General features: G+C 61.1%; 6 protein-coding genes across 7 annotated transcripts; 5 read left to right on the top strand and 1 right to left on the bottom strand.

The window, feature by feature from the left end:
* Positions 1 to 3,157: 3,157 nt before the first annotated feature.
* SHC2 (SHC adaptor protein 2) lies at positions 3,158 to 7,693 on the top strand. Its single transcript, XM_054175279.1, has 12 exons — positions 3,158 to 3,797; positions 4,435 to 4,505; positions 4,825 to 4,885; positions 5,368 to 5,487; positions 5,576 to 5,629; positions 5,799 to 5,850; positions 6,018 to 6,144; positions 6,234 to 6,414; positions 6,498 to 6,564; positions 6,668 to 6,832; positions 7,042 to 7,349; positions 7,500 to 7,693. The coding sequence occupies exons 1-12, from the start codon at positions 3,189 to 3,191 to the stop codon at positions 7,626 to 7,628; spliced, it is 1,944 nt and encodes a 647-aa protein (XP_054031254.1). The 5' UTR covers positions 3,158 to 3,188; the 3' UTR covers positions 7,629 to 7,693.
* Positions 7,694 to 12,040: 4,347 nt separating this feature from the next.
* Positions 12,041 to 14,379, top strand: C2CD4C (C2 calcium dependent domain containing 4C). The gene is made up of 2 exons (XM_054175086.1): positions 12,041 to 12,068; positions 12,579 to 14,379. Exon 2 carries the CDS (start codon positions 12,598 to 12,600, stop codon positions 13,849 to 13,851), a length of 1,254 nt encoding a protein of 417 aa, XP_054031061.1. The 5' UTR covers positions 12,041 to 12,068; positions 12,579 to 12,597; the 3' UTR covers positions 13,852 to 14,379.
* Positions 14,380 to 43,886: 29,507 nt separating this feature from the next.
* Positions 43,887 to 63,070, top strand: MIER2 (MIER family member 2). 2 transcript variants are annotated; one of them, XM_054174892.1, is made up of 13 exons: positions 43,887 to 43,912; positions 48,392 to 48,479; positions 49,183 to 49,334; positions 50,050 to 50,175; positions 51,241 to 51,364; positions 52,423 to 52,532; positions 53,236 to 53,305; positions 55,518 to 55,669; positions 56,324 to 56,405; positions 56,528 to 56,622; positions 57,829 to 57,932; positions 61,427 to 61,563; positions 62,354 to 63,070. In XM_054174892.1, exons 1-13 carry the CDS (start codon positions 43,904 to 43,906, stop codon positions 62,830 to 62,832), a joined length of 1,728 nt encoding a protein of 575 aa, XP_054030867.1. In that variant the 5' UTR covers positions 43,887 to 43,903; the 3' UTR covers positions 62,833 to 63,070. The 2 variants fall into 2 exon arrangements, with proteins under 2 accessions (XP_054030867.1, XP_054030866.1); XM_054174891.1 differs by having other exon boundaries at positions 57,829 to 57,956.
* Positions 63,071 to 70,090: 7,020 nt separating this feature from the next.
* PLPP2 (phospholipid phosphatase 2) lies at positions 70,091 to 74,715 on the top strand. Its single transcript, XM_054174893.1, has 6 exons — positions 70,091 to 70,221; positions 72,356 to 72,507; positions 72,855 to 73,132; positions 73,671 to 73,728; positions 73,990 to 74,166; positions 74,276 to 74,715. The coding sequence occupies exons 1-6, from the start codon at positions 70,170 to 70,172 to the stop codon at positions 74,411 to 74,413; spliced, it is 855 nt and encodes a 284-aa protein (XP_054030868.1). The 5' UTR covers positions 70,091 to 70,169; the 3' UTR covers positions 74,414 to 74,715.
* Positions 74,716 to 84,324: 9,609 nt separating this feature from the next.
* LOC104300771 (transducin-like enhancer protein 1) lies at positions 84,325 to 98,259 on the top strand. The gene is made up of 21 exons (XM_054174896.1): positions 84,325 to 84,432; positions 84,854 to 84,974; positions 85,514 to 85,662; positions 86,416 to 86,479; positions 86,989 to 87,033; positions 91,268 to 91,330; positions 91,422 to 91,496; positions 92,170 to 92,365; positions 92,745 to 92,767; positions 93,121 to 93,225; positions 93,373 to 93,417; positions 93,687 to 93,842; positions 94,389 to 94,518; positions 94,610 to 94,794; positions 94,867 to 94,943; positions 95,477 to 95,726; positions 96,124 to 96,371; positions 96,571 to 96,718; positions 96,804 to 96,954; positions 97,310 to 97,386; positions 97,879 to 98,259. Exons 2-21 carry the CDS (start codon positions 84,951 to 84,953, stop codon positions 97,984 to 97,986), a joined length of 2,319 nt encoding a protein of 772 aa, XP_054030871.1. The 5' UTR covers positions 84,325 to 84,432; positions 84,854 to 84,950; the 3' UTR covers positions 97,987 to 98,259.
* Positions 98,260 to 100,668: 2,409 nt separating this feature from the next.
* On the bottom strand, positions 100,669 to 121,854 carry TLE2 (TLE family member 2, transcriptional corepressor). The gene is made up of 20 exons (XM_054174897.1): positions 121,504 to 121,854; positions 121,321 to 121,418; positions 120,700 to 120,763; positions 119,301 to 119,345; positions 116,793 to 116,855; positions 116,486 to 116,560; positions 115,835 to 116,018; positions 113,858 to 113,874; positions 110,921 to 111,022; positions 110,014 to 110,058; positions 108,348 to 108,488; positions 104,850 to 104,991; positions 103,616 to 103,776; positions 103,249 to 103,325; positions 102,645 to 102,894; positions 102,000 to 102,247; positions 101,657 to 101,804; positions 101,419 to 101,569; positions 101,231 to 101,307; positions 100,669 to 101,135 (listed from the first exon to the last, which is right to left on the bottom strand). Exons 1-20 carry the CDS (start codon positions 121,525 to 121,527, stop codon positions 101,028 to 101,030), a joined length of 2,220 nt encoding a protein of 739 aa, XP_054030872.1. The 5' UTR covers positions 121,528 to 121,854; the 3' UTR covers positions 100,669 to 101,027.
* Positions 121,855 to 123,144: the final 1,290 nt, after the last annotated feature.

The raw sequence follows: 123,144 nt of genomic DNA, 5'->3' as shown, positions 1-123,144 counted from the left end.
GCCAGCAACTTGGCCAGCTGGGCACTGTCACTACAGCTGAATGCCTTCCTGGGGTGCTCCCAGCCCTGTTCCCCAAGCCTGGCACCGAGAGGGCATGGCGAGGGGCTGGGCACAGCCTGCAGTGGAGCTGCTGGTGTCAGGCTCGGCACCGCTGGCGAGTAGCTCGGTGCTCGGCTGCACACTCTTGTTCTGCTAATTAATCCTTCACGGATTGGAGAGCACTTGATGTCAATTCCCCTAATGCTGTGCCAGAGGTGTAAGGAGATTAATTAGGCACAGTTTAGAGAAGCGATGCAAATTGGGTGCCGCTGGGAAGTGTCAGGGCTGGAGCCAGCTCTGCTCACCCCTCCTCTCTCCAGTTTTTCCCCGCCCCACAGCATCGCCTGGTCTGTGTGGCTGTGGCCGCCGAGCACGTGTGGTGGTGCCCAGGAGAACCTGGAGGGTTCTCGCGTTGGGGCAGGATGCTGCAGGGCGATCAGATGCTGCAGGGCTACCCCCGCCCACAGAGCACCCAAGGCTGTGGCTCAGGGAGGCTTTCCTTTAAGTAAGGATGGAAAGCAGCCAGGGGAAAGCCCTTGCAAAGCTTCTCCCCAGAGCCTGAAACCAGCTGCAAATGAGATGAAAATAATCTCCTGGCCACCGGGGACTCAGAGAGGAGAGGAGATCGGTTCCATCTCCTCAGGGCTTCAGCAAACATGCTGCTGCTGTGGGCATGGGGCCAGTGGGGACTGCTGCTCTGTGGCCAGATTTGACCCTAGTCTCAGACCACAGGGTGCCCAGTCCCATCGCTATGCCACGGGGTGCCTGTGGTCCCCAAAGATCTCTGCATGGGGTAAAACATCTGTGATCTCCATGGGGACCCGGTGCCTTCCCTCAAGGTGACCCTCCAGGCTCTGGGAACGTGCACCCAGAGTCACCCACACCAGCCAGGGACCTCAGTCCCTACAGGGACCTACTGGGGCTGCCTTGAGAGCCCGGAGGAGCCCAAATCGCTCCAGTGCTCTGCAGCAGTTTGAAAACAAACCCGAGGAGGGTGGAGAGAGAGAGAGGAGAGAGCAGAGAGGCAGTTCCTAATATGGCAACAGCAAATGTAATTCTATTACCTTGATTTATTGATCGCACTTAGAGCAATTACTGACTTTCACCCCATCACCTGCCAGCCAGCAGGAGACAGCAGGAGGAGGCAAGACAAAGGCAGCCTCGCGTTGCCCGGGGCACGGCTGGCCTCCAGGGAGGCTCCGGTTTTGTTTGTGCCGGCTGGGGGAGAGCAGCAGCTTTGCCTTCACAGGCTGGGCAGTGGCAGGGGGGGAGGCTTTCACCCAGTCCAGGAGGCTCCAGGGGATGCTGGAGCTGAGGGAGTCTGCTCTGCAAAGAGCTTATGGGGCTGGCATCGTGGGGATGGAGTCCAAGCTTTATGATGGTTTTGGCCATGGAGGGGATGCAGGACCAGAGTGGGCTGGGGAAAGGTGAGAGCAGCTCAATGGAGCACCTGTGGTCCCTGCAGTGAGTGAGTTTCAGCTGTGGGGTCCCCAGCCCTGTGATTCCTTGCCCCACTTATAGTGGCCTTCCAGTGCCTGAAGGGGCTACCAGAAAGCTAGGGAGGGACTTTTTACAAAGGCTTGTAGTGACAGGACAAGGGGGAATGGCTTTGAGCTGGAAGAGGGGAGACTGAGACTGGAGGTGAGGAAGAAGTTCTTGACAGTGAGGGTGGTGAGACACTGGAACAGGTTGCCCAGGGAGGTTGTGGATGTCTCCTCCCTGGAGTTGTTCAAGGTCAGTTTGGATGAGGCCTTGAGCAACCTGGCCTGGTGGGGAGGGGTCCCTGCCTGTGGCAGGGGAATTGCAATTGGATGATCTCAAAGGTCCCTTCCAACCCAAACCATTCTGTGATTCTTAGCCCAGCCAGCCTGGAGCCAGCCTGGGCAGGCTGTCAGCAACCACAACAAAACCCTGGAGACACCAGGGCAGAGGGGGAGCCCCAAGCTTGGTCCCTGGCTCTGAGAGGGCCATGCTGGGCAGCCAGTGTGAGTGGAACATCACTTCAGCACCTCACAGGGACAGCTGTCCTCCTACCACCCCAAGGCACTAAGAGCAAGCCCTAGCAGGATTCCCCAGCTCTGCCACCCCAGCCTGGTGCCCATCACACACCGGGGGGGGTTGTCACATACAGCCTGGCCCCTCAGCCCTGCATCAAGCAGGATGCCAGGGGTTGGTGAACTGCTGGAAAAAAAGCAGGAACTGTTTTTGGGGGGGAAAGCAGCATCCCCGGGGCTGGAGGAAGGGCAGTTATTTGACTGATCTCAGAAAGTCCTTTAAGGTTTTGGGTTGTTGGTTTCCCCCCTCCCCCCCCACTCGCTGGCAGAGAAGCAAGAAAATGATTGTGCTTTTTACCCTCCAGACAGATACAAACAAGCGGAGCCAGGCCTGGCTTGGAAAGTAGATGAAATCAGAGCGAACAAGAACCACTGGGCTGAGAGGCACTGAAATAGGGCAGTCCTGCTGCGCAGCGAGGCCTGGCAGAGCCTCTCACATCCCCTCCCCCCCCACCAGCTCCCAACCAGCCCGGGGCTCTGGGAAGCACTTCCCAGTGATGGGGATGTGAGAAGAGCTGAAAATGTCCCCGCCGCGGGCGGGGACAGTTCATTGCAAAGCGGCAGCAGAGGGGGTAGACAGGAGACCACCCCCTCCGCAGCCCCTTGACCCCTCAATACCCGCGGGGAAGCTGGAAGCTGCGGGGCCGGTGCATCCCGGCTGGGACCAGGGACCAGCCTCCGTCCCCGGGCCGTTGGGAGGGGGGGCAGACGGGGGCCACAGAACCGTGCCCGGGCAGGGAAAGCCCGACCCGACCGGCCTCGTCGTCCCACTGTCCCCAAATGTCACGCCCGCCCGTTCGGGGCTGCCGCTGCCTCTGCCGCCACCTCGCAGCCTCCTCACCCCCGTTGGCGCCCCGGGGTGCAGGGGAAGCATCAGAGCCTGGGGGGCACCGGACGGCCGGGGGAGGGGGTGGTAGAAAGGCTGAGGATGCTGAGGCAGTCGGGGAGGGAGGGGAGCGGGGCAGCTGGAGATGCTGAGCTGGGGAATGCTGGGGCGGCCGCTGGTCCAGCCTGGCGGGGGGGACCGAGGAGGGCGGAGGATGCGCGGGCGGCCGGGCGTGGGGGGGCCGGGGCGGGCGGCGGAGCGCTCACACCATGACATCAGCGCGGCGCGGCCCCGGGGGAGCGGGCGAGGGGCGGGAGCCGGCGCGGCGGTGGCGGAGCGGAGCGGCGGAACGGAGCAGAGCGGAGTGGAGCGCGGCCCCGGGCATGCTCCCGGAGCCCAAGTATGACCGCTTCCGCGACGAGCCACTGACCGCCCCCATGCCATCACCGGCCCCGGGGCCGTGCCCCGCGGCGGGCGAGGAGCCCGAGCCTGGTACCACCTTCTGCGCGCTGCTCCCGCGGATGCCGCAGTGGAAGTTCCACGGCCCCGCTGGTTTCCTCGGCCGCGGACCCTCCGCCGCCGCAACCAACCGGGACCTCTCCGGGTCAACCCGGGTGGGAGGCACGGCGGGGACCCCCTCGGCGCTGGCCGCCGTGCTAGGCGCCTGCGATCCGCTTTGCGCCGCGCCCTGCACCGGACCGGCGGGCGGGCGGCCGCGGGGGGCGGCGGCGGCGACGACGACGGCGGGGCGGGCAGGGGCGGCCCGGGCGGGCGGGGACGAGTGGAGCCGCAAAGGCAGCTTCATCCGCAAACCGGCGCAGGGCTGGCTGCACCCCGACGAGCGGGTGCTGGGGCCCGGCGTCTCCTACATCGTCCGGGTAAGTCCCGCCGGAGCCCGGCCCGGTGCGGGAAGGAGCGAAGCCCCGCCCCGGCCCCACGCGTGTCCGGTGCTCAGCGGTTCCGTCTGCTCCTCCCGGCGGCTGTGGGCAGATCCTCGGTCTCGGGTGCCCCCCCAATTCCCGCTGCCCCAAGCTGGGCTCTGCCGCGGGAGCAGCCGTGGGTCGGGGGTCGCAGGACCCCGCAGTACCATGGAGAGGAGGGTCCTGGGCAGCCAGCCCTGGCACACGCAGCTTGCAGCCCCTCGGCCCCATCACGGGCAGCCTGACCCTGCTGCACTGCCCGCAGGGTCTGGCACATGCTGGGAGGCATTACATGGTCCCTGAAGGGGCCTAGGGTGGGATGAAGACCTGGGAGGGGTGCCTTTTGGGGCTGGAAGCCAGCAGCTTTCAACCCCCACCAGGATGTCACAGGCCACAGAGCGCTGATGAGTCTGTCGGGTCTCAGCACAGGGCCTGGGGGTGTGATGGGGTGGGGGGCAAAAGGGCACCGTGTGATCTGTGGAGCTTGGTGTTGGAAGGGGCTCTTCTTGCTGGCACCCAGCTCCTCTCCATCAGCTGCCCTTGGAGGGTGGGGGGGGGACTGGAGGAGGCTGCTCTGACCGTGTTCCCCCTGCAGTACATGGGGTGCATCGAGGTGCTGCGCTCCATGAGGTCCCTTGACTTCAACACCCGGACACAGGTCACCAGGTACGGCCCCGCGGAGCCCTGAGTGCTCCCTCTTCCCTGGGGCATGGTGGAGATGGTGGGGGACAAGTGGCCAGAGCCTGGGGGAGGGCCCTGCCCCGTGGGATCCACCCTGCAGGGACACAGATGAAGGGCACTGCTGTGGATCAATGGCTGGAAAGAGGAGAAGGGAGGTGGCCCTGGCCAGGATTACGTAGGCCAGCGCTGCGGGGACGCTGCGGTGCCCAGGACCGCGGGAGATGATGCCCCCCAGACCCTGCAGAGCTGTGGAAGGGGTCTGGGGGTCTGCAGCTGTAACCCAACCGTGGGCTGTGGCTTGCAGGGAAGCCATCAACAGACTGTATGAGGCAGTGCCAGGAGTGAAGGGCATCTGGAAGAAGAAGGTGAGTTTCCACCCAGCCTTTCCTTTCCTAGGCTCCTTCCTGGGGTGAGCCAGGGTGGGGGGGGGGGTGGGAGGGGGGACGCTGTTCAGTTCATGGGGCCGAGCCTGGGGTCTCTTGGGTCAAGCTGCACCAGAGGAGGTTTAGGCTGGATGTTAAGAAGAAATTCTTCACAGAAAGAGAGGTTGGCCATTGGAATGTGCTGCCCGGGCAGGTGACGGAGTCACCATCACTGGAAGTGTTTAAAAAGAGCCTGGATGAGGCCCTTGGTGCCATGGTTGAGTTGATTAGGTGGTGCTGGGTGATAGGTTGGACTGGATGATCTCTGAGGGCTTTTCCAGCCTGGTTAATTCTGTATTCTGTAAATTTCCCCCTTGAAACTTAAGAGGGATAAAAGCTATTTAATATGGGTCAAGCCTCCTTCAGCTCAAGGAACCTGGTCCTGGTGCACTCCATCACCCCCAGGATACTCTCTCTCCCATCAGGCTCCCAACAAAGCTCTCTTCTCCATCCTGGGCAAGAGCAACCTCCGCTTCGCCGGCATGAGCATCGCTGTCAACATCTCCGTCGATGGGCTCAACCTCATGATCCCCACCACACGCCAGGTGGGAGCCACCCCCTTCCCACCCCCCAGCCTCCCAGGGGGCTGCTGGCCCTTGCCCTAACCCCTGCTGGGCCACGTCCCCTCCACAGATCATCGCCAACCACCACATGCAGTCCATCTCCTTCGCCTCTGGCGGGGACACGGTGAGGCCCACGCACCCCAGCCCTCCTCTGGCTGCCATCCTTTGGGGGCAGTGGGACAGGGACCGCCCTGTGGCAGGTGGGGCTGGGGCTGAGCTCACCACAGCACCCCCAGCCCTGCTCCCCACATGGCGGCCGGACACAGGCCCTGAGCTGCCCCTGTGCCCCCCAGGACACCACGGACTACGTCGCCTATGTCGCCAAGGACCCCATCAACCAGAGAGGTGATGCTGGCCCCCGCGCCCAAGAGCTCTGGGGAAGAGAAGAATGGGGGATGAAGGCTGGAGGAGGGGGCCTCTCACAGGGCACACAAAAGGCAGCTCCAGGTGGTCCCAGAGGGGTGATGGGAGAGTGGGGGAAAGCCTTGAGCCATCTGTCCATCTGTCCACAGCCTGCCACATCCTGGAGTGCTGCGAGGGGCTGGCTCAGAGTGTCATCAGCACAGTGGGACAGGCCTTCGAGCTGCGCTTCAAGCAGTACCTCCACAGCCCCCCCAAGGTGGTGGTACCCCCAGACAGGTAGGGGGGTGGGGGGGCTAAGTCTCCCCAGCTTGAGGAGGAGGTCTGAACCACACAGGGTGTCCTCAGCTTGCCTGTCCCTGCTGCAGGGTACTGGGTGCAGAGGAGTCAGCCTGGGGGGAGGATGAAGAGACAGCTGAGCACGATTACTACAACAGCATCCCCGGAAAGGAGCCTCCCCCAGGGGGGCTGATCGACTCCCGGCTCCGGCATGGCGCCGGCCTGGGCCACATCCACACACAGCCCTCCAGCTCCAGCCCCCCCAGCCAGGTGAGCCCCTGGGGCTGCTGCCACCCCTGCTGCAGGCTTCCCAGGCAGGTTATCTCCATGCCCTCACTCTTCTCTCTCTCCAGGGTGGGCTTACATTCAGGCGAGACCAGAGCAGCCAGCTGGGACCATCCTGGGACTTGGAGAGCCAGAGTGGGTACCACTTGGGGGGGCGTGGGGGACATTCTGGGAGCCATAAGTGGGGGGACCCCATGGCTCTGCCCTGCCTGGGCTGATGGCAGGATGGCCCTTGCAGGCCAGGCCTGTGACGGGTACCTGCAGGCAGACAGTCAGTGCCTGGGGCCAAGGGACTACGAGGAGCACATGTATGTGAACACACAGAGCCTGGACGCCTGGCAGCCGGAGGCAGCAGCCCGAGGGGCACCCGAGGAGAGCCCCAAGAAAGACCTCTTTGACATGAGTAAGCCACCAATGCTGGGAGGTACCCAGCACAGGACCTGCTGTGCAGGGACCGAGCTGGTGCCAGCAGAGTGCTTGTGCTGGCCGTGCCCAGAGCGGTGCCAGGCTGAGCGCTGGGAGCTGCGCGCCGGGGGCCGTGCCCAGGGCAGGGGTGCCCGGCCCTGCCTGGCGCCCTGATGGGTGACGTGCCACGAAGCCTGGCTCCCACAGGGCCGTTCGAGGATGCCCTGAAGCTCCACGAGTGCATCGCGGGCGGGGGCAGCAGCAGCAGCCCCCGCATTGAGGACCAGTGGCCGAGCCCCCCCACCCGCAAGGCTCCCATTGCCCCCACGGAGGAGCAGCTGCGGCGGGAGCCGTGGTACCACGGCAAGATGAGCCGGAGGGATGCTGAGAGGCTCCTGCAGATGGATGGAGACTTCCTGGTGCGGGACAGCCTCACCAACCCCGGGCAGTACGTGCTGACGGGCATGCACTGCGGGCAGCCCAAGCACCTGCTGCTGGTGGACCCTGAGGGCGTGGTAAGGGCAGGGCGCAGGGCGGCGGGACCGTGAGGAGGGGATGCTGGAGGGCTGTCCATGGGGTGGGGGCGGATGCTGGAGGGCTGTAGAGGGGCCCCGCGCAGGAGGCAGCTCGCCTGGCTTCAGGACGGCTGTGCCCCTTGCCCCCAGGTGAGGACCAAGGACGTGCTGTTTGAGAGCATCAGCCACCTCATCAGCCACCACCGGCAGAACGAGCAGCCCATCGTGGCGGCAGAGAGCGAGCTGCACCTCCGCCAGATCGTCCAGAGGAAGCAGTGATGCCGGGGAGCGGGGGGTACGTGAGCCCCCAGACCACTCCTCTGGCATCGGCACTGGCCCTGCCCCAGGCCCCCTCTGCACTCCCCTTCTCCAATTGTCCCTCGGGGGGAAGCCAAGCCCGCCCACACGCCCCGGGGTCAGGTTCCCCGTCCTCCTCCCCTGTCGGGCTTCATGGTCCCTGGCCCCAGAGGGACCCTGCTCCACTGCTGCCTCCCCTCTATTGTCCACACGGTGCCCCGTGCCCAGCTGGGGCTGCCCAAGATGTCCATTCCAGCACGCAGTGGGAGCAGGTGGGTGGCCTGGCCAGGAGGGACAGAGCTCAAACCTGGCTGGGGCAGCGCTGCCTTGCTCCTGTCTGGGGCAACCCCCGGGGCCAGCTCCATCCCAGCACAAGGAACTGTTTTCCACCACGATGGAGCAAACGGGGATGGGACCGGGTGGAGGAGCTTCATCCGAGGGCTCACACGGTGGGATGGGGAGAGCAGGCTTGGGGTGTGCGTGTGTCCATGTGTGTGTATCCGTGTCCGTGGGTGTATCCGTGTGTGTATCCGTGTCCGTGTGTGCACAGGTATGTGAGGGACGGCCTGGGACCCGCCCCTTGCCTCGGAGCTGTTCCTCTGACTTCAGCGCTGCGGCTCAGGACCCAGCTCCCTGCCTCGCTCCCTCCTTTCTGCCAGGACATTCGGGGGCCTGCCCCTATCCGTGGGGTGCCCCCATCAGTGGGGTCGGTAGCCCCTGGCTTGGCTCTGCCCGTGGGGCTGGATACAACTGTCTCTTGGAGGGTGGTGCTGCTAGATGTCCCTCTTGATCCCACATTTCCAGCTGGATTGTCCCCAGGAGTGGCTATCGTGAGGTTCTCAGCAGCCCCAAGCCTCTGTAGCCCTCCCCTGGCCGGGGCCAGGATGAAGCTGCTGCGGGGAAGGCACAGGACCGGGGTGAGCTACCGGCGCTGGCTCACGGGCCAGGGCCGCTGGGAGGAGAAGTGTCCCATGGCCCCCGGGGACCTCCCCCGGCCGGCTCGGGGCTTCAGCAGGTTTTTATGGCACACCCAGCCCCTTCTCCAGTGTGTCTGGCACTCGGCACGGGTTTGTGGTTTGGGATACGTTTCTAATTAAACCTGGAAATGAGCAAGGTGCCCAGGTTGTTCCTGCCACCCCCGGGCATGGTGCTGGGACCAGGCTGCTGCCAGCTCCCGTGCCTGGAGGCTCAAGGGGACCGGGTACACAGAGGGTGCTGGAATGGTGTCTCCCTCAGCACCAACTGCTGGTCAGTCCCACGTCAGTGGTGGCAGCCTGCCCGGCCCCATCCTGACTGGTCATTCATTTCTCTGCACCCCTGGATCACCCTGTGCCCCTTCTGCACCTGGGTCACCCTCTGCCCCCCAGCTCCAGAGTGGCCTGTGGCACCCTGGGCTTGGCCACAAGGCGCTGTTCGTGCATGACACCTTCCCCTACCTGGCATCTTCCTACCCTGCCTGCTCCCCCTGCCTGCAGGCTCACCTCCCACCTCTGCCAATGGCCACCCACCTTCAAGCCTCCTGGCAGAGCTTCATCTGGCTCCTACCACCACCAGGCTGGCACTGAGCAGCCTAGAGCCAAGCTGTCACCTGTTCATGAACATGGCAGTCAGCAGAGCAGGAGGCCCTCGGTGGGCCTGGAGGTGGTTCCCAGCTCTGTGGCACTGCCCAGCATGGGGCTGGAATTGGTGGAGGCAGGAGAAGGCAGCCTTGGTGCTGCTGGAACGCAGCAGTGGGAGGCTGGACTCTGAACCACTGGGCACCTACACCAGGTGGGCAACACCCACCAGCAGCCCTGGCACCAGTGGGTGCTGGTAGCCCACCCTGGCTCTGCTCTGCGTCCCCAGCGCTGCCACCAACACTCACTTTAGGGAGCGGGATCAGACTGGCACCCTCTGCCTGGGGCTGGGGATGGGCCCCTTCCTGGGACAGGGGACTGCTGGGTGCTGGCAGAGGCAATGAATAAAAAGAAGGCCCTAAATAAAGCCCAGCAAGGCCGGGTGTAATTTTCCATTGATAGCTGGGTACCTGCAGGGACGCGGCAGGGACGCGGCAGGGACGCGGCGCTTCCATCTCAGCTGCTATTTTTTGTCATGTAGTAATGCGTCTGCCAAGGGTAATTGCTCTGTTCCCTCAATAGCAGAGGCAGGAAAAGGCAGTGAGAGCCCAGAAAAGGCAGTGAGAGCCCAGCCTTGCTTCTTTCCCCGCTGGAGAACGAGCCCGAGCCGTTCACCAGCTGCCGCCGGCTCCACCGCGATCCCCGGCCCCGGGGGATGCTGCCGTGAGGGGCCCCGAAGAGCTGCTGGGGCTTTGGCTTTAGGGGTTTAACCACTTCCTTCTGGGCTGGTGTGCGATGCAAAGTGGTCTTGGTGGTCTGAGGGGTCTGCCCACGCCAGCCCTGGGTTGTAGGGCTGCTGGATGGGGGGGTGGGGGGGCTCAGGGATCCTTGAGAAGGTCCTGCTGTGGGGCAGCATCCTAAGGCCGCTCAGCATCAGGGTAGGAGCCTGTGGGGGGAGGTGGGGTGGGAGGGCAGCAGTGTGTTCTTGGAACAACAAAAAAAACCAATTAGAACAAATATGAGGCCTTGATTGAGTTAAGGATGGACATGAAAAATGGAGTCAGGGCACCAGCTGGATAAGCAGTATGTGCCATGCTGCTGCCCAGGGGGCTACAGGAAGGGTACAGCCCATAGCCCTGGAATCCTGGTGCCAGCCCCCTCCCCTCACCGAGCTCTCTCCTTTCCAGCTTCCAGCAGGTGGTAGCACATTGCTGGTTCTGCCATCCATGTCTCTAGCCCTGGCAGTGTCCTCATCCCTCCAGTGTCCCCAGCTCTTGCAGTGTCCCCATCCCTGCCAGACTTCCCAGCCCTCCAGTGTCCCCAGCCAGGCATTGCTTGCCCATGGTGCCATGCCCAGGTGTTGCCAGGAGCTGCAGCCACCAGCCTGGCACGAGGGACCCCAATCCACATCACCCAGCTCTTGTCCAGCACCCATCACACTGCCCAGGGAGGCAGCTCTGGAGCCCCAAGAGTTGTCTCCTCTTGACATCCTGCACAGCCCAGATTAATGGAGAGAGCCCTGGATGATGGGGAGGCCAGCAAGGACAGGCATCCATCCTTCCCAGCTCCATGCTGCTGGGTGCCAAGGGAAGGTCCAGAACCTGTTTTGGAGGCCCTGGAAACCTTGGTTCCTGTTGCCCCTGCGAGTGTTTGTTCTCTGCCTGTTTCTGTTCCGGGTTCATCAGCTCCTGCTGCACGTCAGGGCTGGGGTGTTTGGGACCTCAGCGTCTCCGCCTGACTGCTGCAGCTCATCTCCTGCCTCAAACCTGGAAGCTCTCTCCAAGATGAGCCCAGGCCAGCTCAGTACACTCTGCTCCCCTCCGTGCCCCTGCCCCCTGCTCCCTTGCTGGTCCCAGAGCCCTGAGCCGAGTGAGCAGGGCTGGCCCCGCTCCAGCTCTCTCTTATCTCAGGGAAGCTCAACCATTCCTGCCCCTTGTTTACCCAGCGTTGTGCAGGGTGGAGGAAAGGCAAACATCAACCTTTTGTTCACCAGCCTCCACTGCCCGTGAACCTCATCCTCCTCCCCTGGCCTCCATCCTCCCTCTTCTCCCTGCAGGACCCAGGACTTAGCTCCCTGCAGTGCAGAGCCAGGGTCCAGCCAGGCTCTTCAAGATGCCCCTGCCCAGACCTCCTCCTCACCCCAGCTCCTGGCTGGTTCCTGCTCCCCACACTCCCCGTTCCGAGGGTCCCAGCGCCGTTTTCCTGTGCACCCACCCTGCTTTGAGCATCCTGCCCACCACAGCAGCACCGGCGCCTACAGTGATGCTCTGTGGCCCTAGTGCCACCCGGGCTGCCTCTAGCCCCAGGCTGTCGCATCCAGGTGCTGGCGAGGTGTGTGACATGTGGCACTGCCACCCCCTGCCACACTAAAAACCCCTTCAGACACTCGGCAGCTCTCGGCTTTGTTCTGCGCAGTGGTGAGCTCAAGAGCTGTGAGGGGAAAGCGCCCGGGGTGTGGTGGGGGTGCGAATGGCTCCATCTCAGCTGCCTCGGCCCTCGGTAGCGCTAGGGGTGGGCTTGGGGCTGTCACCGTCCCGCTGCTGTTCCCATCCTGGATCAGGGTCCCCCGCTCCCGGTCTTACCCGAACCCCGGCGCTCCCATATGCAATGCCAGGGTACCCTGGGGTGCACCCGAACCCATTGAGCATCAGCACCCCAGGGTCGCCTGGCCCGGCTCGGTCCCGGTCGTAGCCTCTGCGCCGGTGCCGGTCCCGACGCGACCGGGGAATTGCGGGGGCGCCGCGCTCGGAGGATTACGGCGGCGCGGGGAAGGAGCGGAGCCGCCGCCGCCGCCGCCACCACCGTATAAAAGCGCGTCCGCGCCCGCCCCACCCGGGCTGCAGCGGCGGCAGCGGCTCCGCTCCAGGTGCGGCGGCGCCGGCAACTTCCCGTGAGAGGCGGCGCCGGTCGGTCTGTCCGGGCATCGTGTCGCGGCCGCCCCGTCCTGTCCCATCGCTCGGGAACAGGCGGTGCCGCCGTGTCCCGCGGGTCCCGATGTCCCTCGGGTGTCCCTTGGCCCCCGCCGGTTCTTTCCTGTCCCCCATCCCCGGGCTGGTGGGGTCCCGGTATCACTCGGCGCGACCGGTTCCTTTCTGTCTACCCTGAGCTGGCGCGTCCCTGCATCCCTCGGAGCGGCCGGTGCTTTCCCGTTCCCTATCCCCGGCTGTCGGGTCCCGGTGTCCTTCGGCGAGCCCAGCTGCTTCCTATCCCGCCGGACTGTCGGGTTGCGGTGCTCATCGGCGGGGGCGCTTCCTGCCCCTTGCCCCTGGCTGGCGGGTCCCGGTCTTTCGGTGCTGTCTGTCAGCCCCGAGTCTGGCGGCTCCAGCTGCCGGTGCCCGGTCCCCGGTGACAGCGTTGTCCCTCGGGTCTCTTTCAGCACCGCGCCTGGTGACAACATGTGGCTCCTGGAGCGGCTGCGCGGCGTGGCGGAGAACGGCGGGTCCCGGGGCACGGGACCAGAGGACTCCCCACGGGGATCCCGCTACAGCAATGTCCTCACCCCTGACAAGATCCCCGACTTCTTCATCCCACCCAAGCTGACCGCAGCACCCGCCGAGGGCCCCGAGACCCCCGCGGCGCCCACCCTGGGCCCCTCAGCCTCCGAGCAGGACCTGGCTGGCCGCAAGCCCCCGCGCAGCCCCCGACCATCCAGCCGGTCCCGGTCGCGGGCCACCAGCCGTCACATCATCCAGATCGAGACCGCCGAGGACGGGGCGGCCGAGGGGGGCTTTGGCACAAACGTGGACCCGCAGTCGCAGACGGCCATGTCCCTGCCCTACGTGCCCAAGGCGCAGACCTCCTACGGTTTCACCACCCTGATGGAGAGCCCCCACACCAGGCGCAAAGAGTCTCTCTTCCACAGCGAGCACAGCAGCCTCTGCCCTTCGCCTGCCACCTCGCCCAGCTCCCAGCGCAGAGCCAAAGTCAACGGCGAGAGCCGGCCCCGGACGCCTGCCGACCTGGGCGCAGCCCTCATGCACCCCGGCCGCTACTTCAGCGGCGGCGAGAGCGACACCGGCTCCTCGGCCGAGTCCTCACCCTTCGGCTCCCCGCTGCTCTCCCGCTCCGTCTCCCTGCTGAAGATCTTCAGCCAGGAGAGCCAGTCCAAAGTCATCAAGCTGAAGCACTCGGTGGCCCGCAACAGCTCCCTGTCCACCGACGACAGCTCGGCCGACACCAGCCCCAGTGTCCAGCGCCGCTCCAGGAGCGCCCCGGCCGGGGGGCAGCCACCCACCGCCCTGCTGCCCCTGGACCTGCCACCGGGCTGCGACCGGGAGCACAGCTTGCGGCTCAGCCGGGGCGGCAGCCTGCGCCTGGCCGCCGAGTACGACCCCTCCAACGCCCGGCTGCGTGTGCGGCTGGTCTCTGTCGAGGACCTCTACGATGCCCTGGTCGACTTGCGTAGCATCAACTGCTGCGTCTCGCTGTGCCTCAACCCCGGGAAGCTGCAGAAGCAGCGCAGCACCATCGTCAAGAACAGCCGCAACCCCGTCTTCAACGAGGACTTCTTCTTCGACGGGCTGGGCCCTGGCCACGCCAGGAAGATGTCCCTGAAGCTCAAGGTGGTCAACAAAGGCAGCAGCCTTAAGCGCGACACGCTGCTGGGGGAGAAGGAGCTGCCACTCACCTCCCTCCTGTCCTGCCTGTAGGTGCTTGCAGCCGGCCCCCGAGCGAGCTGCCTGCCCGTGGGGTTGGGGTGAGGGGGAAGCCAGCCCCGGCCCCCAGCCCCGCTGGAGGAGGGTTTGGAAGGGCCCCTCGGAGGAGGGACAGGGCTGTGGTGGAGAGGGGGGATCCCCAACCGCGGCTCTGCCAACACCAGGGCAGGCAGGGCTGGCAGCTGCAGCCTCTCCCTTCTGCTTCCTCCCTGCTCTCTCGGGGGCTGCATCTCCTGGAGCCCAGCAGGGAGCCACTGGTCCCATCTCCAGCGGGAAGGATGGATGTCACCTGCTGGGCTCTTCCCTCCCTGGTGGTCTCCAGCTGATCAGCGTGAAGGTTGGAGGTGGGTAGATCTGTAGCATACTTACCTCTCTCAAAGCCCCAGCTCCTGGAGTCAGGGGACAGCATCAGTCTCGGCTTTAATTTAAGAGACAAGTTTCTCGTCTTGGAAAACTGCAGAGAAAATACTGCAGAGGCGACCCAAGGGTGGGCCAAGGGAGCTGACCCTGGGGGATGAGTCAGGTTTGTGACTTGAGCCTTTCCTGGACTCTCCCTAGCCCTGTGAGACTGCAGGGATGTGCAGGTCAGCTTGATCTGACACCCACAGCCTGCCCAGGAACCCTCCCTGCCCACCCCCAGCAGCGTCCCCTGCTCTGACTCCCACGGGAAGCTGCTCACAGAGCTTCAGGGGCTTTGGATTTGCCCAGATCCAGGAGGCTGCCTGTGCCCATCCCCTGCCTTCAGGAGGGAGATGCTAGGTGCTGGTATGGCTTTGGGGGGGGGCAGGGGGGGACAACACCTGGTACCCCTTCTCCTGGCCACAGAGGACATCACAGGCAGTGTCCCAGCAGGCACACTTGCTGACAAACGCTGAGGTGACAGGAGTGGCCCTCCCTCAGTGCCGGTGGTCTGGCTGGCCCTAGGGACATCCCCAGGTATTGCTGGGCAGGAGTTGTCAGGCAGAGGTTCCTCCACCCTCTGCCCTTCCTCGGTCACGGGGGCTTGTAAGCAGCTGCACCCACGGGAGGGGGACCTGTGGGGCCACAAAGCCCCTGTGCCCATCAAGACCCTCTCACTAAAGGGACTGCCCTGACCTTGCAGATTCCCCTGGGGGGCACAGCGGGGTGTTCCCACCCCTTCCCGTCCCTCCCTGCCCTCCCAGCTGACTGGCTGGAGGCACTGGGAGAGCCGGGGGTGGGGGTGGGCAAAGCTAGGAGGGGGCAATGCCAGCGGGGAGGGGGCAGGGGGGGTGGGGGCATCTCTGTGGGCAGATTAAACCAGACTCCTCGTTGTCGTTTGGTGTGGTGTTTCCCAAACCCCATCGGGCTCTGCATGTTTCCCTCCCCTGAGGGCAGCAGGATTCGCCCTGCTCCTGGCCCTGCCTGCTGCGGCCACGCGTGGCCCCCTCTGTGTTAAACCTCTGTTGGTGGCAGTTGATGTTCCTTCCTTGTCCTTTGCAGCAGCAGCAGATGGCAGATTTCAGTGTTGGCTATTTATATCCGAGGCTGATCTTTCCCGGCGTTGTTTTTACTTCTGTCTGTAAATATGTTTCAGGTGCGTGAGGCATGGTTCTGACAGCGCTGCCGTTGCATGTCGGGGGGTGGGGGGAGGTTGGGGGGAGGGTTGGGAGGGGATCTGGGGTGATCGTGGCTCTTTGTCGTGGTGGAAAACAAACCCTGCAGGACGTAAGGAGCAGACACATCCCTCCTTCGCAGCCGGGGGGAGAGGGGGAAGGGGAGGGATTTTCCCACCTGAGGCTTCCCACTGCTCCCCCCACCCCAAGAAACCGACGTGGGAGAACTCTCCCTTGGTCCTCAAGCGTCCAGGCACATCCTGGGGGCAGATGTGGGCTCTGGGGAACGTGGTGGGGGGACAGGGCAACACCATCCCTGGGCTGGGGGCTAACATCCTGCCCCATGAGCAGGATAGTGATGCTGGCTGCTGCCTGACAGCCCCACGCACACCTCACCACGACATTGTGGTCCCCAGGGTGCTATGCCTGAGAGATGGGACTCAGGCGATGCTTGGGGGGTGGGGATGGACCTGGCAGGCAGTGAGGGGAGGGCAAACAGAGCACCAAAACCTTTGCTTAGCTCCTATGAGAGGACTAGGGAGTGACACACCCCCCCCCCCCAGCAGAGAGAGAGTTGTGTCCCTTTGGGTTTGGGGAGGGGAGATGCCGAGAGCGGGAGCCCTGGGCTGCTCCTTGGGTTGGGGCTGGCCTGGGGCTGAGACCCCAGGGCCTGGGGGCTTGTGGTGTCCCTCTCCTCCTCCTGCCTGTGGCAGGGCTGCCCCTGGGTGGAGCGCAGTGGCATGTGGCCACCCGGGGAGCCCTGGGACGTGCTGCTGTGAGCTCTGCTCCCGCGGTGGTTGGTGGTGTGGGGGCTGGGGCCGCCTGGGTCTCTTTCTCCCCGTAGCTCTTTTCTACTGCTCCTGCTTTGATATTTCTGTGGCTGGATTTAATGATGCTTTTTTCTTTTTTTTTTGGAGTGATTGACCAAAAAAAAAAAAGTGTATTCCTACCTGAATGGAATGTTTGGTTACAGATGACTTCCCCTTTTTAGTGCAATAAAGTCATTTCTAAAACAGATGGAGGTGATGCTCTGGCTCCTGGTTTCCCCGAGGTGCTCCCTCTGCTATTCACTGCCATGGCGTCCCCCTGAGCCCATTCACCTTCCCTGTGCCCATGGGAGCAGAGCTGAGACCCTGGCACTGCCCAGAGCGGCGACTGCTCTTGGGGCTGGTGCTGCCCGTTCCCGCTGGCATCGCAGGGGCTCAAAACACCTCAGGAGCTTCTTGGTCGCCTTGTGCCAACCAGCCACGGAGTGAGGTGGAAGCAAATCTCCCGAGAAGGAGCGGGGACAGGGGGAAAGAGGCTGTTCCTGCTCAGGAAGGGACCTAGGGCCGTCCCAGCTGGGTCAGAGCTGAGCTGGGGCACCGCCTGCGTGGGGCTGGGGCTACAGGGAGGGACAGCAGCTTCCCACGCGAGTCCTTCCTCCTCGCCAGCTCCCCCAGCCTGGCCCCTGTGCTCCTGCTTGCCTGTGCTGGTGATTAAAGCTGTGACGATGGTTTTGTGCTGCCCGTCAGCAGCGTGGGCTGGAGCGCTGCCCTCACAGGGGGCTGGCTGCCCAGCAACCCCAGCCCCCCCCCCAACCCTCGGACTGACCTCACGGTGCCGCGGGGGGTGTGCTCTGAGCTCCAGGAGACCCTCAGGGGCTCTTTGAGGCCCCGTTAAGCTCTGCCCTCGCGGCAGCACAATGTGGGAGCCCTCTCTGCCACTCTCTGAGCTCCACAGCCCTTTAGCCTGCTGCAGACCCCTGGCACCTGGGGCTGGCTCTGGCACGTCAGGGGTGAGCTGCTGCGGCACCATCTCGGGGTGGAATCAGCCTCGATGGTGTCTGCCCAGCTGCGCCTTTGCTGCGCTGCCGCCGGGCAGTGCCTCCCGAGCCCTCCGTGGTGTGAACGATGTGGTGTGTGGCGGGGGGGCGGGGAGGCTGGGTGAGATGCTCTCGGGGTGGAAACAGCCTCGATGGTGTCTGCCCAGCTGCGTCCTCGCTGCGGTGCCGCCGGGCAGTGCCTCCCGAGCTACCTCCGATGTGGTGGTGGTGGTGGTGGTGGGGAGGTTGGGTGAGATGCTCTCGGGGTGGAAACAGCCTCGATGGTGTCTGCCCAGCTGCGTCCTCGCTGCGGTGCCTCCGGCCAGTGCCTCCCGAGCCCTCCGCGGTGTGAACGATGTGGTGGGGGGAGGTTGGGTGAGATACCCTCGGGGTGCCGCCTGGAGCCTTGCTCAGCCCAGCCCAGCTGTCAGCGTTGAGCACATCTCACCCTGGGTGGTTTTTTTTTACCCTTTTCCTCACCACTTTCCATTTCCAACCCTTCTTTCCCCGCTCCCTCCCCCAGGCGCCGCTGCATGGAACGAGGGAGGTTTGTCTGGTACCCAAATGCCACTTTTCTAATTTCCACCGTTCTAATAATTTTGTCAGGTTTTGGCAGCAATAGAAGCTGGGAGCACCAAACAGATCCTCCCTCTCTCTCAGCTCCTGCGCCCACAGGGGCAGGGAAAGCAGCGCGGGGAGGGCTTGGCAGGTGCCAATAATTCGAGGAGTGCTTTGCTTCCCCCCCCCCCCCCCTCCCCCCTTTCTCTTTCTTTCCTTCCCCCCCTCCCCCCTTTTCTAGAGGTGTAAATCTCCGGCAGTTAGCAATAAAATGAGGCTGATTAAGTTCAGCTTGAACGAGAGTGGATGGGGTCAGCGGGAACACACCGGGGAGTAGGGGGGGAAGAAAAAGAATCCCTGGAAAGTGTTCAACATTCAAAGCAGAGGAAGGGTGGAGAAGGGCATCTCGGGGAGGGGGGGGGAGGAGGGGGAACGTTTAACTCTGAATTTGTAATTCGAGGCTCTGTGGGAAGGAAACGTGGCTGCTGCCTGCCCTGGGCCCGGCCCGGGAGGGGTGGGGTCAGGTTGGGATGAGCTTCAGCGTTGGAAGATGCTGGGGGTAGCCGGTGGGGGGTGGGGGAGCAGAGGGATCTGTTCCCCTCTCTGCATTGCAGCAGGGGCAGAGATGCCTCAATGAAGCTGAGACCAAGAGCAGCTCTGCCCATTGCCGGTGATGCCCAAGCGGAGGGATGCTCCAGCCCTGGCAACTTGCCCCTGCCCAAGGGACCTTCTGACTGGGGATCCCTGTGCCAGGGGGTCCCTCTGCTCAGGAGTCCCTCTGCCTGGGGGTCCCTCTGCTCAGGAGTCCCTCTGCCTGGGGGTCCCTTTGCTCAGAGATCCCTCTGCCTGGGGGTCTCTCTGCCCAGAGATGCCTCTGCCTGGGAGTCACTCTGCTCAGAGATCCCTCTGCCTGGGGGTCCCCAGGCCACTCCAGCCATGTCAGTGGGGGTGGCACAGAGCACGTTTGGGGCAGTGGGATGCCAGGAGGGAACTGAAGCAGGGTGAGGAGTGCTGGACTAGAGGAGCTGCTGGCAGCCCTTATCTCCAGAGCAAGGCTGACCCAGGCGAGGTGTGCACAGACCTGGGCTATTTTTACCCCTTGTCCCCACATCATGAGGGCTCAACTTCTGAGACAATTGCTGGGAGCTCCTTTGGATTTGAGATGGGGAGGGAGGAAGGGAGAGGCTAAAGGAAGGGCTCAGTCTCATCTGGGACCTGTGGTGGGACCAGGGCTGCCCTGAAGGGTTTCCCAGGGAGGTGGCCAGTGAGGCTGTCCCCATGGGAGCTTCAATCTGTCCCCCCAGCCAGCCAAAGGAGCCCCAGGGCCAAATGCTGCTGCGCTTGGAGGATGCCCAGAGGTTCTCAGCAGCAGCTGGAACAGCTTTTGGCTGAGCAGGGCTGCCAGAGCTGCTTCTCCTCTCCAGAGTTTCGGGTGCTTTTGGGGCTGGGGGAGCCTCGAATGCCCCCCTGGGGAGCCTGAGCTTGGTCATATCCCTCCTCTCCAGCCCCGACCCGGCTGCTGATTTCCCGGTTTGGTCAGGAAAAGCATCTTCCCGTTGCCTGGCAACCCTTGGCAGCCCGGTCCAGCAGTGGATGTGAGACTTGGGCGGGGGGGGGGCTGTTCTCCAAGGGGGAATTCTCTCTTATCTGCAGCCCTCACCAGGCTGGTACCAGGGGCAAGGGACCGCTGGGGCTGCTCAGTGCTGGGGGGTGTGAAGCCACCACAGTGTTTCCTGAGCACGGGGTGGGGGATGATTTCCCAGTGGGCTCCCACCCGTGCCCGGGGTGTGAAGCTGCTGCCCATGGTGGTGTCACTGCTGCCCAGCCCAACCCAGCACCTTTGGTCGTGATGGCTCCCCCGGGACCAGGCCAGCAAGCAGATAATGGCATCCAGCTGGCACCAAAAAGCCTCTGGGGTGAGAAGAGCCTGGCACCCACTCAGGGTGGAACCCTCGCAGCCCTCACTGCCCTGCAGCGGGGTCACAGCTCTGCACAACACCCCCACACCCCAGTTTGGTGGCTGCCACCTTTGCCAGCCCCCTGCCCCACGAGGGCAGCAGCTGTGGGAGTAGGGGGGTGGAGTGCCCAGTGCCCACCGGTGAGCCACGGTCCTGCCCTAGGGCCGGTCGGGTGCCTGCAGCGTCTCTGCTGCGTGGCTCTGGCCCTACCTGGCACTGATCTGGGGACATGCAGGACCGGGCACGTGGGTGTGTGGCAGGGAAGAGGCCAGCACAGCCCAGGCAGTGCCAGCTGCACGTGAGCATCGGCCTGCCCTGGCACACGCTCGCCCTCACTTTATTGCAGCCATTTGTCTTCCATGGCAGCGTCTGTTCCGAAGCAGAGAGGAGAGGCTCCCGCTGTTCCTGGGAGGAAAACAGAACTTTATTGCATCTCACCATCCCTTGCAGCCACATCAGATGAGAGGGAAAGCCAGAGGAGAGCGATTCGCCTTTGCTCCCCCCTGAGAGCCTGTGCCCTGGCACCCTGGGGCACCTGGCACGGGCTGCGCCCAGCAGGCAGCAGCTGCTGCTCCTCCGCGGCGCAGAACCCCACCCCCGGTGGGGGGACCCCAGGCTCATGTTCCTCGGGGGACACAGAACCCCCTGGGCTCTGCTGGAGCGAGGACAGCCTGTGGCTACATGTCAGCCCTGAGGCACTCAGACGGTTGAGCGCAGCCGGCAGGATGGAAGCAGCAGCTGCCAGGGGTGTCCCCAGGGCTGGCAGCGTTCCTGCCACTGCAGCCTCAGGGCACACCACACAACTCCCTGCGTTTTGCTTGCTCAGTTTTGAGCTTTGCTCTCCTACTCTGAGGCTGGAAATCTGACAAGAGCCTGGGGCCACATCAGAGAATCACAGAACTCTGCCGATTGGAAGAGACCTCCAAGAGCAAGGTTCCAAGCATCAGTCGTGGCCACTACGCCCAAGTGCCGTGGCCACAGGCTTCTTGAACGCCTCCAGGCATGGGGACTCCACCACCTCCCTGGGCAGCCTGTGCCAAGCCCTGACCACTCTTGCAGCAAAGAATTTTTATCCTAATCTGCAACCTAAAGCCCCCTGGCAGAGTTTCATCCTCCCTCTAAGCCAGGGAAAGGCAGTGAGGAGGTGGCAAGCACGACCTCAGACTCTTCTCTCCCCTTCTCTGGCAGAGGAGGCATTTCTGCAAGCACCTGGGAGGCAGAGTGGGAGGTGTGGGGTTGGGGTGGGTGCAGGGGGGCATGTGGGACCTTATTCTATGATTCTAACCTGCACTGGTTGCAGATGTCCCTGCTGACTGCAGGGGGGTTGGACTAGGTGACCTTTAAAGGTCCCTTCCAACGCGAGCCAGTCTCTGACTCTGTGATTGTGCTGGGGGAGTGCGTGGTGAGGAGGCTGGAGGAGGGCAGAGGCTGCTTTGTGGCGTGAGGGATCTCTCCCTCCTCTCTTCTCCTCTTCTCTCTGTCTCCAGCCACCTGCTCTCCTCTACCTGCCTGCTGGAGGTTTATAAACGCTGCCTTTCAAACCCCTGCAAAATGCCCAAAGCATCAAACGGGCCCAGGTGGGAGGGAAACAATCGGCACGAACAAAGCAGCCGGGAGGGTTTGTTAAGCGCCAGCAGCTGCTGGCAAACATTTTAATGCCAGTGCAGGCGGGCACCGATCGATAATGGCACTTGGGGCCGCGGGCTGATCTCTGCTCCGTGGCCTGCCCGCGGTTTTGCCGTGCCCTGGCTGAGCCCAGGGTGAGGGGACTTCACGGAGGTCCCCCCCCGCGGTGAGGAGCAACCAGCCACATCTCGGCGGGGAAGGGCTGGGAGATGCTCCAGGTGCTGGCGAGGGCAGAGCTCTGCTTCTTCCTCCTCCCCCTACTCTGCATCTCCACCCGAACCCCAAGCCCCAGGCAAGGGGACATGGTTCGGTGTCCCTCCCTCAGCTCTCCCAGGGTGGTGGCAGCCACGAGGGCTGCTCAGCTCGACGGGAGCAGGACGGGAGCCAGGCGTGGGACCGTGGCTGCTATCGCGGCGGAGGCAGCGCCCAGAGATCGACCGGACACGCCGCAGGGAGCTCGCCTGGCATTGCCATGGTAATGGAGATAACAGCGGCTGCCAGGCGGAGAGCAGGGAGGGCAGGAGCTGTGGCAGGCTCAGCTCGCCGGGAGACACCTCCAGCCTCGCTCAGCGGCAGCCCCGGCCCCGGGGCCATCCTTTTGCCACCCCCTGCCCGAAGCCCCCGGCGGCAGCCGGGTGGCAGCAGCTTGTCCTTGGCGCGAGTGATGCCCTGGGCGCTCCTCACACCCGCAGCCGTGCCGGAGGTTGCGGTGGGTGATAGATGAAAACAGATATTCGAAGCCTCACATCTCACCGCTGCCAGGTTATAATTAATTCCTCTCTGCAGCTCAGCCCAATTGCCCTCACGCAGCTCCCAGTTCAGGCCGGTTGCCATCCGAGGTTTCTCTGATCACTGATCTTATCGAGCACGTCGGTGTGAAGCCAGAACCCTGCAATTAGCAAGAGCTGGAGCAGCAGGTGAACTGCCACTTAGCTCCTCACCGGTGCCAGGGGAGGATGTGTGCTTGGCACAGCGCTTGTGGGGCCCTCCCTGGCCCGCATCGGGCAGGATGGGATGCTGGGGTGAGGGGGGTGGGGGAGATAGGTTGGTGCTGGAGCTGGCAAGCACCAGCAACTGTTGGGAGCTCCACAGCTAGCCTCATGTGGGGAGGGGGTTTGCCTCTCCCAGCTCCCCACCATCATCAAAGTGCTGCCAGCAGAGCTGAGAGGGTTCTGTGAAGTGTCCCTAAGCACCGCTGGATTTCTGCCTCCTCTCACCACTGCTCCCAGTGCCACAGCCCAGCTTCCTCCCAGCCTCTTGTGGGTGCCCCTCACTGAGCAGATGGATCCTCAGGCTTTGGGGCAGGGGGGGGAAGGTGTTGTTAACCCAACCACCAGCAAAGCATCACCTTCCTCTTGGCAGCTCTTGCACCATGCAGACCCAGGAAGACAGCTCCTGCTTCCTGCCCTGGTCTGGGCAGCGTTGGCAGGAGACAAGCCCTGCATCCCACCCAGCACCCATGCTGCTGGACCTCAGACGTGCTGAGCAGTGGACAGCCTATCCCCAGATCCTCCCAGCAGGCTCAGGAGCTCCTGCTCTGAGCTGCTGCTCAGGGCCTGAAGCTCTCTTTTGTGGCCAATCTGCTCCCTCCCACCCGTGCTGGCTACCTGCCCGCAGCGTCTCCTGGCAGAGGCGTCAGGCGAGGGAGCAGCTCTGGCTGCAGGGCTGCCTTGCCAGAAGCCCTCAGGCGCCATGGAGCCAGGCAGCTCCCTGGCAGCAGGGTCACCCCCTGTGCTGGCAGAGCCCAGGGGTAGCCAAGGCTGGGGAGCAGCAGCTGGAGCAGAGGAGCAGCCATGAGCCCTCCTGGATAGGGCTCGTTTGGAAGCAGCCAAATTCTCTCTGGGGTTTGCACTGTGTGGTGAGGCTGAGGGTGCCCCAGCTCTAGGCACCCCTGATGCCAGACGTCCCTGGGCACAGGGCAGTGGCCCTGAGCAGTGCCAGAGCTGGCTCCAGGCCCTGTGCATAGAATCACAGGATGGTTTTGTTTGGAAAAGGTCTCTAGGATCACAGAGTCCACCCTGGCTGTTAGACCACGTCCCCAGGTGCCATGGCCACAGGTTTCTTGAACACCTCCAGGGCTGGGGACTCCACCACCTCCCTGGGCAGCCTGTGCCAACCCCTGACCACTCTGGCAGCAAAGAAATTTTTCCTCATCTCCAGCCCAACCCTCCCCTGGCACAACTTGAGGCCATTTCCTCTCTTTCTATCACCTGAGCCTAGGGAGAAGAGGCCAACCCCCACCTGGCTCCAACCTCCTTTCAGTAAGTCGTAGAGAGCAAAGAGCCTCCTGCTCCCCAGACTGCACACCCCCACTTCCCGCAGCTGCTCCTCCCCAGCTCTGTTGCCCATCTCTGGACCCCCTCCAGCTCCTCACTATCTTTCTCCTCACGCACACAGGTGCCCCCCGGTGGCACTCAGCGGGCGGCTGCGGGGTCCCCACCCTCGCCGCAGCTGCAGCCTGCGTCGGGCGGTGTCGCACGGGCACCTACCTCAATCTCTCACTTTGCCACCCCCATCCGTCTGTCGCTGCTGCCACTCACCGACAGGAATAAACTCCAACACCTACCATATGCTCTGCTGCTTCAGCCGCCCGTGCTCACTTGTTACTATCTATTGCCAAAGCCGGAGCTGCCTCTGCCGTGCCCTGGCAGTGGGGAGACAGTCTGTGGGGTGGCACTCTGGGGTCACTGCTGCTTCTGCACCCCTCCCACACCGCCACTACCACCCCCCCACCCCCCCACCCCCTGCCATGGCAGGTGGGCACAGCAGGCTCTGCCCTTTGGTGGGCTCAGCCCTGCCCCAGGGGATTCCCTGCTCCGCACCTGGCACCGGCTCCGGTGTTTGCCGGGGAGATGGTTGGATGCTGTGCCAGTGGTTTGGGTGGTGGTGGTGGGGCTTAGCTGGTCCTGTCCTGCAAAGGAGCTCAACCATGCTGGCAGTGCTCCAGGGCAGGATCTGCCCCCCTCCACGCTCTGCTGTTGCGCCTCATAGGGCACCAACAATGTGTGTGCCTGGGAGGTGCCACTGAGCCTTTGTCCCATGGCCCCAGCTGGCATCAGCCCCTGGCAGAGATGGATGCAGCACCTGGAGCCACGCTTGCCTGACTGGGAGCAGGGTGCTGGTGCCACAAATCCTTGTCTGGGACCTACAAGGAAGATGGGGGAGGGACTTTTTATAAGGGCTGGTAGTGACAGGACAGGGAGGAATGGCTCTGAGATGGAAGAGGGGAGGCTGAGACTGGAGACGAGGAAGAAGTTCTTGACAGTGAGGGTGGGGAGAGACTGGATCAGGTTGCTCAGGGAGGTTGTAGATGTCTCCTCCCTGGAACTGTTCAAGGCCAGGCTGGGTGAGGCCTTGAGCAACCTGGGCTGGTAGGAGGTATCCCTGTCCATGGCAGAGGGTTGGAACTGGATGATCTTTAAGGTCCCTTCCAACCCAAATCGTTCCCTGAGTCTATGACAGGGACATGAGCCAGCACGATGGCTCCTGGCTCTGCTGGTGCTCCTGGCTCTGCTGGTGGGAGCTGTGTCCCTAGGATTTTCCCAGGGGGAAACCACGGGGAAGGGTGCAGCGAGCAGCCACCAGCGTGTCCCACTCAGCCCTGGGGGCTGGGAGGTCCTATGCGACCCCTCAGCCACGGGTGCTGGGAGGGTCCTGCAGTGACGGTCCCTGCCCTGCCCCGGCGGGAAGGAGCTTTAATGTTGGCTGAGCAGCGCTGGTTCCTTCCCTCCCCTGAGAGCTGCTCCATTTGCTTAACGATCCTTGCAGCTGGGACACTTCTCCCTTCAGAGGGGATGCAGCTCGGTTGCATCCTCCAGGAGCCGGCTCTGGCGACTGCCATGAGCCACAAGAAAGACCTTTACGGCTGGAGCCTGTGCCCCTCCTGCCGCCGGCTCCGGCATCACCGCCCCCAAGCGCCAAAGAAGCACCCTGGGGATGGGGCCAGGGGGGGATGGGGGGCCCGGGGAACATCTGTGTCCACGAGTGGAGCTGCTTCCCACCGCGATCCCCAGCCAGCATCCCACCTTCTGCCTGTGAGTTTTAATTGCGCCGGGCGGCTTTGAATCCCGGTTTTAATTGCAGCCTAACGAGGCCGGGGCAGCAGGAGAGGAAAACATCAAGCTTCGGGGGAACAAATGGGGAGAGAGAAAAGAACATTTACCGGTGACTAATGGGTCCGTGGCTTGGCACGTGTGTGTGTTTGCCAGCCCGAGGAGGAGTGGGGATTTCTTCCACGCACTTGGCAGGCTGAGCCATGCGGTGCAGCGTGAGGAGAGCAGATTTCTCCCGGCCCCCTGCCGTTTCCGCGTTATTTTTAACCCCCAGCTCATAAAAAAGCTTCCCCCACCCCCCTCCTTCCCCCTTCCCCCCCCCCCCCCCCCCCCCCCCCCCCCCTTCCCCAGTAAACAGAGCGGCTTCTGCCTGCCTGCACAGGCAGGGTTGGGGCTGAAACATCTACTGGTGACAGATGGGTCCCTTTACACACCAGGCTGGGCTCACCAGGGGAAAGGGAGAGGAATTCGGTGCAGAGCAAAGGAGAGTTTCTGAGGCTGCCCCCCCCCGGAGCCCTCGGGCAGTCAGCAGCCAGGTGAGTGCCACCACACTGGGCAGGGACAGGGCAGGGCAGGCTGAGCGCAGGGCTGGGGTCCCCAGACGTCAGATGGATTCCTCAGGACACTCTGGACTCAGGATTGGGGTCCAGGCCCAGTATCCACAGTGGCTTCTGCCCAGGGGGTGTTCAGGGTCCCTTTGGAGGCTTGAGGTTGGGGAAGCTTTGCTGTCCCGGCCAGGGATGCTGGGGACGACCCTGCAGGTAGGATGGGACAGAGGAATGAGAATGGGGATAGGGAGTTTTGAGCCCCTCACAACAAGAAGTACATTGAGGGGCTGGAGCAAGGCCAGAGAAGGGCAATGAAGCTGGGGAAGGGTCTGGAGAACAGGGCTGGTGTGGAGCAGCTGAGGGAGCTGGGAGTGTGCAGTATGGAGAAGAGGAGGCTGAGGGGAGACCTCTCTGCAGCTTGTTGAAAGGAGGTTAGAGCCAGGGGAGGATTGGCCTCTTCTCTCTAGGATCAGATGATAGAAGGAGAAGAAATGGCCTCAAATTGTGCCAGGGGGAGGTTTGGGTTGGAGATGAGGAAAATTCCTTTGCTGCCAGAGTGGCCAGGGGTTGGCACAGGCTGCCCAGGGAGATGGTGGAGTCCTCATCCCTGGAGGTGTTCAACACACTTGTGGCTGTGACACTTTGGTGCCATGGTTTAGTAGGCATGAGGTCTTGGGTGACAGGTTGGACTTGATGATCCTTGAGGTCTTTTCCAACCTTACTGATTCTATGATGGCCATGGTGGTGGCAGGCTGCTGGTTGCCCTCGGTGGTCTCAGAGGCCGTTCCCAACTGAAACAACTCTGTGATTCCACAGTGGGGATGTGGTGGCACAGCCCAGCACTCTCCCTGTCCCCCACCCTGCTCAGTGCTATCCTGCTCCTCTCCCTGGGCTGCAGGAGCCACCTCTGCCCAGGGCTTGGCCCTGTGACCACTCCTGTGGCTCCCTTGGGGCCGTTGCCCTTGGGCCAGGGGGAAACTGAGATCTTGCTACTGAGCTCTTGGACTTGGAGCATCTCAGGCATCAGCTCTCACTAACAAGGCAGGAAAAGGATGACAGCAAATCAGCCCAGCCCTGGGAACACAGCCTCCTCAGCCAGCAGTTTTTATTCCCCCACCTTCTCCCCCTTCCCCTCCTTTGCCAAGGGATTGAAGCCACTGTAATAAAATTATTAAATAATAAAAAAAAAAAAACAAAGAAAAGAAAAGAAAAAAGGAGGGGGGGGGGAAAGAAAGAAAGAAAACCACAAACCCAAACCTCTGTAGCCCCCACCTCGATGTGGCAACCATGGAAACTGGATCAAGGGGACACCTGTACATTTCCATTCCAGGCTTCCTGCTATTGGAATATACAGAGGAGAAACTAATTAAAACCCTGGGTGAGCCGTGGGGGGGCTGGGGAGGGGGAAGGAGCTGGCCCCAGGAGAGGAGATGGATGGGTAAGGGAGGGGTGAGAGCAGGGGGGAGGCCAGCAGCAGGCTCTGTTGAGTCTCAGTGAGCCTCAAACACCACCTGATGCTTCCAGCTCTCTCCAGCACTTGGCAGCTGTGGGCTACAGCCCTGAGGAGGTGGCACTGTCATAGAATCATGGAATGGGTTGGGTTGGAAGGGACCTTCAAGATCAGCCAGCTCCAAGCCCCCTGCCACGGGCAGGGACACCTCCTCACCAGCCCAGCTTGCTCAAGGCCTCATCCAGCCTGGCCCTGAACACCTCCAGGGAGGGCACATCCACAGCCTCCCTGGGCAACCTGTGCCAGTGCCTCCTCACCCTCACTCTAGAGAGTTTCTTCCTCATCTCCAGTCTCAATTTCCTCTCTCCCAGCTCAAAGCCATTGTCCCCCATCCTGGCACTCCCAGCCCTTGTCACAAGTCCCTCCCCAGCTCTCCTGGAGCCCCTTCAGGTACTGGAAGGCTGCTCTGAGTTCTCCCTGGAGCCCTCTCCAGGCTGAACAGCTCCTTGACTGGACAACTGTCCCTTCCTTGGGGCCATGGGGACCCTGTCCCAACCTCCTGGGTACAATGTCCGACAGGACAGGGCACAGCTGAGCCCTGGGGCTGGCAGGTTGGAGTCTGTGCCCTGTGTCAGGAGGAGCCAAGCTCCTTGGTGCTGCTCCTGCCGCGGTGTGGGAGCAGCAGGGAGGAGGAGGAGGAGCATCTCCATCAGTGCCTGCTCCTGTCCTGTCCCTGGGCAGCCCCGGCCGGCGGGGGGGAGGTGCCAGGAGCCCCATCGCCCTTCCTGGTGGCAGCGCCAGGTGCTGTCACGCCTGTCCCCCGCGGCCGGGGGCAGCGGGTGGCGGCGCGGGGGTGAAGTGAAGTGCGAGATCTTGCACCTCCCACAGGGAGGGCGAAGGCTGCGGGGAGGCTGCCAGCCTGTGTCGCCAGCTGCCTCCCTCCGCCGGCACCGGTGCCAGCACCAAGGGTGGCACCGATTGCTCGGCCCCACCAGCTGCCAGGGTCTCTGCCGGCGCTGGCATCTCCCGTGCCCCTCCTCATCGTCCCCCCGGCTCTGGCTGGTGGGTGTCTGGGGCAGGCACGGGTGTCCCCCGTGCCCAGCTCTGGGGTGGGGGTAGCAGGGGCGACGCTCCAGGGCCGTGTGGGATGCGCAGGAGCAGGGCTGCTCTGCCTGCAGTGCCACACACCTGGGCAGGGTGCTTGGGTTTAGGTGCTGGTTAACCATTTCATGGGGAGGAAGCTGTCTGAGCAGCTAGCAGGACAAGGCTGTGTTTAACCTGCAGGTTTATTTTTACCAGCAGCAAATGGCAGTGCCTGCAACATTCCCCTGCCTGGAGCTGGGTTTTGTGCTGGAGCTTAGTTTTAGTCATTGTTGTCTAAACCTGTCCACATTCATCCCCCTCCCACCAAAAAGCTTCTGGAGCTTAGCTCCAGGATTTCCTTGGATCACAGGACTGGAGAGGTTGGAAGAGACCCTTTGGGATCACCCAGTCCAACCTCTCACCCGGAGCTCACAATCCCGACGCTGCTGCTCAGCCACTGCCACCAATCCACAGCCCTCAGCACCACGTCCAGGCATCTTTGGAACCCTTCCAGGGATGGTGACTCCACCACCTCCCTGGGCAGCCTCTGCCAGTGCCTGAGAGCCCTTTCTGAGGAGAAATTGCTCCTAACATCCAACCTGATAGTCAATATTTCAGTGGCCCCAAGGCTGGTGCTCGGTGCCCAGCCACCTGCTGCCGGTAGCCCATGGGGAGGGCAGGGGCAGCTACTGTGAAACCTTTACGGTTCTCACATCTCTGCTACCTCTTCTCCTCTGTCAAAAGGTGTGAAAACAGTCAGGTAGCTTCAAATCTCACGGGGCAGGGGGTTACAACTGTGGGCACACAGTGGTGGATGTGGTAGGTGGGGAAAGCTTTTCCACCCATCAGAGCAGGCGCCGGGGACGTCCTCTGCCCGCCGGAGGTGAGCAGAGAGCCGAAACCTCCTGACCGCTGCTGGACGGATCTCGAATAGCTTCCCAAGCGTCCTTCTACCGCCTGAGGCTGGCTCCCACCGTGTGGCCACCGCCCGCAAGGGCTCCCGTGCTGGGGACGGCCGGGACCGGAGCGAAGCCTGGGAAGGCCGGGACCGGAGTGGGGAACTTCCCAGCGAGCTGCCGGACTTGCCCAGCCAAGCAGCGGGGTGTGCTCAGCAGGAGGTGTTCCCCCTCCTCAGCCAAGGGCAGCGTCCCTGGGGCGCAGGGGGTCGTTGTGCCAGCCCCAGCTCTGCAGCCCGGCTCTGCCCCCCACCGTGTGCCCGAGCACTGCAGCAGCCGGCCCCGGCCGGCAGCTCCCAGCCAAAGGGTCATCCTCCGAGGCTCCGAGGCTAGGGGCTGGGCGGGCAGGAGGGTGCAGGCAGCTCCTGCTGCCCAGCCCTGCCCGCTGCCAGCTCAGTTTTTGGGGGAGAGGAAAATTCCTCGTTTCCATGGGAACCGCGGGAGGAAAGTTTTCTGGGGCTGTGGCTGGGATTGTGCCAGCTGGGCAGGGCAGGGGGGACCCCGAGGCTGGGCCCTCCTCCCTCTCCACTCCCAGGCAAAGCGGGTGCCCGGGCTGCCAGCCCCGCTGCTTGTGCCCCGGCAGGTGCCCACCCGGCGAGGGGTGCAGAGGGCTCCTCGGCTCTCCCCCTCCCGTGCTGTGTCAGATGCCAGCTGACATTTAGCTCTGCAGCTCGAGCGTGGAGATGCAGCAAGAGCTCTAATCTGCTTTTCTCCTCCTCACTCTCCCCGAGGGAGAAGCTGCTGCTGGCAGAGCGAGGGGGGGCGTGGGGGGGCTGGCAGCCCGGCGAGGGCAGCGCTGGCAGCACCGTGCTGGGGGGTCCCAGAGGGTTCTGAGGTGTCCTGGCAGCATTGTGCCCTCCTTGCTGTGCTGTCCCAGCAGGTAGCAGCTGGCTGGCAGGGCCTGGATGCCAGCAGTGGCAGAAATCCAGGATGGTTTCAGAGAAGCCAGGGCCTGCAGCCTGCTGGCAGTGAGGGCACCTCCTTCCCTGCAGAGGGCTTGGGACACCTCCAGCTGTGCCACTGGCAGAGGAGGCATCAGGACCCCAGCAGCCTGGGGTGGGGGCAGCAGCTCTTTGGGGACATCCAAGGGCTGCAAGGACAGAGGCAGGGCAGGGCACTGTCCCTGGGCACAGCCTACAGCCTCCAAGCCCAGATGGCCATGGCTGCCATCCTGCCCAGGGTCCTGTCACCCTGCATCACCCCCATGCCACCCCACCCTGCTTCCCTCTGCAGCACTGGAACCACAGAATCATAGAAGGTTGGCAAAGACCACAAAGATCATCAAGTCCAAGCTGTTACCCAAGACCTCCTGACAACTAACCCATGGCTCCAAGTGCCACATCCAATCCCCTCTTGAACACCTCCAGGGATGGGGACTCCACCACATCCCTGGGCAGCACATCCCAATGGCCAACAACTCCCTCTGGGAAGAACTTCTTCCTAACCTCCAGCCTAAAGCTCCCCTGGCACAGCTTGAGACTGTGTCCTCTTGTTCTGGTGCTGCTTGCCTGGGAGAAGAGACCAACCCCCACCTGGCTACAACCTCCTTTCAGGGAGTTGCAGAGAGCAAGAAGGTTTCCCCTGAGCCTCCTCTTCTGCAGGCTAAGCAACCCCAGCTCCCTCAGCCTCTCCTCACAGGGCTGTGCTCCAGACCCCTCCCCAGCCTTGTTGCCCTTCTCTGGACACCTTCAAGTCTCTCAATGTCCTTCTTAAACTGAGGAGCCCAGAACTGGACACAGTGCCAGAGTGCCAGAGCCACCTTGCCCTCCAGACAGAGACACTCTAGAGTCATAAACCTGCTGAGGCTGGAAGAGACCCTTTGAGATCATCAAGTCCAACAAGTTGCCCTCTGCAAGCTTCCTCAAAGGAGGCTGGAGCCAGGTGGAGGCTGATTTCTTCTCACATGCCACAAGGGACAGGACAAGAGGAAACAGCCTCAGGCTGTGCCGGGGGAGGTTCAGGTTGGAGATTAGGAAAAATCTCTTCCCAGCAAGGGCTCTCAGGCACTGGCAGAGGCTGCCCAGGGAGCTGCTGGAGTCCCCAGCCCTGCAGGGGTTTCAAAGCTGTGTGGATGTGGTGCTGAGGGATGGGGTTTAGTGGCAGTGGCTCAGTAGCAGTGGTGGGTTGTGAGCTCCAGGTGAGAGGTTGGACTGGGTGACCTCAAAGGTCTCTTCCACCCTCCCTGGTTCGACCATTCCACGGTTCTGTGATCGCTTCCTTCGCAATCAGATCCACAACTCCGAGTCACAGACGAGTCCCAGCTGCCCCTTCTCCTGCAGCATCTGTCCCCAGGCATTTGGAGCAGGTTTGGGGGACCCCCTTGAGCCCCTAAGGCCAGGCTGGGCTCTGGGTGGTGCAAGGGCACAGGCAGAGTCTGCATGCCAGGCTGGCACCGCACATTCTGAGCCTGGGACACTGCCCGCTGCTCACACAGCCCTGGAGCCACAGGCTGGGCTCAGCAGGGACTCAAACTGCACCTGGGGGTCCTGTGGCCACAGCCCAGCCCCCAGAGCCCGCAGCCAGGGCCAGCCCTCAGCCTTGCCTCCTGCCCAGGCACCACCAACCTCCACCTGGTCCTGCAGGGTGAGGCCAGGACGCCTGAGACCCCCCCCGGGATGCCCCCCCGGCCCAACCCCTGGGGACTGCCTGGAGCAGGGGGTTTCATGATGCATCCAGACAGAGCTTGCCCTTTCCACCTTCCAGCTTCACCTGTGGCTGCCTCTGCCCTGCCATCATCTGCAGGGCTGCCTGTGGAGCTCATTTCCATATTCATGGCTTTTTAATCACCCTGTAATATCTTTATGTTCTGCAATTAAATGTGGACTCTCTTAGTTATTTCTGGTGTGTCCCCCCCCCTTTCCCTTCTGCAGATTAGCATCTGCACAGGCTCCTGGGTGGCATTTGAGCCAGGGAGGAGAGGCTGTGCAGGAGGGGAGACAGCAATCAGCAGGCTCCACCACCAGACATCCTTCTTGCCGGTGGCACCAGGGCAGGGTGAGGAGGGAACGGCTGTGGGGCTGCCTGGCTGCCCCCTCCCCCCCCACTCAGGACAAGCTCCTGGGGGTGTTGGAGGTGCCTCCCGTGTCTGCAGCAGCCTCCCAGGCCCTGTGCGGCTGGGGCAGGGGCTGACATCAGGGCCCTGGAGAAGCCATTAGAGCTCTTATCGCTCCATCTCCATCCCCCGGAGCTAATCGGCATCTCTGCTGCCTGCACCGCTCCTCTCCTGGGACGCTAATTGGGTTTCAGCCCTGCAAGATGGATGAGGCTGGGCTGAGAGCGGGAGGAGGGAGGGAGAGGAGGGGGCAGAGGCAGCTCTGGGCAGGACAGACCCTCTTTGCTTTCTCTCCACCCCCTGCCCCCTCTGCTCAGCCTTGGAATTCCACCCAGCCCTTGTCAGCGGCATCTCCATCGCCCTGGGGGGTGGCTGGGGATGGGCAGGTCGTAGAATCACAGACTTCTTTCAGTGGGAAAAGGCCTCCTAAGCTCGAGTCCAACCATCAGCCTAACCCCACCATGGCCACTAAGCCACGTCCCCAAGTGCCATGGCCACAGGGCTCTGGAACACCTCCGGGGCTGGGGACTCCACCACCTCCCTGGGCAGCCTGTGCCAAGCCCTGACCACTCAGGCAGCAAACAAATGTTGCCTCATCTCCAGCCTAACCCTCCCCTGGCACAATTTGAGGCCATTTCCTCTCCTTCTATCACCTGAGCCTAGGGAGAAGAGGCCAAACCCACAGCTCACTGCAGCCTCCTTTCAGGGAGCTGTGCAGAGCAATGAGGTCTCCCCTCAGCCTCTTCTCCAGCTCCCCCCCCCAGCTCCCTCAGCTGCTCCTCCCCAGCCCTGCTCTCCAGCCCCTTCCCCAGCCTGGCTGCCCAGCTGTGGGCATCCCAGGGGAGCAGTGCTGGAGCTGTCTCTTTGGAGGGGAGGGTCTCAGCTCCCCTGGTGGCAGTGGGCAGCCTCCATGTGCTCAGCAGCTTTGTGCAGCACCTTCCAGCCTCTCCCCTCCTTCTGCCTCGGTCCTTTTGAAGCTGCAGCTGTGCCCAAGATGTTTGCAGGGGTGAGGCACTGGAGCAGCAGCCTGTGGCTCATTGAATAAAGATGGGGCTGCAAAGCACCTTCTCCTCTGCCTCTTTGATGTGAAGGGCAGAGATTAATTCATTAAGAGTGCTGCCAGCTGAGGCCTTCTGCAGAGCCTGGGCACTTGGAGCCCCACATCCTGATGCCCCATGGATGTGCCACCCCACTCACTCACAGCATGTGCTCTGTGTGCCAGCCAGGCCCATGCACCCCCAACCCCACCCCTGTGGGCACCCAGAAGATCCCCCATGTGTGCAGGGACCCCTGCCCACCCCACAGCCCCTCCACCCCACCTCTCCTGGGGGACCCTCACCTACCACAGGGCACTGGGGGGCTGGCTGCAGGATGTTTGTGGGGACAGAGGGGTGCAGGGTGGGGGTTGGGGATGGGAGGGGGGTAGGGCAGCTGTGCTGCTCCTTTCCACCCTGCTGCTGAAGGATTTGTCACCTTGTGAAGCTGGCAGGCACCAGAATGAACGAGTTCCTCATCAGGGCTGCTTCATGTAGTTCCCTCCTGGAGTCACCAGCCCCCCCATGCAGCATCTGAGGCTGCTCCTGTGGCAGTGGGGGGAAGGGAGGTGCCCACAAGGGTGAGTGGGGGGCAGGGGGGGGGGGTACCCGGGAACACACAGGTGTGCAGGCTCAGGTACCCACGGGGAGGAGCCATGAGGGAAGTGAGTGCAGGCAGCACAGCTGCAGAAGCTGTGAGAGGTGATGCAGAGCCTCACATGGGAGGTCTCTGCTCCAGACATCATCTCTCCAAGACCTCATAACTGCTGGCAAGATGAGGTTTGGAAGTGGAGCAGGCTGCTGTGTGCTCTGAGAAGGGGAAGGTCAGCAATAAGTGGACTGAACATTGCAGGGACATTCCCCACAGGGAGCTCACCACTGCTTTGCAATTAAGAGCAAACATCAAGCCCTCAGCACAGGGGCAGCAGGAGCCCCAGGGTAGGACCTGTTGGGCTGTCAGGCTGAGAGTGGGAACTCACTTGCTTGCTGTCAGCTGCTGCCCTGAGGTGTGAGACACCAGGATCAGAAGACATCAACTGTGGGATCCACAGGCTGAGGATCACAGAATCACAGGCTTGCCAGGGTTGGAAGGGACCTCAAGGCTCAGCCAGTTCCACACCTCCTGCAGGGGGAGCAGGGACACCTCACACCACAGCAGGTTGCTCACAGCCACCTCCAGCCTGGCTGCAAACACCTCCAGGCATGAGGCTTCCACCACCTCCCTGGGCAGCCTGTGCCAGGCTCTCACCACCCTCATGGGGAACAACTTCTTCCCAACATCCAATCTGAATCTCCCCACTCCTAGTTTTGCTCCATCCCCCCCCCCCAGTCCTATCACTCCCTGACACCCTCAAAAGTCCCTCCCCAGCTTTCCTGGAGCCCCCTGCAGATACTGAAAGGCCACCAGAAGGTCTTCTTGGAGCCTTCTCCTCTCCAGCCTGCACAACCCCAACTCCCTCAGTCTCTCCTCACAGCAGAGCAGCTCCAGCCCTCTGCTCCTCCTCGTGGCCCTTCTCTGGACACCTTCCAGCACCTCCAGATCCTTCCTGGCACAGAGGCTCCAGAGCTGGACCCAGAGCTCCAGCTGTGGTCTCAGCAGAGTGGAGCAGAGGGGCAGAATCCCCTCCCTGGCCCTGCTGGCCACACTTCTCTTGCTGCAGCCCAGGCTCTGCTTGGCTCTCTGGGCTGCAAGTGCTCCCTGCTGGCTCCTGTTGAGCTTCTCCTCCCCCAGCACCCCCAGGTCCTTTCCTTCAGGGCTGCTCTCAAGCCAATCCCTGCCCAGCCTATAGCAATGCCTGGGATTGCCCTGCCCCAGCTGCAGGACCTTGCACTTGGTCTTGTTGAACCTCATGGGGTTGGCTTGGGCCCAGCTCTGCAGCCTGTCCAGGTCTCTCTGGATGGATCCCTTCCCTCCAGCCTGTCAGCCTATCTCTACCTCTGCAGCCTGCCCAGGTCCCTCTGGATGGATCCCTCCCCTCCAGACCCACACAGCTTGGTCTCATCAGCCACTCCTAGGGACCATGGAGGTGAGGTCCACAAAGCTGTCCTGACCTCTCCAAGGGGGTCTCAGGAGCTGGTGACTGCTGAACCATCAGGGCCCAGAAGCCTCTCCTTCCCTCTGAAGATGCTGCACATAGCTCTGTGAGCCCTGCAGAGGCTATTCTATAATTAAGTGTTTTGACTGTAAATAAATTATATTTGTGGGTTGCAATGACGTGGCAGCAGGGGAGGGGAGGAGGAAGGAAAACAAAGAACCAGAGGATCAGAGAATCATGGAAGGCAATGGGGTTGGATGGGAGCCTCCAAGGGCATCTTGTCCAACCCCCCTGCAGGCAGCAGGGACACCTCCAACTAGAGCAGGTTGCTCAGGGCCCCATTGAGTTTGATCTTGAATGCCTCCAGGGATGGAGCCTCTATCACCTCCCTGGGCAGCCTGTTCCAGTGTCTCCTCACCCTCACTGTGCAGAGCTTCCTCCTGATGTCCAACCTAACTCTGCCCTGCTCCAGTTTCAAACCATTGCTCCTTGTCCTACCCCTTCAGCCCTTCTGAACAGCCCCTCCCCAGCCTGCCTGTAGGTCCCCTTGAGGTATTGAAATGCAGCTCTGAGGTCTCCCCAGAGCCTTCTCCAGGCTGAACAGCCTCAGCTCCCTCATCCTGCCCCCACAGGAGAGGTGCTGCAGCCCTCTGATGGTCTTTGTGGTCCTCCTCTGGACTTACTCCAGCAGGTCCTTGTCCTTGGTGGGGCAGGGGCAAAGTTTGCCACAGCACTGCAGGTGAGGTCTTAGCAGAGCAGAGGAGAGCAGAGCAGAGGAGAGCAGAAGAGAGCAGAGCAGAGGAGAGCAGAACAGAGGAGAGCAGAGCAGAGGAGAGCAGAGCAGAGGAGAGCAGAGCAGAGGAGAGCAGAAGAGAGCAGAGCAAAGGAGAGGAGAGCAGAGGAGAGCAGAGCAGAGGAGAGCAAAGGAGAGGAGAGCAGAGGAGAGCAGAACAGAGGAGAGCAGAGCAGAGGAGAGCAGAACAGAGGAGAGCAGAGCAGAGGAGAGCAGAGCAGAGCAGAGGAGAGCAGAACAGAGCAGAGGAGAGCAGAAGAGGAGAACAGAGCAGAGGAGAGCAGAAGAGGAGAGCAGAGGAGAGGAGAGGAGAGCAGAGGAGAGCAGAGCAGAGGAGAGCAGAAGAGGAGAGCGGAGCAGAGGAGAGGAGAGCAGAGCAAAGGAGAGGAGAGCAGAGCAAAGGAGAGGAGAGCAGAGGAGAGCAGAGCAGATCAGAAGAGCAGAATCCTCTCTCTCAACCTGCTGGGAGACACAGCCCAGGATCAGAAGCAGCCTGGGAACAGGTACAAGCAGGGAAGCCTGTAGCCATGACACATCACCTAACCCATCAGCTGGTCTCACTGGGGTGGGCTGGGGACCCTAATTAAGCTGGCAAAGGAGTGTGTGAATTGCGTGTGTGTGCCCAGTGAGCAGTGCCAGCAGGTCCTGGGGAGGCAGCCTGTGTGAGGAGTGTCCACACTGGTCTGCAAACCCAACCTGGTGTTATTTGGGAGTAGCAGAGCTCCATCTAGCATTCATGGAATGGATGCTTCTCCAGAGCTTCACTCATAACTCCTTTTAAGTGCTCAAAGCTGGGATTTTTTCCCCCTCTCTGCTAACAGCCACAGGACAGGAAGAGTTTATAGTCAAACAGCTCTATCCCCTCCTCTGCACTGGCACCGTCCCCAGCCAGGCACAAACCTCACCTGCCACAGGCAGGGCTCAGTCCTTTCCCAATCCTGATCTCAGGGGTTTTCCTAGCAAAAAAAAAAGGCTTTTGGACCTCGTGTAAACTTTTACCTACCCATATCTACCTACATCTATATCTGTATGTATCTACATCTCTATCTCTATGTCTATCTCTGTATCTGTATCCATCTATATCATCAATATCTATATATATCTATATCTCTCCAGCCCTGTATCTGTATCAATATCTATCTATATCTTTATCATCTATATCTCTATATATCTATAGCTAGCTAGCTAGCTCTATATCTGTATCTATATTATCTATCTCTACCTCTCTCTCCCTCTCTCTCCATCTCTATCTCTACCTCTCTATACCTCTCTCTCTCTCCCTTTCTCTACCTCTTTCTCTGTCTCTATCTCTACCTCTCTCTCTCGCCTTCTCTCTACCTCTCTCCCTCTCTCTACCTCTTTCTCTATCTCTATCATCTCTATCTCTCTCTCTTTCTCTATCATCTCTCTCTCTATCTATCTATCTATCTCTAGCTCTCCACCTCTATATCTCTCTCTCTACCTCTTTCTCTGTCTCTATCTCTACCTCTATCTCTACCTCTCTCTCTCTCCTTCTCTCTACCTCTCTCCCTCTCTCTACCTCTTTCTCTACCTCTTTCTCTATCATCTCTCTCTCTCTCTATCTCTCCCTCTATCTCTCCACCTCTCTCTCTCTCTCTCTCACTCTACCTCTTTCTCTCTTTCCCTCTATCTCTATCTCTCCACCTCTCTCTTTACCTCTGTCTCTCTGCCTCTATCTCTCTCCCTCTCTCTCTCTTTCTCTCCCTCTATCTCTCTCCCTCTCCCTCTCTCTCTCTACCTCTCTCTCTCTCTCTCCCTCTCTTTCTAATCCCTATCTCTATCTCTCTATCTCTGTTTATCTACAACCCCTTCTGGCTACACAGCCTAATGCTGATCTGGATCAGCTGGAAAAGGATTTGCTCTTCTGTCTTGGAGCTGCTGACAGAGCACAGGTGGAGCAGAGAAAGGAGGGCAAGCTCCAGGTCCACCTCAGTTTTGCAGCCAAATCGAAGTGTGGAGAACTTCTCCTCTGAAGACAGCTTGGGAGAATTGGGGATGCTCAGCCTGGAGAAGAGAAGGCTCTGGGGGGAGCTCAGAGATGCATTTCCACGTCTGAAAGGGACCTACAGGCAGGCTGGGGAGGAGCTGTTCAGAAGGGCTGTGGGGGTAGGACAAGGAGCAGTGGTTTGAAACCGGAGCAGGGCAGAGTTAGGTTGGACCTCAGGAGGGAGCTCTGCACAGTGAGGGTGAGGAGACACTGGCACAGGCTGCCCAGGGAGGTGGTGGAGGCTCCATCCCTGGAGGCATTCAAGATCAAACTCAATGGGGCCCTGAGCAACCTCCTCTAGTTGGAGGTGTCCCTGCTGCCTGCAGGGGGGTTGGACAAGATGCCCTTGGAGGCTCCCTTCCCACCCAATGCCTTCTCTGAGTCTGTGAGCCTGGATTTGGCCAAAGCCACTTCACTCTTCTGTATTCTGTTGTCTTCATCCCCTAAGCAGCAACTGCAAACCACTGAGCTGTTGGAGTGCCAGGGCTGGTCACTTGCAAGCACCTGGAGAGCCTAAGCACCCTTGATGCCAACACCCTCCAGGCTTTTTGAAGCCCCTGGAGAATTCCAAACCTCTCACTGTGCTCTGCAGCCCACAGTGTGCTGTGCTCAGGGGCTGGTGGTGGCTGCAGGGTGGAGGATGCTGGCACCTGGTAATCCTGAGGAGGGAAATTAACACACTGGGCAAAGGAAATGTCTGGTGAAAAGGGTTTCACCACTCCCTGGGGGAAGTGCAGGCGCTCAGGGGAGGCTCAGCCTGGCAGTTGTCACTGCAATCATTAAATGGAGCAGCAGAAGTTGGCATGGACACGGCTCCGGGTCAGTGGAGCGAAGCTCCCAGCACAGCACTCAAATAATGAGCAGAGCTGGGCAATTGTCATGAAGAATCAGACTCACTGCAATGAGCCTTTCCCTCTGAAGGTTTGGGAGGGCAAAGCTGCTTCAGGAGGCCAAGGGAAAGCTGATACCAAAGGGACTGACGCCGGAGCCTGTGGCCAGTCTGGGTTGGGATGGGCACAGTGGGCTGGGGGGCACCAGAGGCTGCCTGAGCCTCTGCCCAGAGTGGTCTGGGCTGGCAGCAAGAGAGCCAGGAGGCTCCTGGAGCAAACTGCAAACAGGCAGAGGGACCAAATATTAATGCCAGAAAGTAGAACCATAGACTCATGGATCAGAGTGAGGTAGGGGTTGGAAGGGACCTCCAGGAATCAGTGAGTCCAATCCCCCCTGCCAGAGCAGCATCACCCAGGGCAGGTCACACAGGGACACATCCAGATGGGGCTTGGAAGTGTCCAGAGAAGGAGACCCCACAACCTCTCTGGGCAGCCTGCTCCAGGGCTCCAGCAGCCTCACACTAAAGTGGTTTTTCGTCGTGGTGAGGTGGAACTTCCTGGGTTCCAGTTTGTGTCCACTGCTCCTCATCCTATCACAGCTCCACTGCAGAGAGCCTGGCCCCTGCTGCTTGCCACCCACCCCTCAGATATGGATAGACAGTAATGAGATCCCCTCTCAGCCTTCTCTTCAGGATAAACAGCCCCAGGTCTCTCAGCCTTTCCTCATCACAGAGATGTTCCAGTCCCTTCAGCATCCTCACAGCCTCCACTGGAAACTCTTTAGTAGATCCCTCTCACTCTTGAGCTGAGGAGCCCAGAACTGGCCAGAATACGAAGAATCATAGAATCAATAAGATTGGAAAAGACCCCAAAGATCATCAAGTCCAACCTGTCACCCAACACCTCCTGACTACTAGACCATGGCACCAAGTGCCACATCCAATCCCCTCTTGAACACCTCCAGGGATGGGGACTCCACCACCTCCCTGGGCAGCACATTCCAATGGCTAACAACTCCCTCTGGGAAGAACTTCTTCCTAACATCCAGCCTAAACTTCCCCTGGCACAGCTTGAGACTGTGTCCTCTTGTTCTGGTGCTGGGTGCCTGGGAGAAGAGACCAACCCCCACCTGGCTACAACCTCTCTTCAGAGAGTTGTAGAGAGCAAGAAGGTCTCCCCTGAGCCTCCTCTTCTCCAGGCTAAGCAACCCCAGCTCCCTCAGCCTCTCCTCACAGGGCTGTGCTCCAGACCCCTCCCCAGCTTTGTTGCCCTTCTCTGGACACCTTCCAGCAGCTCAACCTCTTTCCTGACCTGAGGAGCCCAGAACTGGACACAGGACTCAAGCTGTGGCCTGAGCAGTGCTGTGTATAGGGGGAGAATGACTTCCCTGCTCCTGCTGGCCACACTGTTCCTGATGTAGCCCAGGATGCCATTGGCCTTCTTGGCCCCCTGGGCACACTGCTGGCTCCTGCTCAGCCTACAGTCAACCACTACCCCCAGGTCCCTTTCTGCCTGGCTGCTCTCCAGCCACTCTCCCCCCAGCCTGTAGCCCTGCCTGGGGTTGCTGTGGTCAAAGTGTACAACCTGGCCCTTGGCTGCGTGCTGCTGCCTGGTGGTGCTCCTCTCCAGGAGGAGGAGGATTTCAGTTCAATCTCTGCAAGCCCCAACTCCAAAGCCAGGCTGCTGCTTTTCCCCCTGGTGGCAAAGCCCAGCTGGAGGTGCTGGTGGGAGGGAGGCAGAAAGCAGCAGGTTTTTTGTAGAAACCAGAGCCCAGGTTACCTTTCTTTCTCTTCCCCCCCCCCCAAATTGAATAAACAGCAGCTGCAATCTGTTAGTCCTTTGTGAAGAGCCAGGCAGATCTGTGTGAGGGAATAAAGGCCCGTTGAAGTGCTCTTGTTCTCTGCTCAAGAGCCACCACCACTTCAGAAGCACTTGATAGCACTTTGCTTCCCCAGCTCATAAGCAGGGGCAAAGCCCTGTGCAGAGCAAATCAGCCAGCACTGAGCCTGCTCCTAACAACCAAGCACGGAGGAAACCTGGGCTGCAGAGCTCCATGGCTGGCTTGGGGCTCTCCAGAGAAGGGCCATGAGGATGAGCAGAGGGCTGGAGCTCCTCTCCTGTGAGGACACACTGAGGGAGTTGGGGCTGTGCAGTCTGGAGAAGAGACCGAGGAGACCTAATTGTGGCCTTCCAGGATCAAGTGCAAGGTCCTGCAGCTGGGGCAGGGCAATCCCAGGCACTGCTACAGGCTGGGCAGGGATTGGCTTGAGAGCAGCCCTGAAGGAAAGGACCTGGGGGTGCTGGGGGAGGAGAAGCTCAGCAGGAGCCAGCAGGGAGCACTTGCAGCCCAGAGAGCCAAGCAGAGCCTGGGCTGCAGCCAGAGAAGTGTGGCCAGCAGGGCCAGGGAGGGGATTCTGCCCCTCTGCTCCACTCTGCTGAGACCACAGCTGGAGCTCTGGGGCCAGCTCTGGAGCCTCTGTGCCAGGAAGGACCTGGAGGTGCTGGAAGGTGTCCAGAGAAGGGCCAGGAGGAGGAGCAGAGGGCTGGAGCTGCTCTGCTGTGAGGAGAGACTGAGGGAGTTGGGGTTGTGCAGGCTGGAGAGGAGAAGGCTCCAAGAAGACCTTCTGGTGGCCTTTCAGTATCTGCAGGGGGCTCCAAAAAAGCTGGGGAGGGACTTTTGAGTGTGTCAGGGAGTGATAGGATTGGGGGAATGGAGCAAAACAAGAAATGGGGAGATTCAGATTGGATGTTAGGAAGAAGTTGTTCCCTGTGTGGGTGGTGAGAGCCTGGCACAGGTTGCCCAGGGAGGTGGTGGAAGCCTCATGCCTGGAGGTGTTTGCAGCCAGGCTGGATGTGGCTGTGAGCAACCTGCTGTGGTGTGAGGTGTCCCTGGCCATGGCAGGGGGGTTGGGACTGGCTGAGCCTTGAGGTCCCTTCCAACCCTGACAATTCTATGATTCTATGAAGTGTTTCCCTGCAGTGTGGTGCTGGCCATCCTCTCCTCCCTGTGGACATGCTGGGGACAGAGCTGGGCTGTAGGACAATTCTGTGCTTCTGAGGCAGAGATGATCACAGCCTGAAGCTGAAGAATGATCTTGCCTCACAGAATCACTGAATTGTTGTGGTTGGAAAAGGCCTCTAAGATCCTCCAGTCCAACCATCAACCCAACCCCACCATGGCCATCAAACCACGTCCCCAAGTGCCATGGCCACACATTTCTTGACCACTTCCAGGGATGGGGGCTCCACCACCTCCCTGCATAACCATGATCTGTGGAACTTGGTCACATGGTGAGATCTGGTGCTGAGTGTTATTTGTGCCTCCTGCTCATTCACACACCTTGAGGAAAGTGCTGCCCACTGGCCATGGCCAGCAGTGGCCCCAGGTAGGGCAGAGTGCTGCAGGAAGCCCTGGGGATGTGCAGCATTGAGGAACAAAGTCATAGGTTCATACAATGCTTTGGGTTGGAAGGGAGCTTAAAGATCATCCAGTTCCAACCCCCTGGCATAGGCAGGGACACCTTCCTCTAGCCCAGGTTGCTCAAGGCCCCATCCAACCTGGCTTTGAACACCTCCAGGGAGGGGGCACCCACAGCTTCCCTGGGCAACCTGTGCCAGTGTCTCCCCACCAAAAAGCTTCACAGAGGACAGCTTGTGCTCTGGAAGCGTGTGGCACATCAATTAAACAGGGTGGAAGTGAACCAGCAAGTGCTTCCACAAGCACATCTCTGGTGTTCTCCCAGGTCCAGCCACGGCAAGGAGCCAGGGAAGTGTTCAGTGTTCCCATTGCAATCCTTGCGTGGCAGGAGCTGCCCCTGGGCTCCCACCCTGATCTCCCTCCGCTGTGGCCACTAGATGAGACATAGTGACTTTGGCTGAGACATAGTGACTTTGGCTGAGACATAGTGACTTTGGCCAACACGTAGCTCAGCGAGGCTCCCTGCAGCTTGGCTCCCTGCAGCTTTTCTCCCTGCAGCTTTGTGACCTGCTAAAGCGTTGCAGAGCGTGGAGATTGTGGCTGCGAGCATCACCCTAGCCCCTGACACACAGCCCCCAGCGCTGTGAGGTGGTAGAGCTCCATGAGCACCCCCCAGTCTGCCCTGGTTGATGCTAGCAGACCGGTGCCAGGGGTCTACGGGGCCACTTTATAACTAAAATCCCGCTTTCTACACCACTCAATGCCCCTGTGCCAGGCCAGGGCCCCGTACCCCAGTGTCTGTGTGGTCATTTGATGGGGCTCTGCGGGCACCTGCCGTCGGGCAGCCCTTGAGAACAACGGCCTGGCCCGGCACCGCTGCGGCCTCTCCTCCCGCTCCACGCCGGTTCCCGGGGGTGCCGTTAACCACTCGCTCTGCACAAGCCCCCCTCCTACCCCCCACCCCCGCTCCTCGGCCAGAAGACTCTCCGGGAGGTGACGGGGGCGGCTCGAGGCCCGGAGGACGCCCGGTAAGCGGCGGCCGACGGGAGGAGGGGCGCCAGGGTAAGGCACCAACCGCCCAGCCGCCGCCCCGGCTCCGTCCCCCGGCCCCCCTCCGGGACCCCGCCGCCAGCCCCGCCGCCGGCGCCCCACGCCCCTTGGCCCCGCCTCCTGACCCCGCCCCGCCCCCGCCCTCGCCGCGCCGCAGCCAATGAGCGGCCGCCGCCGCATCCGGGGCTCGCGCCGCCCCGCCGCTCGCGCTCGGCCATGGCGGAGGTGAGTGCAGCCCCGAAGGGGTCGTGCCGGGCCGGGCCGGGCCTCGGTCTCCCGCCTCCGCTGCTTGGGTGGTGGCCCCAGGGGCCTCCCGAGCCTCGGCTGCCCGGCACCGCCTGCGACCGGCGTCCTGCGGCCGCGGGGCGGATGGGCCGCCGGAGCTGGGCCCTCCGGGGCGGGGGGCACTCGGCCCGAGGGGCGGTGGGGCCCCGGGCGGGAGCGGGCCGAAGGGCGGGAGCGGCCCGGGGACGGCTGCGGGGTGAGGCGCCTGGGCGGGACGTTGCGGGAGAGCTGGGGCAGGCGGCGGGGCATAGCCGAGCCCCGGGAGCGGCACCGGCTCTGCCGTCCCGCCAGCACCGGAGGAGGCAGCAGCGGGGCCCATGGCGGAGGGCCCGTGGCCGGACCTGCGGGAGGGGGCCCCGGGAGGAGCGCTCAAAAGTGCTTTGAGCCGGAGAACCCGCCAGGGCTCCGGCGTTGGGCTGGGATGAGCGGCGCCGGGGGTCGTTGGCCGGAGCAGCGGGGCCGGGCAAACGGGAGCCCCCCGGGGCCTCGGTGCTGCAGGGGCCGATGGCGTCAGGGGCGGGTCGTGGGAGAGCCGGGGTCAGAGGGTGCAGAGCCGTTGGAAAGGAGCTCGCAGGGGCTGGAGGTAAAAGAGACAGGGCCTGGGCAGCAGGAGAGCACCGAGGTCGGGAGCTGGGAATGGCAGAGGGCTGGGGAGGGTGGCGGGAAAGGCTTGCTGGGGTGAGTGGGATGGGGGAGGATTGCCCAGCCCAGGGGACCTTGGTGCTCTGGGGCTGGGTGAGGACAGCCCTGTCCCATCGTGGTGCTGTGTTTGCCTTGGTGCATCGTGCAGAGACGCTGCTGCCATCTCCACCACGCTCATGGTTGGTGATACCATTCCCTGGGGGGGCTTCACATGGCCTTGAACTATCCCCTCCCTGTTGTAATGCTTGTGGCACATCCATGCTTCATTTCCATCATGAGATCCTTGTGGTGACCACAACGTGGCAAGAAGACACCAGGAAGGCATCGAGGCAGCTGCCTGCTCTGTTGAAGGATCTCAGAACACCTCTTGTGAGGCAGCTTCTGTTTGGTGGCTTCTTGGGGTGTTTCAGCATTTCAGTGAGGAAGATGCTGCCTGACCCATCCAGAAGGGTTTGGTCTTAGCTGCTGGCCTTGGTGGAGCACCAAGTGTGCTGGTTTCACCTTGGCACATTGGTGGGATGCCATGCAGCCCTGGCAGGCAGCACCACAGGTCTCTGGCTTGGGGGAGGTCCAGGAGCTGTCACTGCCTCACAGAGGAGGTTTGAACTGTGGAGTGTCTCCCCTGTGGCATGGCAAGGGCTTGCTATTGGGGTGCTGACTTCCCTGAGCAGTGTGGGAGCTGACCTCTTGTGTCCTCTCCTCTCTTCATTGTTTGCTCTTTCAGGTCCACAGCTTGCAGGACAAAGCCATTTCTGTCCATTCCACTTCCCTCTGGCTACAGTGGGGGCTTGTAGAAAGCAGCCCAAGCATCTCAGGTGGTATGGACAAGGCAGAGGAGCCAAGAGCAATTCTCTCACCAAGGCTGAAACACATCACAGAGTAGCTCAGGAAACCACATTAGTTACTGCAGTGGTAAAGGGAAAATCTCTGTTCTTTTCCCCTCACTTTCTTGCAGAAGCACTTTCAGCCTGAGAGGTTTCCCTCCAGCAGCTCTCTCAGCCTTGCTCTGGGAATGGCCTGGTCAGTGTCAAAAGCTCAGGCTCTGTGTTCTCTAATCTGTGGCTGCTGCTTCTTCTTCTTCCATTTGCTCCAAACCTGGAGTGCAGAGTTAAGGAGGGGGGTGCAGGAGTCCCCCAGAAACACAAACAAATGGTCAACCTCTCTGTAACTTTGGGGGGAGGGTGGAAACTGCCTGAGAAGCAGAGGGGTGGTGGTAGGAAGGCAACTGCTGGGAAGTGTGAAAAGAGCTGGAAAGGATTTGAGCTCCTTTTCTTCCCCCCACTGTGTTTAGGAGCCATTTCATGGAATGGTTTGGCTTGGGAGGGACCTCCAGAGGTCATCCAGGCCAGGAAGCAGAGGCATCCTCAGCTAGATCAGGCTGCCCAGAGCCCTGTTGAGCCTCACCTTGAATATCTCCAGGGATGGAGCCCTCAACCACCTCCCTGGGCAGCCTGTCCCGCTGCCCCCATGGCAGTGCATCACACTCTCCAAGCAGATGGAGTTCCCCCCTGTGAGCTTTCATGGTGACCAAAGCTGTCACCAGCAGCAGGAGCACCTGCACCTCCTCCAGGGACCTGGCCTGGTGACACTTGGTGGTGCCTCAGGTGCCTTTATGTTGTGTTGTCTGCTCCCTCTGTGATGTTTGAAGTGTCAGGCTGCAGCCACCTCCCCTCCCAGCGATGTCACCCCACATCCTGTGGCCCTGGCCAGCAGTGGGGCCAGGAATCTTCTCTCTGCCATTGCCAGGTTTAAGCCCCAGAGCTGCCTTTCTCCCCTGCCCCTTGGGCTCTCCTTTGGGTGGACTCCTGGGTCTGTAAATGATCTGAGGGATGAGTGAGGGGGTGGGGTGGGCCACTGGCTTTGTCTCTGAGGTGCTGCTGCTTTTCTCAGCCCAGACACCTCAGTGCTGGTTAGTGGGTGGTGACTCCAGCCCACAGCAGGTCCCTCTTGCTCTGGTGCTGGATTATTGCTTGGGGGACATAAACTCATGGTTGGTTACTGAGTTGCCATCCTGTCCTGCTGACTCTTAGTCTTCATTGCAGCACCTGATCATTAAAAGGAGGTCTCCTCACTGCTGAAGTATTCCTGACATCCCTTCAAGCCAGCCCATCCACTCCTCTAACAGCTCCAGGCTTTGTTTTCAAAGCCTGCAGCTCCTTATTGATCCCCCCCTGTGAAGGAGGCACAATTGATCTCCAGATCATTGCCTTGGGTTGAAGAGTTCTGCAGATCACTCAAGCCTAGAAGGCAGGAGTCTAGTCCACAGCCTCAGCCTTGCCATGGAGCTGGGGCTGTTGGCTTGAAAGGGGTTATCCAAGAGGGGTTTGTGCTTGGTTAGGTGCCAGCAGAGCCCCTCAGAGGGGCACTGACACCTTCCTGAGTGGTGAAACCATTTCCTCCTCAAAAATGGAGGCTGCCCAAAGCCTTTTCCATCCCCTTCTCCTTTCTTTATCCCATAAACTCCTCCTCCCTTTTCAGTGCTCACACTCAGCAGGCCCTGTCTGCAGCCAGAGTGGTCTCCAGTGGGCTTCTCTTGCTGCTGCTGCTCCCACCCTTGGGGGTGGTGCACTGGCTCAGTTTGTGCTCTGCTTGGCCCAGAGGCATCCTCTTCTCCCTGGTCCTGGTGGAGGAAGGAGCAGGAATTTCCAGGGCTGCTTCACAGATCCTTTTCCCTCCCTCTTTCAGCCTTCCTTTCCTATGGCAGTGTCTGCTAGAGGAATAATTATGCCTAGGAAACAGCTGCCTCTGGTCCTTGTGGGGTTTGCCACCTGTGAGGGCACTGACTTGGAAGCCAGAGTCTGGGGGGGGGGGCTTGGTTTTGGGTGCCTGCTCAGCTCTGGGCTTCAGGGGTGAGTTGTGCTGTGAAGCTGGACTGTGCTTGCTTTCAGGAAGTTCAGGAGCCTCTGAGTGGAGCACTGCAGGTGCCCCCAGCTCCCACTGACTCAGTGAGGAGCAATGGTGCAAGGGCTGAGGTTAGTAATGGCTGAGGAGCATCTAAGGATGTCACTGGTGGCTGGGGGCCTGACACTGTGGTTTCCTTCTGCAGTTGGATGCTCTCAGTCACCCAGAGGCATCAGTTAATTACCTGCTTGCTCCCTGCCCAGGCTGAACTTGATGAGCAGCATTTCCATGCACAGCAGCTGAAGGAGCAGCAGATGTTCTGGGTTGCTTTCCAGGCCTCAGCTCCTGCTGCTGCTGAACTTCTGACCCGGCTCTGAGTGCCCCAATGCAGGTGCCTGTTCTCAGTGTCTTACCTGTCTCACCCTCTCCCACCTCACCTCTGCCACTCCCAGTCCTGCCCAGGCTCCTTCACTGCCTGCTGAGCTCTGGATCTCTTTGCTTACCCCTCTGAGCCCTCTGGATGTGGTGAGGCTGTGGGGAGAGGCCTCTGGAGGCACGGATCAGCTCCCGGGGTGCGTGCAGGGGAATGGCTTAGGGTCAGTGGCCTCCTGAAGTGCCAGCCCTGAAGTTCTGAGGTCTGAAACTGGTCAGAGGATAAAATGATGAGTGGAGTGCTGAAGGTAACAGAGGTGAAGTGGAAACAGCACCCTGTGCAGTGAGAGGCTGAGGGGAAAGTGCTGGATCTGGAGGAGCTGTTGATACACCTGAGCAGAGCTCTCTTTGCCCAGCAGTCTCTAAGGCTGCCCTGGGTGGGTTTCCTTAACTTTTGGCTTTGAAATGTGAGTTGACTGCAGTTGCTGGTGGGGTTGAGAGGCTGGAGGTGTGTCAGGCTGTTGAGAGGAGCTTTCCCAGCCCTGTGTTTCTCTTTCCCTCCAGGCCTCGGTCGGCCGACAGAGTCCGAGGGTGGTGCCGTACCCAGCCCGCAGCCTATGTCCTGGAGAGCCTGGCCTACAGAGTGCAGCAGGTAGCCCCAGCCCCTCTGTCTGTCTGTCTGCCTGGAGAGCTGATTTCCAGAGGAAACCAGGCTCCTGTGATCAGCCTGCCTGCTCCCTTCTCCTCCCAGCATCTCCTGAACCTCTTGGTTCATTCCCACACCGTCCAGCACAGGAGGAGAGTCTCAGAGATAGTGAAGCTCCTGCAAGTGTCCACTTCATAGAACCTTTGAATTGTTTGGGTTGGCAAAGCTCTCTTAAGAGCATTGAATCCAACTGTCAAGCTAAGACCACCATGGCCATTAAGCCATGCCCCCAAGTGCCATGTCCACACCTCCAGAGATGGTGACTCCACCACCTCCCTGGGCAGCCTGTTCCAATGCCCCTTGCTGCAATCAGGGGCAATTACCCAAGGTGCCTGGAGGGAAGGAAGAGCTGCAGCCTGTGTTCAGGTGTTCTGGCACTAGTGAATGCTCTCAGGAGAGCCACAGAAATGCTCAGGGCCCCCTCAAGCTCAGCTTTCAGTCACTTTTGGGGCTCAGATGTGACGAGAACCAGGTTCTGCCAATCAGCTCTCCCAAAGCGACTTCTTCCGTGGTGTTCCCCGGCCCCTCTCGCTCCTTCCTACCTTACCTCTGCCTCCTCCTGGCTGCAGGGAGTTATCCCAAGCTTTGTGGCATCTAAGATCTGGCCCAGGGTGGTGCTCAGGCTGCCAACTCCCTCTGCTCCCTGCAGTTGTGTCAATGGGCTCAGCTGATCATCGACTGAACCTCGCCGAGATCCTCTCCCAGAACTATGGCGTGCGGGAAGAGAGGGAAGAGGAGGAGGATGCTCAGGAGAAGCAGAAGTCTTTAGAGGAGCTGGAGAAGAGTTTCAGTGCTTCTCAGGTAAAGGCAACAAGGGGAGGGGAAGGGAAATGACCTCCTGGTTTGGGGGTCTGGGCTTGTTTGCTGTTTCTAGTGCTGGTACCAAAGGTTTTTGTGAGAGTCGACCTAGCAACGAGTCTTAGGTTTGTGCTTGGATAGGGAGGAGCAGGTTTGGCAGTGGGTGAGAGGAGTAAATGTTGCAGTCTTCCTCTGCCAAGGTGGTCTTGGCTCCCTTTGCTGAGGAGCCATCAACTGAGTTCATTGCTTGCCTCCCAGTGGAGGAGCCACAGAGATGAGATGGTGGCAGCCACCTGCGGGTGGGCCCACGGAGACCTCAGACAGGCACAGAGTGTGGCCTTGCTGGCAGAGGCTGTCCCCTCAGGGCAGGCACAAGACTCAGGATTTCCTCCTTCCCTTCCTCTCTGTAAATACCCTTGTGCTGCCTGGCATCTCTTCACCACTAGCAAAACAAAACAGATTCCAAAATGCCCTTGGCTCTGCTGCCCTGTGCTGAAAGCTCCTGGCCCCTCACCCCTGGGAAGCACAGGTTGTCTGGGGGGTGCTGGTTGGTGCTGATGCTCCTTCAGTCTACTCAGCATCCTCCAAGACACATCAGAGCCTCCAGAAGAGCAGAGCTGCCTTGGCTGCCTCTGCCCTGGCTCTGTGTCTGCTGCAGCTGGGGCTGTGCTCGGTGGTTGTTCCACTCCTGATGGAGCTTTGTCCTCCTCTTGCTCAGAGCAGTGAAATGCCATTTGAGGAGCTGCTTGCACTGTATGGCTATGAGGCCTCTGACCCCATCTCAGAGCAGGACAGTGAGAGCAATGATATTACTCCAAATCTTCCTGATATGACTCTGGATAAGGTAAGAGCAGCTCTGTGGGCCTGGGGGTGTCCTCTCAGCCTGAGCTGGGGGCTTGCTGGGCTGCCTGCAGTTTGGGGGGTGGGGGGTGTCTGGTAGCTCTCTTAGAATCACAGAATCAACCAGGTTGGAAAGGACCTCAGAGATCATCTCAAGTCCAACCTAATACCTGGCAGCTAAACCATGGCTCCAAGTGCCACATCCAAGCCTTCTTTGAACACCTCCAGGGACCCTCTTCAGGTGGGGTTTGACTAGTGCCAGGGAAAGAAAGGGATGCCTGCTCCTGGCATCCCAGTGAGGGAGCACCAGGTGCAAGGAATGTTTAGAGGAGACTGGGGAAAGAGTTTGGAGCAGGGTAGATTTAGGACAAACTTCTCCACAGTGAGGGTGGAGTGAAACACTGGCAAAGGTTGCCCAGAGGTGTGGTGGAGGCCCCATCCCTGGAGGTGGACCCTGAGCAACCTGATGTAGCTGGAGATGTCCCTGATGGCTGCAAGGAGGTTGGCCAAGATGCCCCCTGGAGGGTCCCTCCCAGCCTGAGGCGTTCTGTGGTCCCACGAAAGGATAACTGTTTTCAAAAGAGCACTGTCAAAAAGAGCTCTCCCTGGACCTTGGGTTGCAAAGTCTCTGCATGTAGCTGTGGATCTGTGGAGAATCAGGGAAGGTTTGGCCCTTCCTGGGGGAAGCTGCTCTGGCTGAAGTCTGGGGAAAGCTTTTCCTCATCCCTTCCAGGACCTTTGAGGTATTTGCTGCGAGTGGAGCGCTCAGGAAAGAGAGCCACTTGGCTTGGCCTCTCTCTGGCTTCCAGGGGGAGCCACTCTTGACACTTCCAGAAGTGCTTCTAGGGAATAAAATCTGGGGGTGGTGAGAGAGAGAGAGAGGGAGGGGGAGAGAGAGGAGAAGAATCTCTCTTGGGCCAAGCTGCGGGAGGGTGCGGAGCGTGGAGGGCGACCACGCTCGGCCAGAAGCGCTTTGCTCTAGGCCTCACCCCACCTCATTTCTGCTGCTCTTCAGTTTTTAAACCACTGTTTTGTTTTTTTTTCCCCACTTTCTTGTTGTTGTTAAAAGGAACAAATAGCGAAGGATTTGCTTTCAGGGGAAGAAGAGGAGGAGACCCAGTCCTCAGCTGACGACCTGACTCCATCCGTCACCTCCCACGACGCCTCCGACCTCTTCCCCAACCAGCATGGCTGTATGTGTCCCCCTGCTTCCTCCCTGCTTGCTTCTGGCCAGCAAGCTCCTGGCCAAGCTGCCAGCCCCTGGCTTGCACAGCAGCACTCTAGGCTGGGTTAGCAACTGGCTGGAGGGCCCAGCCCAGGGAGTGGTGGTGAGTGGTGCCACAGGCAGCTGGCAGCCAGGCGCCGGTGGTGTCCCCCCCCTGGGGATCAGTGCTGGGCCCCAGCCCTGATCAATGTCTGTATTGATGATCTGGATGAGGGCATTGAGCCCATCATCAGTAAGTTTCCAGGTGACACCAAGCTGGGGGCAGGAGTTGATCTGTTAGAGGGCAGGAGAGCTCTGCAGAGGGACCTTGCCAGGCTGGGCAGATGGGCAGAGGCCAAGGGCAGGAAACTGAACACAGCCAAGTGCCAGGGGCTGCACATTGGCCACAACAACCCCAGACAGGGCTACAGGCTGGGGGCAGAGTGGCTGAGAGCAGCCAGGCAGAGAGGGACCTGGGGGGAGTGGTTGACTGTAGGCTGAACAGGAGCCAGCAGTGTGCTCAGGTGGCCAAGAAGGCCAAGGGCATCCTGGCCTGCAGCAGGAACAGTGTGGCCAGCAGGAGCAGGGAGGTCATTCTCCCCCTATACACAGCACTGGTTAGGCCACAGCTTGAGTCCTGGGTCCAGTTCTGGGCTCCTCAGGTTAGGAAAGATGTTGAGCTGCTGGAAGGTGTCCAGAGAAGGGCAACAAAGCTGGGGGAGGGGTCTGGAGCACAGCCCTGGGAGGAGAGGCTGAGGGAGCTGGGGTTGCTTAGCCTGGAGAAGAGGAGGCTCAGGGGAGACCTTCTTGCTCTCTGCAGCTCCCTGAAGGGAGGTTGTAACCAGTTGGGGGTTGGTCTCTTCTCCCAGGCACCCAGCAGCAGAACAAGAGGACACAGTCTCCAGCTGTGCCAGGGGAGGTCTAGGCTGGATGTTGGGAAGAAATCCTTTGTAGTGAGTGGTTGGCCATTGGAATGTGCTGCCCAGGGAGAGAGAGAGAGAGGCACCAACATTTCCTAACTACAGATCTTTGCCTTTCCCCACAAAGCAAACAACTTCCTTGCTGATGAAGACAAAGAGCCCTGCTCCTCTCCATGTGCTTCCTCCATGGCTGAGGATTCAGAGGAGGATTCCATCCCATCCAACGAGTGTAAGAAGGTAAAGGATCTGGGGGTGCTGGGGAGAGAGCCAGGAGAGTGCAGCTGAGTCTGAGGAGGGCACAACCCCAAAGCCTTGTGGTATTTCCCCCTCTAGAAAGCTGTCTGCTTTTGACTGAGTTCCTCTTCTTCAGCTCAGCACCTTGTGTTCTGTGGGAGGTGTGGGTTACAGGAGGGCTGTTTTAAACCCCAGCTTGAGAGGTGCATCTGAAATGATCTCCTGCTGCAGACCTGCCAAATGCTGCTGTGCCTTGGTAAATCCAACCTGCAGCCTGTAGCCCTGTAAAGGTGAAATGCTGTGCAGTATTCCCAGCAGGATTTAGTGGGGCTGTGGGGCTGGGGTGGGAGGGAGCTGCCTTAGGAAAGAGAGGAGCAGGCTGCCAGATCCATCCTGGTGGTGAGGCTTGCAGGAGAGCTGCTGCATTGCTTTATCTCCTGCCTTAGCCCTCTGCCATATATCTGCACCATTAAAACTATGGAAATGCCTGAGGTGTCCCCAAGGGATCATCTGCTGCACAGTAAATCTTCTTAGTTGCCCTATAAAGTAGTCAGCTTCCCTAGAAGTAAATAGTGACAGTGGGGGACTGCTGGTGATCCATAAATGGGCCTCATGGTGTCACAGTCCCTAAATCACAGAGTCCCTCAGTTGCCTCCACACAGCATTTGCCATTTCAATTTCCCCTCTCCCTCTGGTGATATTTCAGGAGATCATGGTTGGACCCCAGTACCAAGCTGCTGTTCCCATCCTCCACTTAAGCAGGCATGGTGAGAAAGGTAAGGCTCCCTGCTCTGTGTGTCTGGTTCAGGTGTAGGGTGCTGGCCTGGCTGGTTGATGGGGCCCTGGTACCCTAGTTCTGCTCCACAGCTCTGAGCTTGGCACCTCTCAGTGTTGGCACCAAAGTTTTACAGCTAGTCCTGAGCTGGCTTTAAGCTCTCTTGTTGGAACAGGGCTGGGAATGCAGCTGCAGGAGCTCAGGGACAACAGGTTTGGAGGAGGGGGGTTTCAGCTGTAGGCACAGGGAAGGAAGACCCTCTGCAGATACCCTGATTCATTTTCCTCTGTCCTCTTTGAGCAGCCAGAGCTGGTTGCATTCAGTTCTTCTTGGTGCTGGCTGGTTCCAGTTTGGGAGGATGTCTGCAGAGGTGGCCTTGAATCACAGAATCATAGAGGCAGAGGTGTTGGAAGGGACCTCTGAAGATCATTGAGTCCAATCCCCCCTGCCAAAGCAGCATCACCCAGGGCAGGTCACACAGGACCACATCCAGATGGGGCTTGGAAGTCTCCAGAGGAGAGTCCACAACCTCTCCAGGGCTCCAGCACCATCACACCAAAGAAGTTTCTCCTCATGTTGAGGTGGAACCTCCTGGCTTCTAATCTGTGTCCCCCTGCCCCTTGTCCTGTCACTGAGTGCCACTGAACAGAGCCTGGCCCCTTCCTGACCCCCACCCTGCAGGTATTTATGGACAGTAATAAGATCTCCTCTCAGCCTTCTCTTCTCCAGCCTAAGCAGCCCCAAGTCTCTCATCCTTTTCTCCTCACACAGATGCTCCAATCCCTTCATCATCCTCATAGCCTCCGCTGGACTCTTCCCCAGTAGGTCCTTGTCCCTCTTAACCTCAGGAGCCCAGAACTGGCCTCAGTCCTCCAGCTGTGGTCTCACCAGGGCAGAGTAGAGAAAGAAGGCAGAGCAGAGAGAGTTGAGAGTGAGTTCCAGGCCCTTTCACACTTAGTGCAGTGCTACAGCAGCTGCCTGAGTTCCTGAAGGAGAGAGCTGACCCAAAGCCTCCTCAGAAGCCATCTCCTTCCTCCCTCCTTTGGTTTCTTTTTTCCTCCATCCTGGCTGACTCTGAGTGAATTGAAGGAGCCCAAAGTTCTCAGCTCTGCAGCTGCTCTTTCAGGTTTCCCCAGCAGACTTCTCAGAACTTTCCACTGCTGCCTGCTCTCAGCCTTCCCTTTGAAGGCCACAGATTTGGTGCAGCACCTTTTCCATCCCCTGGGTGCTTGCCTCCAGGGTGAAATGAAGTGAAACTGGCAGCAGGCCCCTCCTGGGGGGTGGGGAGGGGGTGTCTGTTACACCCTCTCTGCGGTGCCTCTGACCTGATCTGAGTGATTCTGCAGGGCAGGAGAGCTGGGTCCTCTGCCTGTGGAGAGGAGTTAGGCACAGAGGGTGCTGATATTCTTATCTGAGCAGGAAAACTGCAGCATTCCTGGGTGGGTTTTTTATCTCCTTGATTTTCCTCTGTGCTGTTGGTTTACTGAAACATCTCTGCCTTGTCCTGTGTTCTCAGGACTGAGAGCCTTGAAAGCTGGGAACCACTCTGTCTGCTCCTGCTCTTCTCTGGGGGTGGTGCAGCTCCTGGAGGAGCTGTCACAGGGGAGGGACAGCCTTGGTGCTGCTTTGGTTTGTGTCTGGGACAGGCCTGTAGCTCAAAGCTGCCTTCGCCTCCCACTCCTTTTGTTTTACTGCGGGCTGGCAAAGACACCTCAGAACCTAGGGGGGGAGGTTAACTGCCAGGATCAATGAATCAAAGCAACAGCCTTGGAGAGTGTGGTGGCCAAAGCCTTGTCAGTCAGCCCTTCTGGAGAGTAAGGAAGCAAGCTGAGCTTGTGCCTAGGCCTCTAGAAGAGGTGCGGAGGGGTCGTCTGCCTCCAGAAGCGAGAGGGGAGATGCAGCACCCGCAGAGAGTTCTTTGGGTTGGAGATCATCCAGTCCAGCCAGCAACCCAACCCCACCATGGCCATCCAGAAACGTCCCCAGGTGCCCTGTCCATGTGTTTCTGGAACACCTCCAGGGGTGGAGACTCCACCACCTCCCTGGGCAGCAATCCCTGACCGCTCAGACGGTTGTCGCCTCTCCAGGGCCAGGCCGGAGGACCCAGCAGGTCTCCTCCTTCCTGTCTCTCCCGTGCAGGCTCTGTCCCAAAAGGGGCAGAATTCTCTGCTTAGCTGATTTCAAGTGCTTTGGTTTGTTTCTTTGTCTCCTAGTCTATGAGAATGAAGATCAGCTGCTTTGGGACCCAAACATCCTCCCTGAGAGAGAGGTGGAAGAGTTCCTGTACCGCGCGGTGAAGCGGCGCTGGGATGAGCTGTCCAGCAGCAGCCTGCCCGAGGGGGAGATGGTGAAGGACAACGAGCAGGTACTTGGAGGGGGCTTCTCTTGCACCCACAGCTGGTGCTGGTGCAGCAGTGCACTGTTCCCTGCAGGGATCCCAAGGGAGAGGCTCAATTGAAAGAGAATGAGACCTCGCTCCAGTGGTGGTCTTCTTCCCCGTGGTGGAGGAGTGAGGGAGTGCTCCTCAGCTGCAGGCTCAGGAGGATGGAAAGGGCAAGAGGGGATCTGACCACAGGGATGTCTGGCTTAGACCTTGCCTCCCCATGCTTGTGGGAGGCATGTGGCAGGCTGGGCAAGCAGAGGATGGGGATGGCTTTGACTGTGCTCTCCCAGCATCCCAAACTCTTAAGCCAGAGCTCGCAGCGAGAACCTCCTTTGGGATCTGCCCCTGGTCCTTAGCTCCTCTTGTAAGCCAGCAGGAGATGAAACATTTGGCTGAGCCCCTTCAGAGCAGTTCAGCTTCTCCCTCAGGGGCACTCCTGTAGCCTGCAGAGCTGCTGGGAGGGGAGCTCCATCTTGTCAGACCCCCCAGTGCCTTGGCCCAGCGTGCTGGTGGGTGAGGCAGGGCTAGTGGAGAGCGGCTGCTGGGGGAAAAGGGAAGTTTTTGTGAGACAAATGTGAGCCATGAGCAGGTTGTGCTGCTCAGGTGCATGCTGTGAGTAACCTGCTTGTCCCCCAGGCTTTGTATGAGCTGGTCAAATGCAACTTCAATGCAGAGGAGGCACTGAGGAGGTTACGATTCAACGTGAAGGTGATCAGAGGTGAGAACCAACCCTCTCCCCTCCTCCCTCCCCCCTTGGGGCTCCACCAAACCCCAAGGCACATGGAACTGCTTGGGTCTGGATCCTGTACAGCTCCCCATTGCTCTTCCTTTCTGCTGCAGATGAGCTTTGTGCCTGGAGTGAGGAGGAGTGTAGAAATTTCGAGCATGGCTTCAGGGTCCATGGGAAGAACTTCCACCTCATCCAAGCCAACAAGGTGAGGCCCTGAGCTCCTGTGCTCCACTCCAGGGCAGGGGAGGTGGAGGAGGCACCAAGTGTGATGCAGGAAGCTGAGGAGTGCTCAATTCCCACCCCCAGGCTGTTGTCTGGGCAGGTGATGGGCTGTTCACTGCCCTGCTCTGCCTTGTTTTGCAGGTGGGAGAAGGCTCAAACACCACTGCCCTGCCTGAGTGGTGGCAGTTAATTACTCATTAGCCCTTTCTGGGGGCTCAAAAGTTCTTTCCAAACTCTCAGCCCTTGCAGCACCTTCTGTGAATGAGTGAGATGAGCATGTGGATGTTTTGTACCAGTCCCCCTGGGGTCCTCTAGAATGAAAGGTGCCTGTGGTAGGCAGAGCTGGGCCCTGGGGGCATGAAGCTGCTGTGCTGGGAGATGGCAGAGCCACAGAGTCCACTTCTGCTACTGATTGATTGTGGGCATGGTGATTGCTGGGCCAGGGAAAATGGACACGAGGTTGGCCCCCCTCTCTCTTGCCCCCCTCTCTCTTGCCCCCCTCTCTCTTGCCCCCCTCTCTCTTGCCCCCCTCTCTCTTGCCCCCCTCTCTCTTGCCCCCCTCTCTCTTGCCCCCCTCTCTCTTGCCCCCCTCTCTCTTGCCCCCCTCTCTCTTGCCCCCCTCTCTCTTGCCCCCCTCTCTCTTGCCCCCCTCTCTCTTGCCCCCCTCTCTCTTGCCCCCCTCTCTCTTGCCCCCCTCTCTCTTGCCCCCCTCTCTCTTGCCCCCCTCTCTCTTGCCCCCCTCTCTCTTGCCCCCCTCTCTCTTGCCCCCCTCTCTCTTGCCCCCCTCTCTCTTGCCCCCCTCTCTCTTGCCCCCCTCTCTCTTGCCCCCCTCTCTCTTGCCCCCCTCTCTCTTGCCCCCCTCTCTCTTGCCCCCCTCTCTCTTGCCCCCCTCTCTCTTGCCCCCCTCTCTCTTGCCCCCCTCTCTCTTGCCCCCCTCTCTCTTGCCCCCCTCTCCCTTTCCCCTCCTGGAAGGTCCTGCCCAAGCCCTGCTGTGCTTGCCCCCAGCTGTGTGCTGTGGGGGACCTCAGCCGCCTCAGGCTGTGCTCCGCCCCGCAGCCATCGCCCGACTGCTCCATCGCTTTCTTTCCCGTGCTGACTGGGATGGGAGAGGCTAATCCAGGAGGGAGAAACCAAACCCAGGGAGGATCCTTCTGAGCTTTGGCTGTGCTTTGGCTTTTGTGGCCCTCAGGTGCGGACCAGGTCTGTGGGGGAGTGCGTGGAGTACTACTACATGTGGAAGAAGTCGGAGCGCTACGACTACTTCACGCAGCAGACTCGTTTAGGAAGGAAGAAGTACGTCCTCCACCCTGGAGCCACGTGCGTGGAATATTCTCACACTAAACCTTAGTAACCTTGGGGGTCACAGGAGCCCTGGAATCACAGAATCCCCCAGCTTGGAAACCCCCCTCAGAGGTCGTCGAGTCCAAGCTGCCCCCCGGCGCCTCCGGAGCGAACTCAACCCTGGCTCCCAGTCCCCTCTTGAACACCTCCAGGGATGGGGACTCCACCACCTCCCTGGGGCAGCACATCCCAATGGCCAACCACTCTCTCTGGGAAGAACTTCTTCCTAACATCCAGCCTAAACCTCCCCTGGCACAGCTTGAGACTGTGTCCTCTTGTTCTGGTCACCTAGAGAAGAGACCAACCCCCACCTGGCTACAGCCTCCCTTCAGGGAGTTGGAGAGAGCAAGAAGGTCTCCCCTGAGCCTCCTCTTCTGCAGGCTAAGCAACCCCAGCTCCCTCAGCCTCTCCTCCCAGGGCTGTGCTCCAGACCCCTCCCCAGCTTTGTTGCCCTTCTCTGGACACCTTCAAGTCTCTCAATGTCCTTCTTAAATTGAGGGCCCCAGAACTGGCCACAGGACTCAAGGTGTGGCCTGAGCAGTGCTGAGCACAGCTGAAAATCTCTGGCCAGGAGGGGAGCAGCAGAATGCTCTGGAGGAGCAAGTGGCTGTGTCAGGTCTGTGTGGGCTGGGACAGGGCTGCAGGTCCTAACCAGTGCTGAGCACAGGGCACAATGACCTCCCTGCTCCTGCTGGCCACACTCTTCCTGATGCAGCCCAGGATGCCATTGGCCTTCTTGGCCACTTGGGCACACTGCTGGCTCATGTTCAGCCTACAGTCAACCACTACCCCCAGGTCCCTCTCTGCCTGGCTGCTCTCAGCCACTCTCCCTCCAGCCTGTAGCACTGCCTGGGGTTGCTGTGGCCAAAGTGCAGCACCTGGCACTTGGGGTTGTTCAATGCCAAACCCCACCAAAACAAACCCAAAAGCTCTTCTTCTCACAGGGGGTGAGCAGGGTGAGAGGAAGCTGCCTCCAGCAGTGCTGAGGGAGGCACAGGTCAGATGTGAGGGGGGAAAAGTTTCTTCCTGGGCCTCAGCTCTGGTGAGGCCATGCCTTGAGTACTGCCTCCAGTTCTGGGCACCTCAATCCAAGAGAGCTGTGGAGGTGCTGGAGCCAGGGCAGAGGAGGGCAAGCAAGCTGGGAAGGGCCTGGATAAATCTGATGAAGAGCAACTGAAGGAGCTGGGGATGGTTAGTGTGAAACAGAGGAGGCTGAGGGGAGACCTCCTGGCTGTCTACAACTACCTGAGAGGAGGTTATGGAGAGGTTGCTGCTGGTCTCTCCTCCCAGGTGATTAGCTACAGAACAAGAGGGAATGGCCTCAAGCTGCAGCAGGGCAGGGTTAGACTGGACAGCAGAAAGCATTTGGTCAGGGATTGGAAGAGGCTGCCCAGGGAGGTGGTGGAGTCCCCAACCCTGGAGGTGTTTAAAGGTGGTTTGGATGTGGTGCTTGGGGATATGGTTTAGGGGTGAACCTTGTAGAGTAGGGTTCTGGGCTGGGCTGGGGGATCCTGAGGGTCTTTGCCAACCTGAATGATTCTGTGATTCCTGGCAGTGGGTTCTCAGGTTGCCCAGGGAGAGGGAGCCCCCCTGGAACTGTGTGGATGTGGTTTAGTGGTAGAGGCTGAGCAGCAGTGGTGGTATTGTGAGCTCTAGGGGATTGGTTGGATTGGATGATCCCAAAGGGATCCTGCAGGAAGGCTGCAGAGGGCCTTCTGCAGGCCAAGGGGGAAGGGTTTGAAGCTGAGGCAGAGCAGGGTTAGACTGGAGCTGGGGAAGAAGTTCTGCAGTGTGAGGATGGTGAGAGTCTGGCACAGGCTGCCCAGGGAGGCTGTGGCTGCCTCCTCCCTGGGGGTGTTCAAGGCCAGGTTGGATGGGTTGAGTCTGGCTGAGAGGTGTCCCTGCCCGTTGGAGCAGATGGTTTGTGAGGTCCTTTCCAACCTGAGCCATCCTCTGATGTCTTCCAACCTTACCAGTTCTATCATCCTGTGTGTTTTAACCCCCCTGTGACACTTTGGGCTGCAAAGGCCAGCTTGGATGAGGCCCTGAGCAAGCTGAGCTGGGGGCAGGTGTCCCTGCCCATGGCAGGGGGGTTGGAGCTGGGTGAGCTTTATGCTCCCTTCCAACCCAACCCCATTCTGTGCCTCTAGGACATCTCCTCTGCACCTCCTGCTCTGGGAAGCTTCTGGGGTGGGAGCTTTGTGCTGGATGTGCTCAGAACACAGCCACTGATAAGCAGGGAGGAGAAGGGGGGGGGAGGGAAGATAAAGCAATCCTTTGCTTGGATGTGGACTTCCTTGTGTCAGAAAACACTGACTTGTTCCAGCCAAACACAGCCACAGCCATCAAGGTTAAGGTCAGGGATCCATGGCTGAGCTTGGGAAACAGCTCAGTGAGGTTTGGGGAAGGAAGCTTTAATCTTTCAGTTCCAAAATAGACTGTTTCTAACAGGGGGGGTGGGGAGGGATTGGAACCTGAATTAATTCCTCTTTCCCTGCTGCCACCCTCAGAGGTAAACTCTTTGCTTTTCAGCCTGTGCTGCTTACAGCAAAGCCTTTGTGGGGAAGATGGGAAGAGAAATGTCTCTGAAAGGGGGGGGGATGAAATGTTTCACTTGAACCAATTGAAAACACTTAGGGGAAGCTGCAGATTTTGATGGGGGGCTGGGGGGGGGTTGTGATTCTCATGCAAGAAAGGAAAGGAACTGAGAGCTCCAGTGGGGATTTGGTGGGGGGAAATATGTTCTCCTCACTTGCTTTTTGCTGGCACAACCATTCTGGGAATGTGGCAGCAACCTGGGAGGGGGGAGAGTGCTTGGCCTTTTTGGTTTGCTTTGGGGAGGGCTCAGGGAGCTGGGGCACAGCTCTTGGGTTTGGGGAAGCCCAGAGCCCCTTTCCTGTTTGTCACAGGGTGGGTTCAGCCTCGCTGAGTTAACTGCAGAGGCTGAACTGGGGCTCTGCAGACACACAAGGGACAGAGGCTGATTCACAGTGAGGGCTTGAGAGTCCTAGGGAGACCTTAAAGCAGCCTTCCAGTACCTGAAAGGGCTCCAGGAGAGCTGGGGAGGGACTTTGGACAAGGATCGGAAGTGACAGGGCGAGGGACAATGGCTTTGAGCTGGGAGAGGGGAGATTGAGAGTGGAGATGAGGAAGAAATTCTTGCCAGTGAGGGTGAGGAGACACTGGAACAGGTTGCCCAGGGAGGCTGTGGCTGCCTCCTCCATGGAGGTGTTGAAGGCCAGGCTGGATGAGGCCTGGAGCAAGCTGGGCTGGTGGGAGGTGTCCCTGCCCATGGCAGCGGGGTTGGAACTGGCTGATCTTGAAGGTCCCTTCTAGCCCAACCCATTCTGTGATTTGTGGATGGCTTTTAATCCTGGTTGTGTTTTCCCTGCCTGTGCCTCTCTGCCTGGCAGGGGGTGGCAGTGGCTGTCTGTCTTTCCCCACAGGGACTACACTGACAACGACCTGGATGGGGGCGAGGTGGAGAGCACCACTCGGTCTCGGAGCTCCCCACCAATTCCCTCTGCCCCTGGCTGCCTGGATTCCCACTTTGGGCAGGATCAGATAGCAATAGAGAGCACAGGTAACTCCCTCCTCTCCTGGCACCCCTGGGCACAGCTCATCTCCCTCACCTGGTGACACAAACCCTCCTCTGCCTGTCTCCTGTTACCCAGCTTCTCCCTGCACCTCCCTTTGTGCTGTGTCACACGCCAGCCCTGGGTGGGTTTTGTGGTGACCAAAGGGGGCTTGGGTTCTCCACACTGACCAGCAGAGACTCAAAAAGGGTTGCTCCTCCTCTGGGCTTGCAGAGGTGGCTTAAGTCATTCCCAGAGCAGAAGGATTTGCCTTGCCTCTGGGCACCTGAGTTAGCTGCTTGCAGGGCACTGACACACACCAGGCACAGGCAGCTCCCTGGGAGGCTGAGTTAAGGCAACAGAGGTTAGGCTGTGGCCCTGAGCTGCTGCCAGGCAGACCTGGCTGTGAGAGTGCTCTCAGGCTGCCTGAGATGAGCTCATTCCCTCACTGTCCCTCCCCAGCCAAGGGCTTTGTGCAGGCAGCTCCCAAGGGGTTGTTAGCTTTGGGAGGAGAGGGGCACAGGACTTTGGCTCTGGCTTCTCTGGGAGCTTCCCCTTAATTGCCACAGAAGCACTGCTGGCCTCCCACCTGCTGCCTGCATCTTTGCCTTTCTTCTGCTTGCTGTAATAAGGGAGCATTTGTGCCACCAAACAGATCCTGCAGTGCTTAGGTGGGATTCAGCTGGCTGCTGTTACCCTGTGTGTCACAGCAGCCTCACTCCAGCTTCTTCCCCTCCTTTGTCTCCCTGCCCTTTCTTCCTCCCTCTCCTGCTGTCGTTCTTGGGGGGGGATGTGCAGAGCCCCTGAGCGTGGAGAGCACAGCCTGCAGCCTGGGCAGCATCAGTGAATCAGGGCAGGGCTATGAGTGCAGCACTCCTTCAGAGACCAACTGCTCCTTCGACCCCACGGAGGAGACCTCCTCGGCTGCCCCCTCGGCGTCCTGCCCGCGGCACGGCGGCGCCGCCGCGGCCCGCCCGGAGCCGGGGCTCTACCCTTTGCCACCAGCAGGAGCAGGACTGGCAGAGGAGAAGCAGGAGACGTTGCAGAGCTCTGGGGAGACGATAAGCATGGACTTCACTCTCCCTGCAGACATTAACGAGGGTTTGCCTTTAATTGCTGGCCCTGTGGATTTGGACAGAGACCCAGAGGCCCCGGCGCAAGTGTCCTTATCGGTCACGGATTTCGGCCTCATTGGCATTGGGGATGTAAATAGCTTCCTGACTGCTCACCAGGCTTGCCCAGCACCTGTGGCTCACTCAGAGCCTTTGTCTCAGTGAGAGTCTGCAGTCACCACCTTGTCACACAGACCCAGCAAGGACTTGGACCCGACTCGAGCGAGCCTCCCGGAACTTCCGCCGCTCCCCAGAGACAGTTTGGAGCTGTTGGTCAGAATCCGTCTTTCCATCCTCCTTATTCCAAGGCTACAGTGGAACCAAACACCTTCCTGCTCCAGTGTGCTCTGACACCATCCCACAAAGCCTGGTGGCTGGCTGTGGTGAGGGGGGCAGGTCCATTGCCCCCTGTTTCCTTGACCAGGTGATGCCAGGCTGCCTGGAGAGTCCCTGCCTCGGGCCAGGGAAGATGCCCCTGGGCCACAGTGGGGTGGTCAGCACTGGCAATGGAGATGCATCAGCAGTGCTCCAGAGGCTGGGGTGGAGGATGCAGCCTTGGAGGTCCAAGAGCTGAAGGAGCAGGCAGGGAGCACGGTCCCCAGCCTGGCTGTGGGGTGCTTTGAGGCCACAGTGATGCTAAAGGACGATGAGGCCTCCTGGCCCCTCAGCCACAGGCAGTGTGTGCAGTACAAGCTGTTCTCCACCCTTCCCCACAGCCACCCTGCCCTCCAGAGCTGTGGGTCAGGACCAGTGCATGGCTGCTCCCCAGCCCCTCACAGCTCTGTTCTCAGCTGCAGGTGGGGTGGGGTCTGGCCCAGAGTTCAGCAGCAGGCCTTGGGAAGGGGCACAGTGTGGTGTGGCAGCCCTGTGTGCACCTGGGGCCTTCTCCCCTTCCCCTCACTGTGCTGGGCCATGGGAGAAGTGGTCCTGGGAGTGAGAGGAGATTCTAAACCCACAGAGTGGTGCTGGCCCCAGGGTGGTGGAGTTACTGGTGGGGAATGGTTTGATCCTTGCTGAGCAGTGCAGAAAACCTCTGCAGCTGCCCAGCTTGTTGAGTTTGGCAGCTGGGGCAGGAGGTCACCACTTAGCTCCCAGGACAGCATGTGCAGGACAGCAGTGCTAGAACTGAGCCCCAGGCAGGAGGACCAGAGTGGCCCTGCTCATCCTGGCCCCTTTCTGCCACGCCAGGAGCTGCTCTCTGAGCAGGGAAGTGCCAGGGGTGGCCCTGCCTGGCAGTGAGTGGCCAGCTGCTGTGCACAGCCACAGTGGCACAGCTGGAGGTGTGCTGGAGCCTGGAGCTGCTTCCCTTCCCAGGTGTGCTGCAGGTCTGGGGTTTGCCACTGGCTGAGATCCACATGCTCCCATCCCTTGGGGGTTTTTTCCCCCACTCTGGGGATGCTGCCTGGGCAGGGCTCTGATGCAGATGTTCCTCCCCTCCCTCCAGCCATCTTCTGCCCTAGGGGAAGGGAGTTGAGGTTGAGGTTTTGAGCTTGTGTTGGGTCTCCAGGCTGTGAGCCTGCAGCTGGTGACTCTGGAAGGTGACTCAAGCCACCAGCCCACGTCCTCTTTCTACCAGCCTTGGGAAAGTTGTGCCAGGCAGCCACACAGGGTGGCCAGGCCAGGCCTCATCTCTCCTCTCTCAGAGCATTAGCAGGCTTTGCTTCTGGCCCCAGCCAGCTCTGCTCAGAGGTGCTGAGCTCAGGGGCACAGGAGGTGCCCTGCCCAGGTGTCACTTTGTCAGCCAGCCAGCCAGGGTCCCTGGGAGTGGAAAGCAAAGACAAGTTCCTGCTCCAGAGTGGAACTGCCCAGGCTGCAATTCCCCATTTCTGGGGAAGAGAGGAAGCTCCTTGGCTGGAAGAGGAAGAGGAGGCAGGGTAAAAGAGGCAGGCAGCCCTCCCAGGGAAGGGCCAGGCCTTGGCATCTCCTCTCCAGCAGCCAAGAAACATTCTTCAGTTTTCCTGAAACCATTTCTTTTGGGTTGGTTTGATTTCTCTTTCAGTTGTTCCTTTGGTTTGTTTCAAACCCCAACAGAAAGGAGAGGAGGAGGAGGAGGAAGAAGAGGAGGAGGAGGAGAGGCTGGGGGGGGGGAGGGAAGGGGAGGCAGAACTCCTCCCATATTTATGTTCTTCAGTGTTTACAGATTCACCCTGGGGTCTTTCACCATGAGTGTGGAGCTGTTTTTCCCCCCCCCCCACAGATCTTTAGGGGAGAGGGGGTGGAAAGGGCTGGGGCCAGGGAGGGGGAGGGGAGGAAAAAAAAATCATCTGGTGGGGGGGGAGGAAAAAATCACCTGGGGGAGGAGGTTTGGGTTTGGTTTTCTTTTGGTTGGGGTTTGGTTTTGGTTGGGGTTTTCTTTTCCCTTCTTACAAAGCACATTCACTTTGAGCCGCTCCCAATGCTGGACTCTTTTTCTCCCCTTTCCTTCTCCCCTTCCCTCCCCCCTCCTCCCCCACTCCCCTCCCCCCTCCCCAGCCCTACACTGTGAAGTGATACTGCCTTGAAGACCCCTCGCCGTTATTTATTTGATTAAAAGACTCATTTGGAAGTGAGACCCAAAACTGGCCTCTGCTTGGGGGCCCCCCAGGGTGCTGCCAGGAGCAAGGGAAGGAAGCCCCTTGGCTCTTCTGTCTGATCTTCTCTCCCCCCTCCCCACCCCGGGCACGGTGCCTGACCTCCCCCCCGCGGCCCCGGGGCAGGATGTTGGCAGCGGATGGTCGCAGTCCCCGGGGAGGCGACGGCCAGGGCAAGGCTCTGTGGCCAAAGGCTGATCCCAGCCCATCCTTGGGGAAGGGCCAGGCCTGCAATCCTCTGGGGATGTGGTCTTGGGTGCTCTGACTCTCTCAAGGCCGGCTCCAAGTCCCCGGGGCAGCAGCTGAGCTTGAGCTGCTCCTGCTTGCCCAGGAGCATCCTCACGGCAGGGGTGGAGAAGGCTTTGTGCCTGGGGCCTGCCCTGCCAGGCCCAGCTCTGTGGAGCCTCTCTGAGCAGCCCTGGTGCTGCAGCTCCTGTCCCAGCGATCTGGGGCTGGATCTTGGGGTTCCTCCATTCCTGCCCCATGTGCTCTGCTGGCCAAGAAGGCCAATGGGATCCTGGGCTGTATTAGAAGGGCTGTGGTCAGCAGGTCAGAGAGAGGTTCTCCTCTCTCTCTTCTCTGCCCTGGTGAGGCCACATCAAGGATATTGTGTCCAGTTCTGGGCCCCTCAGTTCAAGAAGGACCTCAGGGAAAGAGTCCAGCACAGAGCCATGAAAATGTTCAAGAGAGAGGAAGATCTTCCTCAGGAGGAGAGCCTGAGGGAGAGGAGGAGGCTTGGGGTGACCTCATTGAGGGTGAGCAAGATGTGCAGGCTGAGTGCCAAGAAGACGGAGCCAGGCTCTGCCTGCTGGTGCCCACAAGGGGCAATGGTGGAAGCTGAGGCAGAGGCAGTTCCATGGAAACAGGAGGAAGAATTATTTCCCTGTGAGGGTGGCAGAGCCCTGGAGCAGGCTGCCCAGGGGAGGCTGTGGAGTCTCCCTCTCTGGAGGTATTCCAGACCTGCCTGGATGAGTTCCTGTGTGATCTGCTCTGGCAGGGGCCTTGGACTGGATGATCTCTCGAGGTCACTTCCAGCTCCTAGCATTCTGTGGCATACCTTGTGCCAGGGGTGCCAGTACCACCTGGCAGGAGGCCAAGCTTCCTTGACTGAATTTTCCCTCCCAGCCTGGCTGTGGAGGTGTCCATCCATCTCTCTTGGGCTCTTTGAACCTGGGCAGGCTTTGGAGAGCTGCTGGTGCTGGGAGGCTGATGGGGTCTGTCCAGAAATAACCTCCTGAGCAGCAAAAGAAATGTTCCTGCTGCCACTGCCTTGTGTGTTTCCACCAGAAGGCTCCTTCCACACCACACAGCCTCTCTGTGCCAGCAGAAGCTCCTGAAATCCTGTTCTCCACCTCTTGCTTTCTGTCCTGGGACCTTGAGGGAGGCAGAATGGGGCCTGCCTGGGGCAGAGCCTGGGTCCAATGTTGGGCACAGCTTGAGGGGTGAGAGTGAGGTCCCTGAGGAGGGCTGGGAAGGGCAGGTGTGCTCAAAGCCCTCAGCTGGGAGTCACTGTCCCTCAGTCCCCACATCCTTTGAGATGCCATTTCTTGGCCCTGCAGAACAAGGATGATGTTTCTGAGGGGGACAGGGCAGCAGGGCCAGCATCCTGCTGAAGGTTCCACATCCCCCAGGCTCTGCCCACTCTGCAGGGTCATAGAACCATAGAATTGCTTTGGTTGGAAAAGACCTCTGAGGTCACTGAGTCCAACCATCAACCCAACACCATCCTGGCCACTAAACCATGTCCCCAGTTGCCATGGCCCCACCTTTCTTGAACACCTCCAGGGATGGTGACTCCATCCCCTTCCTGGGCAGCCTGTTCCAATCCCTGACCACCCCTTCAGTAAAGAAATCCTTTCTAATATCCAATCTAACCCTCCCCTGGCACAATCTCCTCTTATTCTATTCCAGACCCTGGGGAGAAGAGACCAACCCCCACCTTGCTGCAGCCTCCTTTCAGGGAGTTGTAGAGAGCCAAAAGGTTTCCCCTCGGGTTCCTTTTCTCCAGGCTGAGCAACCCCTGTTCCCTCAGCTGCTCCTCACCAGACCTTTTCTCCAGACTTCTTTGCCCTTCTCTGGACCTGCTCCAGCACTTCAAAGACCTTCCTCGAGTGAGGAGCCCAAAACCGAGCCCAGGATTTGAGGTGTGGCCTGCCCAGGGCAGGGGCACGATCGCTGCCCTCCTCCTGTGGCCACACTGGTCCTGATCCAGGAGAGGATGTTGGTGCCCTTCTTGCCCACCTGGGCACACGCTGGCTCTCGTTCAGCCCATGGCACCCAGCACCCCCAGGTCCTTCGCTGCCGGGCAGTTTCTAGCCCCTCGACTCCGGGCGCGGCCGCTGCAGCCGCAGCTCTTTAACGGCAGAGGGGGCCGGAGCCCCGCGCCGGGACCGGCTCCGCGCCCGGGGGTCGCATCACCGGGGGGTCCCGGACCTTCGTCCTCTGCTCGGTCACTCCCTCCACAGCTGCAGCGATCGGGGCCGAGGGTTCGGCTCCCCAGCTCACCCACACCACCCCCACCAGCGGCTTCTGCCAGGCGGACTCGGCCCCGAGCTCGGCGCCGTCCTCCCTCCCGTGAGCTTCCGTGCGACGTGGCGGCGGCAGAGGCGTGGGCAAGCCCCCGGCAGCAGGGGGAGAAGGGTTTCGGTCACCCTCCTCAAGCAGAGCATCAGCAGCACCCCCGGGATGGGATCTCCGCGCTCGCCCTGGGGCTGGGAGGGGCTGGCCCCGGAAAAGCCTAAGGGAAGCCGGAGGAATCCAGCAGAGCCCAAGAGGTGCCAGGCTCCCCCATGGACCCCCTGGCACCAGGAGCTGCGTCACTGGGGGGAAGCTGAGTCCCGAGACGAGAGCAGGAGCTGCTGCGGTCCCTGTGACACCCCCGAGTGCTGGCCCCAGCCGAGAGCAGCCAGTTCAGCCGGGCTGGGCCGTTCCTGGGTGGCTCCTGCCAACCTGGCACCCTCCGACAGCCACGGCACTGCGCGGGGCAAAGTCCTGCCCGCGGCACAGCACTGCATGGGCCAGGGAACAGCTGCCTGCAATCAGCTCCTTCTGCCCTGCTCTGGCATGCAGCTCTGAGCCCACAGCATGAGGCAGCATGACCCCTGTCCTTGCTGAGACCCCACCATGGCCCATGCCAGCTGTGAGGGTGGCTTAGCATGGGCAAGGACTGCTAGGGACTGTGATGAGAAAGAGAGGTTTGTTAATTGCAGGAATTAAAGCCAGCAACACCTCCGTGGCATCATCTGGGCATCCCACAGGTGCCAGCCAACCTCCCTTCCTCCTGCTCCTCTGCCTTGGGGCTTTTACCCACCCACCACCAAGATTTGGGACCTGCAGGCATCATCTGCAGGGCAACTTCTCACCTTGAATCCTGAGATCAGCTTTGGGCCTCTTACTCCAAGAAGGACATTGAGAGGCTGGAGCAGGTCCAGAGAAGGGCAACAAAGGTGGGGAAGGGTCTGGAGAAGAGGGCTGGGGAGGAGTATCTGAGGGAGCTGGGGGTGGTTAGTGTGGAGAAGAGGAGGCCCAGGGCAGGCCTCATTGCTCTCTACAGCTCCCTGGAAGGAGGTTGGAGTGAGGTGGGAGCTGGTCTCTTCTCCCTAGGCTCAGGTGATAGAAGGAGAGGAAACGGCCTGAATTTGTGCCAGGGGAGGGTTAGGTTGGAGAGGAGGAACAATTTCTTTGCTGCCAGAGTGGTCAGGGCTTGGCACAGGCTGCCCAGGGAGGTGGTGGAGTCCCCATCCCTGGAGGTGGTTGAGAAAGGTATGGACACGACAGCTGGGGACATGGTTTAGTGTTCTTGGGTTGACAGTTGGACTGGATGATCTCAGAGGCCTTTTCCACCTGAAACAATTCTATGATGCTATGAAATCCTGCCCCAGCAGCCGTGCCAGGGCCCTGGGGTGCAGCCAGGCAGTTGTCCTGGGGCAGACTGGGACAGAATGGAGCAGAGGAAAACTCTCAAGTGGTTCTGCCCATCCCCTTAAACCCCAGGGCAGCCCAGGAGCCTTTCCAGCTTCCCACAGCAGCCTCCACGTTCTCCACAGGCCACTCACGCCACACTTAAATAAACCACCCAGAAGCTACTATCATTTGGGGTGGTTTCTGTAGTATTTATGTTTCCTTCCATTCCTGACCAAGAGTTGGGCCTGAAGCAAACAGCCAGGCTCTGGTCGATCCCATCCCTGCTCCCACCCGAGGACTCACTGCTCAGACCTTTGCTCCTGTCCCTGCCCTGGGTGTCCCCTGCTCAGCCTCTCCAGCCCCAACAGGCAGCGCTGAAGCCTCTCTGAGGCTCCCAGAAAACACCATCCCTTGTCCCAGAGTTAAACCGCAGCTTAAACCAAACCCATGCCTTGCCCTGTGTTTAAATCGGGCTGCTCAGAAGGTCCCGGGGAGCTTCCCCCCTGTCCCCCGGCCCGGCATCACCACCGAGTCCGCGCCGGATCTGCCACCGCCCCCCTCGCTTGCGGCAGCCTCCTTCTTCCACCCTCGGAGTTTTCTTTTGTTCCCGTTTTTCCCCCCCCTAAGTCTCGGGAAAGTCCGAGGCCGGCGGGACCCACGCGGTCCCCACATGCAGCCCTGCTCCCTTCCTTCTCCCATTTCCCCTTGGAGGCAGCCGGGGAGACCGGGGCAGGCGGAACGGGACCCGGGGGTCCACAAGGGAGCGGGACCGAAGGCTCTGGAGAGGGGACCGAGAAGCGGCTGGAAGCGAAGAGGGGGTCCCGGGCTGGACCCTCCCCCGCCGCGCCCCGCACCTGCCCGGCCCCACGGGCTGGCCCCGCCCGCTCCTGCCCGGCCCGCGGGCGGGGGCAGCGGTTGCCGGAGCCGCCCCGTCCCGCCCCACCCGGACTTTACCTCCCGGTCGGGCCCGTGCCATTCCGGGCCATGTGAGCACCGGGGCTGGGCCGCGGGGCCGCCACCGGCAGCGGGATGGAGCGCAGGAAAGTCTTCGTGGTGCTCGACGTGCTCTGCTTGGCGGTCGGTGAGGGCTCGATACCGGCGCCGGAGCGTCCCCGGGTCCCTCCGGTGGGGCTGTGGCGCGGGCTGGCTTCCACGTTCGCGGGGCGGTACTGGGGGTCCGTGGTCCCCTGGTGCTTCTGCCCGAGCGAGCTTGCTGCCGGTGCTGTGGGGCCGGGTTGGGGGCGGCCTCGGAGGCACCTGCCCGGCCCTGTCCCGGGAATCGGGGCCCCTTCGTGGTGGTGCGGACGGAGGCGGCGGGACCGAGCGACAAGGAACCTTCCGCTGCCCCGGGACCACCGGGCGCCGGAGAGGGTCCCGTTGTCCGGATGCCTTTGGAGGCGAGGGCGCAGCGCCCCGGGGTCGTGCCCAAGTGGAAGGCAGGGGATCCCTGGGCGGGTCCGGCGGCCCGTCGCGGGGACCGGAGCCGGCTCCAGGCCGGGAGGCGGCCGGCGGGGCCCCGCCGCACTGCTTGGGGAAGGCTGTTTCCTCCTCCTCCTGTTGCTACCCTGGCTGCCTGCCCGCCGGTCGGGCCCCGTTGCTCCGCGGGCAGCCGGAGCGGGACCCGGGGCTCCCATAGCTCCGGGCGGGCGGGTTCGGGGTGCCCCTTCCCGGTACCCAACCCCCCCTCCGCCTTGCCCCCCCAACACACACACCCCCGGTGCGGGTAAACGCCCGTTTCTAAAACAGACGCTGAGAAGCACCTAATTAGGATGGGCTAAAAATAAAGGCCCAGGTCGTAATTTCAACCGGAGCCTCCCGGGCCGGGAGCTGCTTTCTTGGGCTCTGAGCACCGGTGGGGAGCGGCCGGTTCCTGTTTGTTCGGGTCGCGTTTCCTCGCCGGTGCCTTTATTTTTAGTGGAGCTTTTTTGGGGGCATGAAATTATCCAGAAGGAGAAGTTGGTGTCTAATTTGAGCTGCAAATGAATGTCTGAGGTGTACACGGAGGCGTCCCGGAGCCACCGGGCACCGGCTTCCCCCCGCCGCCGCTGCCGCCACCACCCCCCGGAGAGGGGCGGGGGGAAACCGGGACTAGTTCCCTGTTGGAAGGGAACGGAGGGAGTGGGACACACCGGGAGCGGCGGGCCAGGGTCTCGTTGTTGTTGTCTCCGTTTGCCCGGTAAGGGCAGGAGGCGGGGGGTCTGGGCGCGGGGGGTCCCCCGGGGCGGGCGGGGACAAAGGTGCGTGTTCCCGGGAGACGATGGAGCTCGGGAAGGCGGAAACCGCTGGGAAAGGCGGAACCGGGAGCGGAGCTTGAGTTTAAGGTGGACCGAGGGGCCGCGCTCGGGGAAGATCATCCCAGAGCCGGCTGCACCCCGCGTCCCTCGGAGAGGGTGACCCCGGGCTGCTCTGGCCGCATCTTCAGGGGCGAGGGGTCGCCTTCCAGCGGGGGGGTTGGCACAGCTACTCCATGGGGCTGAGACCCTCCAGAACTCCTCTTGATCTTGGGCACCATCCCGTCCAAAGTTGAGCTGTAAAATGCCCTTGGTCAGAGCTGGGACATGCTGGGTGGCAAAGCCTGGACTGATTTCAGCCGGTCCCAGCATCTCTCCAGAGCCCTGCCAGGAGCTGGGGGAGAGGAGAGGGTGGCAGGGGCCAGGAGAGACAAGAGGGTGGGAAACCAAATGCTCTGGGGTCTGGATCACCTACCAGCATCCCCGGGCAGTGGCTCTCCTGGAGCTGGTGTGAGGGTTCTGCTGGGAACACCTGAGGCTTGGAGGGCTCTTCCCTGCTGTTCAACAGGGTTGAAAGATGCCTATGCTCATCAGTCCCGTTGAGCTGCATCCTCCTAGGCCTAAAGACCCTGGGCAATGTGTGAGGAGAGGGCACAAGACCTCCTGCCCCAGGCCCTGTGACTGCCATGCCTGGGAAGAAGCAGGACAGGTGTGGGGGCTCGGCAGGTGCCCGGTTGTAGCTGTCTCCTGTGGTATCTGAGTGCTGCAGGCAGCTGTGAGCCCTGATAGGGCCCTATCAGCATCGGGGGCTGGTGGGTGCATGACCTCTTGCCCTGTTTGGTGACCCACGACTGTGTCCCCAGAGGAGATTCCTCCCCAGCAGTGGGAGCAGAGACCCGGGGTGAGGATATGGCATGGTGCTGGGTACCTGTGTGGAGCCCATGGTTGGGTGTCTCCGGCCCTCACCTTCTCTCTGCCTTGCAGCATCTCTGCCCTTCATCATCCTGACCCTGGTGAACTCCCCATACAAGAGGGGCTTCTACTGCAACGATGACTCCATCCGCTACCCCTACAAGGCAGACACCATCACCCACGGCCTCATGGCTGGGGTCACCATCACCTGCACTGTTGCCATTGTAAGGAAGCACCATTCCCTTCCCTCGGGGCAGGAGCCTCCTGGCACCTTAGATCCAGGAGCTGGGGCCCAGCACAGCCCACCCCTAGGCCCCCAGCAGGCCAACAAGACCCCTGGGTTGAGCCCTGCTTTGCTGAGGGTCAAGAGTTTCCTTTTGGGGCGGTGAGATCCATATCCCGTGGGGATGGCTCCCTGCAGGGAGAGGCTGCCTGTGAGAGCTCCTGAGGCAGCTGGGTGCTGGGAGCCCTTCTACTGCAGACCTGAGAGGGGAAGCATCCTGTATCCCTGGTGCTGGGGAACTGCTTGCTAGCACCAAGGCCCTCACCCTTTGCTCCTCGGTGTCTGCAGATCTCGACAGGGGAAGCCTACCTGGTCTACACGGAGCGCCTCTACTCCAAGTCAGAGTTCAACAACTACCTGGCTGCCCTCTACAAGGTGGTGGGGACCTTCCTTTTTGGGGGGGCCATCAGCCAGTCCCTGACTGACCTGGCCAAATACATGATCGGCCGCCTGCGGCCGAACTTCCTGGCTGTCTGCAACCCTGACTGGTCCAAGGTGAACTGCTCCATCTACGTGCAGCTGGAGAATGTCTGCCAAGGGGAGAGCAGGAATGTCACTGAGTCCAGGTGAGCTGCTGTGGGGGGCCACAGCACAGGGCCCTGTTAGGCAGTGCTGGGCTCCTGTGAGCTGGTGGCAGCCCAAAGTGTGCTGTTGTGGCTTTCCAGGATCTGAAGTGGGGGCTACAAGAAAGCTGGGGAGGGACTTTTGAGGGTGTCAGGGACTGATAGGACTGGGGGGCATGGAACAAAAATAGAAGTGGGGAGATTCAGATTGGGTGTCAGGAAGAAATTCTTCCCCATGAGGGTGGTGAGAGCCTGGCACAGGTTGCCCAGGGAGGTGGTGGAAGCCTCATCCCTGGAGGTGTTTGCAGCCAGGCTGGAGGTGGCTGTGAGCAACCTGCTGTGGTGTGAGGTGTCCCTGCCCCCCTGCAGGGGGGTTGGAACTGGCTGAGCCTTGAGGTCCCTTCCAAGCCTGACAGTTCTGTGATTCTGTGATTGATGTTCTGCTGCAAGGCAACCTGCAGAACAGGTTGGGGCTTACAGAGGCCCAGCTGGACACTGGGGGCTTGCTCTCCTGGCCTGATCCATGCCTTTTGCTCCACAGGCTGTCCTTCTATTCTGGGCACTCCTCCTTCGGGATGTACTGCATGATGTTCCTGGCGGTAAGTGCTGTGCCCCGGGCAAGCCATTACAGAATCAGCCAGGTTGGAAGAGACCTCCAAAACCATCATCAAGATCACCCAACCCTAACTAATCAGCTAAACCATGGCACTAAGTGCCTCATCCAGGCTTTTCTTAAGCACTTCATTGCTGCAAAAAGGTGGGGAGCCCCCCCACGGATCCTGTCCTCTGGGGCGGACCGGTGCTCTGAGCGCTCCATGATCAGGCTGCTGACTGGTTTTTTCTCCCCCCACCCTCTCCAGCTCTACGTGCAAGCCCGGCTGGTGGGCAAGTGGGCCCGGCTGCTGCGCCCTACCATCCAGTTCTTCCTCATCGCCTTCGCCATCTACGTAGGCTACACCAGAGTGTCAGATTACAAGCACCACTGGAGCGATGTCCTGGCAGGGCTGCTCCAAGGGGCTCTCATTGCCGTCCTCATCGTGAGTGTCCCTTTGCCTTCACCAACCGCCCTGCCAGGCCGCTGCTTGCCGGCTGCGGCTCGGCGGGTCCCCTCCACAACTCCCTCCTCCTCCTCCTCCTCTCTTCTAGGTCCGCTACGTCTCTGACTTCTTCAAGCCCCGTCCCCCGCGGCCGTGCGGGGCCGAGGACGCGGAGCGCAAGCCCAGCCTGCCGCTCACCATGAGCGAGACCGACTGCAATCACTACAGCTACCGGGGCGGCCCCTGAGCCGCGCACCGGGGCTGCCGACCCGCCCCTCGCCCGCGCACCGCTCCCGCCACCGGGGCGGCCCCCGGGGACGCTGGCTCTGCCTTAACTGCTTGGCTCCTCCACGGCTCCGCTGCCTCAGGTACCCACAGGACTGCCCTGTCCATCCCTGCTCAACTCCAGCCCCGGCTCCCCGCGGTGCCTCCGCCTGCCGGTGCCCGGTGAGCCCAGAGCCCTGCCCATGGGAAGGGAAGGTCCTCGATCCCTTGCGCGTCTGAGTCACGCTCCAAGGCTGTTGTCTCAGCCCTCTGCGTGGAGGGGAGGGAGGGAGGGAAGGGAAGGGTGGCACGTGGGGGGTGGATTTACAGGGCTGGCAAACTGTGCCCAGCAGAGAGCAAACTCGTGGGGGGGGGGAGGGGAGGGAAAGTCCGAGGCTGCCTGTGCCGAGCCTGCCTTATCCCTGTCAAATTATCCAGCCTTATGAGTACAAATCCTCCCAAGCACAGGGGGAGGAGGACAGCTGCTGGGCTAGCAATACTTTTTTTTTTTGGGGGGGGGGGGGGAGGGGAAAGGATTAAAGCAATCCAGAGCTCTTCTCTGTTCCCTGATTACCTACTTTAAAAAGCAGCCCTGGCTGCCAGCAGCTGCTGTGAGCCAGGGGGTGCCCAGGGCAGGCTCCTCTCCGGGTGGTACCCAGCGCCGCAGCACAGCTTCCCGCACCCTGCCTGCTTCACGCCTGGCTTGGGGCGAGGGGGGGGGGGGGGGAGGATGCTCAAGCCTTTGGTGTCTTCTCCTGCAGCTTTAGCTGATGCTTTAGGGGGAGGGGGGGTTGCAGAGGGAGAAGTTTGTTTGCTTTTTTTTTTTCCTGTGGTAAAGGGGGATGTGGAGCTGGACACAGGGCTCCCAAACTCCCTGGGAAGGGGTGGGGAGTGGGGGCCACGGAGCAGTCAGTCCCATCGCTGGCACGTAGCTGCCTCCAGCACTGGAGCACTGAGGGCCTCTTCTGAAACTACATTTTCATGATGATGTGTTTTTGTAAAAAAAAAACAAAACAAAAAAAACCAAAAAAGAAGAAGAAGAAAAAAAAAAACCAAGGAAAAAAAGGGCAAATGTTGTTCTGTTTCTAAATTAGATCATCCTTAAAGAATGTCTGTGTCAGGCCTGATCTCTTGCTCCACGGATGCTCCTGGCCTTGCCAGTGCGTGGACTTAAGGCTTCAGGGTTTCCTTTTCCCCAGGGGAAGGGGTCTGGAGGCCCTTTCTAGCAAGGAGGTTTTGCTGGGGGACTGTCAGGGCTCTCCCAAGTTCCTCTGGAGAGGGCTGGTGGGAGCAGCATCCTGCCGTGGGGGGCAGTGCAGAGACTGGGGCTGGCCGGGCACTCCTCAGTCGCACTGAGACGCCGGCTTCGAGAGGGTTGCTCCTTGGCTGCCTGGCGCTTTGAGATGTGAGAAGAGCTGTGGGTAGGCTCAGAGGGACTTGTCCCAGCTGGGCCCTGTCCTGGCGCTGCCTTCACCCTGACCCTAGGAGCCTCCTGTGCTTCCCAGCACTGCGGCCGCCCTCTGCAAGGGGGAAGGAAGGGAAGGCGGAGAGAAGCTGTTGGAAAAAGTGACGCTTTGTGCCTGCAGCTCTCTCTGCTGCTCCAGCAGCTGGAGCCAAGGCAAGGCAGGGTGGTGACAGCCTTGGCACAGCCACCCCGTGTCCCTCCTGCTGTGGGAATGGCTGCAACAGGCACAGGCGGAGAGCCCTGGGCTGGAGGGCACTAGGAGGGCAGCGCCCTGGCGGGACCAGGCTCGAAGGTCAGTTGGGGATGTGCCTGCTCCGTGGTGTTGGCAGCAGCTCTGCCTAGTTCTGGTGTTCTGGAGCCATCCCAGCTCTACCCACAGTGTTTGGGGCCACTTGGATCCTGCCTGCAGCTTGCTAGAGGTGGGCAGAGCTGCTGGCAATGGAACAGGGAACCACAGCTGCTGCAAGCTCCCTCCACCTGGGCACCAAACCTTTGCAAGGAACAGGGCTCAGGGGCACCCCAGCCCCTTGTGGGGTGGAATGGTCAAGCCTGGGGTCAGTTCTACCTCTGGGACCTCTTGCTCACCCTGGGGCAGTGCAGCCTGGTCTGTGCTGGCCAGCAGCAGCAGCAGATCCCCTGCACACCCTGGGCTTGCTGCATGGTGTTGCTGTGCTTGAGCAGCATGGGTTACTCCAGTCTAGACAAGCCCTGACCGAAAAATACCTTTCCTGTGTGCAGGGAACTCCCTCACCACACTCTGCTTTTCTGCTTTGCTGTTTTCCTTTGAGAGTTTTCTTCCTTCAAGCCCTTCCCTGGTTCCCCCAGCCAGCTCCTTTCTTTCCCCCATCCCAGCTCTCTGAGCTGGTTGGTTAATATCTGTTGGTGTAAAACAAAGCTGGCGTGGGGGGAAGGGGGGGGGGGGAAAGTGCCAGGGCAGGGTGTCTCTGCCACAGGGTTTGCAAACAAAGGTCTGTAAAGAGCAGCAGTTCCTGGAGTCAGGGACAGTGAGGCCCAGCCTGGGCACTGGAGCTTGTCTGCTTGGGTTTTTTTTCCCTCCTCTGGCCAGGCTGTGATGCCCAGCAGCTGCCCCACTTCCTGGCATTGCCTCCAAGGGCTTCTCTGTGCAGCCAGAAACGTGCCTGCTCCCTTCCCTTGAGATCTGATTTCGCCTCTTGGATGCATTGCTGGAAAAACCAGCTGGGCCACAATGCTGCAGCGTGCAGCTCCACGGGGCAGGGCAGGCTGGTGCACGGCAGGGAGCTTGGCTGCCCCTTTCCCGAGGGGCTGGGGCTGCTTCCAGCCTTGCCCCGGTGTGGGAAAGGGGCTGAGGCCTGACCAGATTCCACAGCCTGCCCAGCCACGAGGAACCTGCAGTTGGGAAGGACTTCTCCAGCCCATGTCTGGAAGCAGCAAGGGGCTGTGAGCTCCTGCTGCCCACTTCCATGGATGCCAGCAGGGTGCTGGAGAAGGCAAAGCAGGTCCAGATCTGCAGGCCCTCCAGGCCCTTCTTGTTCATGGCTGAATGCTGTGGCATGCTGCCAGTGCTGCTCCAACTTCAGGCCAGCTCCTGCTGCCTTGAGTCCCTCAGTCTGAGCACTGGGAGGGTCTGGGCCAGGCTGTGGGCACAGCAGGGCTTGTGGGAGAGCAGAGCTGGGTGCACCTTGTGTGCCTGGCTTTCCCCATCTGAGGCTTGAGGTGGTGTCAGGGCTGGCACCAGCTCTGCGTCCTGCCTGGTGCATCCCAGGCAGCTCCTCCTGCATTCAGGGTGAGTTGTGGCTGTGGGCATCGGGCCAGCTTGTGGCTGGGGTATCCAAAGCCCTTTGCAGTGAGTGACTCAGGAGTTAGGGATCCAGTCCTGGTTGTGTTGGGACAGATTCAGCTGCAGGGCTGAAGCCAAGCAGCGTTGGCCCACGAGTCATGGCTGGGACCTGCTTTCTGAGAGCTGTCCTGTTCCCCAGGCTCAGCAGCTCCAAGTGCTCAGCCAAGATGCCTCCTGTCCAAAATAAGCTGCTTCTGGCAGCTCTCAGCTGGGCTCTGGCTTCCACCCTGACTTAGGAGGGGGGCCCTGGGCTGCCTCCCCTAACCTGTGCCTCCTCACTGGCTCCTGCCTTGCCATGCAGTATCCTCCCTCCCCTCTCCTTGGCACCTGGAGCTCCTTCTGGCACTTCAAGGGCTTTGTCTGGCTTTTTCTTCTGTTTTGCCCTAGCCCCATTTCCAGGTTGCCTTCTGCTCTTGGCCTCTTTCCCCAGCTGCTTGGGTGAAGGGGGCTGAGCTTCCCAGTGCCCGAAGCCTGCTTCCAGGAGCGGGCAGAGGCCTTGCCAGGAAGGATGTTACTCATCCCCAAAACATCCCCTGCCCTGGCCTCCAGCCATGGATGGAAGCTGCCAGCAGCTGAGCCTGTGGCTGGGGGGGTGTGGAGTGGCCTCTGCTCAGGGAGGTGGTGGGAGGGGGACCGATGCCTGCAGGCACAGCAGGTTCCACCTTTGAGTGAGGATGTTCACAGCCTGAGGGGAAGTGACTGCAACATGGCCATGGGCCTCTTCTCCTCAGCAGGGCAAGGGCAGAGCTGGGGTATCTGGGCCAGGACCCCCAACACACCATGGCCCTTGGAGGTGGGTGGTGCTGACCAGCATGGGGCTGCGGGGTGCTGGGGGCCAGAGCAGTTGTGAGGGAGGAGCTGGTGCCTGGCCTGGGCACCCTGGAAGCATAGAATGGTTTGGGTTAGAAAAGAGCTCTAAGCTCAGAGTCCAACCATCGACCCAGCACCACCACGGCCCCAAGCAGCCACACATTGCTTGAACCCCTCCAGGGATGGGGACTCCACCACCTCCCTGGGCAGCCTGTGCCAATCCCTGACCGCTCTTGAAGCCAATAAATGTTTCCTGAGCTCCAGCCTAAACCTCCCCTGGCAGAATTTCAGGCCCGTGCCCTCTGGCATCATCCTTGCACTACCCCCGGGGGAGCCGGGACCGTGGCCCTGCCGCGCTGGGAAGGAGGCGGCTGCCAGCACCGGGCTGCGCCGGCCGTGGCCGCGCTCGGCACCGGACTGCACCGGCCGGCGGCAGAGGGCAGCAAGAGCCCGGCGGAGCTGCGGGAGCGGGGCCGGTCAGCAGCCTCCGCCCTCCCGGAGCCGCACCCGGGGCCACCGGCGCCAGCGGAGCCCTCTACCTCTCCCGGCCCGGGGCTGCCGGCACCCTGCGCGGAACCCGGCTTCTCCCGCCAGCATCCTCCTTCTCTTCTTCCTCTTCCTCCTCCTCTTCTGATCCCATCAGTGCCGCCTCCCCCCACCCCCTGAAGCGACAGCTCCCGTGCAATGCGCCCGGTGCCACGGACGCCTTTGATCTCGCTAAGGGGAGGAGGAGGAGGGGTAAGGGAAGAAATTAAATGGCAAAAGGAGGAGGAAACGAGGAGGAGAAAAACCCTCCCGCGGGAGGCTGGCAGATCAGAGAAGCACAGAATCGCCTGCTTGGAAAAGACCTTCAGATCATCGAGGCCAGCCATAACCTAACATCTCCCTGCACTCACTTCTTAGCCCATGTCTCTAAGCTCCTCATCCAAATACCTTTTAAACCCCTCCAGGGATGGTGACTCCACCACTGCCCTGGGCACTTCCAGTGCCTGATGACCCTTTCTGGGAAGGATTTTTTCCTACCATCCAACCTGAGCCTCCCCTGGTGCAGCTTGAAGCCATTTCTGGCCCCCACCTGGCTCCAACCTCCTCTCAGGGAGCTGTAGAGAGCAATGAGGTCTCCCCTCAGCCTCCTCTTCTCCAGGCTGAACAACCCCAGCTCCCTCAGCTGCTGTGTTCAAAACCCCTCAGCACCTTTGTTGCCCTTCTCTGGGCCAGCCCCAGCCCCTCAAGGTCCTTCTTGGAGCGAGAAGCCCCAGACTGAGCCCAGTACTGAGATGACTCTCATGAGAGCAGCCAGGTAAGAGCCTGTCCCAAGCTGTGCCCAGCCCCACAGAGCCCACAGGGTCAGCCCCACAGGGTCACCCCCACTCCCGGGGCTGCAGAGGGCTGGGGGATGCCCCCTCGGGGGAGCAAGCGCTGGGGCAGAGGAGCTGGGAAGCTCTCCCTGCCGTGTAAGCAGCCTCAACGGAGCTGCTCTGGCATGGAGGAGCTGGCAGCTGAGCCTGGGGAAGCAGCCAGAGGGGACGAGCAGCAGTTTGTTTTCCACTGCTTGCCAGGAGCCGTGCGGATGCCTGGCACTGCCAGGGATGTGCCCTGCGGAAGCGCTGGGCTGCCGAGCGCCAGCCCTGCTGTGGGATGTCCGCCCTGCCCCGCTCTGCCTGGCACCTGCTCAGGGGGAAAGCCTGCCCTGCTCCACTGTGGCTGAGGTATTCCCGGAGCCCCTTCCTTTCCCCACTCCTCCCACGATGTCTGCCACCATACTGGAGCTGCCCTGCGAAGTCCCTCAGGTCCCTGCGGGCCCCTCGCCCTCGTGTGTGGGCATCCAGCCACTGGCAGTGTGTGGCTGCCTCTTGGAGCCCCTGCGCCAGAGCTGGCTGCTGGACAAAGGAATGACCCCAGGGCATGATGCCAAGCCTGCCCCCCTGCCCTGCTCTGCCCCCTCCTGAGATGGACAGCAGGGGCAGCTGGCAGTGATGGATGGCCCGGGCTGGGACAGAGGTGGCTGCTGCTTGGCTGGGAGCAGTCAAGGGCAAACAGACACAGCAGGGCAGAGGGATCTGCCAGTGGATTCGTTGCTTTCCCTGCCAGTGCTGCTCTGGCTCTGCCACCATCATGCCCTCACATTAGGAACTGGTGCAGCCAGGGGGATGCCCAGCAACTGCCCAGCACCATCCCTGAGCACATCGTGCCCCCAAGCACTCAGGGGCACGACCCCATCCCTGGTCCCACAGCCCCAGCGTGGCTGTGGCAGCCAGGGGAGAGGGGCTCAAGGTGGCTACCTGAGGGGCCCAGGGCCCTGCTGGGAGTTGCTCCTTGAAGCCTCTGTTCTCTGCTCCTTCAGCCCCTCACACCCTTCAGCCCCCCTCAAGCACCATGGGATGATACTGGGAAGCATCAGGGCAGAGGGGACAAGGTTCCCAGGCTGGGGAGGGGGGCTTAGGGGCAGAGATGTTGTTTCAGTCCAGCTCCCATTTGCTTTTTCTTTGTTATTTTAATATCCCCCCCCTCCCATCCTCCTTTTACACTCTTCCTGCCTTAACATGACCTTGGCCAAATTATTTCCCCTCCCTTTGAGATTTGTGGCCCTCTTCCAGAAATGCTCTGTTCTGTCTACCAAAATAGACATGGGGCTGTTATTCCATTTTAAAATGGAATAAGGGACTGGGAGACTGCTCCTCTGTGGGGCCCAGCACCACAGCTCCAGCCCCAGCACCCTCCTTTTACAGAGCACAAACCCCACAGGTCACTGTGGGCCAAGAGTGGGTGCAGGGAGGTCATCCTCAGCCTTTCCCAGCTCTGGAAAGGGGAGGGGGGAGGTCTCCCTGCCCTGGATCTTCTCAGTGGAGCTGGGGAGTGGGAGGTCTCCCATCTGAGACCATGGCTGCTCTCAGTCAGTGCTGGGAGTGTGGGGGGCAGACAGGGTGCAAGAGATTTGGCTTCCCCCAGAGGGGGCTGGGGTCATCCTCAGCTCTGTGAAGGTAGCAAGGTCCTGCTCACAGCCCAAGGAGACAGCAGGGCCGTGTGCTGGGAGTCTGGAGCCCTGCAGGCATGTGCAGGGTGGACTTTGTGCAGCCACATTCCATGTCAGTGGTTTTATCAGAGAACCATAGCATTGTTATGGTTGGGCAAACCCTCCAAGATCATCCAGTCCAGCCATCAACCCAACACCACCATGGCCACCAAACCATGGCCCCAGGTGCCATGGTCACACACTTAGTGAAACACTTCCAGGCATGGGGACTCCACCACCTCCCTGGGCAGCCTGTGCCAAGCCCTGATCACTCTTGCAGCCAAGAAATCGTTCCTCATCTCCAACCTAACCCTCTCCTGGCACCATTTCAGGCCAGTTCCTCTCCTTCTATCACCTGAATCCTAAGGAGAAGAGACCAACCCACAGCTCACTGCGGCCTCCTTTCAGGGAGCTGTGCAGAGCAAGGAGGTCTCCCCTCAGCCTCTTCTCCAAGCTGAACACCCCCAGCTCCCTCAGCTGCTCCTCCCCAGCCCTGTTCCCCAGCCCCTTCCCCAGCTTTGTTGCCCTTCTCTGGACCTCAATGTCCTTTGTTGAGGTTTTATTGCTGAGCTTTTCTGCCAGGCCTGGAGGCAAGTTCTCATCCACAAGGACTGGTTCCCCTCCCTCCCTGCGTCCTCCTCCAGTGTGGTCCTGCTCTGGTGCAAAGGCAAATTCAAACTCACTGTCCCCAGCCTCATCTTAGCTGGAGTGTGTGTGTGTGGGGTGTCTGGGGATTTTGGGGGTGTCCTGGAGAAGCAAAGTGGCTGCAAAACAAAGCAGCCACCAGGATCAGATCAAATGTGGACGTTTCAGCCGTTGCTCTTCCTCCCCCATCACCTTGTTTGCTTCCTGTCTCATGCATAGGTGAGTTTGTCATGCAGCTGTGTCTCTCTGCATGAATCTGGGGACAATTCACATCCCCTTGGATATTTCCCAGCCCCTCAACCCCCCCCTCCTGTGTTGTTGTGAATGGCAGAGCTTTGTGCTGCCCCTGCTGCAGGCAGATGTGAGTCCTTGGAGGTGGTCACCCCTGGTGCAGGAGGGCTGTGCAGAGCCAGCCATGCTCAGGTAACTTTCAAGGGTGGATTTCACAGCAAATTCTAACTCTGCTGGGTGTCCAGAGCTGATCTCTCAGGACAAAAAAAAACCCATCTGGGCAGAGGAAGGGGTTGGGGTTTACTTTGCTTTCTGCTCAGAGGAGTCACTTTGGTCACCGTGGACAGGCTATGTCTGAGTGCTCAGGGGTGAGGATGAGTCTGTCCCATGGGTTGGTGCTGGGTCTGTCCCATGGGTTGGTGCTGGGTCTGTCCCATGGATTGGTGCTGGGTCTGTCCCATGGGTTGGTGCTGGGTCTGTCCCATGGGGTGATGCTGGGTCTGTCCCATGGGCCACGGGGTGTGTGTGTGTCTGTCTCACCAGTCAGTGGTAGGTCTGTCCCATAGCTCAACAGTGTCCCTGCCTTCCCTAGGGCTGATGGACCGGGAGGCTGGAGCTGCGATGGGAAGGAAAGGACCAAGACCTGCTTGTGGATTGAGGTTAAAGAGGAGGAGAGGCCGACCCCCCACAGCTGCTGCTTTTTTAGATGTTTTATTTCCTGCTCTCCGTAAGCCCGGATTGACCCGCAGGCAGCAGAAAACGTCGAACAACAAACGATCTCCCTGAAAGGAGAAAACCACCAGAAAACCCCCAGGAGAAAAGCCCAGTGGGTTGCACTGCCCCGGGCAGCTGGCTGGAAACGTGGAAAGGCTCTGGGGAGGGAAGTGGGCAGCGCTGGGGTAGGGGGGGAAGCACTGGGGCTGGTGGAGCCGGGGGCTGGGGGGAGGGAGCCGGCTGGCAGCATGGGGGTCCCTTTTCCCAAGGACTTGAGTTTTCCCACGGGCCCCCGCAGCAGCATCCCAGGGGCTGGTGGAGCTGGCGGGGGAGCTGCCTCTGTGGTGGGGCAGGATGGAGGGGAGCTGCAGAGCCCTCGGCTAGGGGGAGAGCACGGGGGTCCTTAAGGGGAAAAAGGGGGGCCATGGGAGGGAGCCGGACCCAGGAGCCCTCCTCTTCCTGAGTGTCCGGGGGGGAGGGATACTGCTGCCGCCCCTCCATCACCACTCGCGGGGAATTCTTGGTGAGCTGGGACCGGCTGTTCCCGGGGGGGGGAGTCGTTAATTTTGCTGATTACAAATAAAAAGGGGGGTGAGGGTGGGGGGGGTGAGGGGTGAGCAGGTTAACGAGTTCTTGCGCTTCTTGTTTAGGGGCAAAAAGCCCCAAACACAGACCGGCATAGGGGTGGCGGCTGGGCGGCCGGGGCAGGGTCCCCGGGGGGGCGAACCTCACGGCTCCGGTTTGCGGGAGAAGCCGTCGGGACGGGGCGGGGGGTGAGGGAAGCGTGAGCCCCGGATCCGGGGTTCCACAATGGGTCCCCGAGGGGGGAGGTCCCGCACCGTGCGCCCGGGGGTCCCGCACCGGGGCCGCTCCCGCCGTGGCCCCGCCCCCGGCCCCGCGCGGGTTTTAACGGCCGCTCCCCGCCCTCGCCCCCCTCCGCGCCTCCCGCCGCCACCGCCCCAGATTGGCACCTCCCGCCGGCCTTCGCCTCGGCCGGCCAATAGGAAGGCAGCTTGGCGCGCCCCACGTGGGGGCGGGCCGCTGAGCCGCTCTTCCATTGGCTGGCGGCCGGGGCGCTCGCCCGCACGGGCCAGGCCCCACGTGGAGCCGGCGCTGGCGCGCGTTCATTGATCGCGCTCCGCAGAGCGGCCGCGGCGGGCGGGGCGCGGGGCTCGGCTCGGCTCGGCTCGGCTCGGCTCGGCTCGGCTCGGCTCGGCTCGGCTCGGCGCGGCGCGGTTCGGCTCGGCCCGGCCCAGCCCGCCCCGCCGTAAGGGGCGAGCGGCCAGGGCCGGGGCCAGCAGCACGGTGAGTCCCGTCCCACACCGGTTCGGTTCGCAGTCCGCCGCCGCGCTCCGGGATTGCCGCCGGCCCCCGGGGTCCGGCCCCACTTGGGGCTGCTTGTGGGGATGGTAGCGGGGCCGGTCCGGTCCGTTCCCCGCGGCCGTACCTGCTGCGGGCGGCGGCGGGGCCATTGTCTGAGCGGTGCGGGGGGGCGCGGGCCTGGGCCGTGCCGGGGGCGGGGAGCCGGTGGGGGTCCTGCAGCGGGCGGGTCCTGGGTCTGGGGGAGGGCCCCCCAGGTCCCCGTGAGGGTGCGGAGCAGCTCGGCCGCGGTGTGGGGGTCCTGGGCCCAGGCGGCTGCACTGTGGGGGGCGGGGGGGGGGGCTGCGAGAGAGGCTGAGGCTCTGCCCTACCGGCACCGGGCCGTGACTCTCCTCCTCTCTCCCAGGGTCTGATCCGGAGCTGGGATCTTCTCCAGGCCCCGTCCTGAGCCTGCGGCGGGGCCGGAGCGACGAGAGGGTTCCTAGGCCTGTCCGGTGCCAAAGATGTTCCCGCAGAACCGGCCCCCGGTGAGCCCGAGCTCCGCCTTGTCTCCCCCGGTCCAGGGGCAGGCACATGGTGCCACGGTAGCCCTGACAGGGTCCATGCCCCCAGCTCCTGCAGCAGGCAGGAGGTGTTAGCTGTGGCCAGGAAAGTTGTGCTGATGGCGTGTGCCACACTTGGGAGTGGTGCTGTGGCTCTTCCCAGGGTGATGCTGAGCCTCAGTGCTGCATCAGGGTTTGGGCCATTAGGCTGCTGACAAGTGGGTAGGCAGCTCTGCTGCGTGGCACCAGGTGAGGATGGACCCCAGGGGGCTGTGCACCATGTGTGTCCCCCTGTGTGTCCTCCTCTCCTGGCTCAGTGGCTCAACCCATGCCAAGAAGGTCTCCACCAGCTACCCTCAGTGCCTGGCTGTGACCAGCAGCCTCTGGAATGGCTTTTTCTGCCACCTCCTCCACCTGCTGCTCTCCCTGACCTGCCTGTGGCCTCTTGCCCAAGCGCAGGAAAGCCCTGGGGAGGACTCACTGGGCCAGCAGCGTTGACCTGAGCCTCCTCTCCACTGCCCTAGGCCCACCTCCAGGCCCCCTCTGCTGCCTCAGGAGCCACTGTCACTGCCAGCACCATCCCCAGCACCCCCCAGTCCCTCAAGCTGACGTACCCAGAGACCTTGGACCGCATCAAGGAGGAGTTCCAGTTCCTGCAGAACCAATACCATAGGTGAGGAAGCTGCCAGAGCTCTCGTGCCAGCCAGCCAGGCACTGGGCACTTAAGTGGTGCTGGCGAGGGGCAGGTTTCCCCTCGGCCCTGGGCATCGGTGAGGGCTGGCAGGAAGCACCAGCCCCTGCTGCTGCAGGCACAGCTCCATCTGGAAGGTAGCTTGAGAGGATGCTGTTGGGAGGGTAAAACTCACCCTCCTCCTGCCAGAAGCCCAGGGATGGAGGTGCTGGCTTCCAGGGCCCAGCTTTTGGGCTGAGCTGGAGCTGTCACTCAGCAGCTTTGGGGTCCCTCTGTTTCCCACCCCACCTCCCCTTCTCCTGGCCCAGGATCACTTCCTTGTGCAGTGCTGGCCAGAGCCAGGTTTAAAATGCAGCTCAGCTTTGCCACTGGCTCTCATTTGGGAAGCAGATGCCGGAGGAAGGAGATTAAAACTTCATGGAGATATTTTCCACCCCCCACCCCCGACTCCTGGATCCCTTTGCTGTCCATCCCCCTCTTTATCAGCCCCTTCCCACCCTCTTTCAGGTAGTTTCCTTGCCCTGTGCTGGGTGACAGGATTGAACCTGAGACCAGAGGGCTGCAGCACTGTGGTGCTCTTGAGGGGGTTTGTCCTCTGGCTGGCTTAGGAGATCTTGTCTGAGGTGGTGGGGGAGAAGGGGGGGAGATGGACGGACACACACACACCCACACCCCCCAGGGGGGGTCTCTCCCTCTCTCTCCTTCCCTCTCTCTTCCTTCTCTTTATTTTTACAGCTTGAAGTTAGAATGTGAAAAGCTGGCAACAGAAAAAACAGAAATCCAGCGTCATTATGTCATGGTTAGTGAGCTCCACCTGAATGAAAAGGAGGAGGGCAGTGGGGGGTGTCTCCTCTGAACCATCAAAGGACACATGATCCTGGCAGCCTTTGGCTTCCCCTTGATTTGGGTTCTGTGGCCAGCAACACCCCCCCACACACACACACAACCCCCCCCAGACCTGGTTTTCCTGTGGCTGTCATGGTCTGGTTTTAACCCCCAAACAAGCCCTGGTGTTTGAGCAGGGCTGGCTGCTGCAGCCTGTTGTGGTGGTGGTGGGGAGGAGGTAGCAAAGCTGCTCCCGTGCTGCAAGCAGGAGCCCTGGGAGAGCTGTGCTCCCAGGACAGGAGCTGCTGGCTGTTTTCTCCTGGGCTGGTCCCAGCGTGGCTGTTTGTGGCCAGGCTGAGCTCAGACACCAGCAGCAGAGTCCCCCCCTGGTCTCCTGTGACCTCCTGGTAACGTTGTTGGGGGAGGAATTTCACCCCACCGCATCTCCCCCTCCATGCTGATGCTGCCTTCTCTCCCTCACAGTACTATGAGATGTCCTACGGCCTGAACATCGAGATGCACAAACAGGTGAGCCCTGGGGGGACAGGAGCATTGTCCCAGCTCCTCTGTCCCTGCTCCCTGCCCCTGCCATGCCCCTCTGGGTTCCTCTTGCCCCGTGGAAAGTGTGGGAAGTGGCTTCCTGCCTTAGCTGAGCTGTGCTCCTGCTTCCTTCTCCGTGCTGTGGGAGCTTCTCTGCTGCTCTGTGTCATGGTCTTGGCCTTTCTCAGCTCCCCACACGTGTGTGAGCCACTGTCCACTCGTGGGGCTGGGGGGGTGTGTGCTCCTGGCCCCCTCTGGGCATGCTGCTCTTGTTGTGATGGGGGAGGGCTGTGGTGGAGGACTTGTGCTTGCTTGGCTGCTTCACAACCGCTCGTGAGCTGCCCTTGGGAACCATCCTGGAGGAAATGAGGTCCCATGGGCGGGGGGGGGGAGGTCAGGGGGTCCTGCAGTGTCACAGCAGGGTGATGTGCCAGGTGATGGGCAAGGCTGACAGCTCTGGCTGGCTGCCTCTGCAACTGTCCAGTGCCAGCTGGCCCTGTGGGGGGCAGCTTGCCTGGGGGGCTGGGGCCAAGGAGCACCCTGAGGCGGGGAGGAAGGGGCTGGGGTGGGCTCCCTAAGGGCTTGGGGTTGCACATTCCCCTCCCTGCTCCCTCCCTGCCTGCCTCCCTCCCTCCTGTGCTGCTCTGGGTCACCAGCTGCTCTGAGACAGAAGGCTTCTTCTCATCTATTTTTAAAGAGGCTGCGGAGGAGCTTGGCGAGGAGAGCTGCAGCCATGGCCTCCTTCCTTCCCACCCCACCACTGCCAACTGTTGCACAGGAGCTGGCTGGGGTGGGCAGTAGGAGGGTGCTTGTGCCCTTCCAGCCCCTCCCCCCAACCCCTCAGCCCAGCCCAGGCTGATGGCTGCTCTCACTGAGGGGCAGTCTCTTCTCCCTAAGATCAGGTGATAGGAGGAGAGGGAGGAAATGGTCTGAAGTTGTGCCAGGGGAGGGTTTAGGTTGGAGTTGAGGAACGATTTCTATGCTGCCAGAGTGGTCAGGGCTTGGCACAGGCTGCCCAGGGAGGTGGTGGAGTCATCACTTTTGGAGGTGCTCAAGATAAGTGTGGCCATGGCACCTGTGTGGTGGGGGGAGGACAGGCTTTGGTGGCCATGGTGGTGGTAGGTTGATGGTTGGAGGCAATGATCTCAGAGGTCTTCCCCAACCAAAGCAATCCCCTGATCCTGTGCCCCCCTGAAGGGGGAGTTTCTGCCACCCTCATCACACCCTGGTCCCATGCTGCCAGCCCTCCTGAGGAGGAAAAGGGTGAAACCATCTTGGCCGGGGGTGATGCTGAGGGCCTGCCCAGCCTGGCTCCCTTCCTCCCTGCTGGGCTGCATGCAGCCCTCCTGGGGTTGTGCTCTGCCAGTCCCAGGTGCTGCTGGCCCCCTGCCAGCGAGCTGTGGGCACAGGAGCCCCCGTGGGGGCTGCTCCCACCCTCGGCAGCCATTGTGTGAGGAACCAAGCTGCCTGCGTGGGAGCTGCTGCAGGTCAGCACTGCCACAGAGCCACCTGGCCACCATCTGCCCCCCAAATCCCCTCCATGGGCAGAGGTCCTGAGCCCTCTTGGCCACCCCAGGATCCTCCCCCCCCCTCAAAAAAAAAAAGCTCTCTTCCCCCCCCCTCGCTGCTGGCAAAGGCACCGTGGGGTGCCCTCAAACCTGCCCTGTGTCCCCCAGAGACCCCCCCCCCCCGGTGCTGGCAGCAGCAAGGGGGGGAGGGGCTGGGGTGGTTTTGCCCTGGCTTGGTTGGGGGGCTGGGGGCTGGCTGTGCTGTGCAGCTCTTGCAGGCTGGGCAGGGGCAGGCTCGCTCCAGGCAGGAAAGAGCAGGAGCCATTCATTTGTTTTGATTGTTGTTTGGGGGCTGGGTTTTAGGGGGTGGGGGGAGGGTGGGGTGGGGGTTTTTTTTTGTGTGTGTCGGTCTGGAAGGGGCTTTTTGCTCCAAACACCTCCCTGAATCCACCTGGCCTTGGACTTGCTCAGGGTGAGCCAGAGGGGAGGCGACAGTGCTGGTGGCTAGGGGGTGAAAGGAGGGCGGAGAGAGGTGGGGGGCGGGGGGGATGGAGAGGGGAGGGAGGAGAGGGTTGGGGAAGGGGGGGGGGGGCTGCAAACAGCAGTGATCATTTTTCATGCTGAGAGCGTTAAAGTGCCAGTAAATTGCACATTAACGAGTGCGAGTGAATTGGAGGCAGCTCTCCCCAAGGAGCTGCTGCCCATCAGTGCATTAGGGAAGAGAATCCATCACTGCCGGCCCCGGGAGACAGCTAAATCCTTCCCAGAACTGCTGGCTGCCAAATCTCCTGCTCCCCACCCCCCCACCTCCCCCTCCCCTCTCCCCTCCCCTCCCCTCCTGCTCCTTTCTTTTCTTTCTCTCTTTTTTTTTTCCCCCACTCCCTCAGAAGGGGAAGCAGGAGGGTGGGTGCTGGATTGTTTCTCTTCTCTTGTGGGGCTGGCAAAACAAAAAGAGATTCAGTGGCTGCTCTGGATGCAGGATCCTAGAATCGTCAGGGCTGGAAGGGACCTCAAGGCTCAGCCAGTTCCAACCCCCCCCCCCCCGCCATGGGCGAGGGACACCTCACACCGGATCGGGTTGCTCAGAGCCACATCCAGCCTGGCCCTTAAAAACCTCCAGGGATGGCACAGGATGTGTCCCTGGGGCTGTGTCCCCGGGGCTGTGCCCCCATGCTGGCTGGGCAGCGCTGTGGCCTCTCACCTGTGCCAGCTGGGCACGGGAAGATGTGCCCCAAGGTCCTGGTGGGGAGATCCAGGGGCTCAGCTCTGCCCACGTCTGCTGGGGGCCCTTCAGCCTCTGGTTTCCTCCCGGCCACCAAAACAAAGGGGCCGAGCTCAACCCCCTCCCCTTGGCCCCCTTCTGGCTCTGCAGGGCTCTCATCCCCTTCACTGGGATGGGCAGGGAGCTGCTCAGACCTTGGGGGGCAGCACCAGGGTGGGCAGCGCCACGGGGGATGCCCAGGCCATCCCCCACCTGTCCAGGAGCAGAGGGCACCTGGGTGTCTTGAGTTCAGGCAGAGCTGCTGCTCTCTGTTCCTTCCTCGGTGCTGGGCTGGGGTCCCTGTGCCTGGAGGAGCAGCCTGGGCACCTCCACTGCAGCCTTGAGCTGTGGGTGCCCTCCTGGCTGGCACCCACTGGTGCTCGTGGGGGACTCCACAGCCCTGGGGGGGGGGGGGTGGGGGTGTCTCCATCTGTGGGGCTGAGGATGGCTTCGTGTCTGTGCTGTGCAGCGTGGGGCTGGCAGGGAGGAGGTGAGGTGGGGGCGATGGGAACATGGCACACGGCGTGGCACAGCGCGCTGCTGCTCTCCCTCCCCGCGCCGCCGCCGCCGAGCTCCTGATTGCCTGTGGCACTCAAGTGTTGCAGAAAAACAGCAGCTGTAAGGAGAGAGCAGCTCTCCAGGGCTTCCTGCGGCCGGCAGAGCGGCAATTAGCGGCGGCTGGGGGCTGGCAGGAGGCTTGCAGCGGGCTGGGAGGGCTGCCTCGGGGCGGGGTGGCCCTTAACGGCTCGCACCGTGGGGCTCCGTGTCCCCCGGCAAGCAGGGGGCAGGAGCCATCCCCCGGGGGTGGGAGGGGGGAATGAAGGAGGTGGTTGGTTTGGTTTTTTTTAAGGGCCAGGCTGAGATGTGGCTCTGAGCAGCCTGATGTAGTGTGAGGTGTCCCTGGCCGTGGCAGGGGGGGGGGGGGGGTTGGAAGTGGATGAGCCTCGAGGTCCCTTCCAGCCCTGCCAGAGCTATGATTCTGTGCCGGGCTCCTGGTTTTGGAGGGGTTTGGTGTTATAGGAAGCAGCTTTCTGGGTCGTCCCTCCTCTTCCTGGGGTCTTTCTGCTCCTTGGTGCTGAGCAGCAGCATCCTGTGGCTGTTTGGGTGGGGATGGGGAGGGGGTCATCCACCCACCTGGGCAGCTCCCTTGGTGAGAGGGGGGGTCAGGTGGGCTCTCCTGCAGCAGCAGAGCTGCTCTGCACAGGGGGGTAGGGGTGGGCAGCTCTTGGGGGAGCAAGCAGCAGCATCCTGTGGCTGTTTGGGTGGGGATGGGGAGGAGGTCATCCATCCACCTGGGGAGTTCCTTTGGTGAGAGGGGGGGGTCGGGTGGGCTCTCCTGCAGCACCAGAGCTGCTCTGCATGGCAGGGGGAGGTGGGGGAGGGGGGGGCAGCTCTGCCTTCTTCCCTGCTGGGCATTGCCCCTTGCCCTGACCTGCTGCTCTCCCGCTGCCAGACGGAGATCGCCAAGCGGCTCAACGTCATCTGTGCCCAGCTCATCCCGTTCCTGTCCCAGGAGGTGGGTGAGCCCCTGGCTGAGCCAGCTGGGTGTGCAGAGTGGGGGGGGGGGAGGGTTGGGCATTGCCCAGTGTGCTCTTCTCTCCCCTCAGCACCAGCAGCAGGTGGTCCAGGCCGTGGAGAGAGCGAAGCAGGTGACTATGACCGACCTGAACGCGGCCATCGGGGTACGTCCACCCTCTGCCCACCCCTTCCAGCCACCCCCTCCTGGCCAGGGCTGATGGTGCTCCTGCAGGCAGCAGTGCCTCCCCTGCTCCCACTTGTCCCCTGGGCTGGAGAACCCATCCTGCCCCTCACCCAACCCCAACCCAGGGAGCTGGCTGCAGGCTCCTGCCCCTAGTGCCTGTCTCCCACCCATGGCTGAGGCAGGGGCAGGAGCAGGGCAAGCCAGGCTGGTTTGGGGGGCTGCCAGTGGCACTAGGGGTGGATGAGGTGCTGCAGGGTGTGGTGCATGTCACTGTGTCCTGATGCCCTGTGGCCTGGGTGGAGCTGAGGGGTCACCACTGCCCCCACACCTTGGTTACTGCCTTGAGACTGCAGCATTAGGGGTATGGATTTGGGTAGGGTCCCCCATCCAGAAGGATGTGGGTAGGGTGCCCCATCTGTCCCAGCAGCTTCTGTTGCAGGGTGGGAGAAGGTGGTGAAGGGGACACAGTGGCCACAGCTTGGCTGGGAGCACCCTGGGGGTGTACCCTGCCCCTCTTCACCCAGCTGCCCATCCCCAGGCCTGACCCAGGGCTGCTGCTGGGGAGGACCAGGCTCTTCCCCCCACACCACCACACCTGGCAGCCATCCTGACCCGGCCCTTCCACTCTGCTCTCTCCTCTCGCTCCTCTCCAGCACCAGCTCCAGACCCAGCACCTCTCACACCACGCTCCCCCCATCCCCCTGACCCCCCACCCCTCGGGGATGCAGCCTGCTGGCCTTGCTGGCATCAGCAGTGCCTCAGGGCTGTTGGCACTCTCGGGGGCTCTGGGGGCCCAGGCTCAGCTCCTCGCCAAAGATGATCGAGGAGTCCACGACACTGAGCCCAGGGGTGAGTGTGGGGGATGGGAGCCAGGGGCCTTAGGGGGGGAGTCAGGCCTGCTGTGAACCTTGGGGTGGGGGCCAGGCCTGGGTAGGGACAACTTTGTTGTGCCTCAGAGCTCCTGACCGGGCTGGTGGAGCAGGAGGCTTGCTGGTCACAAGGGGGTTGGGTGGGGAACAGCTCCCCACCAAGCAGCCCCTTCTAGGGGGGCAGCAGGGGGTGGTCATCCTTGGTGGGGGCCCAGGGCCACCCTGCTGCTGTAGCACTGTCTGAGCCCTACCATGAGTGCTCCAGCATGTGGGGGGTCTTGGTGGTGGCACACAGCATGTCCCTTCTTCCCTTCTCCTCCTCCTCCTCCTCCTGCTGCTGCACCTCTGCATTGCCACAGCGACAGAGCGAGACCCCGGCCCCGTAAGTGCCTTTTGCTTCTCTTGCACCACTTCCCCCTGGCTGTGCAGGCTTGGCCAGGACCCCAGGAGTGGGGGACTGTAGGGGGAAGGAGTGCTGCTCCCCAGCCAAGGCACAGCTGGGTGGGTGCTGTCCCCAGAGGGACCCCTTCCCTGTGGGTGAGCCACACTGTCCTGTCCCCCCCTCGCCAGCCAAGCAGTGTCCCCTTCCTCACTCCTTTGGCAGCACCCCCCAAAGCTGGTGGCACGGGGGGGGTGCACTGGGGCCCTCTGTGCCCTGGGAGCTGCCCTATATTGGTACTGCTCACCCTGGGAGTTGGGCACAGCCCCTAAAGCTGTGTCCCCCCCCTGCCCCAGAGCTCCCTGGTGCTGCCCAACGGGGAACGGGCAAGAGCCATCTCCGAGTACCTGAGCAGCAGCAAGAAGAGGAAGGTGGAGGAGAAGGACTTTGTCACAGACTATGTGAGCCCAGGGCTGGGGGGGCTTGGGGCATCCCTGCCTCCTCTTGCAGGGCGCTGCCAAGCAGAGCTGCCTGCATCTCTGGCACTGCCAAAGCAGAGGTGAGGGCAGCCTCGGCCCCTTGGGCTCCAGCTCTGCTCTGTGTTTCAGGGCAGTGACGCAGACAAGAGTGAAGACAACTTGGTGGTGGATGAGGTCAGTGTGCTGGGTGTGGGCTGGGGTCGCCTGCCTATCCCTCTCCCCACTTGTGAGGCTTACCAGGCTGCTAGAGACAGAGGTGGGCAGCACGGGGAGGTGGTGGCAGGGCCCTGGAGTCTCGCTCACTAGCCCTTGCTGGCACTAGCGATGAGCCCTGGGGTCCAGGCTTCCAGCCTGGCCCTCTCTGGAGCCAGCAGCTTGCCCTGGCTGGGGACATCCCTGCTGCCCTGCCTGCTATGCTGCCTGCTGGTTTCCCTACCTCCCAGGACCCCTCTTCCCCGCACAGCGTCCACTCCTACTCGTCCCGGGAGAACGGAGTGGAGAAGGTTCCCCTGGGGAGGAAGGAGGCTGTGCCTCTCAGCCCCACCTCCATGGCCTCCTCCAGCAGCATGTCCCCATCCCGCAGCAAGGATGTGCCCACGGTAAGTGCCCTGCCTGGGGCAGCTGGGGTGTGCCACCTGGGGGTCCCCCAGGCTCGGCTGCTGCAGCTGCCAGGCAGGGGTGGTCCACTTGCCCCCAAACCACGGGGCAAAGGCAGTGCAGGGACGGGGTGACAGGGAGGGCTCCTGCTGCTGCATTAGATCCCCTCTGGTGTCTCATCCCACAGCCCCTGCAGTGCTAGCAGGGGTAGGAGGGGAGGGAGGATCAGGGACCAGTTCCTGCTGCATTAGATCCCCTCTGGTGTCTCATCCCACAGCCCCTGCAGCGCTAGCAGGGGGTGAAAGGGGGAGAGAAACGGTGGGGAACAGGGACCAGCTGCCTGGGGAAGACCCCCTGGCAGGGGCAAAGGCAGTGTGTGTGGGGTGGGCTCCTGCCCCTCTGGTGTCTCGTCCCACAGCCTCTGGCAGTGCTAGCAGGGGGAGGAGCGGGGAGAGAAACAGGGGTGAGGAGCAGGGACCAGCTCCCTGGGGAGGAGACCCCCTGGCAGGGGTGGGAGCCTGCTCACCAGACCTCTCTGTTCCCGGCAGGTGGAGAAGGCAGGGACCCCCAGCCTGAAGTCCAGCACCCCAACCTCCCAGGGCGACGCTGCGGCCCCAGGCTCCAGCAGCGCCCAGCAGTTTCGCCCCGCTGCCCCCAAGCCCCCCGTGGACCCCCTGGGTGAGCTTGGCCCCGCCGGGGCCGGCGCGGGAGGCTCCGAGCCTTGATCCCACCTGGCCCCTGTCCCTTCACGCCGCCTCTCCTCCGGCAGCCCTGGGCCTGAGGAACCCTTTGGGAGTGCAGAGCCCCTACTCGGCCGCCTTTGGCATGGCTCACCCTGCCGTTAACGGGGACCTGGCTGGCAGCGGGGCCTACGCCAGCCTCCACCTCATGTCCCCCCAGCTCAACGGGGCCGCGGCCGCCGTGGGAGCCGGCAGCTACGGACGCTCCCCGCTGGTGCGTGAGCCTCTGCCCTCGGGGGGGGTCTGGGGGCGCCAAGAGCTGTCTCTCACTCGCTGTCCCCTCCAGGTGGGCTACGACCCTCACCCCCACATGCGCGTCCCGGGGCTGGCGGCTGGCATGCAAGTGGGGACGTCAGGGAAGCCGTGAGTGGGGCTGGGGGGCTGCAAAGTTGGGGGGAGGGGGGAGGAGGTGTCTGCAGGGCTGAAGTGGGGAGGTTGCAAATGGGTCTGGAGCGATGGAGCCCAAGGTGGGGGGGTAGCCATTCCTGGGCAGCACTGTGCCCAGCCCCATTCCTGGGCAGGGGCTGGGCTTCGCCGGGCACCGCTCCCAGCTCTGCTTCCAAACCCTGCTGCCTGTGTGGGGCACTGCTGGGCCCCCACCACGTGGCACCAGCTGCTCTCCACGCAGGATCCTCGGGTGTTTCTTTCCCTGAAAGAGTAATTTGCCCCTGGAATGTGCTGCCCAGGGAGGTGGTGGAGTCCCTGTCCCTGGAGGTGTTCAAACAAAGGCTTGGACGTGGCACCGGGAGCCATGGTTTAGTTGTCAGGGGGTGTTAGGTGCTGGGTGATAGGTTGGACTTGATGATCTCTGAGGTCTTTTCCAGCCTGGTTGGTTGGTTGGTTGGTTGATTGATTGATTGATTGTGTGATCCTCACCGCTCTGCCCCCTCCCGCAGCGCCTACTCCTTCCACGTCAGCGCCGATGGGCAGATGCAGCCTGTGCCCTTCCCCCCCGATGCCCTCCTGGGCTCGGGCATCCCCCGGCACGCACGGCAGCTGCACACCCTGAGCCACGGGGAGGTGGTTTGTGCTGTCACCATCAGCAACTCCACCCGGCACGTCTACACCGGGGGCAAGGGCTGTGTGAAGGTGTGGGACGTGGGGCAGCCGGGCACCAAGACGGCCGTGGCTCAGCTGGACTGCCTGGTGAGGAGGAGCAGCAGGAATGCGGCTGGGAGGGGGCTTGGGAGGGGGAATGTGCTCCTGGGGCAGTGGAGGGAGGCAGAGGGTCCTTCTGTGGCTGTAGGCTGGCTCCCAGGTGCTCTGCCGTGCACTGATCAGATCTTGCCCTCACCCTGTGCCCTGCAATCCCAGTCCAGGTAGAGCTTGGAGCCCTGGGCTGGTTGTACCTTGCTGGAGCTGTCCCTCGCCTGCTCCGGCACTGCCTGTGCCTGCCCAGCAGCTGCTGGCAGAGGGAGCCCGCGGGGCAGAGGGAGCCCGCGGGGCAGAGGGTGTCCCCCAGGCTGTCCCAAGCTCAGTGACAAAGTGAGAGGCTGCTGTGGGGGCCGGCTGGGCTGACAGGGTCCTGCCTCCCGCCCCCCAGAACCGCGACAACTACATCCGCTCCTGCAAGCTGCTGCCCGACGGCCGCAGCCTGATCGTGGGGGGGGAGGCCAGCACCCTCTCCATCTGGGACCTGGCAGCCCCCACGCCCCGCATCAAGGCCGAGCTCACCTCCTCTGCCCCTGCCTGCTATGCCCTGGCCATCAGCCCCGACGCCAAAGTCTGCTTCTCCTGCTGCAGCGACGGCAACATCGTGGTGTGGGACCTGCAGAACCAGACGCTGGTCAGGTCAGCCTGGGGCAGGGCTGCTCGAGCCTCCTTGGGCCCTACAGGCTCTCTTTGCTCCCCTCCAGGGTCTCCTCACCTCTCCCCACACTATCCCTGCCCCTGGGACACTCTCTGTCCTTGCAGCAGGGATCTCCTGCTGCTGGCTGCTGCAGGTGCCGGCAGCCCTCACAGTGCCTTCCCTGTCCCCCTTCTTTCCCAGGCAGTTTCAGGGCCACACAGACGGTGCCAGCTGCATTGACATCTCCAACGATGGCACCAAGCTGTGGACAGGGGGCCTGGACAACACAGTGAGGTGCTGGGACCTGCGGGAAGGGCGCCAGCTGCAGCAGCACGACTTCAGCTCCCAGGTAGGGGCTGGCAGCAGCCAGGAGCACCGCAGGGCTGGCCAGGACCTGCCCTGCTGTTGCCTGACTCTGTCCTTCCCCCACCTAGATCTTCTCCCTGGGCTACTGCCCAACAGGAGAGTGGCTGGCAGTGGGCATGGAGAGCAGCAACGTGGAGATCCTGCACGTCACCAAGCCGGACAAGTACCAGCTGCACCTCCACGAGAGCTGTGTCCTCTCCCTCAAATTCGCCGCCTGCGGTAGGGACTCCTCTCCTGGGCCCCCCTGGACACGTCCTCCTCTCCTGGACTTGTGTCCCACAGCTGTTTCTGCTGTGGGCCAAGCACTGGCTCTGGCAGCCAGCCCACTCCTGTGTGGATGCCAGTGGTTCCCCCCTCAGCTAAGGGCTGCCCGTCCCTCCAGGAGCAACCCCCACGACTGTACCCTTGGCTGTTGGTGCCAGGACCCTCTTCTGTGTTGCTGAGAACAGCAGAGAGATGTCCCCACCTTGCCCCCACCTTGTGTTACACAACCTGGGCACAGTTTGCTGCAGGACTCCAGCTGGTGTGGGCCTGGTTGGGTGACCCAGGGCTGCCCTTTGTGTCCCTCCCCCAGGGAAGTGGTTTGTGAGCACGGGGAAGGACAACCTGCTCAATGCCTGGAGGACACCTTACGGAGCCAGCATCTTCCAGGTGTGTGGTGTGGGGCTGGGGGGCAAAGATGGGCATCAGGGTGAGGTTGCTCAGAGCTGGGTCTGCCCTGAGCTAGGGCTGCCCTGAGCTGGGACTTCCCAGTACATCCCAGCTGTGAATGTGTCTCCTCCATGATGCGCCCCATAAAGAGACTTGTCTAGGCACAACTCGGGGTCCCAAGGAGAGAAGGAGAGGAAATGGCCTGAAATTGTGCCAGGGCAGGGTTAGGTTGGAGATGAGTTCAAATTTCTTTGCTGCCAGAGTGGTCAGGGCTTGGTACAGGCTGCCCAGGGAGGTGGTGGAGTCCCCAGGAAAGGTGTGGCCGTGGCACCAGGGGCCATGGTTTGGTGGCCGTGGTGGTGCTGGGCTGAGGGTTGGATTTGATGATCTCAGAGCTCTTTTCCAACCCAATCCATTCTGTGATTCTATGACCTTGCTGCTGGGGGGAGGGCTGATGCTTGCACTTAACCCCCTGCCCCTTCCTCTCTCCAGTCAAAGGAAACCTCCTCTGTCCTCAGCTGCGACGTCTCCACCGACGACCAGTTCATCGTCACCGGCTCCGGGGACAAGAAAGCCACAGTCTATGAGGTCATTTACTGAGCAGGAGCCAGGTGCCAACTGCAGGGAGGGCACACACCACGTGGCTGGGTGCAGAGGTCCACGTGGCTGGAGGAGGAGTGGACTCTACCTGCCCTGCTTGCTGCCTTCCCAAAGAGCAGGCGGCCGGGGACCAGGACATCCACGCTCGGAGGAGAAGCAACCGAGGGCTGGAGGTGGCCCTGGGCCCACGGCCAGGCCTGATGCTGGGCTGGGAGGTGGCAGCTGCTGCTGGGGGTGAATCTCCTGGGGACTTTTTTCCTCCTTGGTTTTGGTCTTTTTTATTTTTGTTGGTTTGTTTCTAAACCTGGACTTGGGGGCAGTTGGGGGTGGGAGGGTCTGGCCTCCTTAGGAGGTTTGGTTTGGTGCTTTTTGGTTTGGTTCCTTGGGGTTTTTTTTGGTTGGTTGGTTTGGGGTTTGGTTTGTTGATGATTTTTTGTTGTTGTTGTTGGGTTTTGTTGCTTCTTTTTGGGGGGGGGGTTGGGTTTGTTGCTTCTTTTTGGGGGTTTGTTGCTGCTTTCTCTTTGGGGTTTGGTTTTGTTGCTTTCTCTTTGGGTTTGGTTTTGTTGCTCCTTTTTGTCTGTTGCTCTCTCTTTGGGGGTTGGGTTTGTTGCTCTCTCTTTGAGTTTGGGTCTGTTGCTCCTTTTTGTCTGTTGCTTTCTCTTTGGGTTTGGGTTTGTTGCTCTCTCTTTGGGTTTGGGTTTGTTCCTCTCTTTGGGTTTGGGTTTGTTGCTTTCTGTTTGGGTTTCTTGCTCCTTTTTGTCTGTTGCTTTCTCTTTGGGTTTGGGTTTGTTGCTCTCTCTTTGGGTTTGGGTTTGTTGCTCCTTTTTGTCTGTTGCTCTCTCTTTGGGTTTGGGTTTGTTCCTCTCTTTGGGTTTGGGTTTGTTGCTTTCTCTTTGGGTTTGTTGCTTTCTGTTTGGGTTTCTTGCTCCTTTTTGTCTGTTGCTTTCTCTTTGGGTTTGGGTTTGTTGCTCTCTCTTTGGGTTTGTTGCTCTCTCTTTGGGTTTGGGTTTGTTCCTCTCTTTGGATTTGTTGCTTTCTCTTTGGGTTTGTTGCCTTCTGTTTGGGTTTGTTGCTCCTTTTTGTCTGTTGCTCTCTCTTTGGGTTTGGGTTTGTTGCTTTCTCTTTGGCTTTGGGTTTGTTGCTCTCTCTTTGGGTTTGTTGCTCTCTCTTTGGGTTTGTTGCTCTCGCTTTGGGTTTGTTGCTTTCTCTTTGGCTTTGGGTTTGTTGCTCTCTCTTTGGGTTTGTTGCCCTCTCTTTGGGTTGTTTGCTGGTTTGGGTTTGTTGCTCTCTCTTTGAGTTTGGGTCTGTTGCTCCTTTTTGTCTGTTGCTCTCTCTTTGGGGTTTGGGTTTGTTGCTCTCTCTTTGGGGTTTGGGTCTGTTGCCTTTTTTTGTCTGTTGATTTTTTTGGGGTGGGGGATTGGGTTTGTTGCTTTTTGCTTTGGTTTGTTGATTTTTTTTTTAATTACTATTTTGGTTTGGTTTCTTTAACTTTTTGCTGTGGGTTGGGGTTTTTGGTGGTTTGTTTTCTTGGGTTGGGGTTTTTGGTGGTTTGTTTTCTTGGGTTGGGGTTTTTGGTGGTTTGTTTTCTTGGGTTGGGGTTTTTGGTTGTTTGTTGTTGTTGTTGTTAGGGCTCTGGGCCAGGCTGGGGAGGATGACCTCTGCCTTCATCTCCTTTCTTTGCCTCCCAGAGTGTATTTAATAATAAAAACAACTCCCCCCAAAAAACAAAGCAACAACTCTGCCTTGTCCTGGGCAGCAGCTTCGGTGCTCTGTGGCTGTGGGCTGGATCCAGGGGGGGATGGAGGAGAGCAGGGGAGGAGCATTGTCCCCTTTGGCCGCTGCAGCTTGGGCATCAGGGCCAAGTTTGGTGCCAGTGCTCTGCTGCAGGGCTGGCAGCAACTGGTTCTAGGCATGGTGAGGAGACTCTGGGCCTGGAGCAGGGCAGTGGCTGCTGTGTGGGGTGACCCTGGCATGAGGGATGCAAGGGAAGAGGCCAGCACTGGAGGAAGCAGGTTTGGAAGGAAATGAGCTGTGAGCAGTCAGTGCTGGCTTATCAGCCTGGCTTGGTGCCAGGGGTTGTTGCTGAGAGCCTTGGAGCTCAGCCCAGCAGCAGCAGCCAGGGTGAGGGCTGCTGGGGAAGCAGCACACTGCTGGCTGTGGCCATGGCTGCCAGGGGAAGGGGTGGTGCAGTGGCTGCCATGGGCCTCCTGCCTGGTACCAGGCTTCTGGCAGGGCAGGAGCTTGGGCTGCTGGGCTGAGCAGGCAGCTCTGGCAAGCTAGGAAAGACCTGGCCAAGGAAGGTGGTAGGGCTGCTCCTGGACCCTGCCCAACTACCCTTCATGGCACAGCCTTTGCCATTGCCCAGGAGCAAGCCCCAGCCAGGCAGCACAGCCTGGGGAAGCTGCAGCCAAGGTGACTTTTCCCTCCCTACCCAGGTGGAGGGGTGGGATGGGAGCAGCTCCTGCTTCTGACCCCCAATCCAAACTGCCACCAGGGAGGGGGCCAAGCTCCTATCTCTGTGGGTGCAGCTGCAGAGGCCACATCCAGGGGGCTGAAGCTGAAGGTCAGGTCCCCAGGGACAGAATTCCATTGAGCCTGCAGTGAGATCAGTCCCTGCCCAGCCTCCCCCCTGCCCCCACCCCCAGACCAGACACTTGTTTGTTCCTGAAACCACAGTTAAATACATTTCTTTATTGGTCATTTACAGCTGCTCCTGCCAGTAAACCAGTAGCAGTAATTTGGGATCACCACTCTCCCAGCCCCTCTTGGCATTATTTTGCCCTCAGAGGTAGGCAGCAGGCCACCTCAGCCTGGCCTCTGCCCACTTTGAGGGCACACCTGCCCATGAGCACTCAGCCCTAGCTCTCCCCTTCACCTCTGGGAGCAGGGCAGGGGAACAGAGCTGGGACCCTGCCCTTTGTTTTGGCAGCTGGAAGGTGAGGAGCAGGAGGAGGGCTGGTCCAGCACAAGTCTCCATCAGCTTTGGGCAAGGGGTGGCTGCTTCTCTGCTGGCTAAGGGAGGGTGGCAAAGGGGGAAGGCCTCAGTAAACCACCTCATAGACTGTGGCCTTCTTGTCACCAGAGCCTGTAACGATGAATTTGTCGTTGATGGAGATGTCACAGCTCAGCACTGAGGAGGACTCTTTAGACTGAAAGGGAGAGAGGTGGGTGGTGAGGGCAGTGCTGGGGGCTGAACCTGCCCTCATCCCTCTCCCACCCCCAGCCCAGTGCCACCCCCCTGCACCTGGAAGATGCTGGCACCGTAGGGAGTCCGCCAGGCGTTCAGCAGGTTGTCCTTCCCTGTGCTCACAAACCACTTCCCTGGGGCAGGAGACAGAGAGGGGGGTTAGGGTTTGGGAAGCCAGCCAGAGGAGGTGAGCAGGGGAAGGGAACCCAAAGGAGCTGCAAACAGGAAGGACAGAGCTTGCCTACCGCAGGAGGCGAATTTGAGGGAGAGGACACAGCTCTCGTGGAGGTGCAGCTGGTACTTGTCCGGCTTGGTGACGTGCAGGATCTCCACGTTGCTGCTCTCCATGCCCACTGCCAGCCACTCTCCTGTTGGGCAGTGGCCCAGGGAGAAGATCTGGAGGGGGAGGAAGGACAGAGTCAGGCAACAGCAGGGCAGGTCCTGGCCAGCCCTGCGGTGCTCCTGGCTGCTGCCAGCCCCTACCTGGGAGCTGAAGTCGTGCTGCTGCAGCTGGCGCCCTTCCCGCAGGTCCCAGCACCTCACTGTGTTGTCCAGGCCCCCTGTCCACAGCTTGGTGCCATAGTTAGAGATGTCAATGCAGCTGGCACCGTCTGTGTGGCCCTGAAACTGCCTGGGAAAGAAGGGGCACAGGGAGGGCACAGTGTGAGGGCTGCCAGCACCTGCAGCAGCCAGCAGATCCCTGCTGCGAGGACAGAGAGTGTCCCAGGGGCAGGGATAGTGTGGGGAGAGGTGAGGAGACCCTGGAGGGGAGCAAAGAGAGCCTGTAGGGCCCAAGGAGGCTCGAGCAGCCCTGCCCCAGGCTGACCTGACCAGCGTCTGGTTCTGCAGGTCCCACACCACGATGTTGCCGTCGCTGCAGCAGGAGAAGCAGACTTTGGCGTCGGGGCTGATGGCCAGGGCATAGCAGGCAGGGGCAGAGGAGGTGAGCTCGGCCTTGATGCGGGGCGTGGGGGCTGCCAGGTCCCAGATGGAGAGGGTGCTGGCCTCCCCCCCCACGATCAGGCTGCGGCCGTCGGGCAGCAGCTTGCAGGAGCGGATGTAGTTGTCGCGGTTCTGGGGGGCGGGAGGCAGGACCCTGTCAGCCCAGCCGGCCCCCACAGCAGCCTCTCACTTTGTCACTGCGCTTGGGACAGCCTGGGGGACACCCTCTGCCCCGCGGGCTCCCTCTGCCCCGCGGGCTCACCCTGCCAGCAGCTGCTGGGCAGGCACAGGCAGTGCCGGAGCAGGCGAGGGACAGCTCCAGCAAGGTACAACCAGCCCAGGGCTCCAAGCTCTACCTGGACTGGGATTGCAGGGCACAGGGTGAGGGCAAGATCTGATCAGTGCACGGCAGAGCACCTGGGAGCCAGCCTACAGCCACAGAAGGACCCTCTGCCTCCCTGCACTGCCCCAGGAGCACATTCCCCCTCCCAAGCCCCCTCCCAGCCGCATTCCTGCTGCTCCTCCTCACCAGGCAGTCCAGCTGAGCCACGGCCGTCTTGGTGCCCGGCTGCCCCACGTCCCACACCTTCACACAGCCCTTGCCCCCGGTGTAGACGTGCCGGGTGGAGTTGCTGATGGTGACAGCACAAACCACCTCCCCGTGGCTCAGGGTGTGCAGCTGCCGTGCGTGCCGGGGGATGCCCGAGCCCAGGAGGGCATCGGGGGGGAAGGGCACAGGCTGCATCTGCCCATCGGCGCTGACGTGGAAGGAGTAGGCGCTGCGGGAGGGGGCAGAGGAGAGGGTTGAACCATCCCCCCCTGTGACACCCGAGTGCCCTCCTCCCCCATCAGCCACGCTGGAGCCAGGTGGAAGGCGTCTGGTGCACTGGCTAATGAGGGATGTAATTAAGCAGCTCCTCCTTAGCAGCCCCTGCCTTGAACTCCAGGCCCGTGGTGGACTCAGAAGTGTGAAGTCCAGCCTGGCCCTGCCCTGCACTGCCCTACATGTGCTGGGTGTAGGAATGAGCCCTGGGGAAGGAGACCTACCTGGCCCCCACCCCCACGCTGCCCACCTGGCCCCCACCCCCACACTGCCCCCCCTCCCTGCAGCCCCTGCCTGCAGCCATACTTACGGTTTCCCCCCAGGGATGCTGGGGAGTGAAGAGGAGATGGAGGAAGCCCTCAGGTGAGGGTGAGACTCAAAAGCCACCTGCTCCAAGTGAAGGGCACATGAGAGGCAAAGGAAGGGACACCAAGGCTGGGCTCCTGCCTTCCCCCACATGCTCTGGGGACGAGGCCAGCCCAGCTCTGCCCGAGCTGCTTGGCTGCTTTCTCCCGCAGCTTCACAACCCAAACTCCTCCAAGTGGGAGCCCTTCCTCGGGCTGCTTGAGTTCTGATGGCAGCAGCACAGATGCCACACCTCAGGGGCAGTTCCTGCCCAGGACAAGTGGCAAAGCCAACTCCTGCCAGCAGCCTTGGCCTGGCCCTTGCAGACTTACCAGGGGGGAGCGGCCGTACATCACAGCGCTGCTGACCTGCGGTGAGAGGTGGATGCCCAGGTACATGCTGGGGGCTGGCAGCTCCCCGTTGAGGGTGGCATGAGACAGCATCCCCAAGGTAGAGGAGTAAGGGCTGGAGATGCTCAGAGGGCTGCGGAGAGCTGCGTGAGGAGAGACCCCAGCGGTTGGGCCCTGGCCAAGGGCTGTGAGGAGCATCACGCAGGGCAAGAGGGCACCTGGCAGCAGCCAGGCAGCAAGAGCCGGTGCCAGCTCTGAGCCAGGATCCCCTGGTGTGGACCAGCAGAGCAGGAGGAGGTAGATTATGGGTTAGGACCAAAGGAAAGGGGCAGCCAATGGGCAGCCAAGGGGCAGCCAAGGGCCAAAGGAGAGGGGCAGCCCCTGATCTTCAACTTTGATGATTGGGATGAAGATACAGCACAGGAAAATCAAAGGGCTCCAACCCCTCCAAAGGGTGCACCAGAGCCCAGCCACTAAGCCACAGCAACCCTCAGCCCTGCTGCCAAGGCCTGCTCTGTCTTGGCCAGGTCAGGCTACCCCTGGCTGACAGCAAAGTGGTTCCACCTTCAGGCTTTTGATGATTTAGTGAAATTGAGTCCAAATTGCTGCTAATTTCTAGCCCAGACAAGGGTTTAATGTCTCTGGTCCTGCCATGTTTCTCTCTTGGACCTGTCCTCCTCATACCACCTTGGGGTTCCTTTAGGTGCCAAGGTGCTGCAGAAACCTCTTCCCAAGGCAGGAAGAGGAGATGTGACCAGTTCACCATCATAGAATTGTTAGGGTTAGAAGGGACCTCGAGGATCATCCACTTCCAACCCCCCTGCCATGGGCAGGGACACCTCACACTAGATCAGCCACCACAGAGGCTACTGCAGAGCCTTCACAACCCTCCCCTTGTGCTCTCAGGAAGGTGGCAGCTATTGACAGGGGCTTCTGGGTCAGCTGGATCTTGCCCAGGCTCCCTGCAGCAGCCAGCACATGCAGACCCTCACCCCCATGGAGATCTTCAGCTGCAGGAGTCTGAGCCTGCAGGGCAAGCCCTGGCAGCCTGGTACCTGCACACGGTGCACACGGCCATGGTCCATACTCTGATCATGTGGAGCCAAGGGTGCCCTGCAGCTCTGCAGCCAGGAGGGAAGAGACCTGCCTGCCCTCAGCCCAGCCCTGCAGCAGCAGAACAGGACCCCCCCAAGCCCTGCCCCTCCCAGGCACTCACTGATGCTGTCGGTGGTCGGAGCCTTGCCTGGGGGCTGCCGGAGCAGGGCAGCTGAGCTGGGCCCCGGGCCGGGCGTGAGGGAGCCGTGGAGTGGAGAGGCAGAGGAGGGCTTGGAGCTGGCAGTGCTGGCTGGAGGGTCAGGCTGTGCAGCAGAGGGAAGAGAAGCCTCAGCAGCGGGTTGGAAGCGAACCACAGAGCTGCCAACGGCCCAGGCCCACAGGGGAGGGCAGCAGAGCAGCCTGGGGCATGGCCACCCTGAGACTCAGCTGTCCTGGATGACCTTCAGAGGCCCCTTCCAACCCAGACCAGTCCATGACTCTATGATCACAGAATGTTAGGGGCTGGAAGGGACCTGAAAAGCTCATCCAGTCCAAACCCCCTGCCAGAGCAGCATCACCTAGAGCAGATCCCACTGGAAAGCATCCAGATGGCTCCTGGGGCTCATCCCCTCTCCTTTCCTCCCTTGCCCCTTGCATCCTTCCCCCAGCATGGGAAGAGCTCCACAGCCCCACTTGCCTCCCTGCTTTGGGTGTAGAACATTCAATGCAAGGCTCAAGTCAGCCTGAACTGCCAGAGTCAGAGAATCACACATTTTCTGGGGTTGGAAAAGCTCTCTGAGATCATCCAGTCCAACCTTCAGCCCAGCCCCACCATGGGCACCAAACCATGGCCCCCAGTGCCATGGCTACACATCTCATGAACCCCTCCAGGGATGGGGACTCCATCACCTCCCTGACCACTCTGGCAGCAAAGAAATTGTTCCTCATCTCCAACCCAAACTTCCCCTGGCACAATTTCAGGCCATTTCCTCTCATCCTTTCATCCCTCCTGCCCCCTTCCAGCACCCTGGCACAAGTCCCTACGTGGCTGTTACACCAAGATTTGCTTTTCCCTCATGCAAAGGCTTTCCAGAACCCTGTGGCCATGGCACTTGGGGCCATGGGTTGATGGCCATGGTGAGGTTGGGTTGCTGGTTGGACTGGATGCTCTCAGAGGGCTTTCCCAACCCCAACAGTTCTGTGATTCCCTGTGACTCTGGCAGTTCAGGCAGACTTGGGGCTTGCCTTGACTGTTCACACCCAAAGCAGGGAGGTGAGTGGGGATGTGGAGCTCTTACCATGCTGGGGGAAGGATGCAAGGTTGAAGCTTGGACTCCATGACCTTGGAGGTCTTTTCCAACCAAACCAATTCCACCCTTCCATGAAAATCCCTCCTCATGTAGTGGGCCCCATCCCCACATCACCATCCCATCCCATTCCCATCCCCATCCCTGCTCACCCATCCCTATCTCCATCCCATCCCTATCTCTGTCCCTATTCCCTTCCTGCTCCCACATCCCCATCTCCATCCCATCCCCATGCCATCCCTGTCCCCATCCCATCTTCATCCCCATCCCTGTCCCCATCCCTGCTCCCACATCCCCACCCCATCTCCATCCCATTCCCATTCCACCTCCATCTCCATTCCCATCTCCATCCCTTTCCCCATCCCATCCCCATCCCCATCCCCTTCCTGTCCCCATCCCTGCTACCACATCCCCATCCCATTCCCATCCCATCTCCATCCCCATCCCCTTCCTGTCCCCATCCCTGCTACCACATCCCCATCCCATTCCCGTCCCATCCCCATCTCCATCCCCATCCCCTTCCTGTCCCCATCCCTGCTACCACATCCCCATCCCATTCCCGTCCCATCTCCATCCCCATCTCCTTCCTGTCCCCATCCCTGCTACCACATCCCCATCTCCATCCCCATTCCCTTCCCATCCCCATCCCATCCCTGTCCCCATCCCATCCCCATCCCCCACGGAGCAGGAAGATGCTTGGCAGGCTGCAGGCTCTCCAATCCCCCACAGCTATTTCATTCCTTTCTCTTTATTTTTTCCTTCTCTCCTATTTTTTTCCCCTTCCTTATTTTTTTCCCCCCTTCCTTCCTTCCTTTTTTCTCCCCCCCCCCCCTTTTTTCTTTTCCCCCAGCCTGGGGATTTTCCTGACACCAGCAAAGGGGGGGGGGGAGGGAAAGAGGGAAGGGAGGGAGGAAAAAAATCACTAAGGGAGGGAAGCTCCATGCTGTGCTGGCAGATTGCTGAGGGCTCTTTGTCTGCTCTAATCCGATTGTGCCGGGGAGCTGCCGCTCGCCTCCTCCCGCGGCCCCCCCTCCCCTCCCCACCCCCACCCCCCCTCAGCTGGCTCCTGACCCTGGGATGCAAGGATTGCATCCCTTCGGTCCCCGAGAGCTGCCTGGGAGGGTAGAAACCTCCCTCCTCCCCCCACCTCTTCCCACACGTTGATGTTTCAATCTAAGCCCCCCCACCCCCCGCCCGGGGGCTGGCGCTCGGGGAGGAGGAGGAAGCTAAAGCGAAGGGAAGGGGGGGGGGGAACCTAAGGGCAAATAAAACCGAAAGGAAACAGAAACTAAAGGATTGATTTGGCCTCAAGCTGCGCCCAGGGGAGGGTTAGGCTGGAGATTAGGAACAATTTCTGCGCTGCAAGGGTGGGCAGGCGCTGGAAGAGGCTGCCCGGGGAGGGGGGCGGGGGGAATGGGGGTGGTGGTGGAGTCGCTGTCCCTGGAGGTGTGCAAAAAAGGCCATGACAGGATGCCAGGGGTTGGAAAGGACCCAAAGAGATCACTTGATGATCTCTGAGGCCTTTTCCAACCTGGTTGATTCGATGATCTTTCAAGGTCCCTTCCAACTCCGGTTAGGGGTCACAGGGCGTCAGGGGTTGGGAGGGACCCAAAGAGATCATCCAGTCCAAGCCCCCCTGCCAGAGCAGGACCATGCAATCCAGCTCAGGTCACACAGGAACACATCCAGATGGGCCATGAAAGGCTCCAGAGAAGGAGGCTCCACAGCCTCTCTGGGGAGCCTGCTCCAGTGCTCTGTGACTGGAAGCTCCTCCTGGGGTTGAGGTGGAACCTCCTGTGCTGCAGCTTCCATCCATTGCTCCTTGTCCTATCCCAGGGTGCAGCTGAGCAGAGCCTGTCCCCTCCCTCCTGACCCCCAGCCCTCAGGTATTGATAAGCATTCATTAAATCCCCTCTGAGTCTTCTCCAGACTGAACAGCCCCAGGCCCCTCAGCCTCTCCTCACCAGGCAGTGCTCCACTCCCCTAATCCTTGCCCTCCACTGGAGCCTCTCCAGCAGATCCCTGTCCCTAGATGTGGCCCCTGGGGACAGAGGAGTGCTGGGTAGAAGGTTGGACTCAGTGATCTTAAGAGGGATTTTCCAACCTTCATGGCCCTAGGATTCTGGGAAGCAGCTCTGGGGGATTCTGCAGACAGGCAAGGTGGAAAAACCCTTGCAGAGCTCAACCTCTGCCCTGCAGATGATTTCCCTCCCCCCGAGGGCACAGACCTCTGCTCCTGGCTGGCAGTGGGTGCCAAGCACTCAGCACTGACCTCTCCTTGCTCCCCATTTGAGCCAGGCAGAAATTCAGGCCAGTGTCCCCAGCCCTGCTGCCCACCCAGGGCCTGGGCTGCCCACACTGCTGCTGCCTACCAGAGCCTGGTCCTTGGGCTTGAGCGGCGTGGGGCTGCGGCTGGAGCTGGCAGAGGTTGGGCTCTCGGGCACCTCCCGGTGAGCTGGCAGCAGCCTGCTGCTGGGCACCTGGCTGGGGCTGCCAGGCTCTGAGTTGGGGTCCTGGGGAAAAGAGGAGAGAGGGCTTTGAGGAGTAGGACACCCCCAGTCTCACTGTGCAGGGTCCCTACAGATCCATCCCCAGGGTCGAGCCCAGCCTCAGTTTGCTCCTCGCTGCCTGCTGGCTGAGCTGCTCCCCCAGCCCCTTGCTGCCCCTTGCTGCCCCTGCTGCCCCACCTGCTGCTCCCCCAGCCTCTTGCTGCCCCTGCTGCTCCCCCAGCCCCTTGCTGCCCCTTGCTGCCCCTGCTGCTCCCCCAGCCCCTTGCTGCCCCTGCTGCTCCTCCAGACCTTTGCTCTCCCTGCTGCTCCCCCAGCCCCTTGCTGCCCCTTGCTGCCCCTGCTGCTCCCCCAGCCCCTTGCTGCCCCTGCTGCTCCCCCAGCCCCTTGCTGCCCCACCTGCTGCTTCTCCAGCCCCTTGCTGCCCCTGCTGCTCCCCCAGCCCTTCGCTGCCGAGCAGCATCAATGAGGAGAACCCTGAGAGGGCCTCAGCCCTGCTCCAAAGCCCCTGGATGGGAAACCTCCTTGATCTTGCTCTTGGTACACAAGTGGAGGTGACAGCAGACTCAAAGGACACACTGGTGGCCACAGACACCTTGGCAAGGAGGGATGGTGACCAGCACCAGCTGCCTCTGGGCAGCCCCTCTGACAGCATTTCAGAGGCAAGGCCACCCCTCAGCCCTTGCACTCCCACAGCCATTCAGCAAGGGCTGTGATTTTTATCACCATCATTACACTGATGAGCAGGTTTTATGAGCATCATTTCCTGCTGATGTCCCTTTCAGGGCTTGTATTTTCTTGGGAAGTGTCAGGAGGAAAAGGAAAAAGAAAAAGTGACCTCTGTTCTCCTTTCCTCCCTCCCTCTCTCTCCCTCTCCCTCTCTCTCCCTCTCCCTCCCTCCAGTTTTCCAGGCAAGGCAAAAAGGGATGTTCCCCCCCCTCCAAAATCTTCACCTCTGCTAAGAACAGCTGGGGCTGGGATCTGTTCTATCTGCCTGGGTGGCCACAGGAGGCTGTCCCAGAAGCACCTGGCAGTGTGGTTGGTTGGAAGAGGCTGGGATCCAGCACACCTCCTGCCCCCAGACACGGGCACAGGCTCAGCGTGTCATGGGCACAGCTGCTCTAAGGCAGCAAAGGCAGCACAGGACATCTGCCTGCTCCTGCTGCCTCCAGCAGCCCCTGAGCTGCCAGCAGCAAGCCCAGCTTCTGGGGGCTCCCATCCCAGCTTAGCAGCATCCCCACATGGGATGCTGCAGGACAGGGGCCGAAGCAGGACTGGGGAGCGGAGCCGAGCCTAAGGCTGGCAAAGCTGAGGCCTGGCTGGCACAGCCTGCAAGCCACAGCACTGTGAATCAGAACCAGCCTTGGCTGGCATCAACACATTGGAGAGGGCTGGCACATGGCCTGGCTGGCACATGGCTGGCTGCTCCTGCCCAGCAGCAATGACCCAGAACCCCAGAGCTCAGGAACCAGAGTCCTAAAGCTCATGCTGGATGCACTGCCAAGGCTCCAGCCTGTCCCTAAGGGCTCACCTCATCCACCACCAGGTTGTAGTCACTCTTGTCCCCATCGCTGTCCTGCAAGGAGGGAGAAAGCCAGGAAGGCTGTCAGGAGTGGGAGAAGCTGGACCAAGCTTTGCCCTGCACAGCCCCAGCCAGCAGAAACCCTGTGGAATGGGTTGGGTTGGAAGGGACCTTCAAGATCAGCCAGTTCCAACCTCCCTGCCATGGGCAGGGACACCTCCCCCCAGCCCAGCTTGCTCAGGGCCTCATCCAGCCTGGCCTTCAACACCTCCAGGGAGGAGGCAGCCACAGCCTCCCTGGGCAGCCTGTGCCAGAGTCTCCCCAGCCTCACTGGCAAGAATTTCTTCCTCATCTCCACTTTCAGTCTCCCCTCTGCCAGCTCCAAGCCATTGTCCCTCATCCTTGTCACAAGTCCCTCCCCAGCTCTCCTGGAGCCCCTTCAGGTCCTGGAAGGCTTCTCTGAGCTCTCCCTGGAGCCTTCTCTTCTCCAGGCTGAACAGCCCCAGCTCTCCCAGCCTGTCCCCACAGGGGAGGTCCTACAGCCCCCTGATCATCTTCATGGCCACCTCTGGCCCCTCTCCAGCAGCTCCAGGTCCTTCTCGTGCTGGGGGCACCAGAACTGGAGGCAGTGCTGCAGGGGGGTTTGTCTCACAGGAGCAGAGAGGCAGAATCCCCTTCCTTGTCCTTCTGATGCAGCCCAGGACACAGTTGGGTCTTCTGGGCTGAGCAGTGCCCATTGCCAGCTCCTGTTGGGTTTTCATCACCCAACATTGCATTTCCTCCTGCACACCACTTCTCGTGGACCAACAGCATGCCCTGCAGGCAGCCACTCAACCCTCTGCCCAAAGGGGCTCCCCAGGACAGGCACAGAGCTCCCCAGCCACCTCCCGAGGTCACTGCTCCATGGGGCACTCACATACTGCCCTGGGGGCTCCTTCTCCTCCCGTTTCCTCTTCAGCCCAGCGCCTCCCAGCCGCTCCTCGTCCTGCAGGCTCTCAGGAGGGGAAGCAGAACCACTCTGAGCCAGAGGGAGGGAAGAGGAAAGCTGTGAGCCAGCAGAAAACCGCAGCCCACAGAGCCCTGCTCTGAGCCCTTCCTCTCTGGAGAGCTCCCAGTGCCGGTCCAGCACCACTCAGCTACCTCTGCAACCAGACTGAGGGCAGGGGTCCCCTCCCCCCCACTCAGCAGGTCTCAGGGCTAAAGGGGGAGGCAGTGCACCCCCCTGCCCCCTCCACTCAGAATCCTGTGGCACCCCAGGAATCCTTGGCCAGGAGTCCCCTGAGATCCAGATGCACTTGGGGTTAGTTTGGTGCTTTAAGCAAAGCTGGGGAAGATGTTTCCAGACCACTCCCCCCCCAAGTTCTGCCCCAGCTTCATTCATTCAGCTCTGAGGGGGAAGCAGGATGAGGCCTGTCCCTGGGGGTTAGCTGCCCAGAGTCTCCTGGTGTGGGCAGAAGAGCAGGGGCATTTTTAGGGTGCTCAGAGGCTCAGCCACATTTAACCCCAACACCATCCCCCATGCCCCCTCTCCCTCCTTCCAGCTGGCTCCCAGAACAGCCCCTGCCCACTTCTCAAAATCAAGCCAGACCCCACACCCCAGCCCCTTCCCAGGGAGAGTGCAGCTGCTTCCTCAGCCCCTCAGCCCCAAACCCCCTCCATCACCCCAAAACCCCCTCCATCAGCCCATCACCCTTAAATCACCTCTTCATCATCCCTAAACCCCCTCCATCACCCCAAAATCACCTCCATCACCCCAAAACCCCCTCCATCAGCCCATCATCCTTAAATCACCTCTTCATCATCCCTAAACCCCCTCCATCACCCCAAAACCCCCTCCATCAGCCCATCACCCTTAAATCACCTCTTCATCATCCCTAAACCCCCTCCATCACCCCAAAACCACCTCCATCACCCCTAAACCCCCTCCATCAGCTCATCACCCCTAAATCACCTCTCCATCACCTCTAAACCACCTTCATCACCCCATCACCCCTAATCACCTCTTCATCACCCCAAACCCACCTCCATCAGCCCATTACCCTTAAATCACCTCTTCATCACCCCAAACCCACCTCCATCAGCCCATTACCCCTAAATCACCTCTTCATCACCCCTACACCACCTCCATCAGCCCAAGCCCACCCCCATCAGTCCACCACCTCTCCCTTCAGCCCACCACCCCTGAACCACCTCTCCATCAGTTCATCATCCCTAAACCACCCCCATCACCCCTAAACCACCTCCATCACCCCTAAACCACCTCCATCACCCCTAAACCACCTCCACCCAAGCAAAGCATCTCCCTGGCTGGGGGCAGGAGGAAGAGAGAGAGAGAGAAAGAACAAAGCTCAGCCCCCAGCCCCAGGCCCTTCTCCCTCGCCAGAGCAGAGGGGTGGGCAATGGGGGCAGCAGCCCCAGCTGGCAGAGGAGCCCTGGCTGCAGGGACCCCGGCAGGCAGGAGCTGCCAGGCAGCATCCTCAGCAGAGCTGCAGAGCAGATCAGCCCTCAGGAGATAACCAGGCATGGCAGAGTGGAAAATCCCCACCGGAGACTCATTTGCTTCACTTTAACCCTGCTGCTGCAGGAGCCAGAGGGCTGGGAAGGAGGATGGGGCCCAAGCAGGACCAAAATCCCTTCCCTGCGACGCTGCCAGCGGCAGTGGGGATGTGGGGGGAGTGTGTGTGTGGTGTCTCAATCCCTTCCTGTCCCCACAGTCCTGCTCAGAGGGTCAGAGCATGACCCAGTGCCCACTCACAGCCCCCTTCCCCCCACCAGCTCTCCTGCAAACCAGCCTGGCACAGCTACTGGAGAGGTCAGGGCAGCTCCTGGGGCAGGGTTCCCCAAACCTGTGCCTGTGCAGGAGGTGGGGAGGGGGAAAATGCCCCAGCCCCGAGGTTCCTGCGTGGTCAATTGGTTCCAGCAGAGCAGGAGAAAGAGCCTCAAGCCACACAAGCCCTGAGCTGAAAGGATGCTCCCTGTGCCCTGGGTGATCTCCGGAGCAGGTCCCCAGATATTTCTGGGATCACAGAGCTGATCCAGCCTGCAGGACACGCAGCGACCATCTCTCCCTCCCCCTCTCCCACCTGACTGCAAGCCTGTGAAGATCAATGCCAATTGCTCCCAGAGGAGAGGCTCATTAACCCTTCCTTCCCCTGCCTGCACCAGGAGCTGCAGCTCTGCCTTCCCGCAGCCACAGAGCCTGGGAAGGGAGGCACCGAGCTTGGACTCAGGGCAGGCTGAGGGCAGGCTCCCAAACGAGGGTGCAGCTAAGGGTGGCAGAGGGGCTGGCAGCAGTGGGCTGAGGGAAGGAGACCTGTTCAGCCTGTTTCCTAAACTGGAAACTCCTTGGAAAAAAGACAGAGCTGGTTATTTTGGGAGCAGCCCTCGACCTTTAGATCCTTGCATCAGCAGAGACACCGAATCCAGGTGGCCCAGAACCTGGCTGCAAACCCAACCCACCCAAGCCAGCAAAGCAAAGGGAAAGGAGGGAGGGGGGGGAGGCTGCAAAAAAGCAGAGCCCCCTTTGTCTTCTTAGCCTCTGCTCAGATGTTCTCCTGCTCTGCCTACATCCAACTATTCCCCACCTGGCTGCTCCCCCTCTCCACACTGCAGCTGGGTTTGCTCTCCAGCCTGCTGCACGCGCGGCTCGGCGCCGCCCTGGCTTGTGCCGCCCTGGCTTGTGCCAGGGGAGCAGATGCCAGCTCAGGTGCAGGAGCATCCCCAGCCTTGGAGCTGCCCCAGGAAGGGAAGCTCTCCCCGCTTGTGCCTGGGCACTGGAAGCCAGCTGAGGCCATGTGCCAGGGCCCCAGGGCCAGCAGCCCTGGCCAGAGCCAGGTGTGCCAGCTCCGCTTACCCGGCTCGGGGAGCGCTCTGGAGCCCGGGGGGGCGGCGAGGGAGAGAGTCAGGGCAGGTCCACATCAGCGAGGCAGAGGAGAGAAGAGGAAGAGGGCTGTTAGTGCAGAGACCCCAAGCACCCTCAAGGCAACACAGGAGGAGAAAAAAAAATCACTCAGCCCTCCTTGGCACTTTGCCCACCTGCAGCCTGGGGCCTCTCATGCACCCCGGGATCAGCTTCTTGCTCTTCCCCAGGCGTGGGGGGCGAGGGGGGGTTGAAATTTCTCCCCACCCCAAATTAAACCTAGCACACCAGGGAAGCAGGAGGAATCCCTGTCTACCCACCTCCTGCCAAACAAAAGAACCCTCCTGCTTTGGAACCTCTTCCCTGGATGTGCAGCAAGGGCTCCAAGGCTGCCAGGATGGATCAAGCCAGTTGGCCAGCTGAGACCTCCTGACTCACACCCATCCCATTTCCTTAGGAAGCTGAGCTAAAAAGCCCTGCTTGGAAAGCCTCTGAGAGGCTTTTTGGTCATGCCCAGCAGAACTGCTCCACCTCCCCTGAGCTCAAGGGAAGAAGCTCCAGGCTTTTGCTGCAAGGCCAAGCATGGGCTTGTATGGGCTGGGGGTCTAACAGCATTCCCTGCTTGATTTCCACTCCTAGGGATCCTGTTTGGAGAGAACAAACTGATCCATCCCTGCTGGCAAAAGGAGGCAGGCAGGCAGGGATCAGGAGAGGAGGGACTCTCTGGGGCTGCTCCAAGGCTACAGTCAGCATGAAGGCAGGAAAGGAGACAGACAGGGACCAGGAGCTTGCCACCAGCCCTGGCCTGGACAAGGGGCAATGGACACAACCTGGAAGCCAGGAGGCTCCACCTCAGCATAAGGAGAAACTGCTTTGGTGTGAGGCTGCTGCAGCCCTGGAGCAGGCTGCCCAGAGAGGTTGTGGAAGTCTCCTTCCCTGGAAACCATCAAGATCCACCTGGATGCACTCCTGTGTGACCTGCCCTGGGTGATCCTGCTTGGCAGGGGAGCTGAGCTTGATCTCCAGAGATCCCTTCCAACCCTTACAGCAACTCTCTGACTTTCCTGCCTGGTTTTTTACCCTACCCCACCCCAGAGCTGCCTGGAGCCCTTCACCCCAACGCCTCCTTCCTGTCAGCAACATCCCCCCCAGGGGCTGCCTGTGCTCTGCAGGAGGTGACCTCAGCTCAGCTTCCCCATGCAGCCCTTCCCCAGAGCCACCAGCAGGAGCTGGGTGGTGTTACTCCCTTTGGCCCAAGCCTGCCAGCTGCCTTCAGAGCACTGATTTAACGATGATTAAATATTGATGCTGTTTGTAAAGCACTTGGTGATCCTGCTAAGAAGAGGCACCCACAAGGATGAGGAATTGCTGCTCTTTCACAAGGCACCACACACAGAGCTTCCAGCTCTCTGAACTCCTTGCCACAGCCCTTTGGCTCTCCCAGTTCCTACCAAGGGCTTGCAACAGCAAACTTTTCCCCCCCACCACCCCTTCCAAATCTCAGCTTCAGCCATCAGCCCTTCACCTGCTGGAAGCCTTGGTGGAAACAGAGAAGCTGTGGTGGAGATCTCCCAGCATGGAGAGGAGGGAGGACCCTCCCACACTGCAAAAGGCCAGGAGAAGAAGCAAGAAGCCCCCTGGGTGGGTGCAGAGGTGCCCAGCACCCCCCTGCCCAGCAGCTGGGGTGCACAGGCAGCTGCTCCCCACGCTGCTGCCTGCCAGCGCTGCACAGCAGCTGCTCCCCCCTGCTCAAGAAACAGAGGCACTCCCCAGGGCTGCAGACACTCAGTTACAGCTGGGCTCTGCCAGCCCCAGTGCTCCTCACCCTGCCTGGCCCCAGGGAGCAGCTGCCAGGCATCAAGGAGCCCCTGGGAACAGGGGGAGCAGGCAGCAGGACCTGTCCCAGCGCTGCCTTTGGATGCTCTGCCCAGCTCTGACTCTCCCAGCCTGGGATGGGGCTTTTCCCCTTACCTCTGCTCTCCCCATCCTGGGCCACTCTGTCCTCCTTGGTGGCCAGCTGAGCCTGTGCCATCAGAGCCCCTGAGAGGGCCAGGAGCCCCGAGGCGCTGCTCAGGCCAGAAGGCTGCAGGCTGGAGGGGTGGGAGGTCAGTGGGAGGGGGGAGGCGTGGTGGGAGAGGTGCTGAAGTTGCTGCTGCTGCTGAAAGAGAAAGAGCAAACGGTCCTGGCTGCAGGAGGGGGTGGCACTGCCATGCCTGGCACTGCCATGCCTGGCACAGCCATGCCTGGCACAGCCATGCCTGGCACCCTTGGCTCCTGTGATGCAAAGCGCCAGGGGACGAGAGGAGGCCAGGCCAGGGAGGGGAAGTGAAGCTCTTGAGGCTGCACAGTCCAGGCCACATCACCTGCCCCTTCCACCCCCAGGCAACTCAAGGACCCACTCAGCATGGATGTGGTCCTGACACATGGAGCCAGATCTCTGCCCAGCTCTGCTCAGGGCCCAGGGAGGACCTCAGAGGGCAGCCACTGCCTTCGGGACACCATGGCAAACCTTGTGACTGCAGGGGACCAGCCCTGGGCTTCTCAGACCCCAGCTTTGCCACCTTTGCACTGCACCCCTGGGCAAGAGAGAGCCCTTGCCCATGGCCAGGCAGCAGGACTCACCCCAACGATGCTGTTGAGCTCCCCCATGGTCACCTGCTTGGCTCTCTCCACAGCCTGCAGGACCTGCTGCTGGTGCTGGGAAGGCAGAGCACAGGGAGCTCACTCTGTGCTCCTGGCTGGAGGGACCCCACAGCCCAGCACCACCCCAGCCCCCCAAGGCTGTGCAGCCCCTCCTGACCTCCCCCCAGCCCAGGGGCAGAGGTTTTCACCCTCCCCAAACCTCCCCATTGTTCAGGCTGGACCTCAGCTTCATCCCTTCCCGAGGGCCTCAGGAGAAACCCGAGCAATCCTCTGCCTCCCCTCTCACCTCCTGTGTCAGGAAGGGGATCATCTGGGCACAGATGGCACTCAGTCTCTTGACAATCTCTGCCTGAGAGAGGAAGCAGGTATCAGCAGAGATGGGAGGGCTCCAAGTCCCATCCCAGCCCCTGGAGAGGGGCAGCCAAGCAGCCTCACACCCTGCAGCAGCCTCGGGATGCAGCTAAACGCTTGCCCCGCTCCCCACACACACCCAGCTCAGTGTAAATCCTCCTGCTGCCTCTGCATCCCTGCTGGTATTTCCCAAGCTGCTGCCAAGGGAGGACTCTACCCAGGGTTGTGGGACCCTCCCAGGCTGTCAGGTCCCCCCTAGGCACCGGGAGGGAACTCGATTCCTAAATCCCTCCGTGGCTCCAGGCCAAGCCGAGCTCGGAGCTGTCAGTCCTTTCACAGCTCAGCTGGCTGTGCTGAGCCCAAACCCATCTTGGCTGTGCTGAGCCCAAACCCATCTTGGCTTTGTGGGCTGCCACCCTGGCAGGCAGTGGGCAGGCTGGCAGGGAAGGGGGAGAGCTGAGCCACAAGCGCTGGCAGCTGGCCACCAGCAGGCTGCTCGCTCTCTCTCCCTCAGCGTTGGACTTGCAGCCAGTGGGAGAGCAAGGAAGGGGATGCACAATCCTCACCAATTACTGCAGCCCTCTCCCATCAGCCCAGCAAAGCCTGGCAGGCCAGGCACTCCTGGTGGTCCCTGCTCTGCCACCCCCTACCCTGGCCACAGCCGGTGCCCAGCCCGTGGCTGCCACCTCTTCCACAGCCCCAGGCCAGGCTGTAGCTCACTCTGCTCGGGGAGCAGTGGCACCAAGGGTCCTGCAGCTGTCCCCTGCCCAGCAAGGGCCAGTGAGGAAATGCAGAGAGCCTGGCATGTCCTCTCCCCAGGCTGCCATTACAGACAGAGCCACAGCACAGTTGTGTCCCCCAGTGGGTCAGGCAGGGGCTGTGGCTTCCAGCCCAGGCTCTCCAAAAGGAAACCTGCACTCCCAGGCAAAAACTTGATCCCCACCACCCCCACCCACTGCAAACCCAGCCTGGCACTGGCTCAGGAGCTGGCTGCTCTGAAGTGTTTTCTCATCTCAGGTTTCTGACAATCCCTGCTGGAACTGCAGCGAGGTCAATCCAGGGCCCAAAGCCGGCAGAGAACAAAGGGAACACTTCCCCTGCTGTGCCCCAAGGCTGCCTGTGCTCCCCCCAGAGCACCCCTGTGCCCCCCAGCGCCCTGAGCACCCATATGTCCTGCCTGCTGCAGCAGCCGCCACCCTGACCCCCACAGGGGACCCTGGGAACCAGAGGCATCCCCCTCCCCACCCTCCACCTCCACCTCTGGACCTCTCCTGGCAGAGAGGTCCTGCCAGGAGCCTTCTGGAGCAGGGCTCCCTCTCTCCCCAGCCACTTGGCCACTGCTTCTATCACCTCCTGGGCAGAGTCCCCAGCCACAGGTGGCTTAGGCCACCCAGTCCCAAGCCCTGGGAGCGCAGAGGGAGGGCAGGGGGAGGGCAGGATCAGTGCTTGCAGGCTCTGTGACTCTCCCTGCTAACAAAAGGAGCAAACTCAGAGGGGCTGAGCCAGCTGGAGGAACATGGCAGTTGACTTGCCACTTTGTCAGGCACTGGTCCAAACTAATTTCCCTGGCAGAGAGCCCGTGATGACTGGATTGATAAATCTGAAGAGGGAAAGCAAATTAACGCTGGAACAAAAGGGGAACTGAGGAAGGGTGAAAACACTCCCCTGGCTTCAGGGAAAGGAAAAAGGGATTAGGGGAGAGAAGAAGGAGAGAAGAAGGAGAGAAGAAGGAGAGAAGAAGGAGAGAAGAAGGAGAGAAGAAGGAGAGAAGAAGGAGAGAAGAAGGAGAGAAGAAGGAGAGAAGAAGGAGAGAAGAAGGAGAGAAGAAGGAGAGAAGAAGGAGAGAAGAAGGAGAGAAGAAGGAGAGAAGAAGGAGAGAAGAAGGAGAGAAGAAGGAGAGAAGAAGGAGAGAAGAAGGAGAGAAGAAGGAGAGAAGAAGGAGAGAAGAAGGAGAGAAGAAGGAGAGAAGAAGGAGAGAAGAAGGAGAGAAGAAGGAGAGAAGAAGGAGAGAAGAAGGAGAGAAGAAGGAGAGAAGAAGGAGAGAAGAAGGAGAGAAGAAGGAGAGAAGAAGGAGAGAAGAAGGAGAGAAGAGAACAATCCATTTGCCTCTGGGCTCCAGCTCCTGCTGTTTCCTCCACCCTCCCTCCTGTGCCTGGGGCCCAGGGAAGCACTGCAGGGGGTGGTTTTCATGCACAGGGCTCCCGGCCAGGCTCCCAGCAGTGCTTTGGGGTGGCAGGGAGGAGAGACTCTGTCCCCCAGGCACCTACTAGACCTGATCCTGGCAACTGCTGAATCCCCTTTGCAGGCTGGTCCCTGGCACAGAGCCGTGCCATTAGAGCTACACGACAGCAGGAGATCGTTTGCCAACCAAGTCTCCATCCTCAACCTCCTCCCTACCATCCCCTGCCGGTGGCTTGGACCTTCCCTCCTCCCCTTGACTTACCTGCTTGTGCATTTCAATGTTCAGCCCGTAGGACATCTCATAGTACTGAGAGCAGAAGCACAACACAGCCTGGTTAGGAGCTGCCCGCAGCAGCGTTCTCCCCCAGCCCCTGCTCCTCTGGCTGCTGCTGGGTCCCTGCTTCCCCAAAGAGCTGCCCAGCACCCCATGGGCTGAGCCCTGTGCCATGAGCCTGGGACAAGGCAGGGAGCAATCACTCCCTGATTCAGACTTTCCTGGTTGCTCTGCAGTTTAAGCCAGCATCAGCCAGCCCCTTGCCCTCCTCATCTCCTCCTCTCCTGGCTTGTCCCTTCCCACTCCTAACCCCATGGGTGGCCACATCCGTGCAAAGCAAAGATGCCATCAGGCTGCACCTCTCAGCAGTCAGTCACTGGCAGCTCAGGCAGCTTTAACAGCAGCAGACCTCAAGCCCTCGCCCCTGAGGAGAGGCAGAACGGGGGACCAGAGGATCTGTCTTCAGCAAAGCACATTTGAGAGGCAGCAGCCCACCTCTGGGAATCCCTGAGGCTCTGGACTGTGGGAAAGAGACCCCAACTAGTGGGTGACAGGAGCCTGGTCTGTGATGCCAATAAAGCCCCCAACACTCCTGGCTTCATGGACAGGAGCCTGGTCTGTGATGCCAATAAAGCCCCCAGCACTCCTGGCCTCATGGACAGTGCTGTCATCACCCAGGGGATGGGGGTCATGCAAGGTCTGTTTGCCTTTTGGATGGCATCATCTGGCTTCCCCCTTTCCCTAGAGGGGCTGCTGATGCTGGATGCTGAAGGAGAGGAAATGCTGCTCCAGCTCTGCACTTCCCATCCTCTTCCCTTCGGCTCAGCAGCTACCTCCCCCACCTACTCCTGCCAGGGCTGCCCCCAGGCCTGGCTGGTGCCCGGGTGGGTTGATGCCAGGGTCTGTTGGCCCCCACACAGGCAGCTGCAAAGGGCTCCTGCCCTGCTCCTCTACAAGCAGCTTCCCCTTCCACCCAAAGCATCAGCCTTGGGGCATCACTTTCAAGGCACCCCTTGGGGAGGCAGAAGGGGAAGGATTGGTTAAAAGGCCAAAGAGATAAAAGGAAAAGGAGAGGAAGAGGCAAAACCTGTGGCAGGATTCCTGGGCTCAAGCAGCATGAGTGGCAGCAGCCATCAGCAGAGCCATCAGCCGTTGCTAGGAATAATCATTAACTCCTTCCTGCCTCTCACACCACCCCCCCCTGACCCCAGCACCCAGGCCAGTCCCTAGCCAGGCACCCCCCGGGCAGGGGTGGGCTTGGGATGGCCTCTGGCCCCTTTGGGCAAGCAGATGAGCAGAGCCCAGAGGCCTGGGACCTCGCCAGAGGAAAGTGGCAGCCAGGGATGTGCTGGGGGAGGCAAAGGGGACAGGGCAGGGGGTGGCTCACCATGACATAATGTCTCTGCATCTCTGTCTTCTCACTCACCAGCTTCTCACATTCCAGCTTCAGGCTGCAAACAGCATCCCTGGGTTTCACCCACGGACCCACATCTCCTGCCCCCTACCCCTGGTGCTCGCTTTCCACTCCACTCCTTGCTGCTGTCACCATCTCTGGGGGTCCTAAACCTCTCCAGTGGCGCAGCCCCTGTTCCCCCCAGACACTCTACCACACCACCCCAGCTCCATCCCCAAGGCACCGCTGCTGTCCTTTCCATCTCACCTCCCACCAGCACAGTCAGAGGAAATAAACTGTAGGTGGTCTCCCACTTGGGACCCCCCCACCCCCCAAGACCTGATGCCCCAGCTCACAGCCTGGCAACAACCCTTCAGCCTAGCCCCCTCTCCTGCTCCTCCCCAAATGCCCCTTTACCAGGACCAATTTCTACCCCATTTCACCCCCATGGGCTGCCCCTCGTCCCCCTCTCCCCGTGCCCTCAGTCCCTGTTACATCCTTTCTCACTGCCCACAGCCCTGCTCGACCCCCGGGCACCTCCTGACCTCCCCCCAAGCCACCTCATCTCTTCACCTCCCACCCCACCTATGCCCGGGGTCCCTGCAGCACCCTCACCTGTGGTACTGGGCCTGCAGGAACTGGAATTCCTCCTTGATGCGGTCGCAGATTTCCAGGACCGAGAACTTGAAGGGCTGCCCGGGCTGGAGGGGAGTCTGGGGGAAGAGAGAACCTAGCTGGAGACTGCGGCTGCACCGCGCTGCCCTCGCCCACCACGGCCCCCTCCACCCCCGGACTTACCGGGTGCCGTCCCTGCGGGAACATCCTGATGGCCCCGGCCCCCGCTCCGGCCCCCCTGCTGCCCGGGCGCTGCTCCCCGCCCGTCTCTCCGCCCCTGCCGGGGGAGCTCCCCCCGCCGCGCTCCGGGGCTCCGGGGGGGGTCTCTCGCCTCGACGCCGGCAGCGGGAGGGCGGCGGGGGCGCGGAGCGGCTCAGGAGGGGCGGGGGCGGCCGCCGTCGGGCGGGCGGGCAGGGGGTACCCGCCGGCCGCGGGGGCTCCGCTCGCCCCCCATGGGGCCGGGGGCGGGGAGGAGGCGGGGGCAGGCGGGCGGCGCCGGCGGAGCCCCGGCGGTCCCCGGCTGGCGGAGCTGCCGCCCGGCCCCGAGCGCCCCGTCCGCCGGCGCCCGTTTAAGGTGGCTCTGTCCCGCAGGACGCGGCGGGAGGGAGCGGCTCCGCCGCCCGCCCGGGCAGCACCGGAGGTGTCACCCCTCCCGCTCCGTGCTTGCCGCTACCCCGGCAGGGGACACAGCCCAAGGGGTTATGTGGTCCTGCTGCTTCCACCCCACGCTCGCACGGCTATGGCGGAGACCGAGAGGGGTCCCGGAGACGAGCTGGTCCTGAAGCAGCTGCTCCGTGGCCGAACGGAACCACGCGGGAGGCGTTCGCCGAGACCGCTGCCCCATCCCTCCGTTCCCGTCGGAGCCCTGCTCATCTCCCCGGGCCTCTCCCACACATCAGGACGGCCCACGGACGGGGCGGCTTGGCGGGGCCACGTCCCGGAGCTAGGCTGAGTCGGGAGCGGAGCCGCACCGACAGTCTCTAGAGCCAGGAGCATCCCTGCCCCCTGGCAGCGCGGGGGGCACTAGAATCACAACATGAGGCTGAAGGGGGGAGCCTGGGGCTGCGGGTGCAGGGACACCGGAACACCGATGGGCTGGACGGGACCGGGAGGGACACGAGGCTGCATAGAGCGCAACTCTTGGAGGGCTCGCTCGGTACCGGCCCCTCGCCCGCACAGGGCGTCGGGGAGCACAAGGGCAGCCACACGGCATGGGGTAAAGACGCGCTGGGAGGCCGCGGGGCCGCGCAAAGAATCGAGAGCGCGCTGACCCCGCTCCACCTTAACCGGCCCCGCAGCCCGCAGCGGCGGTGGCCGCACCTGTCATTGGTTGTCGCCGCGGAAGCATCAGCCAATGGCCCGAGCCTGTTCCCACCTGGGTTCGTGACGTCACATGCCAGGAAGGCCAATGAGAGGCGAGCAGGCCACCGAGGACTTAATAGGCGGCGCCGCGGGGCACGCTGGGAGCTGTAGTTCACTGTTGGGCGCTCCGTGCACGGCGGCGGCCCCGGGACCGGCCCTGCGCCACTGCCGCCCGCTGGAGGCCCGTGGAGACACGGAGTAGTCCTCTCGGGCGGCATGGGCCCAGAGCCACCGGACGGCCACGCTCCCGCTGCTAGCGGCCTTGGAGGGCAAACGCATTCCGCGTCCCACAAGGCCTTGCGGCAGCCGCCGGCTGCCACTCAAAGTAACGTGGGGCGGCGGAGCCCGGGGCGGCGGGCGCGGGAGGGGAGCAGCCGCAGCCGTCGGGCTTGGCCCTCCCCCCGCGGCTGCCCCGGCTGGGGAGGGGAGGGGGAACGGGGGAAACCCAGGCGCCACGGGGAG

Source organism: Dryobates pubescens, chromosome 31, assembly GCF_014839835.1.
Source record: "Dryobates pubescens isolate bDryPub1 chromosome 31, bDryPub1.pri, whole genome shotgun sequence".
Taxonomy (NCBI): Eukaryota; Metazoa; Chordata; class Aves; order Piciformes; family Picidae; genus Dryobates; species Dryobates pubescens.
The sequence above is the reverse complement of the archived record's forward strand: the minus strand, read 5'-3'. Positions and strand labels throughout refer to the sequence as shown.

Bases quoted from the DNA above. Each gene is read 5' to 3' on its own strand.
- TLE2 (XM_054174897.1), bottom strand. From the start codon at position 121,527: ATGTTCCCGCAGGGACGGCACCCG. The intron at 103,326-103,615 runs GTAAGTCTGCAA...CACTTGGAGCAG, and splicing joins TGTACGGCCGCTCCCCCCTG to GTGGCTTTTGAGTCTCACCC. The intron at 101,136-101,230 runs GTGCAGGGGGGT...TCTCCCTTTCAG, and splicing joins ACGGTGCCAGCATCTTCCAG to TCTAAAGAGTCCTCCTCAGT.
- PLPP2 (XM_054174893.1), top strand. From the start codon at position 70,170: ATGGAGCGCAGGAAAGTCTTCGTGGTGCTCGACGTGCTCTGCTTGGCG. The intron at 70,222-72,355 runs GTGAGGGCTCGA...TCTGCCTTGCAG, and splicing joins CGTGCTCTGCTTGGCGGTCG to CATCTCTGCCCTTCATCATC. The intron at 73,133-73,670 runs GTGAGCTGCTGT...TTTGCTCCACAG, and splicing joins AGGAATGTCACTGAGTCCAG to GCTGTCCTTCTATTCTGGGC.
- MIER2 (XM_054174891.1), top strand. The intron at 51,365-52,422 runs GTATGTGTCCCC...TTCCCCACAAAG, and splicing joins CTTCCCCAACCAGCATGGCT to CAAACAACTTCCTTGCTGAT. The intron at 52,533-53,235 runs GTAAAGGATCTG...GTGATATTTCAG, and splicing joins CATCCAACGAGTGTAAGAAG to GAGATCATGGTTGGACCCCA.
- LOC104300771 (XM_054174896.1), top strand. From the start codon at position 84,951: ATGTTCCCGCAGAACCGGCCCCCG. The intron at 92,768-93,120 runs GTAAGTGCCTTT...CCCCTGCCCCAG, and splicing joins CAGAGCGAGACCCCGGCCCC to AGCTCCCTGGTGCTGCCCAA. The intron at 96,372-96,570 runs GTCAGCCTGGGG...CTTCTTTCCCAG, and splicing joins CAGAACCAGACGCTGGTCAG to GCAGTTTCAGGGCCACACAG.
- SHC2 (XM_054175279.1), top strand. From the start codon at position 3,189: ATGACATCAGCGCGGCGCGGCCCCGGGGGAGCGGGCGAGGGGCGGGAG. The intron at 4,506-4,824 runs GTACGGCCCCGC...TGTGGCTTGCAG, and splicing joins ACCCGGACACAGGTCACCAG to GGAAGCCATCAACAGACTGT. The intron at 5,630-5,798 runs GTGAGGCCCACG...TGTGCCCCCCAG, and splicing joins TCGCCTCTGGCGGGGACACG to GACACCACGGACTACGTCGC.
- C2CD4C (XM_054175086.1), top strand. From the start codon at position 12,598: ATGTGGCTCCTGGAGCGGCTGCGCGGCGTGGCGGAGAACGGCGGGTCC.